At 38.3% G+C, this 130,734-nt stretch overlaps 8 protein-coding genes across 17 annotated transcripts; 6 read left to right on the forward strand and 2 right to left on the reverse strand.

Annotated features, from left to right (window-relative positions):
• The first annotated feature begins 19,224 nt into the window (after positions 1–19,224).
• Positions 19,225–23,829, forward strand: LOC122659101 (putative axial regulator YABBY 2). Of its 4 annotated transcripts, none has more exons than XM_043854255.1 (6): positions 19,225–19,444; positions 21,003–21,125; positions 21,450–21,570; positions 22,246–22,294; positions 22,546–22,621; positions 23,551–23,829. In XM_043854255.1, the coding sequence occupies exons 1-6, from the start codon at positions 19,376–19,378 to the stop codon at positions 23,665–23,667; spliced, it is 555 nt and encodes a 184-aa protein (XP_043710190.1). In that variant the 5' UTR covers positions 19,225–19,375; the 3' UTR covers positions 23,668–23,829. The 4 variants fall into 4 exon arrangements, with proteins under 4 accessions (XP_043710190.1, XP_043710188.1, XP_043710193.1 ...); XM_043854253.1 differs by having other exon boundaries at positions 19,228–19,444; positions 21,444–21,570; XM_043854258.1 differs by lacking the exon at positions 19,225–19,444 and adding an exon at positions 20,699–20,748 and having other exon boundaries at positions 21,444–21,570.
• A 6,349-nt stretch (positions 23,830–30,178) lies between these two features.
• LOC122665418 (nuclear pore complex protein NUP1-like) lies at positions 30,179–41,258 on the reverse strand. Of its 2 annotated transcripts, none has more exons than XM_043861569.1 (9): positions 40,894–41,258; positions 39,774–39,820; positions 37,045–37,172; positions 35,404–35,611; positions 34,955–35,263; positions 34,793–34,879; positions 33,931–34,689; positions 33,060–33,535; positions 30,179–32,303 (listed from the first exon to the last, which is right to left on the reverse strand). In XM_043861569.1, exons 1-9 carry the CDS (start codon positions 41,141–41,143, stop codon positions 30,686–30,688), a joined length of 3,882 nt encoding a protein of 1,293 aa, XP_043717504.1. In that variant the 5' UTR covers positions 41,144–41,258; the 3' UTR covers positions 30,179–30,685. The 2 variants fall into 2 exon arrangements, with proteins under 2 accessions (XP_043717504.1, XP_043717502.1); XM_043861567.1 differs by having other exon boundaries at positions 39,774–39,823.
• A 5,404-nt stretch (positions 41,259–46,662) lies between these two features.
• On the forward strand, positions 46,663–53,977 carry LOC122662962 (protein STRICTOSIDINE SYNTHASE-LIKE 3-like). Its single transcript, XM_043858673.1, has 4 exons — positions 46,663–47,106; positions 50,231–50,506; positions 53,089–53,256; positions 53,518–53,977. Exons 1-4 carry the CDS (start codon positions 46,778–46,780, stop codon positions 53,918–53,920), a joined length of 1,176 nt encoding a protein of 391 aa, XP_043714608.1. The 5' UTR covers positions 46,663–46,777; the 3' UTR covers positions 53,921–53,977.
• Positions 53,978–56,310: 2,333 nt separating this feature from the next.
• Positions 56,311–80,839, forward strand: LOC122662946. 5 transcript variants are annotated; one of them, XM_043858652.1, is made up of 11 exons: positions 56,311–56,380; positions 57,823–58,001; positions 58,155–58,282; positions 58,742–58,850; positions 58,961–59,000; positions 68,543–68,632; positions 68,748–68,847; positions 68,961–69,100; positions 70,641–70,743; positions 74,133–74,809; positions 80,545–80,839. In XM_043858652.1, exons 2-11 carry the CDS (start codon positions 57,860–57,862, stop codon positions 80,837–80,839), a joined length of 1,824 nt encoding a protein of 607 aa, XP_043714587.1. In that variant the 5' UTR covers positions 56,311–56,380; positions 57,823–57,859. The 5 variants fall into 5 exon arrangements, with proteins under 5 accessions (XP_043714587.1, XP_043714594.1, XP_043714600.1 ...); XM_043858659.1 differs by lacking the exon at positions 56,311–56,380 and adding an exon at positions 56,506–56,524 and having other exon boundaries at positions 57,825–58,001; XM_043858665.1 differs by lacking the exon at positions 56,311–56,380 and adding an exon at positions 56,913–56,994 and having other exon boundaries at positions 57,825–58,001.
• Positions 80,840–84,841: 4,002 nt separating this feature from the next.
• LOC122649143 (putative pentatricopeptide repeat-containing protein At5g06400, mitochondrial) lies at positions 84,842–88,411 on the reverse strand. The gene is made up of 2 exons (XM_043842516.1): positions 85,127–88,411; positions 84,842–84,937 (listed from the first exon to the last, which is right to left on the reverse strand). Exon 1 carries the CDS (start codon positions 88,286–88,288, stop codon positions 85,127–85,129), a length of 3,162 nt encoding a protein of 1,053 aa, XP_043698451.1. The 5' UTR covers positions 88,289–88,411; the 3' UTR covers positions 84,842–84,937.
• Positions 88,412–89,485: 1,074 nt separating this feature from the next.
• On the forward strand, positions 89,486–100,370 carry LOC122663620 (fra a 1-associated protein-like; the record flags this gene model as incomplete). The annotated part of the gene is made up of 3 exons (XM_043859223.1): positions 89,486–89,574; positions 94,906–94,908; positions 100,235–100,370. Coding segments are annotated over 3 exons (216 nt in total), but the record flags the coding sequence as incomplete, so codon positions are not given.
• Positions 100,371–105,421: 5,051 nt separating this feature from the next.
• On the forward strand, positions 105,422–116,557 carry LOC122663597 (calcium-dependent protein kinase 1-like). Of its 2 annotated transcripts, none has more exons than XM_043859203.1 (8): positions 105,422–106,095; positions 106,439–107,060; positions 109,064–109,207; positions 109,314–109,466; positions 110,153–110,268; positions 110,434–110,601; positions 115,315–115,539; positions 116,373–116,557. In XM_043859203.1, the coding sequence occupies exons 1-8, from the start codon at positions 105,910–105,912 to the stop codon at positions 116,487–116,489; spliced, it is 1,731 nt and encodes a 576-aa protein (XP_043715138.1). In that variant the 5' UTR covers positions 105,422–105,909; the 3' UTR covers positions 116,490–116,557. The 2 variants fall into 2 exon arrangements, with proteins under 2 accessions (XP_043715138.1, XP_043715131.1); XM_043859196.1 differs by having other exon boundaries at positions 105,422–106,093; positions 106,230–107,060.
• Positions 116,558–121,196: 4,639 nt separating this feature from the next.
• Positions 121,197–127,019, forward strand: LOC122663611 (protein WVD2-like 4). The gene is made up of 9 exons (XM_043859214.1): positions 121,197–121,399; positions 121,837–122,109; positions 122,206–122,487; positions 122,589–122,647; positions 123,148–123,225; positions 123,326–123,404; positions 123,511–123,582; positions 123,698–123,805; positions 126,297–127,019. The coding sequence occupies exons 2-9, from the start codon at positions 121,867–121,869 to the stop codon at positions 126,741–126,743; spliced, it is 1,368 nt and encodes a 455-aa protein (XP_043715149.1). The 5' UTR covers positions 121,197–121,399; positions 121,837–121,866; the 3' UTR covers positions 126,744–127,019.
• Positions 127,020–130,734: the final 3,715 nt, after the last annotated feature.

The following is a 130,734-nucleotide window of genomic DNA, read 5'->3' on the forward strand; positions in this document are numbered from 1 at the left end:
TCTATCCCCAGCCATAATATACATATGAAAAGACCTTTTTTTTTTTTGGTTGAAGACAGGAGGGGTATTCAACTTTAGGCCGACTAAATCCCCCCTGGGCTCGTACATGACCCCCTCGTCACGCACAAACCGGGAGCTTCTGGACCCTAGTGAGCCTCAGGCGGGTGGCCCCAAGAAATTGTACAACGGCAAAGGTTTGATCACGAGGCCTCGCTTCCTGAGACAGAGTCTCATGTCCCTTCCAAGCCAGCTGCGCTAACCCCTTGAGGTTCATATGAAAAGACTTTTGCAGCCAAAACAATCCTTACCATCTAATAACCGTTGAATTGTCGCCAAGATTATCTAAAGAGTGATTGGGGTAAGTCTGATCTTCAAGAAACAAGGTACTAGTTGAATAACATGGATGTGAAAGATTCTAAATTTCCAAACAGTACTAATGAGTTCTACTACTTCCTCATTTCTTTCCGTCTCTCTCTCTCTCTCTCTCTCTCTATCTCTAAACCCTCCTGTCTTTCCAATCTATCTCTTCATTTCTCCCTCTTCTCACTCTCTCCTTAAGATCCTTCTTCTCATCCAATGTCTCACTTCACTCTTCAATTTTCACCCATTCTCTCTCTTCTCATTATCGCTTTCTGATATCTCTCTTCCCCCCCCCCCCCCAACTCTTTTGAATAATTATCCCCTCCAATTCGCTGCCCCCTCCAATTCCTCACATGGGGGCAGGAATGACCACCCTACCCCCTGCCCGAAAACACTGCCAAAGGTGGGGTCCACTCCCCCCTATTAGAGGAATTGAAGGTGATAATTATTCTAACTCTTTCTCTCTCACAGGTTTTTGGGCCAGGCCTGGGCCTGGGCCAAGCCCAGATGGGTCAGGTTGGGCTCTGGAATCGTAGCCTAAGGATTGGACCATAGTGAGCTTGAACGGAGGATGAATAATCTTTATGTTGGATTGGAGTGGGTTTTCAAAACTTGTAACCAATATTCAGTTTTGGGGAAGTGGTTAATGCATGGTCGCACATGGCCATTGGAACCTTTCGTCAAATAGGAAGGGGGGGGGGTGGGGGGGTTTGTTTCATTTTGACATCTATTGTTCCCATCCGATGTTCTGGACGCAACCGTGCATAAAACCTTTGGCCTTCAGTTTTTAGTAGTTACCAAACAAATTTTGTTTTGGATAAGAACCCAAACAAAGGGGAGAGGTTTTGTGTATGCACACAGCTATCGGATGGGATTGAGAGGGTACACCATAGACCCTCATCTCCCATCCAACGGTTGTGTGCATGATTGTGCACCATGAACAGATGTGCACAAAACCAAAAAAAAAAAAAAAAGTTTTTTTTTCTTTTATTTTTTCAAAGAACAAAAACATTATCAAACGGAACCACAGATTTTATTTAGATTACATATTAGCATCAAGAAAGCAATTTACTGCAAGTTTCCAAAACCCTACAGACCCTCCTTCCCCCCCCCCCCCCCCCCCCAAAAAAAAAAACTCTTGATTTGCATCAATGCATTCAATGAATTTTTATTTATTTTTGGGTAGAAAAACATTTTATTCATAGTCAACATGTAAAACTAATGAAAGGAGAATGAAGAACACATCTTTAGAATCCGTGAAATGGGCCTTCCTAGCCAGGGAGTCTAGCCAGCATCTCGCCCAATGAATTCCCAATGAGACATTCAACGGCTGAACTGTACCGCACACATCCTGCCCAAATGGGGTTTTCTATATATCCATCTGAATGAATTTAATTCGTGTTAGGCATTAATTCAGCCATCATCATATATAGCTTCATATATATTCTGAAACTTTAACTAAACCTTTATTATCCTTACTAAGATTTATACCATAATTAGATACAGGAGGAGGACATAAAGTTGAGTCATCCTTGTTACTAAACAGTGCCGTATGGGCTTCTACAGTCCCATTTCTCAAAACAAGAAGAAAGAAAGGTCCTCAAAAAAAATAAAATAAAATAAAATAATGGATCTCTCTCTAAGCTATTGCATGTTAGCTAGAACCAACCTCATCATCATAAGTCATAACCCTCTTCCCCCCTTTGATTGTACCTTTTTCCCTTATGATTAAAGCAACATGTGGGGTGTCATCACTGGTTTGTTATTAATGATCTCATACTATTTTGTCTTCTCAATTAAATGTTCAAACAGTAATGAGAGAGAGAGAGAGAGAGAGAGGGAGAGAGATGTTTTCTCATGGAAGGAATTCAAGTTGGGCATGTGCAGATTTTTGAAATACCACATGCAAAGACTGTAGAATGAAGTTGGGTTTTTAAATATCTTGCACGCTTCTAGTTTGGTAAGTACTTGAAATCTGAAAGCTGAAACCTGTCCTTATGGGTATGGTTTGGTGCATGGGATTGAGTTCCATTTAAGTAAGCAAAGCTATTGATAACGATTCACTGCCTTAAAGAACATTAGTTCATTCATTCTGTGGAAGTATGAAAATCTCATAATAAATATCAACAGTTGGGTTATGCATGGGAGGAGGGTTTTAAATTAAAAGTACACTAATTCGTTGAAAGGGTTTTGATCTTGACTCTTGAACATGCCCGACCTGCTTCTTGGTTAGACTTTCAATGGTGATTCCAGCCTTAATTGAAACCTATTTAGTTGGGATTGTGACCTTAGCTGTCCTTGGGTGTGACCTTCTATGGTTTGATGGTTCAATAACTTTCTTGAGGTGACTTTTTTTTTTTTTTCAGTCCTTGCTCGATCATGGTTCAATATCAGGGATTTAGATCAGCAACTCAAAAGGGAATGCCTGTTACTATATATTATATTATTCCTTTTCAGTTTTCAGTGCAAGGTCAAGCAAGGATTCTGTTTGAAAATTTTCAAGTATTTGGTAAAATGAAATCTTATACTCTTTGAAGATTCAAATTTTTTTCACTCTAATGGGAAATTTTTGTGTAATTCTGTTATTGGGAGTCGTTTATATTAGGGTAATTTTGTATTTTCAGATATTATTTTTTTTTAATATTGTAACACGTCAGACGCTATATATAGGGTTGATCTCATAAAGAGATGTGAGAGTTAGGGTTTTGTAATGTCTTCATCAGAATAGTGCTGGGGAGCTCTGATTTATTGCAGGACGTAGCCCATCTTGGGTGAACCACATAATCTATGTTTTGTGTGTGTATGTGTGATTGTCTTTCTATTTCTTTAATAAATCACTGTTCTACTGCATTGTTAATTCTTAACAAATTGAATACATAATTCCTTTATGGGTCGGCGTTCTCTGTGGGGGAACGTAAGAAACTCGAAACCTAATACAATGTAGAAAAGGATGGAAATCGTAAACAATAATTATACAATGAAGCTTAAGACAAGGATTTACATGGTTCGGCAAGATTGCCTAAGTCCACGGTGAGATGAGTTCTATTTCACTATCAATGGAGAATAGGATTACAACCGCTTGTCCTCACATTTCTCTCAGATTGCGTTACAGAGAAAGAACCCTCGCTACATATTTATAGCGAAACCCTATAAAAGAATTTTACCAAAATACCCATATAGTCCTTAAAAAGATTTTCTTAGGGACTACCTCCCCTTAACCCCTGCATGGATCCGTTGATTCCCTCAAAGTCTTCGACTTCTTCACGGCCCTTCGGAATCAACCCACAAACCAAGTGACGAAATACAAGACATTGTACCCCCAACAAAACGTAGCATCTATGTGCACAAACCCAATGAAAACACACTGGCATCATGGGGAGGGATATCCACCTTTGATGGGGGACGAGGCGATCATTTTGCCCCCTCTGTATCTAGACCGGACATGGGCAATACACCACCCAAGAGATAACTTTTCTCCTTCCTTTATATATTTAGCAAATATCTTTAGGGTTTGGTTTCAACTTTCAATTCATGGCCTTTCACTTTTTATCAATTTGAGTATAACTCCATGAAAAAATCTTTTGAATTCCACCTCTTCTTCCCATTATGACATATAATGTTCTCCTGAACTTTCAAAAAAGCAGGACTTATCAAATCACCAAGCAGCGTTGACCTATTGTCGGTTAAACTGTACAGATGAGACATTTGGCTTTGACCCATGATAATTCTGTATTATTATTGTTTTTGTTTCCCTAAGAATGTAAAGCTTGTGATTCCAAAATGGAATGGACATGTGTGTTGAGAATCTGTTTTGGGTTAATCAACTATTTTCTCCTGTTAATCAATTTATGATCATGTTGCATGCACCAAACAAGACCTTACCAAACCCTAATGTATAAAAAGATAACTGAGATTTTCCAAACCATCAATTAATTAGTTTGTAATCCAAAATTTACGATAACTCAAACCTTACTATAGGTTTGATATCACATCTTACTAATTTTTTATGGTTTTAATCATTGCTCAATTTATATAATATAGGGCTTTCTAGAAACTTAAGCTTTCAAGTTTTTATTGCTTTTTCTCTTTAGTCTATTTTTCATTAATTACAACAGAGTCAAGTATAATTAATCCATTATGATTTCATTTCAACATCTCTCCAAATCGAAGATATTTAGTGATATAAACCTATCTTAAAGTGTACATAACCCTCACATATTTAAAGGAAAAGAAACCTTAATCTCAGGCTTCTACCCGGACTCAGCTCCTGTCAATCCGGGCAGCTAGGCTGCAGATGCAGCGTCAAAGGTGAAGCGGCATGCATTTACTGCCTTACCCCTGCCCGAGCGCCTTGCCCGAGCAGGGGTAAGGCGGTCAATGCGCACCACCTCACCTCTGGCGCCGCACATACAGCCCAGCTGTCCGGATTGACAAGATCTTTTTCACTTCTACCCTTAATAATCTTATGGTTGATATCCATTATTACAAAAGAAGGAAATAGCTAAATAAGAAATAATAGAAAAGAAATTAAAATAACTTAAATTAGGTTACAATACCAATGGAAAGTAAAAAAAATAATATGTAAGTGATCTCCAAGGATCTCAATATGTCTAGGAACGAAGAACCTAACAGCCCCAAAAGGGAAGCAAATCCATGTTACATCTCAAAGGTCTCCTCGATCCGATCTGCAATTGCATCATTTAGACACAAGCTTTATCATCGGTAGGGGTGTAAGTTTGGTCCTATGAAACCGAGACCACCCAAACCTGGATAAGGCTTGGGCTGAGATTTTCAGACTGAGCCCAACTGACCCTGATTTTATATAACTATATATTAATTATTAGTTTTAGGATTATTTTTAAGAATGTATGATGTTGATGATGTCTCGGTTTCTTTGTTTGTTTTTTTTTTTTGTTTTTTAGTGCATATAACGACACAAATGCAAAAAAAAAAAAAAAATCAGCCAAGTCAATCAGGGTTAGCCCAGCCTTGGCAAAAATATAGGCCAATAAGGGCCAACCTTGCCCTGATCAACCCTAATTAGGTCGGGCCGGACTAGGCTAAACTCGACAAGGTAGGACCTTGGCTGACATATCTTAGGTTGACCTCGGGACCTGCTTGGGCTTGAATGGAGCTAAGAGAACTTAAGGTTGGATTGAGGTTTTAAAAAACTCGGCCTGTCTCAAAGAGAAAGGGCACAAAATGAATAAATACAAAATTATGAGAAAAAAAAACATGTTTTAATACGGTTTTTGGGTTGGTGTCGGCTTGTTATCGATTGTATAATGGTTTCACTCAGATTTTTATATTTGATGTGGTTTTTGGAATACTATAATACCTCCAAACCGAAACCGATCCAATAAAGATTCGGTTCGGTTTGATTTTTTTGGGTCAGTTTTAATCGATTTTACCGATTTGGTTTGAGGTTCGACACCCCTACAGGCCTACACACAACTAGGTTGCCTAGGTGCCGAAAGAAACAAAGCAATAGGAGACCCCAATGTCCCGACTGCTCTTTTTTACTGTCCTTTTTCTTTTGTCAGATGAAAATGGAATGACACGTGGCCAATGAATGAAACAAGACATGGTCAGAATTCCAGATTTCAGATTTCAGAATCAGATTCACGGATGGGAAAGATCTGAGGAACGTAATGACCATGTTACCCCTACTCTCGTCACATTACTCTGTTCCCTATCCTAAACGAAAACGACAAGGGCTTTTGCCGTAATCAATCTCGTCTTCTGTGAAAGTTTGTCGGGGCCCGTGTGGTTCTGGCCAGAAAGAGACCTTTCCTTCTTCTCGTCTTCAGAAAATGGACAAAACTGTCCATTCACACAGTTTAGCACAAAAATGGAAGTTTTTCAATCTCACCACATGAACCACTCATGCCTCATGCAAATAGTCGTATCGTATCGTATCGTACACACTGCAACGTGGTTTGCACTTCTGCCTAACACCAATGCTCTGCTCTGCTTGGTCTTTTGTTCTCTTGGCTCCTAACTTAACTTAATTTGATTTGATCTCTGATTTAATGGTTCTGTTTTTTTTTTTTTTGTTGTAACGTTGGCTGTTGTTAGTGGGCGGGTCTTGGGTCACGGGTTTGGGTTTGGGTTTGGAAACAATTTCTTTGTGAAATCAGGGGTAAAGCTGCGTACATTATGATTCTCTCCAGACCCCGCTGCAGTGGTAGGAGCCATGTGCACTAGGTATACCCTTTTTAAGGTTGTTTGTTGTTCTCAATTCTCTCTCTGTAATACCCGTTGGATCCAATTTACCTTTCCATTTTCCTACGATGTTAGTAAACCTAATAAGTGTATTTTTTTTATTATCATTATTAGCCTAATTCTCTATTTATAATTCATGTTATCTCTAGGTAGGTTTATGAATCTAAAATCTTAATGGATAGTAAAAGATCAGGTTTTATCTTTGAACGATTATCAAATGTTATCTTCTGTAGATCAACCCATTATTATATATGATGGCAGCTATTATTCCTTTACAAGAAAGAGAAGATAGACCTTAGTTTTATTGTTTAACTCTCAATTTCTTGTGGTCTAAATGAATTAGGTATTTTAGGATGCATTCAGGATTCAAAGACGGTTGGTTCGAGAAAGATTACATCGAATGAAAGTGAAGAACTCTTTTTTCTAGGGGACTTCAGTAGGGGTTACAAGAGGCATAGGAACAAGGATGAGAAGAAGTAAATGTTTGGATTGATTGTCAAGATCTGCTGGTTTGGTTGTCTCAAGGGAACTATTTTCACTTTATTATGATGTATCTAACTTAATTGATTATGTTAGGTTTAGTTAGGTTTAAGAAGGATGTACAACTATATCGATAACAAATCGACTAGGCAAACCACGAGAATGCTAGAGTTGAAAAACTAAGGGACATAGTTTCAGTAGATGTACATAAAACTTTATTTATTTTAATGCTATCTTTTTCTTTTTCTTTGCCCTAAATATTAATCTTTCACCAGACTTCACAATACTCAATGTTTGGGTTCAAAAATCTTCATCATCACCCCATCTTTGGCTCAATTCCTTAGTCCTCATCATCTCCATTTTGCCTTTTGATGCCTATGTTGTATGTTTTTTAACCTATTCAAAATGAGCCCTTAACCTTGAACTAATAATGGATTATAAGCTATCAATTCAGTAGACATCTTTTTTTCTTAATTAATTTACGGTTTGGGATAGACATGTTGTCAGTGTGGGATAAAATCTTTCACATCAAATCAATGGGAGCATGGAAAGAGGCATCACACGATTTATATATAGGAAAACATATACATGTCAAGAAGGAGAGAGAATGTAAGAGAACGCATGATACTAGCAGCATGACCATCATTTTCCTTTGATTTATTGTGTGGGATGGAGACTGATAGAAGGCATGGATTAGTGCATCCTTAAGAGCAAAGATTTCTTACCCTTTTTTTGGGAGGGGGGATGGGGAGGGTGTTATAAGGTTTCAAAAACAAAGCTTGGTGAGGTTGAATTATGGAGGAAATAGTGATAGAAGAATCCTTATACCTTGATACCTTTGAAAATGGGAAACACATGCATGTGGCATTAAAATCATGGAATTCATGGAGGTAGCTAGGCAGGTAGTTGGGTAGGGTAGGGTAAATAATGTGATAATCACGTACGGATTGAGGTAGCAACTAGCTAGCAAGATCAGAATAGTTGAATTCAAAGACCAAAAAAATTAAATCACCAAACAAAACCAAACATTTCAAGGACTGATGTCTGAGGTACATTTAAGGGAGGAGCAACACAAAGAGATTTTATCATTCAATTTGATGAGCTGCAGTACAAAGATGGATATGATATATAACTATCATTCTTTAATTTGCATTGTACAATGTCATCCGTGACGTAAATATTAATTCTAACATTAATTAATCTTTGGGATGAAACCCCAATAAAAAATCATACAGAGAATCTAGAACACGATGTAATGAACTTCTCAAAGTTTCTTGCTTATGTCAATTGGGGATTCCTTAATTTGGTGGCCCAAAGAACCATGGGAACTTATATATTGGCCATAAAAAAAATGTTGTATAAACCTATTTTTCGTACAAGAAATATTACACAAATTTTGCCTATTTTTTTTTAATTGTGTGGAAACAAAAGAGACAAGAAAATATTTCATGAAATAGAATCAATATATTATTAATATTAGAAGATTTAAGTATCCCGTAAGAAACCCATTCTTTCTATAATTTATCATTAAAGAAATAGAAATATTAACAAATTAACCAAAATCATTTTCTTCGCATTGCCTTTATCGATCTATCATTTCTCGTCTTCTTGGGAATTCAACCGCAAATGTGTATTTCTATGTCACATTAAGTTTGCCTTAATTTTTCTTTAACAATAGTGTTGGGGTTAGGTGTGTCTTATATTCTGTGAGTCCATATAATTATTATTGGATTTGTATTTATAATTGAGTCAGGTTTTTGATCCATTATGTGTACGGGGATAGAATTTTAATTGTGTGAGGATTAGGGGTTTTTAAGTTCCTTATATATTATTTCTATGGGAAAAACCTAAACACAAGTAAAGAGAGATCACATTGTGAGGTAAAGAGTGGGGTAGAGAAATTTTCAGGTATTGTGAAAAATATTTGATTCTCTAGAACTATTTGTAACCACGCCCATTACAACAAATTTTTGTAACCTCTTTTTTCTAGCTTTGGCCACGTCATTTAACCTCCTTGAAATGAGGTTATTTTTGTAATTTGAATTTCCTCTCTCTCTCTCTCTCCCCTCCCTTGCCGGCCTTGTAGAACACTCCCTCACATTCTCCCACCCTCCACCCGTAGCCCCCACCTCCTCCAGCCCTTCCTCAGTAGCCCTCATCCTCTGCACACCCTTGTAGCAATCCTAGCCCTGCCTCCAACAACCCTTACTCATATCTCATATCTGAAATTCTGAAATCATAGAGATGGAGAATCAAGATCGATGTTAGTGTTGGAACCTGGAAAAGTGAAAATTCCGGCCCTGTTGATGCTTCTATGTATGCTTGCATTGGCTCTTGCGCAGGTGCAGGAGTCGTATTGCCAGATAGAGTATACTCTTCCTCTACATCATTTTTCAACTTGAGAGCAACCCATGTTGATGCAGTAGAACATACTATATAATTAAGGATAAATACGAAAATTACGCATTTGATGACCTTGTTTGAAATTTATGCAAATTTTAGTACATATATCAATCTAAAAGAATTTGATCTTAAATTTTAAACTTCATCTTGATTCTCAATAATTAGAAAAGTTCTTGAGGACCTTTGCAGTTTGCACCACATATTTACTAATGTATGAAAAGTCACAAATTGGCTTTCAGGGTTATCTAGACTTTGTTTAAATATGTTGGTTTTCTCATACGAAGAAGCTTACGAAAATGTCCATAGGGCTAAAATAAGAAAAATCCTGATAGAATTTTTAAAAAAAATCATAAAAAGTAAGAAAATACCATGAGAAAGCATATCAGTGACGAATTTATGACAAACCGATGAAAGCAACATAATAAATCGATAAAAACACATATCCATCGACAAAACCCTAATCTAATGGCAATACCCTATTTTAGGGATAAATGGGAAAAGAAAATGAGAAAAAAATAATAAAAATAAATCATGATGCACGGAAAATTATGGAAAAATATCTCTATTTGGTGGTGTTTCCTATGCTCTCTCACAAGGTACTATGAGATGACGCCTCTACTCCTAGGTAGCCACTACCTAGAGAGGTAGGGTCACATACACCACCTTCACACACATGTCAAAGGAGAACCTAAGCAAAACAATGAAATAATAAATAAAACCAAGAAAGGAAGAAAGGATGATTACCTAATGAAGGATTCACGAAAGTAGAAGGGTTAGAAGGTATCCTTGATTCAAGAGAGGGGCCAAATTCGTTGCTCAAGGCTCCCCAAACTCATAAGAGAATTAGGGTTTCACTAACACTTTCTCAAAGGCTCACAACTTGTTAAAGACCTCCTAAAAGCTTGAGATGAGGCTCTATTTATAGACTTGTGAGATTTCTTCAGTCTCTCAACAACGTCAATGACCAAAATCCTATCTCAAACATAACCATCCATTTTGGATGAGAATAAAGTGGTTTAAGATCAATGACCTAAAAAAAGAAAATCATTTGGCCAATCAAATCCAAATTGAAAACGTGATAACCACATTAATGGGTAGTATTAGGGGCCAATGAATGAACCTAGACAAGTTTTAGCTCCCAAGGATCACCCATTGCATAATATTGCAGCATAATCTCTGTAAAAAAAGAGTCCACAATTCTAGAAAAACATAGAATTCGAAATCGATCTTTGTTCGACGTTGCAAGCATGAACTTCGACATCGAATGTGCATGTCGAGGAAAGAGTGTTCGGTGTTGACTTGAAGGTCCTAAACATCGAACACAGTGTACGACAACCAATCCTGAGAAACTCAATAGGGAATCGGTTTGATTTGACATGTGATAAAGCCCATTCGACGTCGAGTGCATGTCAACCAATATGCGCTTAGTGTCAATTCGAGCTTATGAAATGTCAACTTGCCCATTCAAGTGTCGAATCTCAAAAGTAGCCACGAGTCATTTTATCTGGCCAGTTCTATTTTGGACCAGGTTGGGCTTGACCGATCCAAGTTTTACCCAAAACTTTGAATGCCTATATCTTGGATTCCAAATGTTCAAAAAAGATTATTGAAATTTTATTTTGTTATATATTTTAATTACTTTTGTTTGGTATAAAAATTAGGGGCTATACTGGTCAACAAAAACTATCTCAAGTGTTGGTTCTACTAGGCTGAAATAATATTTTCTCCCGATTAAAGGGCAAATGAGCTTATTTTCATACCTAACTTTTGTATGATGAATTATTAAATTAATTAGATATTTAGGTGGATTCTGAGGTCAAATAGAAATGTTCCACCATATATAATTTTCCCTCCTGGGGTATTTTAGTTATTTTACCTAAATGATCATTGATGTTGTCGAGATTGCAGGGAAAACCCTAGTCTAAAGTTCAAACCTTCTTGTGGTCCTGAAGAGATACTCATCATCATCATGATACACTCTAGGGTAACAAAATGAGGTGTCTACAGATTCTCAGTTTGCATGTAGGAAACTAGGAAGTGTGAGTCCCTAGGTGTCCTTTCACAATTCAATCTCACAAGGAAACCTAGCTAAGGATCACATTTCCTTGTTTCCTAATTCCTATCTGCAATTGGAAACTAAAGCAAACAAAAGGTGGAGAAAAACTATTAATGGAAGAGGAGAGAGGCCAGCGGTCAGCCTCAACTCATGGGATGTAAAACTTAACACGATGCATAGAAGAATGGAAATCGCAAACATAATCACACAATGCGCACAAGGATTTACGTGGTTCGGCAAGGTTGCCTACGTCCACGGTAAGATGAGATCTGTTTCACTATCAATGGAGAATAGGTTATAGTTGCTCGTTCCTCACACCTCTGTCAGATTTGCAATACAGAGAAAGAACTCTCCCTACAGATATATAGCGAAACCCTATACATGAAATTTATCGAAATACCCATATAGTCCTTAAAAAAAAATTTCATCATCAAAAGTCAAGACACCAAAACTTCAACATGGGGTTCCCTAGGCTGACCTACCCCACTACCTTTAATTCCTTGGTGATCTCTCTCTCTCTCTCTCTCTCTCTCTCTCTCTCTCTGTCTCTCATTAGTGCTTGCAACTAGAAACTGTAGTTTTCTAGTAATCTTGTCTCTCTCTTGGTGTTCTATCTACATTCAAGACTAAGAGTCTGCAGAGGGGCTTAGAAAATCATGAAAAAAATTAGAGAGTATTGCGCTTGTGATATCTTAATAGGTAACCTTAATTCCTCTCTCTCATAGTTTATGATCCAAACAATATGAATAAGTGATTTTGGGGATTTTAAATTTTTTTAAAAATAATGATAATTTTCCTCCCCTAATTTCTAACACCTTCCATATAATTTGAAGCTTGTGATGTCATTGTTAATGGCTATCATGGTGATGTTGACATGTTGTCACAATGTTTATGATGATGAGGTCTCTGAGATTTGGTTTATTTATGCCATGATGTGATGATGGTGTTAATTGATGATGATAATATCAATTAAGAAGAGAGAAAGAGAGAGAAGAAGAAGAAGAAGAAGAAAAAGACATTTTACAGTGAATGCTGGTATGACTATATATCATATATTGGGGGTGGAGAGGCAAAGAAAGTACAGAAGCCTTGTTTTTCCCCAAAGGGAGTGTTTGGTATCAATTAATATAATCACAAACCAGTTTGGCATCTTCTGTTTGACAGCATATGTATATATAAAACAGATGGTTAAAGTTTGTAACACGTGACTAATATCTTGTTTCCTCTTACATAAAAGAGACCCACATCAAAAAGTTTGATTTCAGAATCTATTGTTCTACTTCATAGAAGAAACTTCTGCCTTTGACATAGCTAGCTAGCCAACTAGCTACTCCATCTCCAGCAGATATCAGCTTAATTGAGTCCCAAGCACAAAAATTCCCGGCCAGACTCTAGATTTCAGAACCTATCATGTACACATTAGCTAGGCCCCATCACTACCCAGTCACCCTCCATCCCAAGGACCTACTTTTGTATGTATTTGACCCATTCAACCCTATAGCTGTCTTTTTTGGGTGTACCCCTAATACATTAAGAAATATAAAGACTCCCCTTGATTAATTCTTAATTGGGTATATAGGAATGGACTCCAACCTGACCAGATTATGTATTAATTGGTGTCTAAGATGTTGAACTTTAACCCCACTAACTTAGGGTTGTGATCTGTCAAGATAATCAGTACCCATTGTCATCCCAGTTCTCTTGCCTTTATTATTTCCTGTAGGCTGTGAATTAAAGAAGCAATGTAACAGATGTAGTTACTGTTAAGAATTAACAATGCAGTTGAACGCAACTAATTGGTTCAAAGTGGGGTGGTCTCTTGTGACTTTTATACTTGATAGTCGGAGCACCCACAGCCGATGTGGGATTACCTCAATACTGGGTGGAGCAAGGCTCATCATCGATAGAGACCCAACGTACCCACTCTGATACCATATTAAGTTTCCATCTTAAAACCATAAAAACCATAGCTAACAACAGATGACTTCACAAGTATTCTCCAAAATTTTATTTAGTCAAATGACAACATGTTTCAGCTGAAACTTAGTGGATCGGTAGATAGTGTAGAAATGAAACCTATAATGATGTAGAAAATAATGAAATATTTTACTATCGATGGAGAACAGGGTTACAGTTTCTCGTCCTCACACCTCTCTCAAATCGATTACAAAGAAAAAATTCTCACTATAAATTTATAGCGAAACCCTATACAGATAGTTTGCTGAAATACCTTCAAGCCCTACGACCTCTTAACGGCCTTAGAATCAATCAACTAATGTAAGCGATGGAATACAAGACAACGTACCCAAGAGTTGGTAACAAGTAAAACATGTCCAACAATTTGACTGCTGGATGGCAAATATATGACCATGCATGCGCAAAAGCCATATCTAAGTGGTCATTAAGGAAGCATTCAACCTTATTAAATTAATGATCTAGAAATATAATATCTTGAATGTTAAATCCAATAGTTAGCATTTGTTTAAATCATTTAGGTATAGAATTGAAAAAGGTTAAAGAGTTGGATGAAGAGGAGGATAGGTACTATAACTATTTGAAGAGAGAGAGAGAGTGAGTGGCTCTTGTGTTCATACATAAGAGCGTGCAAAATTATCGTCCAGCTTCTCTTGTAATCAAAAATCCCATTCGTGTTGATGCCTGTGCGCGTGCTTGCATTGGCTTCTACGTTGGTCCATGGGCTACACAACCAAGCAGTGACTCCAACTTGAGATAATACACGCCCTCATCATGTATCTCTTAATGGTTCCAAAACCGATAGACCAACTAGGAACTATTAGAACTGGAACAAGTGAGGCTTTCAGTTGTTACATACGCATATTGTTCATATTAGGGGTGTCAACTGGTCGGTCTCGGTCGGGCTTAACCAAGCTTGAAGCCTGCATCATGACCGCCCGTTTAGATAATCAGGTCGGGCCTGAACGGGTTCGATCGGACTCGGGCCATAATCGGGTACTAGAATCGGGCCTTAATTGGTTCTTAACCAATCTAAACAGGCTTCAGGATTATAAAAGGAAATTAATAAAAGTTGATAACAAAAATGAACACATAGAGATAGATAGTAATTTGGATCTTCCTAATATTATAGTTTGAAGACATTAAATTGAAATAAATTCCATTTTGATACGATGGATCGATTGTTTATCTCTGATATTATAGTTTATACTAAGGTCTTTAAAAGAGATGATGTCCATGAAAGGTGCCACGAACACGATACAGTTTATACTACGATCTTTAAAATAGCGGTGGGGCTCCCATACATCCACCATAAATAATTTTTCTATGGGTGTTTAGTGGGTAGGGAGTCAAAGTCTATATCTACAAGAAATTCCAAATGCAATGATCTGAATGGGAAAGGAAAGAGGAGGAAAAGTTTACAAGTTAAAGGGTCGGCTATAATCGGGGGGGTTAGGTCGAGCTGTAATCGGGTGGGCTAGGTCGGGCTTGGAATTGGTCGATCCGATCGGACACCCGATGGTCTAGAACAAAACATCGGGCAAGCTTGGTCAGGCCTGGAATTGACACCGTACCCCTAGTTCATATGCAGATTCTTTCTCATTCTCTCTCACAAAATATGGGGTTCTCACACATGTTTTTGTTTTATTTATTTTATCTATTTTGAAAATATGGGGTTCACATGAATTGATACCTTTTTTAGACCACTAAATGGTGGTAGCGTGTAGATTCTTTCAACATGGGAAACCCTCTCCAAAAAAAAAAAACAAATGAACTTCCAAAGTGGTTTTAAAAGTTAGGGGATTTTTTAGGGAAAAGGCTCTCTAAGCCAAAGGCTGCATCTCCTCACATTTATTTTTATATCAATTTTTTTAAAAATAGAAAAACAATGATTTAAAAAAAGTTTATGAGCAGGTGCAGTGTACCCTACTTGCTCAGAGAATTGTCTCCCTTTTTTATTTTGGATTCCTAAGAATTTGAAACCAGCCCAATTAATGGTCATAGATATGAATACGAGTTGTTTGGCACAAAGTAACTTATTGGATTGATTATGATCCTAGTCTTGATCCCTGATGCCTGAAACAGTTGAAAACCCAATCAAACCATTAGCCCAAAACCTAATCAATTGACGCCATAGTGGGGAAGGGGATGGGGCTCCTCTGCGGCACAGCTGGGCATCCAGCACACATCGGACGACCAGGAGCGACACAGAGGATCTGTATCCGGAAGAAGTGGGGTAGGCAGAGCGAGAAGCTTTGACAACCACACGCAGTAATTAATGAAGATTGCCCCAAGTCATCTTTCATGTCAAATTTGGTTATCCAGTTAAAAAAAGGATGAAAAAACCAAGAAACGTCAAATCACTGCCTGCGAAGGCACATCCAGAAAGAGTAATAAAGTGAGACACTGGGAAGTGGGGACTGACTTGCGGAGTTGTTGTACCTCAGACCACCGATCGATCAGAAAAGACTGCAAATAAAACCTACGGACAAAGGAGATCATGGAGATGCTTGAATGACCCAAGGGGGCCTGTTTCTGTTTTAGCCCATTAATGGCCTCATTCATAAAGAAAGCCATATATTTTAGGTTCCATTGAATCAACAAATCTATCTGGGCATTCATAGTTTTGTATAGCTAATTAAGACTTTGGTATCACCGCATCGATTATGGTTGGCTTTAACTCGGTTAGGCATGAACCTACCAACTGATAAGCACTAGAGTCTTTATCCACCAAAAAGAGCCTTGAACAAATTAATAGAACTTGACATCAAAGCATCTAATTCTTCAGCAATGTTGATTATAACAAGCACTTTAACTAGGGGTGAAACAACGTCGGGTTGGGTCAGGTTTTTTAAAACCCTAGTCCAACGTTGAGTCCTCTTAGATCAACCCAAGCCCAACATGATCCTAGGTCGGGTTGAGATATCTCAGTCCTCAGCCTAGATTCAACCCTGTCGGGCTAAGCCCAGCCTAGTCGCCCGACCCTGATTGACCCTGATCAAGCCTGGCTGGTCCGGGTTGACCTTGAATGAGATTATTTTTGCCAAGGCTGGGTTAACCCTGATTTTTGCTAGGGCATGGTTGGCCCTGACTTGTCCTGCTTTTTTGCCATTTACGTCATTCTACGTATTAAAAAAAGAGACACGTGTGATTGGGTATTGGTTTGTTTCATCCTCAGTTGATTATTAGTCTTTTCTTAGGGTTAAAAAACTTAGTCCAATCTTAAAATTTTAAATATTTTCATTCAATAGATAATTTACCTTTTTTTGGTGTAAACCAATAGATAATTAGATATTAAACAAAAATTATAAGATGTAAACAATAAATTGTAAAGCATAACCTAGCACAGGGCGGGTCAGACTGGGCTTAACCCGAAGCCTCAACCCTGGCCCAACCCGACCCTGACCCAGGGCCTGAAAATTTCAACCCTAACCCCGCCCTCAGGGTAGAAAAATCCAGCCCAAGCCTTGTTCGGGCTCGAAAAGTTACACCTGGCCCTAACATCAACTAAATCAAATAGAAGTAGGCATTTTAGCTTTAGGGATGTAAATGGAGCAAATTCGAAGCAGATACACTAATATTCGAATTTGTATCAATGGGAGCGTTCACGCAAGCATCACATTGGGCAATATTTCCACCTTTCTCCTGGAGCAGTACAGTACTTCCGCATGCTTCTCTGTCTAAGCGCAAGAGCCACATAGACCACATGACCAAATAGCATTCTTTTCTCTCATAATATAATATAATGGATTTTAATCGAATATGACAGAATTTTTGACTATCCATTTACATCACTAGTTAACAAGGAAGAATGCAACTTAATTGTGTTTAGTTCCTTGTTGTTGAAATCAATAGGGTTATTTTTTTTTTTTTTTTGGTCTTTTGGTAAAACCCTAATTAAATCGATTAGTTGGGTATTTTGTTGTAATATAATTACGCGTGCTATCAGAAATTAAGAACCAAACAGTATTTAGTTTAGGGTGTAAAATTTAGAAAACGTGGGAGGGAGTGAGATGTACAGTTAGAGACATTTAATGGTAAAATCAAATCACAACCAACAAAACCCTCTGATCACAAATCTTCGGAGATCATGAGATTCATGACAATCCATGAAGGCGGTGAGAACCCAAAAAGTTCTCAATAAATGATTAGGGCCGTGTGGGGCCTACATGGGAAGAATTTGCTAATATTTTCACAAATTAATGGTAGTGCCATTTGGCAAATTTTCCATTGGAAGAAGAAAAAAAAATTACTATTGGCAAAGTTTTTAGTGAGTTAAAGATTCCAATTCTCATGTCTTTATAGATCGAGCATTTTCTAAGTAACCATGAAAATGGTATCTTTCCTTTACAGATATCATATTGAGTTCCAGAGATTTTTTTATTTTTTATTTTTTGGGTTTTAGAAGATGGAATGTTTAAGCAAAGGATCACAGTCACCTCATCTTTTGGATACTCTTTGCCTTTCATTCAGGGAAAGAATATATTGAATATTATCATTCTCTTTTTTCATTTCTTGATGAAAAACAAAAATTAGCTTTGGCTGATGTGATACTGACATGGTAATTCCTTTAAGGTTTCAGTGATTCTCCTCCTCCATGGGTAGAAGAAGGAGGTCTTGCATGAAGAATATCACAGCAATGGTAATTAAGATGATCAATATTTGAAATGGGTTTTACATATTTGGGCTCATAGATCTTCTTAGTGGTAACCATAAATGGTGGGTCCCCACTCCCCACTCCCCACCTGCTTGGATATGGATGGTCATGATATACATGCATGAACAATTTATGGAACCAACAAAAGGAAATTATTTTTTTTTTCTATTCTTCTTCTTCTTTTTTTTTTTTTTGTGTGTTACTTTTGAAAATTAATGGTGAATGATGAATTTAGCTTGTTTACACGGACAAGTGCGCCCAAGGTGCTGCCAGGGACATCCAACGGTTGAGCTGTGTCACACACATTTTGATGCATGCCTAAGGATGTGTGCGACACAGCCCAACGACTGGCAGCGCTCTAAACGTTCCCTTCTCCTTGAAGACGATCCTGATCCGGTGAATGATAGAGTGATACAAGTAAATCTTGGGTTACTACCATACAAAATATTTTACTAACTAGAAAGTTTAGAAAGTAAAAGTAAAGAAGGATATCTAAGGTTGAAACTCCCTATAATAATCTCTACTTCATTGAAAAAATAAAAAAATAAAAAAACATAATTTTTGGGTTTACTAGACCTTTATTTAGATCTACTGACAGTAAATATGGGACAGAATCTCTGACAATTCTCTTTCTATCTCTCAATTAAAACCAACCACTGCTTTTCTCTCATCTCTAAACATTCCAAGCAATTAATATCTCGTCCTTCCCCCCCTCGTCCGCTACAGAAAGCCATGAAGGATGGGTTGTGACTTGACACTCCCAAGTCCCCACCCACTCATTCACTCAATCATAATGCTCCCTCTCTCTCTCTCCCTCCTTCTCTCTCTCTCCAATAAAACCCACTATTCCAATCCACAAAAAAAAACCGCTATTGGCTTTTGGCCACAACATAATTCTTCATAAAACCACTAACCATCTGATCTTCCTTCCCCATACCGGGTTTCAGCCGACCCGATTAATCCCATCTTCCATCATTTGTTTTCTGTATAACATATCTTATACTCCCCCCCCTCCTTAATCCCTATAAATCCATCTCTCTTTCTCTCTCTCTTTCTTGCAGAAAAAGCTTGTTTCTACTTCCCTCTTCAGTCTTTCTTGTCACTTTTTTTTTTCTCTCTCTCAATTTTGGATCTTTTTTATATATAATTTTGTTTGTTTAATTTTTATTTTCTGGACAATCCAAAAGGCTCTGGCGATCTGCAATTCTCCAAAACAAAAAATGTCACTCGACGTCTCATCTGAACATGTTTGTTACGTTCACTGCAACTTCTGCAACACCATTTTAGCGGTATACCACTACTACTTACTTCCCCTTCTATTCCTTTCTATTTTCTCACTTCACTTTAAAACCATCCAAGCCCTATCTCAATATTCACAATCTTTAATTCAAATTCGAGATTAGAACCCTCTTTCATTATGAATGAAGGTCTAATTTCGATTATATGGATCAATATTTTACAAGTTTTAGAATTGAAAAGTTTTGGGGGAAACAAATGAATAAGAGCTTACAGGAAAATATAAAGGCTTTTAATTTTTCAGGCTCTAGACTACCCTATTTTTTTTTCAAAACCTAAAGAGCTAGCTTGATCAATGATCTAGATCATGATACTTCTCTTCTCTTCATGTGGATCACTAAAAATTTAGAATGTAAAAGGTGGGTTCTATATGGTTTAGGGTTAGGGCTAGGGCAGGGGTAGGGCTAGTTGTTAGGGTTTCACAGAAGTCAGTAAAGAAATGGAGCTTTTCAACTCCAAGACTTTTTTCCATCCAAAGTTGATTTTTCTTGCTGTGATTCCAAATTGATAATCTCTTGCTTATTAATAAGAAATACTGCAACACTGCTTTCCATTCATGAATTTAGTCTCATAAGATATAGATAATATAGTAGTATATGGATGGGTTGCCTCCACCCATTCACAACTACACCATTGAAGCTTGCTTAACCATGATTTCAGCTTTCTAGCTTTTTTGTTTTTTTTTTTTTGGTATCTGGGTTTGGTTTCCTTTTTGGTATTGGGTTCTCATATTCCAACATTGTTTGAAGCATATTTTTAAAAGGAAATTTGGGAAATAGGTGTGAGAAACATATATGATGTGGATCGAGAGGAACACACACATATACACACAAACCCTTTATTTGGCCTTCTTTTTTTCGAATAGTTTCATCATAACAACAAGCCTCTTTTAACAAACCCTTTGAAAGCTTTCCTCATTTTATCTCTTTTTGAAAGTCCAAGACTGTGATTTTCAGACTCCTGCAACTAGAGCAGGAAGAGATCTCCTTTATTTCATCTCTCTCTTTCTCTCTCTCTCTCTCTCTCTCTCTCTCTCTCTCTCTCTCTCTCACAGACACACACACACACACACACACACATATGGTGATGTCCACACAAGGGAGCTGTGATTATGGCTTCAGTGGTTTCCGTTCCAGTCACGTCTTTATCGACTCTCTCTCTCTCTCTCTTTCTCTTTTCCCACTAGGGTTCATTTTTTCTCTTTCTCTTGCCCTTTTTTTTTTTAATAAAAAAAACCCCTCCTCTACCTCTTCCTTATGCTTTTGGTACCAGTCAGAAGAAAATGAGAAAAAGTCAGGTGGGCACCAAAAGGAAAGAGAAATGGAGATGTGAGAGACTGTCTGTAACACTATTTTTTTGAGAATCTATCAGAAGAGGAGACTCTCTTCCCCTCCTTATAGTTATTACTCATGTGAGACCTGAGATAGCAGAATCCTTCTTCTTCTTCTTCTTCTTCTTCCAAGGATCAACTTTACTATAATAATGCAGTTTTCTTTTATTCTTCTAAACTGCATTTGGTTTTAAATAAATAAATTTATTTTTAATTTGCAGGTTAGTGTTCCAAACACGAGTTTACAGAATCTGGTGACTGTGAGATGTGGGTATTGCTCTAATTTGTTGTCTGTGAACATGGGAGCTTTGCTCCAGACACTACCTCCTCATCAAGATCTTCAGGTATGTCTACTAATTGTCATTTTAATTTTTTTTAATTAAAAAAAGGGTGGTCCTGGTTTTTTATTTCTGAATTCTTTCCAAACCCCTTTTGGTTTTCAAAAATTAAAAAATAAAAAAAGATTTTCATTTAATAGAACTCAGAGAGACACTGCTAACTTCTCTGGATTTTTTTCTTTTTTTTTTCACTATTTAGAAAGTTTGTTTTGAATCTTTACGTAGGAAAGCCAAATACGAACATAACTTTTAAAAAATATATATATTTTTAAGGGTATTAATGAATGAGATGATGAATAATAACTACTCCTCGGTTGAGAAAAGTTTCAGAATCAGAGTGTGAACTCTGAAGATTCAAGTAAGGATGGTGGATCTTCTTCCATTGGCAACAAGGTTTCCACGCCTGACTCTGTAGAGAGTGAACAATCTCAACTACTTATGCCTACACGCCGTAAGCTCTCTCTCTCTCTCTCTCTCTCTCTCTCTCTCTCTCTCTCTCTCTCTCTCTCTCTCTCTCTCTCTCTCCACACTAATAACCAGAGATCAAATGAACATTTTAGAGATTCGGGAACAGCATTAGCTTTGAGGTTGGGGGTATTCTTGGATCTAAAATCCCCATTGTCCCAGATTCCAAGGGAAACAGCCGTCTCTAGCTGGTATATTCTAGCTGTGTTTGGAATGCATTCTAGGTCGATTTCACATTCTTGGGCAATAAAAACAACAATTTTTATCATCTAAGAATGCGAAATCAACTTAGAATGTGTTCCAAGAATGCATACCAACTGCTGCCCTAGTTTTCTTCCTATATGTTATTCCCCCCCCCCCCCCCTCTCTCTCTCTCTCTCTTTGGGATCCCATTCACCGAAGGGCGTGAGAGAGGGAGGGAATGGGTATCAGGAGGGTATTTTGGAACATATTAAAACCCTAGGAGGGTTTGTGAACCCTAGGATGGTAGATGAACCGTCCTCTATGGGTGGATGAAAACTTTGTCCTAGATTAATTAAACATATATAGTCTCTACACTTAACCTTCAAATTATAAAATGAAAATTTGTGTTACTTTTCACTTTTTTTAATTACCACGAGTGTTAATCGATCAATATTTCTTGCTATAATGAAATAAGCAGCTCCAGAGAAGAGGCAACGAGTTCCATCGGCATACAACAGATTTATTAAGTGAGTTTAAGTGAATTTTAACCTTTCTTTAATTATTCACTGAATGATCTCATTAATTGGTTGAGTTAGCAATGAATTTGGTATATTTTTTGTGAACAAAAGAATTTATTAAAAGTTACCACAAATCTTTATTAGGCAAGGCAAAGGAGAAGAGAATAAAAGAACCAAATGGACAACCACAAATTGTTCATTATTTTTTAAGTTGGACAGCTAGTGTAACTAATTATTTTTGCTTTTTTCCCCTTTCTCAGGGAAGAGATCCAAAGGATTAAGGCTAGTAATCCTGACATTAGCCACAGAGAAGCTTTTAGCACTGCAGCAAAAAATGTAAGTTTCTTCTTCTGCTTGTGATATATGGTATTACAACTTTATTGAGGAAGGGGAAGAGTTATAAGTCTCCTCCTCCTCCTCCTCTCTCTCTCTCTCTCTCTCTCTCTCTTCTCAAAAACTCAAACATCAAAGAACTACTAGACCTTAGACTCCAATGCATAAGCTCTTGAATGAAGTACATATGAGACTGAAGAAAATGAGAAAATGCAATCACAGTAGAAGATGAGAAGGGAATTCACCACTTAGAGGGGCTGAAAATGGAATAGGGTTTGAAGAACAAGTTTCAATGAAACCCTAGAGTTCTAATACAATGACATTTCCCAAAGATGGAATAGCTAACATGTCCTTATTCAATTTCTCTCATCCATCCATATTTATATCCATATCATTCCCTTACCCTGCTTTTAAAATATTGTTTTCATAGTTTCCTTTCATATGGATTTTAAGACAATAACCTTCTTAAAGCTCAAGTTCTATTTAGTTTCTTAAATTTCTTTGTCATGGTAGAGTTAAAGACTTATTTAGAACCCTACTAGAAAACTGTGGAGAGTGAAATTATATTGGACTTAAAATTGGTACTGATGATAAGAGATCAAGCTACCTAGAGAATCTCAAAATAGTCTAATGTTAATTATACGAAATCGTAAAAAATTCCTAACAAGTAAATGTCTCACATGAACTAGTTTGATGATGCATTAATTTAAATGAACTTTTTTTGTTTGGTTATGAATTTAAATGAACTATACTCTCTCTCTCTCTCTCTCTCTCTCTCAATACTATCATCAGAACTACCCTTAAGATTGATTTTAATTCTAGTGTGGTGCTCTATTTTTTTCTTAAAATACTAGTTTGTAAATTGGTATATTTTGAGTGTTTTATGAACTATTAAACAAAGATGCTTAATTAAAGTTTTATTGTTTTGGCAGTGGGCTCATTTTCCTCATATTCACTTTGGGCTAACACTTGATGGAAACAAGCACATAAATATTGATGAAGGATTTGGTGGTAGCGAAGGAACCAAAAAGGCTCAAGGTTTCTATTGAGAAATTTTATCTTGCAAGTACTAGTGTTTTGGTATAATTAATATCTCTACTAAACTTTGATAACTTGGACTATAAAGTGTCCTAATCTCATGGGTAGGAAATGCTGAACCTCCCAAGCTTTTTATTAATTAATTACTTGCATCATCATAATTCTTGTTTAATTAATACAATTAAGGGGTTTAATGCCTTCTTATCCTCCTCCCTCCCCTCCTCTTCTTCCTTTGTGATGGCATTGTGGTGAGCTTTATATTATTGAGCTATAATGGTATTCGATCTCTTTGGTCTTTTCCACATTAACATTTTTTCGCTAAAATAGCTGTGTTAAAATAGCTAAACCGCGCGCGCGTAAAGGATTAAATTAACAAGGCCCATATTATCATTAAAATATATCATATAAAAATTTAAAGAAAAATAAAAAATAAGGCTGAAAATGATACTGATCAGTGTAAGGTGAACTAATTGATAGATCCCATAAAGAATTTAATGAAGAAGGATAATTAATTTGATTTCATGGAAATCATGGAATTATTCTTCTATGTTTTTTTTGTTCTTTTGGTACCATGGGACGGTGGCCCTTCTGCAAGTAGAGATTGTTTTAAGGGAGTGGGGCACTGCACAATGACTTCTCTTATAGCATTGTCCTTCTCAGTTCTTCCCTCTTTTAATGTGTTAAGGTACATGTTCTCCTCTCAGAGTAAAGAGTTGCAGCTTTTGAGATTCATCCGTCAACTTCACACACACACACACACATAGAGAGAGAGAGAGAGAGAGAGAGAGAGAGGCCTAGAGAGCTGATGGAGATAGTGTCTCCCTGCACTCACTAGCTAATTGTACGAAGGTAAAGAGGAGGAAGAGTAAGGACAATAGAATCCATACTCCCAAGGCATGCACATGTTATAGATGCAGGTATTAAATAACTCAGATATAAGACTAGCAAACCCTAAAGCAGCATTGGCATAGCAAAGTATTAAGCTTCCATCTTAAAACCAATTGGTTCAAAGTGGGATGGTCTCTTGTGGCTTTAGTTTATACTACAGTGAAGCAGGGTCCATCATTGACGAAGGCCCAACGTACCTTCTCTGATGCCATATTAAGCTTTCATCTTAAAACCAATTGGTTCAAAATTTGGTGGACCTCTTGTGATTCTTATACTTGATAAATACACCTACAACCGATGTGAGATTATTACCAAAGGAGAGAGAGGGGGAATGTTAGGCACTCAGACCCGGTTGGAGGGTAGCTGTCTGTTGTCTGTCCCAAGTGTGAAAAGTGTCAATTAATGTTGTTCGTTGGTAGTGGAGGGGGGAATGAGGATTGGTTAGGGATTTGAAAAGAGGTGGTCAGCATATAGAATCCGAAATGTCAAATCTGTTCTTGTACTCTCTCTCTCTCTCTCTCTCTCTCTCTAGTCTTTGTGTTTCTTTTGGGATTAAGTGTGTTATTTGGTCATCCTTCAAAAAGTTCTTCTTCTGTCATTTCATTGTTCCTTCAACCCATTCAACCCCCCCCCCCTCTCCCATCATCGAATTAGACTTGAGAGAGAGAGAGAGAGAGAGAGAGAGAGAGAGAGAGAGAGAGCAGAAACAGGCGAACCTTTTCGCATGGAGGAGGCAACATCACCAAGCATGTCTGCCGCAAAGTTATATACCCTTTTTTCTCTCTTTTTCTCCAAGTCTAATCTAATCCTTGTCTGCCTCTCTCTGTCGTATTCAGATTCTCATACAACACTTTAACCCTGTGTACTCAGAGGTCTTTATAAAATAACACTTGGCAAACTTTAGTTGAAACCCGACCCAAATCTTATCCATAGTAGTTCCCAAATCTGTCTAAGTTTAAAACAAGATCCATCCCAGATCTTCATCACCGATTCAAACCCAGTAAGGAAAAGTTAATAATCTCAAAAAATCACTAAAATTATTTGGTGAAGAAAAAAATAATAATAATAATAACCTAAGAATTATATTATGGTGGAGGTTCACTGAGTAGCACGGTATACTACATGACTATCTCTTCTTACATTATTTTTTTAAAGGGAAGTAGTTTTTTGTCTGGGAGTGCTGGCCTAAGAAGAGATGTCTTTTCATATGGGGGAGGAGAGATAGACTCATAGGAGTGCTGGCGTAGGCCACACTCTCGGAGCCTTTTTTTTAATTAATGTTTCATTCTCTTTAAAATAATTAATATAATAATGAATATGAGGAGGCACAGTGTATACCTTCGGCGTCGGCTCAAGGAGCCTTTTCTCTTATACCATATATAATTTACCTGCAAACTCCCTCAAATACCTTGTTTGATCTTGTATAGATCTCTACTAAAATTTGAGTTTTTTTCACCATTTGGAGGCAAGATTTTAGTAGATCAGACCAAAATGACCTCATTTGAACAATTAAGGAGCAAATTAAATGGAGTGGAAACAACCTAGAGAGAATAATTCAAAAAGGGAGAGGGATTCTTACAAAGGCAGTAGTGTAAGAAGGAATTTCCACATTACAGCCAATGAAGGGTTGGAAAGGATATCATCCATATGAAACCCACATGATCAGAATAGAAGAGAGAAATGTCAATGTGGGTCTCACTGTTCATTATGTGAGTAGGGTATAAGGAATTTGTACAAGTGTAATGTAGCAATTATTTTCCCATCCAAAAAATACATCGCGGGTTTGTTACATCATTTCTGTTGCAGGTCGATACATGTATCGCCCATACCTCACATCGTTCATTGGCTATCTAAGTTCAAATCGGCCGATTCGACTGATCAGAATCCCGAGTCTTAAAACCATGGTTTCAGTTGAAATGAAAATTTTATGCCTTATGGTAATATTTTGAATTTTATTGAAAATAAGATCAATTTTATACCATCAAAAATACAAATAAACTAAGAATGAAAATGAGCCATATGACAAATTTTAAGTCCCAAATTTTGATGAATATATTAAAAGGGTCAAATTTTAGCCCAAAATAAACAGTACAACTTAACAAGTGAGTCGAAATTTTCATGAAGTTATAATAAAAGTATCATTTTATAATAATGAAATCTAGAAATATTGGTTTAATTTTATTTTTTTTTTAAATCTAATAGCATATTAATTTACAATTTTCTTATTACTTTGCACTTATTTAGGGCACTACCCTTGCTAATTTGCTGCTAAGACTTGACGAGTGAGGCCTCCATGGGGTCTTCTGGATCTGCCCAAATGCAACCATGGTAGGTGTCTAGATGATGAGAAATACTAATTGTCACTATTGAAGTGAGTATCACCATGTTTAGGTTTTTACAACTGCCGACATGATAGATTTGGATGGAGGAGCTGAAAACCCAACAACCTTATTTCTCAAGTTTCAGCAAATACAAAACCTAACCAAGACTTGATTGTCTGAAACCAGATATCCAAGTCAAAGCCATCTCACAATGCACGAGGCTCCCATCACGCCGGGTCTAGGGATGGTCATAATGTACATAGCCTTACCTCTGCTAATTGGTCAAGTTTTTAACTTGAAATAAGCATTGAAAATAGTTAAAGGGTGAATTTAAAATTACAAAAGTACTATTTCTTTACAAAAATTCTCATGCCCCGACAATGTATGGGGATTTTCTACATTGCACCAATCACATTGTGATAAACAGTTTCGATCAATAAGACATTATGGTAAGAAAGGAGAGAGAGTATCAATGTCAGATGTGAAATAACATGAAAAAATATCCCCACATTGTCAGCATGGAAAAAAAAAATTCCCTTTTTTCTTCTCTTAGGTGCCCATCTGAGGCACCCTCTCCCCTCTTCTTGATCCCCTAGGGTCCCATTGGGCACTCAATCCCCATCCGGGCCACCTTCTCCATGCTCATAGGAAATCTCTCACACCACATCAATTAATGGTGGTGCAAGGGATCCTAATATCATCTATATGAAACCCACATGATCAAGATAAGAGAAATAAAAGACTAAAAGTATCTATTGTGATAGGATGTACCACACATTGAACTGTGTGGCAAAACCTTTTCCCTACAAAACCCAAATGGCCAAATGTGTTAAGAGTTTTTATTTTTTTTATGAGGTTGGGGAGAGATTGATAATCCACTTCTGTTGTGCTTGGGAGTTGTCAGGTGTTGACATCTCCACCTACCACTATTGTATTATTAGGGACTTGGAAAGGATTATTTAACGATAGGATTGGTATTTGTAAGAAAATATGAAAATTGATTAACACACTAAATATACATAATTGAAGAGCTAACCGCTTTACAGACCTAATTAAGAGTTTAGGATCCAATGGGAAAAAATAAAATCTGTGCCACAGTGCCAGAAACTTCAAAACCTCATTCCTTGGCCACTTCATGAGCTGCATGGGTTCATACTCATTTTGGTCCCTTTAAATGACGGCTGAATCTACTTTGCAGCGGGAGGTTTTTTTTTTTTGATTCAATGGAGCGGGAGGTGGAGAATAGGAGAAGTGCAGAAACACTTCTATGTTACCAAACATGCTTCTACTCTCCAAGCAGTGCTTCCTGATCAGAACAGAAATGTTGTCAAACGGGACTTGTAGAATGACGCGTGTTAATGTAACTTTATTGTGGCCACTGTACAAGGTACTCTTCTTCATATATTTCACATGGAGAGGAGAGAGATAGACTCATGAGAGTGCTGGCATAGGCCACACTCCCGGACAGAGAACTTTTTCTCAAAATAATAATAATAATAAAGTTGGGGGTAAAGGATTCAGACATAGGATAATAGTCATCAATAAGGTACTCTTCTTCATATCTTTCACATGGAGAGGAGAGAGATAGACTCATGAGAGTGCTGGCATAGGCCACACTCCCGGACAGAGAACTTTTTCTCAAAATAAAAATAATAATAAAGTTGGGGGTAAAGGATTCAGGCATAGGATAATAGTCCCATCGATGATTCATCAAGCCCCCCCCCCCCCCCATTCATTGGTTTTATAACATCATGCCCAAAACCTTTTACCTTAAAAGAGGGGGTACACCTCTCCTATGGCTTTTTCTATTATTTCTCTCTTCTTTTGACCATGTGAGTCACATGTGAATGATACCATTCCTAGTATAATCAGTGGTGCGACTTGAGAGATTCTCCCACATTGACGGCGGGGATTTGTCATGTGCTACGATAGAGATGCAAGTTTGATACTATCAACCTTAACCCACCCTAAAACCAAACAAGACCTGAGCTGAAATACCCTGACCGGGCCAACCCGATCTTGTTGCAGCAGTAGGTACGATTTCCATCATCTCTTAATTAGTTCTTGGACTGATGAGCCCATCGGCTTCAATGACTCTCCATCATCCAGAGATTTAAATATCCTTCAGTGGTGGCAATGTTGTTGGATTCGTTTGTCATAGATTATCTCCACTGATGTAGGGAAAATTATCACCTCAATTTGTCTGTTCGTCAATTTCCTCAATTCCATCTAATAGAGGGAGGTGGATCCCACTTGGGCAGTGTGTTCGGGCAGGGGGTAGGGTGGTCATTTTCACCCCTTCTATTACATGGAATTGAGGAAATTGAGGTGCAGGCAAATTGAGGGGATAAAGATCCCTGATGTAGGCTTGAGTGTATTTGCTAACTTGACAATTCTTGTGAAACTCTCTCTTTCTTATGAAATGACCTTGCTGTCCTCTCATGTTTTATCGGTAAACTCCATTATATTTATACTGCATGCTTAGAGAGCCCACTTCACATTTAATTTATGAACAAAGAGATCGCTGCCTGGTCGCATGGCTCCTCCATCAGTATGGGCCAATGACAGTGCAGGGCATCAATATATGTCTGGTGTAGGAGTCATGCAATCAAGCAGCGTTCTTGTTTTTTCCTTTTATTTATTTGTTTTCCCCTAACCACGAAACACGAATTTCGTGTAAGTACGCATAATCATCAATCCGTTTGACCAAGTTTCGGCTTAGCTGCAATTTCCCACATGGCAAGACAACATTGAAATTGATTTCCCAAATGGCAAGACAGCATTGAAATTGGATGGAAGGACAAGTCTGGTCCCTCATCATACAAAAATAAAAGCTCAATACATGCCATATTTGAATGGAAATAGAACCTAAAGCTTGCATTTGACCAAACAGAGTGGTTTGTTACTCATCCGATGTTCAATGAGACCATGGCGAACCCTTTACATGGCTCAAAACAAATGACCGTGAAGGTTAATGTAAGCAAAGGTTATAGGCATTGGTGGCTGTATCGGTCACCACCGATACCAATACCGATCAGGCTGTATCAACACGCATTGGCTATAAATTCAAATAATGATTCACTTTCGGCTAATACTGTCCCTATCTGTATCAGTATCAGATATCAGCAATACCAATGGCTTGGACCATACAATACCTATGCCTTGACCCATGAATGTGAAGACGTAAAACTATCCCGAATACTTTCTGCAATTTGCTGAAAAGAACACCAAAACTCACACAACCATTGCCATTTTAATGTTAGGTATCATATGTAGTAGGATCCAAACATCCATCGAAATATTCAGGTGCTCATCAAGCTTATAACCTCATTATATTCCATTGGTAAATCACCTCAGCCGATACTAGAGAAGGATTATTAAAGATTTCCAACACAACAGATTACAAACATCAATAAAATTGGAAGGAGTGAATATATGGAGGGCAACTGACAGACAACTGCCTTCTTCACAGATCCATACGCATTTCTCCTCCCTATGTTACACAACAACGTACACAAAGCATGACCATCGGTGCTCAACCTGAAACCTAGAAAGTAACTAAGATCGACTGCAACCATTCATTGGTATCACTACAAGGGCTTAACCCAAAATTAAAACATTATAGGCCCGCATTGGAAAATGACCAAGTACAGACCACCAGATTTCCAGGTTTGGGAGTGGCAGATTTACCATCAGTACCAAGAAATCCGAGGGGCATCAGGCACAGCCTCTGCTAGTTGCTCATCTTGCACGTGAGATGATCAGGCTGTTGCTCCCAAATCACTAATAAATCCAGATTAGTGAATGGAGAACCCAAGGTCTACTTTTTCCGCATCTTATCTCTTTTTGGTCTGATGAATTTCCGAGTAGACTTGTCTCCAGTTGTTCCCAATGAGAAGCTTCCACCAGCAGCAAAATCGAAATTACTAGGAGCCTGAAATGGAGATGAGTTCTGCGGAGCAACAGGATTCTGTTGGGCACCAAACTGGAATGGAGTTCCTGATGGAGCAGAATTAAACATGAAACCAGGTGACGGGGTAGCAGCTGGCTGGCCGAATGTAGGAACAGCAGGCGTAGATGCCTGTATTGTGTCCTCCGCCATGCTATCTTCCATGCTCATCTGGTCGTTAGTGGGAGATGATGAAAATGGGATGCTTGGATTTGGTGCACCAAATACAGGTTGTGATGAGGCAAGAGTGGCAGAAGAGGAGGCTGCAGAAGAAGATGTGAATGAGAAAAATGGCCCTGATGAGACACCATTACCTGAGCCAAATACCATTGGTGCACTACCAGTAGCAGCACCAGCAGTTGAGGGTCCTCCAAATGAAAACCCTGTCGCCAAAGTTGATGCACTAGCAGCACCAGCAGTCGAGGATACACCAAAAGAAAGCCCTGTTGCTGGGGATGATGCACTACCATTAGCAACACCAGAGGTTGACGCCCCTCCAAACGAAAACCCTGTCGTTGGAGCAGAGCTAATAGCTGGACTGAACATCGATGATGCCGGCTGTGAACCAGAACTAAATAAATTGGCAGCACCACTAGCAGAGCTAAAAGGATTAGACCCAGTAGAGAAGGTAGTCGAAGATTTCTGTGCAAAACCAGAACCGGAACTAAACTGTTTAGAAGCAGGGGCTGAAGAACCAAACATAGAACTACCAGTGGTGAAAGTAGAAGATGAACTCAGGCCAAATGTGGGAGAAGGGGTGGATGAGCCGAACTGGCTTGAAATGCTCTGAGTAAAGGGTGAACTACCAGTTCCGGAAGCTGTCTGAGAACCATACACAGCTCCAGTGCCAGCACCAAAAGCATTAGAAAGATTATTTGCAGATGAAGAGGAATTTGTAGTACTTGCAGGGGCTACACTGGTGAACCCAAAGATGCCACTGCCTGTGCTTGTAAGTGGAGAAGAGGTGGCACCAAAAGGAGAGTGGCTTAGATTGCCAAAGGGGGGAGCTGTCTTGGACTTTTGTTCCAAATCTGTTGACTCTGCACCAGAAGCTGTTGATGGCTGTGACATTGAACTTGATGGAGCTACTGCCACAGTAGTACTGGATCCAAACTGGAATATGGCTGCTGAAGAAAATGCTGGGGCCGCAGCTGAGGAAGACAGGCTGCTGGTGGTGGTGACAGCAGCGGTGGTAGGACCACTGGTGAAAATCACATTTGCAGAACCAGTGGAACTTGGCAGTGAAGGAGAGGCAGGGACTGAGAATAACGAAGGTGATGGTGCAACTGAACCATTGCTCAGATTAGAATTGTTCGAAGAACTGTTAAAAGAGAATATGCCTGAAGTGGTTGATGTTGCACCTGCAAAAGTGGCATTTTCATGTTTTCCGGACAAATCTCCGGTCCTCAGAGCATTTTCTTCACCATCTTTATCTGACTCTGCAGCTTTGGTCATAGTTTCTGTTGCTGATTCAGCAATTGTGGCAGGGCTGTGAATGGGCAGGGAAGAGAAAGTTAAGGTATGCTAAAGTATTACAACAACCCATGGACAAGATTCAGCCTCAGAACTTCAAAAGAACAGTTCTTTTTCATTTAATAGAAAATAGTTAGGACATTTAAACAAGCAGATTTCAACTTAAAAAAAATTCTACAAATAAGTTAGGGGCGCTGTTCTCTGTGCCGCAGCGCAGCCTGCACCCAGGCACATGGGGGTGGGCGCAATGACCACCCTGCCCCCCTGCACAGGCTGCCCATGTGCCTGGGTGCAGGCTGCGCTGCGGCACAGAGAACATTCTTATGCCTGACCAACCAGGGTATCATACAAGTCCGATTACTCACAAAGTACTAAAGATAAAACTATGGAATATTGATCATATTCAAGAATTTTGTGATTTTGGCAGTCTGACAAAAACCAAGCCTAACAGCAAGGATGGATCACCATAAGTTTGAACCAAACAGAACTGCCTATTGAATTTTTAAGGGAACTCCAAAAGCATAATCAAGAATGATTTCCTTAACCCCTAAAATATCAAAATACACGGGAATAAGCAGACATTTGGAATGAAATTTCAATTTCACAACTAAATGCAATTGCAAAGAACAGAGAAAAGGGGGAAAAACCACAACCAAGATTTCGAGCATCAAAAACTGCTGAAAAACATCATTCGAGTTGTCAGAGGAAAACAGATATCAGCACAGCAGGTTTCTTGTGAAGGGGTAAATAGTTTCTGGGAGTGAAGACTGACCTGCTCAATGCCTCTAGCTTCAAGATTGTCTGAGCACCAGATTTCAGGCCCGATGCTTCACTGAAACTGGATGTTGAGGAAAATGTAAAAGGTGGAGCGTTGTCAACACCTTTAGATCCAAAGTTGAATACCGGAACAGTTGTCTCTTTCATTGAAACTACATTACTAAACAACGGTGGCAACTGACTCAGAGTAGCTGGTTGAGCAACTATGCTTGAGGGGGATGTCACAGGAACGGCAATACCAGGGTTCTTTTCATTGACCTTGGGACCATCAGAAGCTCCTGTATCACTGGATCTGTTCAATATCAAACTTGCAGGAGTTTTGACTTCAGAAACTGGAGGCTTCTCCACAGTAACTGTTTCAGCAGCAACAGCTTTGCTCTCCTCCACAGCTGCATTCTCCAGGATTTCATTTACGCCAGCAGTATGTGCACCTTTGGTACTGTAACAATCATCATCCAGCTCCAGAAAATCCTTCAAAATAAGAGAAAGAAAAATCAAGAACAAAATGCTGCAAGCACATGTAATGTTAACAAAAATGGACCAAATCTAGGTTCACTAGAGAAGATAGAAATCCAGTTCTCTGTTCCATCCACCAAATGATGGACATACAAAAGATTAAGCATATAGAGATCCATAGAAGGGTTTCCAAGATGGTCAGGACCATCATATGGATGGTAACTCCACGGACTGGAAGCCTGGACCTCAGAAATATGTCCTCGTCAAATATTTAGCATTAGGAGGCAAATCAAAGCTGGTCTAATCAAAGAATGGATAAAGCAACAACAGAAGACAGCATCTGGAAAACTTAATAAACCAGGTATTATTCTTGACCGTCTGATTGGAATAGAATTAGAAAAAATACAAACCTCGTATACGCTCATCTGGAAGGCCCGTTTCCTCTGTGGAGGGGTCACGACAGAGTTGGAAATTGCCGAATCTGCAGTCCTAAAACTTGGGACAGAATCTTTTTTCAATGTAGTTCTTTCTGCGCCATTAGACTCTAGAGAAAATTTGTTTCCAGAACCAGCAATCTTCAACGGGACATTTTCTTCCACCTTGTCTAGCTTTTGAGAGGCAGAATCTTGAGTAACACGTAAAGATGTTCCACCAACACCATCCAAAGTACCAGTATTCTGTACATTATTCAGCAACTTTGATGAATCCACTTCCTCCACACTCCGAAGAGCTTTTCCATGTAACATACTGACTGACAGTTTTGCAGGTGATTTCTCCCTAGCAATATCTAGCTTGAGCTCAGCTGATTTCTCTTTTGGAGAAGGCACCAGCTTATCAAGCTGCTGCAAAATTTTCCGGGCCATCTCACTCGACTGAGAAGGAACAGAAGCAAAACTTGTACTGGGGACACTATTATCCCCATCTTCTGCAAGTCTCATCTTTGGGATGTTATACTTGGATTCTTCCAGCAGAAGTGGCTTCTGGGTCGATGAAACAGAACCTTTAGCAACATCAGGACTGAAAGCAGTTCCACGAGTAGGAATTAGAGACTCAGGAACCAATAAGCCACTACTTTTAAGAGACATTAGATTCGTCTTCTGACGAATCCTGCGTATGGGACCAACAGATCCAATATCATTGTCTAAAACTGAACTCCTCCTCTTCGAGACCTGGAAATTATATTGGAATGATACCAATAATCAGTTTATAAAGGTGAATTTCAATTAGAATATGGTACTATGGTTTTTTAGTGGCTTCAAACAATATATCCACCTGTTTTCCAATAGAAAGTGTGTCGTTCTCCAATATCCATGGAGAGGTTGATTGGCCAACATACCCATCCTCCATAGTCTCAATACCCTGGAAAATGAGCAACATTAGATTCCGCATCCTATCAGCTGAGCACAGATAGAGAGAGGGGGTAATCATATATACCTTGCCAGCGGAATGAATTCTGGAATATGGTGTACGAACCATACTGTATATGGCAGATCTTCCCCGGGATCTTGGTGTCTGATAACCATTTTCAGAAACCCCAGGGACGCCAGCAAAACGAACTGATGATCTTGGTACAAGTGACAGACCAGATGATTTCCTTGGAAATGGTACATTACTCACCGAAGGTAACTCTTCCCTGAGCACCTGACTACGCAACCCCAATGTTGATGGTGACACTTTCGAAGGTCTATTACCCATGTAGGCTTTTGCAAGTTCTGCAGGTGAAGCAATCGCTTTTTCAAGGACCTAAAGGACCATAAAAGCAGATGGGAGATTAGTACCCTTACATGTGAACTTTCTGACAAGGACAATGTACAAACCACCATAAAGCATTTGCAACTACATTAAACGGATAAAGGAGGAAAAGAACTGAATCTGTTTCCTACACTTGAATTAGCAGCAGGGACTGAAGCCTCTCCCAGCAATCTTCGGGTATCCACTCTATTTTCTTGCACTGGAACATTTGCAAGTTCCAATTTGTGATTATCAACTAGCGGCTGTGACGTACTAGGTTCAGATCTTCTGTACTCATCCTCAGCAGGAATATCAACAGTTCTTGAACGGAGTACTTGTGTCAAATGGTCAATCTCAGCTCTGCACACAATGGAAATACATCACACATTATAGCAGTGGGAATGGAATATTAGTTTGATTTAGTTGACATTAAGGATGTTGCCTCCCTCTATCCTTTCTCTCTCCTCTCTCTCCTCTATCTCCTCTCTCTCTTCTCCATGTCTTCTCCCTTTCATCCTCGTGATTCCTTTTCTTCCTTATCCTTGCGGTTCCATTGCTAACAGTCTCTTTCTTTCTATCTTAAAAGAAACCCACCACTAGGAGATCCTTTGATCGATCTGGCATTACACCCCTTCCCACCACCATCAGAACCCTAATGAATGAACTCTTTTCCAATACTTCTATTTTCTACCCATCCAGCAATTAAAGCTCTAATCCAATTTCCATCAACTCTAACCTATTCCATTATTCACCATCCTTTTCCCTACACCCTAACCATGTTTTAGCAATCCTAGAACGACTAGGAGTCTAGGACTAAAGTTCAAAATTTAAATTTCGATGGCCCTTTCGACCTAACCTGAAATGAACCAATTTCCATTTCGATGGAAATTTTGATATAGCCATTTTGGACTTTAAATTTTGCCCTGAAACTAGAGAGATTGCCTATTTAAGCATGTTTGAATCATTAGACTGGAGGAGAAAACATCCAAAGTGGTAGTTTGGCTTCGGCCCCGATGACATATGACAGCCATGTCATCTTCTGCCTGAAGAATCTCTCAAATCCATCACAGCAGCACTATAGGTGGGAAATTTGGCCAAATAATGCTTCAAATCCACCCAAATGTTGAAGCGGATGCTCCTCAGTTGACCACTAAGCCTTGATTCAACAGCAAAATAAAGGATTGCCAAAAATTAAGGTTTTCTAGCAGTTCTGGAGCCCTCAGGCGAAGGGGAGAAAGCTCAAAATCTCAACTCAATTTCACCAAATGAGTCAAAATAACCAAAATTTCACCGGAATCTGGGCTTCCCTGTGTTTCGCATAGGGTTTCGTTTCAACTCATGTAGGAACTGAGTTATTTCACTAAAATTTCGTCATTTCAGTCAAAATCTCAAACCATGCTTTTCTACAAGCATCAGTTGTTTCCCTTATTTTCTCTTTTCACCTACTACTTAATTTGGCTGACAACTTTGATTTCACTTTTCATAGGCAAGCCTATTCTACATTCCTCCCTTCATCAATTATCTTGCCTTCACATCATACTTAATGGAATACATCAAACATGTAGCAATTAAAAAGAAAAAATGTTTTGATAAACCAAAGAAATTATGCCACAAATAAAGGGCTTGAGATATGAAGCTTTGATAGCATTATATAGATATGTATTGTGTGTGACTGTGTGTGATTCATTTAAAAAAACAACTTGAATGTCAATAGTCAATCAACTACATATGACTGATGACTCGCATTATTTATCACACTATCATGATAAAATCTCATTTCAGTAAATACTTGCCTGGTAAATGTCTTCTGTTTCAGAATCTGCTCAAGCTCATCTAACCCATTATTTTCAGAATGATTATTCAGACTATCATTTCCATTGACAACTGGTTCCCGTTCATCTACCCCAAAAGGATTCTGTGACTGAAAGTTTAACATAGAACACAACAAAATCAGGTACAGAAACCACTGGTAAATAATTTGTACAAAACTTCTATCAATATTATAGAGATGAAAAGGAGATAGATGATTACAAAAAGCTGAAAACTAACAACTGAGAAGGAATGTAACTTCAAGTTTCTGGTAAATTTAATGAAACAAATGTAAGCTCTTGAGGGGATAAAGAACCCATTAATTCACAGACCCAACAAGTCAGGGTTTCAGAATTTTGGAGGGAATAAAATCTATACAGCAAAAATGTGAGAATTGATGAACAGCAATCACCTGATACATTAAGTGCTCGTGCAGGCATGTAGATCATGTATTTGATCAGAAATCAGGCTACAAGGCATCAAGAACCCCGTTGTGGTCATAATTTTCCAGGTCAACAAGTTTGTGAAGCTGTGACTTTGGTACATCTGTAAAGTTTATTTATTCAGCTTCACAATGAACCAAAGATCATGAAAGTAGAGGCATGATTTCCCAAGTCATAGCCAAATTGGATAAGATGTGCAAGTAGATTATTGGTTTTCTATGTTTAGAAGATTTATTTGATATCACACTGTGTTTGATGATCAACATTCCCTAGTCTCATCAATCAAAATTATACATCCAAAACATCTATGCAAATAGGGTCATGGGAACCATAAATCTACTACAGCATCACATTGGTATCAGCACTCAAGGACTTCATCTGGCTGTCTAACATGATTAAGGGAGAAGAATTTTTTGACATATCTCCTTGCAACATAAATGTGTGAAGGAGGAACTACACTACTGCTCAGAGATTAGACGAACATGTAAGGGGGACCTACAAACAATTTCGCTCATTCTCTTGAATCTATTTTCAAGAAATCTCCATTGCAGTTTTTCAAAGATCTAATTTTGCAAAATACTACCTGTTTCAGTTTTCGTTATTAAATTTTCAAACCAAAGAATTGTGTTAACTGAATCTAATGTTTTTTTTTTTAAATATATTGGACTCTGTTGCAGCTGACCATCTTGAGGAGAACTGCATCCTTCCTTAACAGCATGAGGTAGGCCCTTCTGTTGTAGTTGTCACGTCGTCTAGGTGAAACAAGGCGGTCAAGGGGAGTCAAAAACGAAGGTAACTCATGCTGTAGTCCACCAACCTTAAATTTAGCCTCACTTAGATGCATACCACTTTCTTAGCATCCCACTTTGCATTAATATAACTTTCTAAATTATTCATCCCTAGCCTTTTACAATCCTTAGAACAAGGCTTGTCAATCTGATATATGCCTGAACTCCACACTATATTTGCCCCCCCCTATTAATTTGCCTTCCATATATTCTCGAATGAAATCTTTTCTTATTCTTTTAATTCAATCAGCCATTTCATTCTACATAAAATCAGTGTCTCCTTTGAAAATTCGTTTAAAAAAAAAAATTTCTTTCTAAGTCCCCAATTTATGTCTTCAGAAGCCAATGTTTACTTTCTTTATGTTTTATCTCTTAACACAAATTTCTGAAACTATTAAGTTACATCATGTGGTCACTTTTCTTGGATATACTTCCACCTCTCCCCGTCTAAAGAATGCATTCGCTACTGAAAAATCTGTGCCTATGTTCCATACTTTGAGTAGCCTCTGCCATGTTTACCTACATGTAAGTCCTACTATGAAATCCCTGCTCTGTATAAAATTCACATAATTGGCTACAGAATAAAAGACATTCATGTAAAGTAGTAGTACGTTATATGTTACCCATCTCTTCACTCTTGCTTGTTTGGTATTAGTATATTGATATTGAATGTCTGGATCATGTTTGATTTGGTATGATTAGCTTCCTAGGGATCCATAATTAAAATCAACAACGTCAGCAAGTCAAATTTATAACTCATGGTTTTGCTATTTGTATGTTACACAAAGTTACGTGGCAAATTTTATTAACTTTGAAAGGAATTTGGATGATCAGCAAGCTCTTGATCTGATCCAAGAGGTGACCCCTGAAGAGGGGAGACAAGCTATGTTCTCTTTGAAGGACAAGAAGGCTCCTGGCCTGGATGGGTATACAGCTCACTTCTACAAGCAAAGCTTGGAGTGTTATTGGTGATGATGTTCCAAAGGCGATTCAACATTTTTTCAGGTCTGGCAAGCTGCTCTCTGAAGTGAACTCTACTAAAATCTCTTTGGTCCCGAAGGTGACTAACCCAACCTCCTTGAATGACTTCCGACCTATATCTTTCTGCAACATTAAATGTTAAAACAAATAAAGGTAGCATGACTTTGGAATTGACAGTAACGAATCCTAAGGTGACCCCAACCTTGGGACCATTCAGTGTCTAGGGTAACTCCCAAGTAAATAAGCTACAAATTTGATTCAGTAGAAGGTGCACCGAAAAGACATCAATAACACGATTTGGGGTGCGCCAGGTGAGGTGGATATTTCATCCATCTTGAACAAGAAGGTAGGAGTGAAAAATTACTGCAGATAGATTTAAACCTAAAACCAAATAAAGTTATTTCATCAATGAACACTAAGGGTGTTTTGATCTTAACTACAATCAAGCATCATGAATGAGCCACACTAACTACACAATGCTAACGAAACATTCTGACTTACAGCATAAACTGTTTCTGAAGGTACATTTCTCGGTTCACGTTCTGCCTCTGCTAAAAAAAACAATTTTCCAAGGAACAACATTAAAATAATGAAGATTCAATACTTCCAATTTAAATCAATGGAAAAATGAGAAGATAAAGAGTAAAAAAGCTACCCAAGACCTAACAAATAAATTAAATAGAACATATATATATATATATATATATATATATATATATATATATATATATATGATTGGGAAATAAATAAAGGAACTTATTACTAGGAAGTACCGGATTAGATTAAAAAATTGTGTTACAAGCACATTCTCAAAGTAGTAACCCTTTTTCAAAACTTTTGAAAGGTACCAAAAGTGACAACTGTTTGCATTCAGAAATGCAGTGTTTCCATTATGTGGAAAAAAATCAATGGCATATATGCTCATTTCAAATGTTAATAGTGGCATACTACATTTTTACTCCTTTTTTTTCCACTCCCTTTTTCTTATTGGATGAACCAAGAGCAGATTCAATTTTCAACCCCAGTTTTGTGGCATTAACGTTCACACAACATTTAAGAAACCTCCTTTCACTGGCATAATTTAATTGAGAGAGTAATAACTTAAAGGAATAAACTCTATGGGAAATGTTTCTCTTTCCTCCCCCCTCCGGGAGTAGACTCCGTCAGCAAAAAATATATAGTAGTAAAAAAGACAGTGAAATCCAAAAACAAACGAGTTTTTCTCCTAAAAGCATCCTCCCGGTAAGCTCAAGAAGTGCATTTCTTCTGCCTATAAGGATTTTCTCCAACTTCTAGACTCCAGTTACGGAAAATTCATGGAATTCAAAAGTAAACACTTGTTCTCATCGTGGCAATGTACTCTGTCAATCTCCAACAATATCCGAATTAAAAAAATGAAAAAATTTTAATTGTCACGGTCGATATTAATTAATGACATATCAACTGAATGACCTAGGAAGCATCGTCTAAGACAGTTCCTAATCAATGTCCCCAATACCCAACCACGAGAAACCCTAGAGTGAAAAAAGTGGAGAAAACTTAATGTTCCCCAATAAAAAGATAGAAACCCCAACAAAAGTAACCGACGAGATTAGTGAAATGCATAAGAAAGACAACAAACCTGGAACCGTCTCTGGAGCAGGGAGCCTCTTGCGGAACACAGAAGAGAAGAATTTATGTGCACTTCTAGTGATGACTCTAGAAGCTGGATCGACAATCTTGGAAAGCCATCCATTGCTGCTCCCTCCTTCCACAGGATTCCTGAGTGCAATCACTGGTCGATCATATGGTGTCGTCGCTTTTCGAAACGGCTTTTTTCGAAATTTTCCACCTGCACCTCCTTCGTAACCCCTTGGCGCCGCGGTCGACATGAAAGAAAGCTCAATCTTTCAAGCTCGAACACAGACACAGACGAAGAAACAGAGAGACAGAAGTACCGAGGGAGCACCGTTCTATGATAGGGTTTCTTTTCGGCCGCGGAGAGAAATGAAAGATTCGTATTTCTGTGCTAAAAGCCTAAAATGGACGTGGGTTAAAACACAGAGCGAGATAATGTGGAATGTGGTTATCTAATCGATTCCAATCGAACGATGGAAAAGGACACCTCGCGTCCTCGAGTGATGAACACCTATTGGCAAGCCAATGAACCCGACGCACGTGCTTTAATCGGACAGCTGGGTAGCAAAACTAGGCGGGCTTGTGATGGAGACGAATTAGCTCCACTGTATCAAAATTTGAAATTGGATCGGTGCGCTTCATGCCCATGCTCACCAAGAGGTCTCGAGTTCGAGTCTCTTGGCGGGTATCTTATCCCCTCCCCGATTTGATCCCCCTTTCTATCAACTATATATGTAAAAGCTCCCAATTAACCAAAAAAAAAAAAAATTGACCGATTTTGGCTGATTCCGACTAAAATCGATCGTGATTAATCTAGTCGATTTTGGCCGATTCTAACCGATTCGAATTGGAATTAGCATGGACAAATTCCGTCATAACTTTCATTAGAGTGGAATCGGATCCTATCCAAGGAGGAGCGCATCCAATGAGTGCCCAATGAATATCCAACCGTTGGGCTGGCTGGATTGGAGACGATCCCAATCCTATTAAAGCAGGGAGAACGTTAGGGTACACATCATATGCAATGTAATGTTGTGTGTGGGCCAGTGGACCTCATGAAGAGATTGTTGCACATACTCCTCGCTAGGGTTGCAACAAGGTTGGGTTGGCCAGGCTTTTTAAAACCCTAGCCCAACCTTGAGTCTCCTTAATTGGGCCCAGGCCCGGCCCTGACTCAGGTCTTGAAAAATTCAACTCTAACCTGCCCTTAGGGTTGGGCAAAACTGACCCTATTTGGCCCTAGTTATGGAGATGGGAAGGGATAGATGCATGGGTTGGATTGGACTGGGGGAGAAAATTATCAAATTTACATAAAATAACATTATAATAAAATATATTATATCACTTATTATCTTCATATATTATATAACAAAATGTGTGTGATGTTTAAAGTTTATAATATATATCTATATGTGTGTGTGTGTGTGTGTGTATATTTATATATCAATATATATTTTATAGTATAACTTAAATCAAGGTCGTGTTGGTGTAGACACCTCATTTTGTCTTTCTCCTCTCGGAAGCTTTCCATGACAATGATGAGCATCCTCCACGGCGTAGACTCAATGTATCTGTAAATATAACGCAAGTGTGCATGGCTCGAATTAATCCACAGCTCATTCAGTTCCCTACTGGACCCAAAACCAGAGTCTCAAAGCACTCCCAATATTCCCTGAAAAGGCAGGCCCTATCCCAAACCTCTTTGGAACCAACCTAGCCCAACACAGAACCAACTCAAATAGCCTAAAAACTCTTTGTCGACATAGAAACCAGAGCCCAAACTAAAAGGCCCCGAGTCGAAATTGACTCACTCTCCTTGATTGTCGATCAAATTCCACCGTCTATCTCACATCGACATTCAAACTATTCATGCCGATACCCGAAGCACTCCCATCAATGTCGACAGTTGTTCATCGACAGTGGCTCTATATCGACCTACTCCCTCTTCGATGCAACTCGACCCAGTTCAATGTTGATCCTGTGCAAATCCGAAAAAACCAAACTTGCCTTGTTTAGCTTCGATTCCACTTCCTTTCACGTCCAAACTTATATTTGGCAACTTGGATGCGAATTTTGGCTCTCTTAGGCCTCAAGTAACTCCTCATTTGGCAATAAACCACTTGTCCACATCCCATTGGCCATAACTTTGACTAAACATCCACCGTCGATGCAAAGACATCCATTTTGATTCCTCACCGACGATTCGGATCAAACTCAAGGTCCTAGCATGAATTTGGGAGTGCACACATCCCTCTACAACTATAAATACTCTTATGTTGAAGAGGATCTCCAAATCCTTGGACAACTCTCTAAGTCCTATGTCAATTAGTTAACTCATATCGAGTGATTTTCGAGTACTGACGACGAAGTGTTGTCCAAAAGGGGAGGCAAAGATGCCTGAACTATTGGTGAGATTGTTTCATACTTCACCCCCTGAGTCACAAAAGGGAAGCCTTCACTCTACTTCAAATGTTAATACTTCTAACTAGGTAACACCCTCCCCCTTTTCGTCTATTTTTTGTTAATTTTACTGTCTTCCTTTTTGCTCTTATTTTGCATCTTAGCGGGAGTGGGTGTGACCCCATCTCTTTAGATGGTGGTCATACACACATCCCTCGTCATTATTTCCTTATGCCTTTTACCTTCAATTCATATTAATTTATGATCCTCATCCCCCGTAGTCTAAGACTCCCCTTCCTTGCGTATATGTCATGATATCTTTGATTTTTCTAAATCATGTTTCCTATACTTCATTGATTCATATACGATTAGCATGTCCATGCCTAGCTTTTCTCGTTTTTATGATGATTTGTATGTTTTATGTTCCCCCTTTTGTCATGATGTAATAGTCATCTATGGGTAGTTATACTCATCTTCAGACTTGATGTTACTATAGTCTCTTGCATGCATGCATCCATGTTTACTTTTGTTTAGATCTAGATATTTTTTACATCTCTGCAATATATCATTAGCATGTTCTTATGTTTCCATGAATCATATATGTCTTTCAATGGTTCTTCCATTATTTATGGTTTTCACCCATTATAGTAGGTATTTTATCGGTATATTTTCAAAATTCAATTTTGCTTTATGCTTCAAATCCATATTAACATGTTTTAGCCATGCTTTCATCAACATCTTTGTATTCTCAAGGTATCCCCTTCATTTACCATTCATTCATGCACCCTAGGCTTAGAGCTTGGATATTTAGGATTAGTTTCTTCATGTGTTGTTCATTCCTATATTGTATATTATTTGTTTTCATTATGTATACTAACCATGCAATCAAACACTTCATATATGTTTTTCTTAACTCCCCCTTTATTTTAATTTCATGTATACTAATCCTTGTATTGTAGCCAAACCTCCATGTATGGTCATAAAATTCCCACTTGTACTTTTTTTCCTTCATTTTTGCCCTTTCGTGTATTTTACATTCCTTTGTCAAAGCATGTTATACCATTGCCTAGTCAAGTAATAGGAAGACCAATAAGTTTGAACGTATTAGGATGCTTAATACCTTCTCTAGATCGTAACTTGACCTGTACCCAGACCAATGGACTGATTAGGCCCCAAAAGGACATTGTATGAGAGTCATTACATTTACAATACGGGTCCTAGACCCTCCTCTAGGTGGTGACTCCAACATTCAATTCACCTCTCTCTTCTATCACCAAAGAGGGATGAGGTAGAGGACATGTGACGATCCCCCGCCATGTCATTGGGGTGATGGAGGGAAATGAGGGGGCAGAGGGCAAGGGGTGGGTCAAGGTTGGGGTGGTCGTGCAAAGAGGGCGAGGGATAGGGGGAGCTGGAGACAGCGAGGGAGGGGAGAATGGAGGAAGGGAAGCTGAAGACGGAGAGGGAGAGGGATAAACAAAGGGGAGAAGGACGAGGAGGGGAAAACATCGTGCATCGACAATGGATCACAAGTGATGCATCAATAGTTGAAATGAACGATTGAGATATAGTCTGCTCAATCCATTAATCAATATAATGCTACTGTATAAGATTCCATTCCATTGGTTCATACTTCATTTTCCCATTTTATTATTAGGGAAAAAGAAGGTTGTCAACGTTGTGTGACATCTGTGCCCATACACAAAAAAGGGTTAAATGACCACCTTGTCATGGCCTTAGACATTTTCGAGCTACCTTACTGACACTTAGCACTCACACTAGCACTAAGTCAGCCTTTCAATTCTAGCAAGGGATCTGGGAAGAGAACTTAGATAACACTTGAGAGTTTGAGTTAATGGAACTTGTATTGCACTAGAAAGCTTTGGATACAATGTTTGAATGCTCACTTGTTTGGTGCTTTGGCCAAATGAGACCACATATATTTATAGGCACCCCAACCTATAATGAATGGTTAGGATTTTTACATGTATCCTCCATCCAATGGTGGAAAACATTCTAGCAATGGGATCTAGAACTTTCCCACCTCCTTTGTGAAGGATTCTAGCAATTAAGAGAAAGTTAGAAGTCTCCTCCTTCCTTAGCTATTTACAATCTTCTAGATAAGGGTGTCAACCGGTATGGTTTTGGTATTACGGGAGGGTTTCGGTATGGTATCAAAAACAGGTACCCAATGCTGATACCGTACCATACCATTTAAGAGTCACATTTCCAATACCGATACTGTACCACTTCGATACGATTTTGGTACGATATAAAAACAGTATAGAAGAGTCACATTTCCTATATGGGTTCATGCATGATGTATGAGGCTCCCACCATGATCCCATCTCCATGCATGACATGCCATTTGGCGGCAACTTTGCTATTACAGCCTGTTAGTAGGAAAGTTTGTTAGTTGTCACGGTTTCCGATATGGAAAAGTCAAAAGTCCCAGTGGTTGTCGGTTGTCTTGTTTTACTCGATTCTTTACAGCGTCACACCTCGTAATTTTCTCTTATTTCTTCTACTTATTATCAGAAATGCCACTAAAGTGAAGAAGCTGTTTATTACTTGGTCTCACGCTCCCCAAACATTGTATAGTTTCGGTATAACGGTACGGTTTTGGTACATACTGTAGGTATTGTACCCAATACCGATATCGTACCGTACCATGATCAATACCATTTTTTAATATCGTATTGTACCATTTTTTCAACGATACGATTTGATACGGTTTTATATGATCGATTTCGATTTCAATATACAGTTTCAGTTCCAAATTGACACCCTTACTTCTAGAAGCTTCTCCTGAACCTTCTTTGCTTCTAGAGGTTCTAGAGGCTTCTCTAACAATGTCACTCCCTACAAGTATATGAAGAGTTCTAGGCTATGGGTTTTCCTTAATCCAATGTATAAGTCCATGGGCTTGTAAGTTTAGGCCACGGGCCTTTAATGGGTGCTGCCATGAATTGAAAATTCGATCCCTATTTTTTTATCATCGGATTTAAACATGTCATTTGTCAACCATTTAAAGGGTAAAATGAGCAAAATGGAGCAGATAAAAATCCCTATTGGATGCCCCGCGCTAATGCAATTATCACTCAGTATCACTCACAGGCTTCACAGCGACCCCACCACTTCCTTCCTATTTCAACCGAATAATCCAGCAGTCTTTCGCGTGACTGATTAGTGGGTGTGTTTTTATTTCAACCAGACTTCCAACGGTCTTCCTACCTAACCCCACTACCCTCACTCTTTTTTACCAAAAAAAAAATCTCTTGCATCCTCTTGGCGATGGTAACGAGGTAGGTAGGAAGGGGAGCATTTCTTACCAAGAATGGTAGCTGAAACTTCATGTGATGTATAACAATCGAATCAACCCAAGCTTAGTTCGGGTGTAAATAACAAACCCTTTTGCTCTTTCTCAATTCCTTACTCTTCTCCCTTCCTTCCTTTCTGCTCTGTTATAGCCGAGCTCAATTCAGGCAATGACGCCGGCTAGGATCTTTGGGGGGTTGGTCCTCCTTTTGGCTCTCTACTGTGGAATAGACCCTTTCAAGCACAGCGCCATCTCTGACTTCCCTGATTTCGAAGCTTACATTGTCGATTTGCCTCCCTGGTCTCAGCGCCCGAACGACAAAGATACTGAAAATCAGTTGCAGAAGTCGGAGATAAAGTTCCTGAACCAGGTTCAAGGCCCTGAAAGCATGGCTTTTGACCCGCTCGGTCGTGGGCCTTATTCTGGAGTCGCCGATGGCCGGATTATTTTCTGGAACGGCGAGTCATGGACCGATTTTGCTTATACTTCTGCCAATAGGTGAGCTGGGTTTACTTTTAGAGTTGAATTCTTTGTATCCCTGCAGTAAACTGTAATTTTTTTCTTAAAAAAAAATTGGGTTTTGTTTCTGTTACATGAATGCTCCAGCCTCCATGCCTTAGCTGTTAGTCTCTTCCTGCTGAAACCTGCCTGGAGGTGTTGAAATTGCAGCCAAGTAGAACTGGAGTGGGGGGTCGTTATATTTATTTCTGACTTATTGCAATTCGTCATGATATTGTTTGATAATTTATATAGACCCACAAACAGCCAATCCTATCAAACTACATTTTACGCCATATATCTCATAACTGCGGTCATCCAGACATTTTCAAGTATACGTATGGATTGGTAAGGATGGTTAGTCTTTTGATTTCCAAAATACCGTAAGGTTCATAGTTTACCTGCTAAAATTGGTTTCTTTTATTTTTGAATTTCATATTGAATTGCTTTGGTGGCATGTAGACATAGTTATGCTATATAAGATGGTGATGTGAGGCATGTTTATGTATTTTTTGCTATTAAGGACAGTGATGTGAAGTCCCAGAATTATACTGATCAGAATGTGAGGGGATCCAAGCTATTGCAGACCATGTTGTTATTTGCCTTTCCTTCAAATTTTAGTTTCCCATTTCCCAATCCAATGGCTTGGGTATTTGTTATGTGTTAATTGTCATACATGGGATATTAATTATATAGGGAGAGGCATAGGCACACCTCTCACGTGTGGTAAGCTAGCGGGTGGCACCAATGGGGGCACTGGATAGGGCATCATATAAGAGGAGCAGGGGGTCATTTCAAGGGGGTGGGGTTGAGAGAGACACAAAGTACCTAGCTCGTGGTATGCTGGCAGTGTCCCCAGCCTTTTCCCATATATATATATATGAAAAAGAACGGTAATTGGTCACGTGGTTGCTACACCCAGACATAGGACAGCTTGAAATTACCGCTCAGCCCTCAGTGAAATAAAAAAATCCCATTCAGGCAGATCCCCCATGTGTACACTCTCATTTGCACCCTGCTGGTGCATACACTACACAACCAGACAATGATCTCTTCGCCTATATATATATAGGGAAAAAGAACATTGCTTGGTCGCATGGCTCCTATGCCTAGACACAGGAGCACATGAAATTACCGCCCAGCCCATCCTGAAATCAAAATTCCCATTTGTGTTGATGCCCCTGCATGTGCTCCCATTGGCCCCCCCGCATTGGTGTAGGGGCTACACGACCATGCAACAATCTCTTGCCCACATATACATATATATATTATGTATGTATAGTGATTGAGTTCTCTGGCCGGGAGCATAGCGTATGCTAGCGCTTCCTGAGTTTATCTCTCTCCCCTCCCACAACAGAGGGCAGATATTTCATTTCATGGGGAGGAGAGAGATAGACACAGGGAGGTGCTAGCGTACACTACGCTCCTGGACAGAGAAGCAGGGAGGAGAGATAGTGCTGGCCTAGCCTACGCCGCCAGCTAAAAGACCTTGTGCCAATATATATATATGAGAGAGAAAAAAGATCTTGTCCAGGAGTGTGGCCCCTACTTTTGCACCCCGGCCAATGGGAGGGTTCACGGGGGCATCAATCAAGGTGGATCAAGGGCCATGGTGGTCATTTTGCGCAACCCTGTGTCTGGGTGCAAGGGCCACGCTTCCCCACAGAGAACGCTCACCATATATATATTACCCTCTCACATTTTATTTTATTATTTTTTTTCTCTATCCTGCCCTTTCCATGTAGACCTGATGTGGATGATATCATTCTTTGCATCGCCGTTGGTGTTGCATAGGAGATTTCCCCACACTAGTGTCATGAGGAACCCTCTTCCTATATATATACATGGGCAAAAGTTTTTGTGGTCTGCTGACAAGAGATGGAACGTGGTGGTCTGAACTTATCCACTGACCAAAAAGCATTAACACTTCCCCCTATTGGACAAAGTTCCCGAAATACCCCTCCTCTCTCATCCTACCATCATCATTATATCCCCCCTTTTTTGCTCCACTGACCAGAAACCTCTCCCCTCACTTTGGAACACTGATGCTGTAGAAGTCTGCATACCTACCCTTGTTTTTCTCCAAAATGTACCCGAACATTGAGCAAGGCCAATCAGGCAATGGTTATGGGTCAGACTTTGACATGATCCTAACATGCAACCGAATCAAGAGCCTGCATTTTCATGCTTTAAGAAGTCAAGTGATTGAATGTTGAGTATATTTCTGGGATCATTAAGGCCAGGGTTCATCCAAGATATGGGATTAGATAAATCCAGGTTGATGCATTGTCACGCATAATCCAAGGAACTGGTGTACGGGTAGTCGGGTATGCAGTTTTTGTTTCGTGATGGAAAATGGAAATTCATCTCCACATATTTTCTTACTTCTTATGTTGTTGCCATTGTCTTAGTGATATTTTTTGGGAGGGTTAATAATGCATATCAGTGATCCTTAGCAGAAGCAATTATTCTCTAAATTTCAAAGCATTAAGTGCTCTCATACATATTGTACGGGATGAGATTTCTGCACCCATTTCCGTCATTGCATGGGAATTTGACCTGGTTGGAATTGGATCGAACTTAATCAGGCCATTTCAAACTTACATGGTGACTTGCAAATTATGATTCCGGAAAAAGAACAAACTGATAACTGGAATAAGTCAAATTCGTACTTCAATCAATGTGGTGAACTTCTGTCTCTATTGGTATTCTTCACTCCAATCCCTTCCTTCCCTGCCCACCCAACCCCCCCCCCCCCCCTCCCCAAAAGAAACCAAATAAAATAAAAAGGTCTAGAATTTAGTCCTGACATTGGATTGTTTCTAGGTATTAAAGTCTCCATATCCTGATGATTGAATGGACAAAATATCAATTTTCCATATGGCTTGTTTAGCCCCAAACTTAACAACAGTAGAGTGTCATTCTTACTATGAAATCCATGGTGCTAGTTCAACATCTTGGATCGCCCAGCTGCATTGTTTTTAATTAACTAGAACTCACAAGAAAGGGCTGAAACATGTTTTGTTTATCTAAAGAATTCTTGATGGTTAATGTTTTCCGGGCCTTTGTTCCTTAATTGTTGTCACTTTTTAAATTCTGTGCTTTTATCTGCTGTTTTGTGTAGGTCAGAACTATGTAACACAAAGCCATCACCTTTGAGTTACTTGAAAAATGAGCACATCTGTGGCCGACCTTTGGGGCTTCGATTTGACAAGAAAACAGGGGAACTGTATATTGCTGATGCATATTTTGGGTTGATGAAAGTGGGGCCAGAAGGTGGGTTGGCCACATCACTTGCATCAGAGGCAGAAGGTGTGCCATTAAGATTCACAAATGATTTGGACATTGATGATGAAGGAAATGTCTATTTTACAGATAGTAGCAACAAATTCCAGAGGAGGTATGCTGTTTCCAGAATTAATCCACTTGTCAATTCACTTAGTTCAACTGTTGAGTTCTTTCTACGTGCTCAGTGCATGGAACCTTGAATATGATTGTTTTTTTGGTCTATTTTTTTTAAATCTTTGCTGGAATTCAACAAGAAGCACGATTTCCGTTTTTTATTTATATGAAACAATCAAGGCTAGATTTGAGAAAAGTGGGATTTCAGTCCTCACGATGTGCAATACTTATGTTAAAAGTGGAGTAACAATGTCCATAAATGGGATGGATAGGATCATCTGATCAGGATCTTTTTGGCCTCATAGGTCATTATGCAACCTATCGAATTACGATCCTGATAGAGCTCAGAGATTAGGAATGAATACTGGAGATTGATGAGATAGTGGAATTCTCAAACTATCTGCTGTCTGCAGAACTAGCTTAGCATTCTAGACAATAATAGGAAGTCCTAGTTCAGAAACTTGCTGACTGAATTAAGTAAATTTGGAGTTATCAGACTGAACATGAATCACCAACTCCGAACTCTTGCTTTTAAAATACATGAGTGGGAGCTATTATATTGAAACCCGCTAATATTGTGAGAAACATCCTCTTGGTCAGAATCCATTGCTTTTATTGGGCCTTTGTGGCCATTCGCCATAATGATCTCCATTTGGTATTGTTATAGAACTTCTTTGGTCCCTGTTTGAAACATGTGTACAATTGGAACATGATTCGAGCAACCACTGCCAAAATTCAAAATGTTTTTAAATCAAGTTTAGGTTTCGCTGTTGTTCTGTTTCCAAATTTGAAGCATATTTAACTCCTAATGGGAACTATATAGCTTTTCTGATAGTTACTAAATTAAGAACCTTTTTAAAGTAGGGAATGGTCTACATTGGCCAAGTGTCAAATTTCAGCCCCAAATTCAGTCATTTGCCCTCCCACTTAATGGCATAACCATATTTCCATGCATCCCCTCGATGATCCATACACCCTCTTGGTAGTTCAGAATTTTTCAGAGCTTCATTTTGCGATGTGGCAGACTTTGTTCAAGCTGAAACTTGACATGTGAGCAGGGGACCTTGGGGCTGTCTACAAAATTTCAGCCCCTTACAACTTGCCACGTGGAAGAAATAGGTCTGCCAACGAGGAACCCATCCTGGTTCCTCTATAAATTCTTCATGTGTTTCTTCTGGTTCTCATGGCGAATAATGTATTTGATCTCTAAATTGACTCGGGGTGTAGTATTTCTTGCCTACATGATGCTATTTAATCCTACGGAAAGCAATGAGTTCATCCAACTGATTTTTGGGCATTGGCTGCTTGGATGGTGCTATTTCCAACCTTGCTGAAGCACTTTGGTAGGCAATGATTCCTGAACATACATACTCTTTTGCCCTCCAATTTCATTTGTCTTTGCTTGGACACTGAAGCAATTTGTATGCTTGGCTGGAGGTTTTATTCTTATGTATAGGGTATATATTAGTTGTATTTTCATGTTCTGTTTAATCAACCTTAATGCATGTGTAATGGGTTATCTTAGATTTTCTCTCTTCCAATTAACTACTACCAATTGATTAGCCTTTTGGCAGTTCGTGTGATAAAACTCCATGTTACAGAGAGTTGAATAGGTGATTTGTGTTGATGTACTTTTTGTTTCCTTTGCTCTTCATCTTCTTACTATCTACAGTTGTAGAGTTGCCTTTTGACGAAGTTGTTGTGAGCGTTGTAATCATCTTCCTTTTTAAATGAATATCTGTTGCTTCTCTCTCTCTCTATATATATATCTATCTATCTATATAGATAAGGAGGTGTGTGGATTTATCCGATGGAGGGTTAGGATATGTATATATATGCACTCTTTGAATGACACCTCTATATGTGTATTTAGAGCATGTAACTTTCTTTTTATTGTCCCTTGTCTTATGCCCAAAAGTTCTTTAAAGTCAAGGGTAAAAATGGTCTTAAAAAATAATTTGAAAGTGACTTATCATTATGTCATTTTCAAAAGTTGTCACTGTCTTGCATGTTTTTTGAGAACACATGTGAAATGACAGGATTTTATCCTCATTGAAAGAAGAATTATGTTATATTAAAAGGGCAAAAAATAAGGTTACAAATTATTTAACACCTTGAGGGTTGTCAATAAGAAAATCCCGTGTATATGTGTATATATATAGGGAAAATCTTGTTGTAACCAAATGTGGTGAAAAAGTTGTAACCTTACTATTTTACCCTTTTAGTATAACACATTTCTCTAATGATGGTAAAATCCTGTCATTTCACATGTGTACTCGAAAAGCGAACAAGGCAATGAAAACTCTTAAGAATGACATAATGGTAAGTCACTTTCAAATTATGTTAAAAATTCTTTTTTACCCCTGACTCAAAGAACTATTGGAAATAAGATAAGGGGCAATCAAAAGAAGGTTACAACTCTCAGTTCACCACTTTGGTTACGACAAGATGTATATATATATATATGTGTGTGTGTGTGTGTGTGTGTGAGCTTGGTGTTTTTGTGCTGAAGTCTCTAATTCTCAGCTGAAGTTTCTTTTATATCCCATGCCAATATTCTTACACACTAGTGTATTGTAGGAACTTCATGCAGCTGGTTTTTTCTGCAGAGGATAGTGGGAGGGTTTTGAAGTATGACCCAGTTACAAAGGAAACCACTGTTCTTGTTCGTAACGTCCAATTTCCAAATGGTTTGACCTTGAGCAAGGATGGGTCATTCTTCATCTTTTGTGAAAGCGCCCCTGGCAGGTAACTTCTGCTTAATTAAAATGCTTTTTCTTTTAATGTCAGTAATGGTTTGACCTTGAGCAAGGATGGGGCATTCTTGTTCCAAAATGGTTAGAGGTCAATTGAAACCCCCCCCCCCCCCCAGCGCTTAGGTTGCTTGAACTAGTTGATGTTTGTGCTAGAGTGTTGCTTTACTATAGGTTACCTATGAGATGTTTTTTAGGTACACTTCAATTGAACTGACAAACTGTATCTGGGTGTCAACTCTTGTTTCTGCTTTAGGTTAATGAGATATTGGCTGAAAGGCGAGAAAACAGGGACATCAGAGGTATTTGTAACCTTGCCTGGATTCCCAGACAATGTGAGATCTAATGAGAATGGTGAATTTTGGGTTGCACTTCACTGCCGTCGATCTTTGTACAGCCATCTATGCAATTTCTACCCTAAAATCAGGAAATTCTTGCTTAAGCTCCCTATTAAGGCCAAGTATCAGTATTTGGCAATCATTGGAGGTCGGCTTCATGCAGCAGTTGTCAAGTACAGCCCTGAGGGGAAACTCATGCAGATCTTGGAGGATAGTCAAGGGAAAGTGGTGAGAGCAGTTAGTGAAGTTGAGGAAAGGGATGGAAAATTGTGGATGGGGAGTGTCTTGATGCCTTTTGTAGCAGTTTACCAGTTGGGATGAGGTAATGAATTTGATTATTTAACTGGTCTATCAAGTGGGGAATTAGATGGTGAACTATCCTGTCTGGAATTTTTCAGTTCAGCATAACCAATCTGACATCTACTCTCTCTCTTTCTCTCTCTCCAATACTTGTATGAGCTGGAATTATTAAATACTGAAATACAATTTTCATGGGAATTACGTTATTATCCCTACAGTGAAATGGCATTTCAATCTATAAAATCTCAAATGCAGTGGCCATAATATGTTGTTGGACAGAAAAGAGAAGTTAACTTTTAAGTTGTAACTTAAAAGATCTTAGACCAGAAAAATGCACTTCTTTCACCAAAAAATATAAAAAAATGCGCTTCTTGCCTGTGATATATATAAAAGCAGCACCAGCCATAAACGTAGTCCACAAGGACAAGGCATCATCGGACAGAAAATTCACACGTTAGGAATCTCCCACACCAAGCCAATGAGAGCATAGGAGGGGCTGGGACAACTTTTTCCCTTTAATTTGTTTACTATACTAATAAAAAGAGAAAATAATTCCCACAATGGCAGGGTACTATTGTCCTCTCCTAAGGTTTTTTTTAATTAATTTTTGGGATAGAGAACGTTAATTGGATGAGTGTGTGTGGTGCGCTGTCCCCGTGCCCAAACACAATGGCACGTGAAATGATCACCTTGCCACCGGGAAATTCTGCCTTTCCATGGGGGGGGGGGGGGCTTGGTGGTCATTTCGTGTGCCCCTGTGTTTGGGTGCAGGGGTAGCATACTGCACACACCCTGTTAGCGTTCTTTGTCCCTTAATTTTTATCTCTTATCTAGGGGTGTCAAAACCTAGCTCGAACCGATAAAATGATTGGAAAAAAGCCGGATTGAATTGAACCAATCCTTAGTGGACTGGGGTATGATGGAGTCGATTGAAAATCAGACCGCACCGAACCGATCAATATCCAAACTGAATGAAAACTGATAAAAAAATTTTATTGAGTATTAGGTTATGAATAGGTGAATTGATTATCCATTGATTTCAACATTAGTGATAATATTTCTAGTTGTAAGGGGAATTATTACAAATCAATGAGTCTGAGATTACGAATACGAAATTGTTTTGTAACAATGCTTCCATTGCTCTTCTTGTTTACTATACAAATTTAGTTGGACAATTAAATGAATGATTTGATAATAATGTTCATTTTGTGATTTCAATATTAGTTATCGATTGATTTGAATATTAAAAATTTTCTTAGAATGATTTGATTTGTAACAATGATTTCATTACAAATTCTATTTATCCATTGATTCCAATATTGCTTACTTATCCCCTTACAATTTATTCCTCTTGGTTTCGATCACAACATGAACACATCAAATTAATTTCCTTATTCCTTGTTGTTTACCTATTTGAGGGAATTGAAAGATGACTTAAAGTGTTTTTTTACTAAATCTTTCTCACTACAAGCTATGAATGTAACGTTTTGTTGTGGTTCAAGTCTAAAAATAAATTGATTTAAACCGATATCAACATGATATTGAAGAATCGAAATAACCTGAAACTATACTAAACTAAAATTGAAATAAACCGAATACTGAAACCCTTTTATTTTTTAAGGGAAAAAATATTTTAAACCCATATGAGAGGAGTGGAAAATACCTTTAGGCTGAGAGATACTTTTTCCAAGATTTTAAAGTCATACATATTATGCAGAGATTGTGATCCTATGGGGGATTGACACATGGCATATTAAACCCCATACTTAAAATGAGAATAAAGAAATCGGTTGATAAAATATAAAAAAGGAGAAAAGTTCTCTGTTTGGAGTATGGCCTACGCTAGTATTTCCATTAATCTATCTCTCTTCCCCACATGAAAAGACATTTATATCCTTTTATTAAGGAGAAGAGAGAGACACATGAGAGTACTGGCATAGGCCTCTCTCGACAAAAAACTAACTCCCATAAAAAAAACTTATCTAATATTTTTTTTTGACAAAAAACCAAAAAAATAAAAAACTATTCCAACATCTAGATACACAGGACGCATGAAATGACTACCGCACCCCCATGAAAAAGATCCCATGAAAAGGTGGAATTTCTCGAGATTAATAGTCAAGACTTACGAGACATCTATGGTTCTTTACGCTTTCCTGATCGTGCTTAATAGTCACGCGACATCCGTCGGTGCATGAGAGTTACTGTACGGTTCGCGAATCGTATGAATGTATAATTGGAATTCGTACTTCGTAGTTCACGGGCGGCCCGACCGTCGATGGACCGCTCACTTTCAGTTGACTCACTGGAGTCAAAATCCCTCTCTTTTCGACCTCCCTTCCCGATTTTAATGCGAAGCTAATTCGCAACAAGCTGCCCTTTTAGAGTCGGTTGTCCGAGTTCAACCACCGTTGAGTTCCCCTAGCTAGCACTGTCAGACAGTCAGAGTCTTCTTCACCTTCTCCTTCACCATCACCATGGAAATGTTCGGTTCTTGGGTTTTCGACTCTTACGTTTTTGGGGCCAAAGCTCCCCTTCATCGGTTTCGTGTCTGAGCTGCGTTCCGTGGCCTATCCATGTTCTATCCCCTTCTGGGCGCTCTTCTTTTTTATCATGCTCATTAACGTGAGTAATCTTTTCTTTGGATAAAATTTAATTTCTGTTGAGATCTGCGTTTGGGTTTTGGCGAACTCAAGCTGCTACTTTGTTTCATTACGCCAAGGTATGAAATTAGTATTATATCGAGAGTGCATCCGTTTCAGTTGTTTGTTTTTATCTGTACGGATAAATATGGTCTTGGTTTGAATTGCTAAGGTACGAAATTGGTAATCGAGAGAGAGGTAAGGAGCTCTCTCTCTCTCTCTCGATTACAACCGTACTTGCTTTCCTACCGTATTTGCTTTCTGGAAACAAGATAGTAAGGGATAAATACAAAAAGGTAGTGTGAGCAAATGGCCATTCAATGGGTGGTTGTACTCATCACAACATCAGCAGGTCACTTTACTGTTTCTCCCTGACAAAAGTTATTCTCTACCTTTATTCCCTCAGCTTTACCTCAAAAATTCTAAACTTTTCCGTAAATCAACATCAGGGTGGTAACGTTTCATCCCCTCTTCCACCCCCCGCAATTTCTTCTTCTCCTTTTTATAGTTTCATCTGCTTCAAGAAGAAATTTTACAATTTAGGGAACTCCCTTATGATGTATCTCAGTTGTTTTATGTGAACTCTGCATCTGGGTGTTGGTGAATTTTAGGGCCTTATTGGTTTATCTTACTAGAGAGGTAAAGGGAAATCCATAAGTTACAAATGGAACTTCCTTTCATGGTCCTATTTATAGGCCGAAAGAGAAAAGGGAAGTTTTTTAGATTTATTTACCAATAGTTCCTGTGAACTCTGCTTATGAAATTGGAGGAGGTTCTCTTTGGCTTTATTTTTTGACAAGGAAAGAAGTATTCTGTAGATAGTTTTTCGATCATTGTGAGGTTTTCATGTTTAGGAACAATTGTCTATTTGTCTGAGCTGTGCAACTTTTGTGCTAAGCAGGCTCGTCTTCCGGGAGCCTTTTAAGGTTGGCGAAGTTTCAGTCAAATCTTATTGTATTTGTACTTCAGTGTAGTGAATTGCTTTTGCTGACACATTGTTGCAGACTCGACTGAATGAGTAGATTGCTTTCTGGGAATTTTGCATGCCAAACATTGGAGTTTCTAAGGAGCCTTTTGCTGGTTACTTATAGTTTAGTTGTTTAATCAGCTAGTTTTGTTTCTATGTATTTATGTCATTTCTGGAACTACAGCAACGGATATCTGCTAATTATTACTGTATTGCTGATATGCATATACAGAATAATTTTGATATATTTGGTTGAAGGAATGGGTTTCAGGTGATATTTGAATCTATTCTCAGAATTTAGCATTGTATTCTATAGGACTTCTCTGTTTTGGGTGTACTTGGAGATGCAAAATGGAGACAAAACAAAAGATGTCAGAGTTCCGAGAGAGGCTGGATAAAACACTGGCATCTCAGAATCTTACGAATGAGGAATATATTAAGAAACTCGTCAAGAAACAACTTCTATGCTCATCACCCCAGGGCGATATTCAAAGTTGGTTAATCTTTATATTATCTTTCAAGTCTGTTTCCCTTCACCTATTCCCCATTCTCAATCAAGATAAATAAATAAATAAAGTAAAAGGTGATTTATGCTTTATCATAATGTTATTTATGTGTGGAATGTTGCTAATGAGGTGTTGTGCAGATCTCACTGAGAATCTCCTAGAGAAAAGAACCAAGGAAGTGTCAAACTTACTCAACATGTTGAGAAGTGCTTCCCAAAAGGACAGTGCTGTGTCAACAACTCATGAAAAACCACATGCTGATTGGAAGGTATGCTATCTAGTTGGAAAAAAGGTTTCCATTTTACTCTTATGTCTATCCTCCCATTGTTTTGCACAATGCACATTCAGGCAAAATATGGCTAATGAAGGCTACATGAAATGGTTGTCCAACACCTCCTTGTCCCAACTCCTGACCTTCTTTTAATTTGATCACATGATGGATCATGTCCATAGGCGTACAGTCGACCAGGAGGATTTGTCCGGGTTATTATTATTTTTGCTTCTTTTTTTGACTCTATATTCCTTAGTTTCTGTTTTATCTGTTTTTTAATTCCTGGATTCTCATGTTCTTGATGGACAATCAAGAAAATTGTTGTTGTATGATGTAAACTGTGTTGTATCTTTCAGTTATGTGAAATATTATGTACGTAATTAGATGATTAATTTTGAAAATATACTGTCAAGTAACTAATGTTATTGAATAATGCTTTTCTTTTTATGTTGACAGTTAAAAGAGGACAATGAAGAATTCCGCGTTATGTATCGAGAAGGACCGCAAGGCACTCCCTTTCATATGCTACTTGTAGAAGGCGTTGTTGATGCACCTGTTGATGTTTGTAAGTTATCATTAAAATTACCAGAAACTGTAAGTTGCATCATGCAATCTTAACTAGAAGAATTACCTTACCAATAGCTGTCTAAGATTATTATGCTGTAAATTTTGCAGGTATATGTGTTTCATGGGAGTCATCCCTATTTAAGAAATGGTGAGGATTAAACTGTGTATGGTTTTAAATAATTTATATGCTCCCAGATACTGCTTGTCGTATGTGGCAATTTGGCATTATTGTATTCTTTCTTTCTCCTTTAGCCATCTTTTATTTCTCTCCACACTCACTAGTTGATGTCGTCTCTGTTTCTGCCATGAATAAAAGGACATGAGAGCATCCCAGTGCACGAGGCTCCTGCTATTGCAGGGTCTGGGAGGGGCAAATGTACGCAGCCTTACCCCCTGGTTCACAGGAGAAGTTGTTTCCAAGTTTTGAACCCGCAATCAACAGGTTGCAATGGCACCACTTAACTGTTGCGCCTAGGCTCGCCCACTATGAATAAAAGTGTATATATATATGTATATATATATATATATATATATATATTTGGATAGGAAATGCAAAGAATTATATCATTGACCGGTCTATAAGACTTGCAAGAGATTTCTGTACAACTTCACAATTTCAATGCACAATTAAATGACATAATCAAGAGAATATTTTGTACATATAGAAGCGATCAAAGTGTGATATGACTGAATCAAGGTCCACCAGTTAGTGTCTAAATAAGATCTATGGATGCCCTCCAATCCCTTTTAAGTTAAAATCCTACTAATCAAAAGTGAAGAACTGATGTGACAATCTCAGGATTCTTTCCATGAAAATTGCACCTGAAACCTCTATTATGCAGCTGACACTGTTAAGGCTTTCTTCACTGTCAGATTCCATGGAAAAATGTCTACCTGCTTCTTCCTTAAGGTGTAGGCTGCCTCTGTATAAATAAAAATATTAATTTTTATTATCCTGTTTGCCTTAAACTGCTTTTGTTCCCCCTAGAATAGTTTCATGCAATAATTTGTGCGAGAAATCCAGGAACTGAAACCAGTTCCTGCAAATGTAGAAGAGCAAAGTGAGAAGAGAAAAGAGAGAAGAAGAGAAGAGAAGGAGAGAAGAAGAAGAGTAACCGCAAATGAGAAAAATAGTCTCACGGTTTAACTATTTCTGCAAACCGTGAGCAACCACTTTATTTATAATGTAGAGCATAATAACAATTACAGTAAAGTTAACTTATGTATAAATTACACAAGTCCTAATAAGAAAAATGTAGGAGAAAAACACTCCCCACGGTACATATAGAGAACTTTAACGCTCCCTCTCAAGCTAGAGCATAGATATCACTTATGCCCAGCTTGGAACATCCATCAAGAAAGGCTGGACGAAACAAAACTTTAGTGCACATATCACCTAGCTGACTCCTAGAGCTAACAAACGGAATCAGTTTTCTCATAACTGCATCTTGCACAAAGTGACCATCGAGCTCAATGTATTTAATCCTCTCATGAAAAGTTGGGTTACTGGCAATGTAAATTGCAACTTGATTATCACAAATCATGTTAATAAATTTACTAACCTGAAACCCAAGCTCTTGAAGAAGTGATCTCAAACACATCAACTCAGCTACAGAATAATCCATAGCTCTATACTCAACATCAACACTAGACCTTGCGGTTGTAGTCTGCTTCTTGCTCCTCCATGTGATAAGTTACAACCAAACAAGCGTACAATAACCGGTGGTAGACCTCCTATCACCTTCAGCACCAGCCCAATCTGCGTTAGAATAGCTAACCAACTCGACATGTTTATCAGGTCGATAAATGAAACCCTTCCCTAGAGCACCTTTAAGATCCCTCAAAATCCGGCAGGCTGCCTCCCAGTGAACTCTCTTAGGTGTTTCCATAAATTGACTTATGACTCCAACTCCAAATGATATGACTGGACTGGTAATTGTAAGGTAAATGAGTCTATCAACTAATCTCCTTTACTGATGCTTGTCTGCAAGCTGCTCATCATCATTTGCCCCAAATTTCTGATGTGGATTCATTGGCGTATCAACAGGATTGGATGCTAACATGCCAATCTCAGACATAAGTTTACTACATCCTTCTTCTTAGAGAGACTAATTCCCTTCTTACTCCAAATTACTTTGATCCCAAGAAAATACTGGAGGACACCCACATCTTTCATTTGAAAGTGTTGTAGATAGGATTTCGTCTTTGCAAACCAGATGAATCATTACTAGACATAATAATATCACCGACATACACAATCAATACAATCACCTTGGAGTCTCAGCGACGAACAAAAATTGAATGGTCAAAATAACACTGTGTCAATCCACATTGAGTAACAATTGAACTGAATTTGTCAAATCAGGTTCTAGGCTACTGTTTCAAACCATAAATCATATTACGAAGTTTGTAAACTTTTCCTAGCATTCTCCCTCTGAGCAACAACCTCGGGAGGTTGCTCCATGTACATCTCCTCAAGCAAATCACCATATAAAAATGCATTCTTGATATCTAGTTGATACAACGGCCGGTTAAAATTAACGGCTAAAGAGATGAGCAATGGGCGAAAAAGTCCCAACATAGTTCACACCATAGGTCTGAATATATCCCTTTGCTACCAAACTGGCCTTCAGTTGCTCAACAAAGCCATTAGGATTATACTTAATAGTATACACCCAATGACTCTTCACTAAGTCCTTACTTGGAGGTAAATCCACCAGTGTCCATATGTTGCGAGAAAGCAAAGCATCCATTTCCACATCCATAACCGACTTCCATTCAGGATGAGACTACGCCTCATGGTAGATTTTGGGAACAATATGGGCAGATAGGGACATGGCAAAACTATATAAGGAATGGGAGGTGAGAAATGGAAAGAAACTAATTGATAAGAAAGCAACCATGGACATTTGAGTACATGAGCAGATATCTATGCGGAGAGCCACTGGTAAGTTTGTAGGAGGGGAGGAAGAAACAAGAGCTCTGGGAAATAAATCAAACTATGTGGAAGGCTGTAGAGGATTACCTGCAGCAGGCCGTACAGGCTTTGGACGGCTCTGATACACTTGCAGTGGAGCTTGCTGAGTGGTAGTTGGAGAATCAAAAAGAGGAATCAATGTAGGAATAAGAGAAGAACGGACGGTCTTAGTCTCCAGTATACAACCTTTAGCAGAAAAATACGGAGTGTTCTCAAAAAAGGTAATCAACACTAACAAATTGCCATCAAGAAACTGGATCATAACAGATGCAGATCAAAGCATGAAGAACAGGGCAAAAACAGATTTCAAAAACAAAGTTACTGTTCGCGTGAACAGTGCTGTGGGTCCCAGCTTAGATCATGTGTGTCTCTATTCTAGAAGCCTTGGACAGCAAGACACTCCAGGATCGATGGGACAGCTTCTAGAAGATTGAAGGCCAGGTTTGCTTCCTTTTGTTTTTTGACATGGATCTAGTTTCTATTTTTGAAACCTTGTCAAAGTTAGAGTTTCTATTTTAGTTGCTTAGCTTTTATTTAGAATTCTCTATTTTGTTGAGTTTCTATTTCAGTCCTTTGTTTCCGTTTAGTTAGATTTAGTTTCTATTTTCGTTTGGTTTCTATTTTTGAGACTTTCTTTTTTGTGAAGCTTAGACCAAGCTATAAATAAGCCCCATCAGTTGTACTTGAATTAAGACTTGATTAATGGAATTTCTATTGCTTGCTTGCAAGTGTTTGGTCTGAGAAGACTTGTGTTCAACAACTGAGATAGCTGTGGGTGATAGGCCCAAGGCTGAGATAACCTACTATCCCTACCCCCCCTTCTTTCATATGTAAACAGAAAAAAAAAGCAGTAAAAGTTTCAGTTATTCAATTTGTTCATCCTTATTGTGTTGATCCTGGCTGCAATCAATGGAGAAGGAAGTCCAAGCAAATAATTGAGATTTTGTGGACCCCACAGAAGATAGCAAGACAAAACAGATTTTATTGCTGCCTAATAGTTTCTAATATATTTAGTTTCTATTTTAGTGTCCTTCCTTTTGTTTTAGAAGGCTGATAAATAAAGCCTTAGTAGTTTCTAATTCTAGTTAGTTTCTATTTTCAATAAGCTGCCGTTGTCACTAGTTGCTAGGTTTAGTAGTTTCTATTTCCTGCTTTCTATTTTCTACCTTCTATTTTGTAAGCTTGCCTAAGCTATTAATAGGCCTCCTATTGTAAGGAAGGATCAGAATTGGAGAATAGAGTCTGTGGCCAAGCTTGCCATCGGTTATGGGAGAAAGTCCATGTTTCAACAGCTGGGATAATTGTGGGTGAGAGACCCAGGCTGAGATAGCCACTGGTAAGTTTGTAGGAGGGGAGGAAGAAACTAGAGCTCTAGGAAATAAATCAAACTATGTGGAAGGCTGTAGAGGAGGAGCTGTGGCAGGCCGTACAGGCTTTGGATGTCTCTGAAACACTTGCAGTGGTGCTTGCTGAGTTGTAGCTGGAGAATCAAAAAGAGGAATCAACGTAGGAATAGGAGGAGAACTGACTGTCTTAGTCTCCAATATACAACCTTTAGCAGAAAACTACGGAGTATTCTCAAAAAAAGTAACTTCAACACTAACAAATTGCTGTCGAGAAACTGGATCATAACACCAATATCTTTTCTGGTCCAAGAGTAACCAAGAAAAACACACCTCATAGCCCAGGGAGATAGTTTATCAATATGTGGTTGCAATTTTTGACAAAACAAGTAATGTAGAAGTAGTTCACAAGGAACAACTCTACAGTAGGATCGATGACAGGTTGCAGCAGAACATCATAATAACAATAAAAACAGAATTAGTAACTTAGGAGGCCAGCCATGAGGAAGTAACCAAACTTGGATCGAATGATGCTTGTGTAGGGTAGAAACACTGCTGAAAATCTCACTCAATTCTGGTGGTGAGATTAAGAGATATGGAAGCAATACCAAATTAGAAGGTTAAGCCTTGCTGGCCAAACCAGCCATCAGTTTGGGCTCAAATATGGATCGCGTGGAGGTCTTGTTGAGAGGAAGCTCTTGAGCAAATTGGATGCGATTCTTATGGACAGAAGTGGAGTTATGAGATGAGAATGAAAATACAAGGTTTAGACTTAGGGTTTAATCCAGCCAGCAGAATTAGCCAGAATTGGGATCGTAGGTGGGTCTGTGCCAGGGCAGGTTGTGCACCGAATAGCTCTCCAATCAAGCAGATGGTTGCAGAGATCTGAGCCTCCAAAGGTGTAGCAGAATCTGAGTATAAAACAGAGCCGTAGGTGTGTAGCAGCCTTCCTCTTGGTTGTGTGCAGCAGCTGCAATTCTCGAATGGGATTCTTCCAGTACTTGAAGCAGTCCAGCAGTAGCAGCAACAGTAGAGAGGATCAAATGGAACAAGAGAGAAGAAGGTAGAAGAAGATAAAAGGGGGAGGGGATAAGGAATTTCGGCTCTCACAGCCAGGCCTCTCAGCCCTTCATCCACACAAGGGATAACAACATCTTTTGCACTCAAGGCAATTCTTACTTATCTTATAAAATCCGGGGGGGGGGGGTGTGTGTGTGGCTTCTAAGCGTTACATTGAATACATTGAATAGGACTCATAGCTGAGTCAAACAAAAAAATAGAAAGTAAAGGAATTAGAAGCTAATGAGAATGGCAGTCTCCTTCTAGGATTGGACTTGCCTTGCATGAATCAGAAACCTAATAAAATAGAAGGTAACAAAACTGGAAACCTCTTAACTAAGTTTCTAAACAAAAAAATAAAAACTTCTAAAAATCTTCAAATCTTCAAGATGCAGCCGGCTCCCTCTTTTAGTGGACCCCACATTAGATTCTCTAAGTCATTAATGTAATCAAGTGGTTTCCACCTTGAACTTAGTCAATCGGCCAGCAGTCTTAGCTCAAAGGATCTCAAAAGATTATGACAAATATGCCCTTCACTTAAAGACTTGAAGTCTCTAATAAATAAAACACTATTTTGCCCCAAGATTCTTCTAGGAATATTCTCACCGAGGCAAAATAAGGGGCTGTGACACTGTTCACGTGAACAGTAACGTGAAAAGTGTTTTGGCCTCTTCTTCTTCAGGTTTTGATCTACATCAACAAGTGCCTCCAAAATCTCGAGGCGGCAGAGACAAGGGGAGTGAGTTAGGAAAAACTATAGAGACAGGAGATTGGTTGGTAAGAACAGAGGGCAAAAGGAAGATTGGTTAATCAAATAACAAGCGGTTAAAACAACATCTCCCTAAAATTTTTGGAACATTTAAATGAACAATAACGACTGAACAATTTTTATTAAATGTCTATTTTTCCACTCAGTTATCCCATTCGGCTGAGGGGTATAAATGCAACTGAGGGGTATAAATGCAACTTGTTAGATGAATAATACCATTCTCAGAGCAAAAGGATGAAATTTCACGTTGACTATATTCAAGAGCATTATTAGGACGAATTTTTTTTAAAGAAACATCAAACTGAGTTTTTATTTCATTATTCCTTGAAAAAAGATAGTTACTTTAAACGATCTCTTAACAAATACAACCATGTCAAACGAAATTGATCGTCCACAAAGGTGACAAAATAAGAAAATTCTAACCTATTTTTGACATGACATGGATCCCAAATATCTGAATGAACTAAAAAAAAAATGAATTGACTCTTGGACACATGATAAGAAGGAAATGACGAACAAGGATGCTTCCCGAGTTTGCAAGCTTCACTCTCAAGACGAGACACTGACTTGCAAGTTGCAACTAGGAATCATTTGTTGAAGTTTGGACAATGACAAATGTCCCAACTGAAAATGCCATTGAAGGGGGGAAACTCTACTAGAAGTAGTGGAACCAGCTGTGGAAGACGTATCATCATCGAGATAGTACAACCCATCCTTCTCATGCTCTCCATCGATCTTCTTCTTTGTCTGAAAATCCTGAAAGACACAATAAGAAGGATGGAAGCCTAGAAGGTAACAAAACAATGTTGTGCTTTAGTGAGTGGACTCACAAATGAAAGTTTTAAACTTTAAAGGTAACTGGGGTATATGAAGAACAAAAGATAAGGACATGGAAGAAGTAGGTGAAACTTTACCATGACCAGTTACTTGGGTGGAAGACCCATTAGCAAGAATAACATGTGACGGATGACGAGTCTTATAAAAAGAGGAAAACATATTTGACTTACTAGTCATATGGTTAAAGGTACCAGACTCAATGACCCCTTGAGATTAAGTAGTAAGAAGCGCAATTGTACTTGTATAGGCCAGTGTGGTAGTGGATGACTCAAGCTATTGGACACACTTCAGTAACTGGGTGACCAGGTCTTCACGGGATAAGGAACTTGATGAGTTAGCTCTAGATGAAGTGGTAAGATTAATGTCGCCAGATGACACCATGTCAGCATTCCCATTAGACACACTGTATTGCTCAACCGTTGGGCCTACTGAGGATTACCATGTTTTTTCCCAACATGTGTCAACTGTATGATTAGGCTTGCCACAATGTGTGCATTGTCGTAAAGTTTGGTTTATCTGCTGTCCACCAGCACCACCACCTACATGGCTACGCCATGTCCACGTCTATGTCCTCCCCCTGAACCACGACCTCTTCCGGAAAGCTTGAGCCACAACCACCGCCACCACTACCAGCACCAAATGCGGAACTTTCCTTAGAAGAGGAGGAAGAATTAGCTCTGGTGTGCGAGGGAGGGACAACGTGCAACTAAATGCCTCATTTATAAAAGATACCTTTTCCCCAGCAAGTAACTAGGTTTTAACTGGCTGCAAATCCGAATTTAATCCAAACAAGAATTAAGCAACCTGAATCTCAGCTATCTGTGTCTTCAACAGTTCCAGGTCAGTAGTGAGAGGCAGATAGACATTAAGCTCCTCCCACATTCCCTCAAGGGTACTATAACACTCACCAACAGATTTGTCTCCCTGCTTGAAGTTGAAATTTTCTCATAAGGATCATAAATACGAATTCTTTCCATGAGAAAAGCTGTCATTTAAATAATCCCAAACTCTCTTAGTTGTGCTATGGAATATAACGTTTGCTACAATGGCTGGCTCTATATTATTCTACTACCAAACAAGAAGAGTACTGTTTTCACATATCCACTCATCAAAGTCTTTTACATCAGGTGGTGGTGCTTTTGATATGGATACTTTAACTTTAGTGCACACCTTAACAGCTTAGGCCCACAGTAAATAATTAGAAGCTCCATTGAGCTTAATAGAAGTAATGTGGACATTGACATTGTCCACATGAACCTTAGAGTCATTCATTGTACGAGAAAATAAATAAAAGTAGTAAATACCACCAAACTCCAAAAGAAATGCAGCCCTAGGGAAGAAGCACCAGCAAACTTCAACCAAGAATAATATAGGAACAATATGACATCAAGATAAAGCCTTGTGAGACAAGCCAGGGCAAAGGAAGCACAGCAGTAAAAAAAAAAAAAGCAGCCGTAGCCAAGAACCAACTAGATTCAAGAATTAAAATTAGAAAACCATAAGAGGACCAAACCGCAAAGAGATAATGATCATTGATTTTGCTGATCTCCTGGAGATTGATAGATATATGAAGCGATACAGGTCAGCACATTTGCTGATTATCCAACGGCTGGATCTCAATATATGGCATAGTCACCAAAATTGCAGGTAACCGAAAACTGTAGAAAAGACAGACCTGGTGGCTAAGAACAGACTATCAACCTTCCACATGATGATCACAATACCATTCATAGGATATAACAGAAGATAGAAGCACCAGTCTTTACCAACAGGCAACAACAACTGTGTACAGATAGGAGAGAGAAAAAAAATCAGCACAGGAACAGGGCAGAAATCCCATGCACAGTAGTAGATGATATTCTTCAGACGCAAGTATCAACCTTCATCAGGATACGAAACCCTAGTTCTTCATCTTGTCTCAACTAGGGTTTCACAAAGTATAAGGCAGCATAGGTGGCTGCACACCACAAAACAGAAAACCCAGAGGGCATCTCAAAACAGACGACAAGGAGAGAACAAGTACTGGCTACAGCTCTGATACCATGTAACAAATCTAGGTACTGAAACCAATACTTGTGAATGTAGAAGAGCAAAGAGAGAAGAGCAAAGAGAGAAGAGAAAAGAGAGAAAAGAGAGAAAAGAGAGAAAAGAAAGAAAAGAGAGAAGAGGAGAGAAGGAGAGAAGAAAAAAAAGAAGAGTAACCGCAAGTGAGAAAAACAGTCTCACAGACTATTTCTCCAAATCGTGAGCAACCACTTTATTTGTAATGTAGAGCATAATAACAATTACAATATAGGACATAACTTATTTGTAATTATATCTATGTCCTAATAAAAAAATTTAGGACAGAGTCACAGAAATACCCCCTATGGTACACATATAGGGAAATTTTAACAATTTGAATTGTTTAGATTTTCACTTACACTCCTCATAATGAAATTTATATTTGGTGAATTTTTATGTAAATTGAATTTCTTCTTTTCACTTCACTCTCTCCCCCCCCCCCCCAGAAAAAAAAAAAAAAAATATAAAAAGTCCCCCTGAATACACACACATGAAGTGGAAAAGAGAGATTAGTCACTAGGCTATCAGACTGCATGCAGTGTTAAAAGTTGCCTTTCTTGTTTTTTGTAGCTGAGTGATTTAATTTGCAATTGCAACAATTTCCAATTATAATTTTGTTTAGATTAAACATTTTTCCCCAGGTGGCCTCAGTTTAATATTCCAACTTTCAAAATTGTCAAATCCAATTGTTTGCAAAAGGTTCGAATTGGTGAACAGATATGTCTAGTCAGGTTTGTACTGCATTGTTTCAAATTTACCTAAGGGCTTCTTTTAAATTTTTTATACTTCCTTCATTTTGGGATCTTTATTTTTTCTTCCCTTCTTCCCCAACTATTCGGAAGAAAGGATGAAGTTTTCATGGCCACTGTCAGCTAGAGAAGCTGTTGTACACTTTATAGAGTTGGAGTTTTTTGAAGATGATCTTGTCATTGTGCTTGTAAACTCGGTACCTACTTGGCATCTCTGTTATAAGTTTACAAAATAAATTTAATTCATTCACTGAATTTAGTACTTCTGAGTGAAACTGAAGCAAAATCTGCATTGGAACTTTTCTTTCAGGTATCTGATTTACAGAGTATTGATAGAAGTACTCATGGGTTTACCAATGAGGGGATACCTGAAGAAAAGGATGTGGTTCGGATAGATGTTGTTGGAGGCTTTGCCTACCAAAAGGTGTCCTCAAATAGAAGTTACTTTCGGTGAGTTGTTCTTTTATTGGTTAACCTATGAACCATATCTGGAGGATCTTATCAGTAATATATCACTTTTATTAGAGTCAGTTTCCTGGCATTCCTAGGAAAATAAAAGTTCCAATTTTGTTTCTGCACATGCAATCAAAAAGTAGGGCTGCATGACTAACAGTGTCTTAGTGCATGAATAGCCTATCAGGTTTGGGACATTGAGGGTTATAATAATATTTTCACTTGGTTTATATGTGTAGGACCTTATCCTCTGAGCATGAAATATATGGTGACTTATTGAGGTTTCAGACCCATGTACGGGTCCTGTATCCCCAGAATTTTTTTTATAAATATGTAAAAATACCTAGATATCATAGTTGTCAAAGCAGCGGAGGGTGCCTAAGTGCATAAGTGATCAAGGCCGCCCAATTGGTATTTTAATTTTCCCCCTTTTCTAACATTATTTAGCATGCTACAGTATATAACTTATAATCTTATATCATAAAAAATCAACGTTAAGTAACATCAAGTCATCAAAAATCAATATTAAGCCACATCAAGTCATAAAAAATCAACATAGAACTAGAAGACAGTAGCCACTAAATTAGCAAGCTATTGGAAGTTTGAAACAATCAGAATATACATTTGGTTTATACTGTTCTTGGAATTGGTCATTGTCCTAGTATACCTAGTCTCACATTTGGTTTATAATGTTCTTAGAAAATATGATCTTGTCTATAAGTAATTAAACTGCTCTCAATTTAGAGAAATGTTCTTGTTCTCTAAGAAGTTTGACTGGTCAAATGATTTTAGTTTTACATGAGACTTTTTGTATTAGGTAGAGCACAAATCCAGCTTTCCAACAAATCCAAGATTGCTTAAACTGATTTATATTGAAGGAATTATGTTCCGGTCAAATCTTATTTGATTATCAAAATCGCTCTGAATGAAAATATTTTTTTTAGATATCAAAACAAATGAATATTTACCATTCTTTTGGTTTTTAGCAATGTTTTACCATATTAAGATTTATGAAATTTTTAGATTTGAGAAAAACTCGAACATTAGAAAGTTGAAAATTTTATGTACCGCCGAAAATCCAATTTTTGTTCTTGAACAGGGAGTTGACTTTTTATCCTTTTGGAATTTGTTTTTTTTAACTATTTGTATTGGATTCAAATGGGGGGGGGTATTTTCTTATTTATGAATAATATCTCAAGTAAATGAAATAACAAATATAAAATGATTTAACATAAAGGATATGGCAAAAAGAAATAATAAAAAAAGAGCTCCAGATAAAATCATTTCATATTTTTTATTTCATTTATTTTATTGATATTTTTCCATAAATAAGGGCCAAACCTGGTTCAATACCACTAAGGCGACAGTTGCCTAGACCCCAAAAAATGCCCGGACACCTAGGCGACATTTTGAGAACTATGCATCAAGATGGCTGAGAACACCTAATATCAGGAAGCAGTATGTTATATTACTAATACACTACTACTTTATCCAAAAAAATAAAATAATCTGCCTGAATTCCCTTCTTGTTGTGCAGGACAATAGCAACTATGGATATCAAATTGGAGTTTGTTCCTCCAGCACTAATTAACTTCGTCTCAAGGCAGCTTATTGGTGGTGGTTACAAGCTCTTTAAAAAGGTCATAATTACATATTTGAGATAAAACTTCTGCCAGTGACCAATCTGAGATATCTTTTCATTTGTTATTTGATTGGTATAGATGAGCGTACCCATGTATTCAACTCTTAAATAAGTACCCTAAAGGGACTGCTTATGTATTACATGATCATTGTTTTAAACCCACCATGCAATTGCATATTTGCATTATAAACATGTATATTTGAATATCTGCGACCAATGATTGGATTTGTCATTTGGTTGCTATTGGTAAGCGTACAAATGTATTCCACTCTTAAAGAAAGACCCTAGGGTGACTGATGAAGAATTACACAACTATCATCCTATGTCCTCCATGCCCTTGCACATTAACATCTCCAAGCGAATGTCTCTAAACTGCAAACTTAATATGGGTTTTAGATATCTTTTGGTTTGTCTATTGGTTGCTATTGATTGGCACAAAGTATTCTTCTCTTCAAGAAAGACCCTAAAGTAACTGAGGAAATATTACACCATCATCATCCTATGTACTACATGCCCTTGCACAGTGGACATCTTTAAGGTAACCTCTTTAACCACTTGAAACGTTTTAATGGGATAGTATCACCCTGGGGTCAAACAACCAGCAAAGATCTAGAGCCGCAGGTCAGAATGTTACTCAAATAAGAGAAGTTTCAGCAACCTGGTCAAGGAGGGTCAGATGTGGCCCAAGGTCTGGTCAAATGGCCTAGAATATGTAGCAGATATTCCAACAAAGTTGGGTATCCATCAAGCTGTCAGATTTGGATATATCAAGGGATTACCAAAATAGTAAGTTACGAAAACAGGATTCCAGATTTAGTAACCACAGGAAAACAGCAGCTAATTCAAAGCATAGTAAGTAAAATCAAAATAGAAACTGAGAATGAATTTAGTAATTGAGGGAGACAAATTAGTGAGTGAGTTTAGGAAGTAAAACCAACAGGAAAATAGAATTCAAACAATTATGGTGCTACTGCAGGACATCAAGGAAGGCAGTGAACTGTTAACCATTAAGGGAATTGATGGGATGTCTGGGAGTCTACTATAGCTCTAGAGTCTGGTCCAAAAACTTAAGAAGAAACTCAGTCAACAGTTAGTGGGAAGAATAGAACTCGAGAACAAACAGAAGAATAAAATAGCCTGCACAAGAATGAGGTACAGAGAGACGAGATGGGGGTCGAATCATAAAAGTACAATATCTCTCCGAGATCTCGGTTTGACATAGGAAAATGCCCATTTAGGTCCTTTATATGAGTGCCAGATCTCGAGATCTTGCTGGAAAATCTTGGCGTACAGACACCTATCTATGCTAGGAACCAAGACAGACAAGACAGACACTTATTTATGCCTAATATCATTTAAGTAAATGTTTTTGTATTTGTAAAACATTTACTTAGATATTATTCATAAATAAGCAAATACCCCCCTATTTGAATCCAATAAAAATAGTTAAAAAATAAAATTCCAAAAGAAAAAAAAGTCAACCCCCAGTTCAAGAACAAAATCTGGATTTTCGACGGTGGGTGCAATTTTCAACTTTCTAATGCTGGGGTTTTTCTCAAATCTAAAAATTCCATAAATCTTATTATGGTAAAACATTGCTAAAAACCAAAAGTGCGGTAAAATATTCATTTGTTTTGATGTCCAAAAAACTATTTTCATTCAGAGCGATTTTGACAGCATTCGCGCACACCGAATTAAGTTTGACTGGTACATAACTCCTTCAATATAAATCAGATTTAAGCAATCTTGGACTTGTTGGAAGCTTAAATCTGATTTATATTGAAGGAGTTATGTACCAGTCAAACTTAATTCGGTGTGCGCGAATGCTGTCAAAATCGCTCTGAATGAAAATAGTTTTTTGGACATCAAAACAAATGAATATTTTACCGCACTTTTGGTTTTTAGCAATGTTTTACCATAATAAGATTTATGGAACTTTTAGATTTGAGAAAAACCCCAGCATTAGAAAGTTGAAAATTGCACCTACCGCTGAAAATCCAGTTTTTGTTCTTGAACTAGGGGGTTGACTTTTTTTCCTTTTGGAATTTGATTTTTTAACTATTTTTATTGGATTCAAATAAGGGGGTATTTGCTTATTTATGAATAATATCTTAAGTAAATACTTAAATGATATTAGGCATAAATAAGTGTGTTTGTCCTGGTTTCTAGCATAAGTAAGTGCCTGTCCTGCTTTCCCACTAACTGAAACTCCTATTTGGACTTTGTTTTTGCAAAATCTGATAGTGCCATTGTGTTTAAATGGCCTAAGATAGGCTGAATACCAAATTTCAGACCCAAACTAGGTCTAAAACCCACCGAGATGAGGCTTCAAGTCGAGAAAAAAAAAAAGTGCACCAACTTGGCCAGATCTCGACTCGACTCGACTCGGTTTTTCAAGGGTCCGAGTTGGCACCGAGACCCGAGTTTTCGAACCTTGACAGAATCTGACCTTGAAGGAATAATAAGAAGAAGATAGGGAAAGGAAGATTGATATGGACTAGGCCTCCGACATAGAACTTGACCTGCATCTCACCAGTCTTCTTGGCATCCCATCAAGGTTGCTATTGCTTCTCACTAGAGCATCCTGCATCACAGAAAACAACAAGAATAGAGCTATGATTTGTCAAAACCGTGGGGTAGTATGATCCCATGCTCCTTAATTTATAACCTTGCAACAATACAAGAAAGTAGTAACTCTTCATGCGCAAGCTAGAGCGTTCTTGAGAAAATAAAACAGAAGGCTTCTAGACTAATAAAAAGTAGAAACTAAAGACTGGTAATTGTGAGACAGCTGTCCAGCTATTAGAAGTGATGAAAAAGAAAGAAAAGAATTACAACTTTCTAAACCCCCACACATGCTACTAATAAACCTGACCCAAGTGAAGCAAAACAAGACTGCACCGTGGGTTTATTTTAAGCCAAAAACCTGGTTAAAAAATTGGACCAAAACTGTAACCGAAAGGAGAAATCAAGCCTGGTTCTTTTTCCTGCGCATGTATTTGAGAAAGTACTTTGAATCTGCATCACATGTCTTTGGGTTTTCATCCAACACTGAAACTCATAGATCCAACTGATTGTGCAATGTGTCAGAGAAAACAAAACTGACATGAAGTTGGCTCTTTCTAGGGGGTGGAAGGCATTTTGAAGTTTACAATGGGCTGCAGATATCCACAACAATAAATTTATTTTATGGTCACACGAACTGGTTTAACTGATTATAAAATTTCAACCACACAAGTGGAGACCATGGATATGACTGTCCAGATGGAACCACAAATGCATTAGTTGGTGGTGAAAATCCCAAAAGATCTCTATGAGTTCATGTTCATGCTTTTTTTTTCTCCTATATTTTCTCTGACATTGTTTCCAAATCCTTCGGCATTCCAGATAGTAGCTTCTGCAGCCAATGGTGATGAGGATTTCAGCAAGGCCTTGGATGACAGACTCTATCTTCAGATACGGGAGGGTTTAAATCCCGCCTATAAACTCCAGAAGGCCCTAAAACCAGAGGCCCTTAAGAGTGAGAATTTTACTTCTGCTGTCCCTGAAGAACATGGAAACAGAACTCCACAGGCCAAAGAATCAGTTAACTGTCAAGTGTCTCTCAGTGATGACCTTGCAACTGAAGCTCCACGAGCAGATTTTCTAGTTCCTTGTGAGACTAGTCATGGAGAAATAGAGGAAGAAGTGATTGGACAAGACAAACACTTGGAGAGGAGTAGCCAAGGCATGAATCACTCTCCAACCAATAATTTTGCAGAACAGTGCCGTGTCAACAAGGGAAAGAAGGTTTATATCAGTCCTGAGGTGGAAAATGCTCTAAGCATATTAAATGAGGCCATATCTATGGTTCGAGAGGGTGGAATTTGTCAGCAAAGTTTGTCTCCTGGTTCCCCTGATCAAGAGTCCACAGATTTTGAAAGAGTTGTGGGGGCAGGCTCCACTTTTTCAGGAGCTGGAGCAGCTTCTTCAGGTGGTGGAATCTGCATTGAAGCACCAAAAGTGGACAACATGAATAGGTCACCAGAGGAAGCTGACGATGTCTCTGGCATATATAATACCAGGTAATGTCTGCACTTAGTAAGTTAGTACATCTGAAAGTATTCCCATCATTAATTGCCAAGATGCAATTGCATAAACTAAATGAGAGATCAGAAAAAGTCAATTGTCTATTTCAAGGACAACATTTGATATTTGGCCAGAAAGAGTTGTGAATATGTGTTGTGTATCTCTAATGTGCTTGGCTGTCACTTGGAATGAAATACTCTCATTTTGATTAGCCATAGCATCTCGGCGCTTATGGTCTCTCACAAGAAGGGGACTTATTTCTGTTTGGCGCCAAGCAAATAAGTTATACAAGTGATTTCATTTCATAGGTCCAAAAATTTAATTTTCCCTGCTTTTTATTAAGAAACCAGTATAATTAATCTTTTTGAAGCTTCACCCTTTGTATCAATTGCCATTGGAATACAGACTACAATCATGTCACTGGGTCACACCCAAACCCAGACTAAGTATTCACCTCTATTTTGTCTTTTGAAATGTATGCTGCATGTCACTATTACATATTTGTTGGATTATCAGATTTAAAACATAAATATGTCAAAATGCTGGGTTTCTTGATTTGTTTCTGTAGAAAACCTAGGACCTGTAACCAGTAACTTGAAAGAGAAGAGAAGATGGAAGAAGAATTGATTGTACTGCTTGAATTATTTAATTGATAGGTAAGCCCCTCTATTTATAATAGAGGAGAAATTACAATAGAAAGGGGAACTCCTAATCAGATTAGGAATTCCTAATCATGATAGGATTCCAAGTTACAATAGGAAAAGAACTAGAACTAACAACTCAAACTGAAACTAAGACTAACAACTCACAATAGAATTAGGACTTGACATAATTAGAAACTAGGACTCCAACTAGGACTAGGAAAATAGAAGAGACATATATCAACCAAATCACTGTTCACGTGAACACTGTCACATGAACAGTACTTCAACACTCTCCCTCAAGCTGGATTATACAAATAAGTAAAGAAAGAAGATCCAGCTTGAACTAAAAGGAAAAAAAAAAGAACTCGATAATAATGCAAACACTCCCCCTCAAGTTGGCGCATACAAGGTATCAATGCCCAACTTGAACAAAATGAGAAGAAACTAAGTTGCAGCAGAATCCAGCTTGACAGATGAATGTAGCTCCCAAATAAACCTTCAAGAACTTGAAAAAATAGATCTTCAAAACTTTGGACAGACATGATCAGCAAACCGGGACTGGAATGTCTTCCAAAAAAGGCAGCTTTCAACGATCTTCAATAGCTATCCAGTGATGAATCTCAGATTGTCATAGTGACATAAAATCTTGAAGCGAAATAACTAGAGCAGCAAGTAGCGAAAACAAACTGAATCAGGTAGCGGAAAAAACTGTATCAACCCAATCGAAAGTTCTCAAATAGGCAACAACCAAATATCTTCAATATTTCAATACTTCAATCTCCCCCTTACGACAAACTCAACCCAATAACAAAGGATACCCAATGGCAATAGTGGAAAAAACTGATCTTCTATGTTTTGCACCAATGTTCCTGCAAGTTCTGCGTTCTGCAATGTTTGCAGGTGTATTGTACATAATCCCCCCCTCACGTGTAGTACATGTGGACATAACAGAGATGATGTAAGAGATAGGGCAAAAACGTAATATACCAGAATTTTCCAAGAGGTGCTAGGGGTAATTAAAAAGGAAGGAATGGCAAAATTGTAATTTACCAGAAGTTTCCAAAGATGTTATGGGTAAATACCAAAGGTATGGGATATGAAGGGAATTAGAATTATTGATAGGGAACGGTGTTGGAAAAAAAAAGGATGGATGGCTGTAATTTGGTGGAAATCCACTTTTAAATACAATCCAAGCCAAAGGGCAAACTGATAATAAACCAGAATTTTCAAAGGTCAATTGGGTAGTCAAATAGGGGAATGTATTAAAAAGTAATGGCAGTTCCGTAAATAACTAGAATTGTCAAGGGGTTATTGAAAAATAATGAAGCAAGGGGACATGAAGGGAATTAACATTTATTAGTTGGGGAATGGTAGAATTGCAATTAAATTGAAATCCAATTATAAACCCAACTAGGCAAAAGGGTAAACTGGGAATGAAAAGTAAAATAAGGACAAGGGAGGATAAGTGAAGATGGCATAGTTGTAATTAACCAAACAGTAAAGGGGAAACCAAATAACTAAAGGATTAGTGGTTAACTACGTAAATCTAATACCATAAGAGGGTGAATAGGACTCTACTCATAATGAAAATTGGCATACTTGTCATTATGCTGAAGTACCCTTCTTCTCCACGACATAACACCCAAGGCAAACCCAAACACTTTGTTGGAACAGAGGCTTGAACACCACGGCAGTAAGATTGGGGGCGGTAACCAAAGTAGGAAGTGTCGAGGGAATCGAAGCCAACAAGAATCAACCCTTGAAACCAGATCATCAGTAGTAGCCTTAGAGAGAGAAGAGAAGAGACTTGATCGATCTTCAAAAAGGAAGAACCAGTAGAAACTCCAATCTACAGTCTCCCAATTGCTGGACAGAACTGATTCAAACATCTGGGCAGAATCGATGCAGCCATCGACCAATCCTTCAATCCAGTTAATACCAGAACAATAGCAACGGCAGTCAAAGGCGGAAAGGAGGTGGCTTCGAAGAATCGACAGCGGCAAAAGCATCGACTTGAGGTAGCAATCAGAAAATCGATTAGGGCAGATACAATCTATCAGTAGATTGAGTAGATAGCAGCAACCCGAAGACCAGGGAGATCATAAACCATAAACCAGCAGCATACATCAGCAACAAATACAGCAGCAGTGGGCATCAAACCAGAGAAAATCTTCCAAAAACACCAGTCGAGAGTCAAACATAGAAGTGATTTTGCACCACCAAATATCAGGGGGTCAGATGGGACCCCAAATACCAATCGAGTGACTTTCTTATAGAGGGCAATGATGCCGCAATAGTTGGAACAGATATGCTGGCCAAACATGGTGGAAACCAGAAATCAATGGGAAGAAAAATCTCCCAAAACAAATAGAGTATCGTCCTCTGGTATGAGGAATCGCAAGATAGCAGCCATCGGGTTTTTATCAACCAGTAGTAATGATAGCGGTAGCAGCAGTAGAAAAGACCCAGAAATCTTCCAGCAGATTCGACACAACAGCAAATAATCTTCCCTCGTCTAGAAATTGCAAGGCGGTAGAAGAACCCCTTGTTCTTCGGGGGCTGTCCTTTCGACTTATCAGAAACCACCTTTCGAAACAAAATCCATCTTCGATGATAGCAGCAACTAGAAATCGATAGAGTGACAGACGACAGCGAAGCATAAACAGTAGTGGTAATGATTGATTTTCATCAAATACTCATCTTCAGTATATGAAACCCATACAAAACCGGAAAACTAAAAACGACTCTCAAACCGGCAACTGGTTAGTGCTTTGATACCATGTAGAAAACCTAGGACCTGTAACCAGTAACTTTAAAGAGAAGAGAAGATGGAAGAAGAATTGATTGTAATGCTTGAATTATTTAATTGATAGGTAAGCCCCTTAATGTAGCCTAGGTGAAATAAATCTCACTTAGGACCAGGTTCTGTTTTAGGGTTGGCCGAATGGGCAGTTTAGGGTAACTAGGGCAAAATTAGGGTTAGGAATGGGAGATTGAGTTAGGGTTTTATTGGGTAATGGTCTGCAGAATTTTAGGAGTCTATTAGAATAGGTTTTAATGAGGTTTGAATAAGAAATAGAAATTCAGAAATATTAGGGTTAGGGTTTTGGGTTTTCAGATTTAGGATCTAAGCTGAAACTAGGGTTTAGGAGCAGATTTAGGGGCTGGGCTTTAGGTCGAGTTTTCCTAGCAGGTAGGGGGTGGTTCGGCTGGACTTTGGTGGGGTTTTGATGGCTGGTTAGGTCTAGGCAGATCTTAGGGTTTCTGGGTTTTTATGTTGAGGGAGGGATTTAGGGTTTGTAGTGGATAGGTGAGGCTGCAACTGAGACCGAGTGGGAGGGTTACTGTGATGGACCTGTGGTTAGGTTTTGAGTGTAATCTGATGAGGGAATATGGCTGTGATGAATGTAGATGAAGCTAGGGTTTGGGGAAGTCGATTAGGTTAGATGGAAGTAAGAAGAAGAGATGATAAAGTTGCAGGAAATTGCAACTCTTACTGGAACTGCAGAATTTCAGCAGCAGCAACATTGAAGAACTTGAAGGAAGAAGAAGACGAACCTCCCGATCTGCAAGATGGAAGGAGTCGCCGGATTACTCCAGCCCTAGCCCTTGATATTACTCACAAGGGGTCTTGATATGACACACAAGACAGAGAAGCAGCAGCAGTCATGGCGGCAGCAGCAAGAAGAAACAAAATTTCAAACATAATAGGTGGGGGAGCCTCCCACGATTCTACTATTTATAATAATAAAGGGGGGCCTAAAGGCCTTACAAATAATCAATCTAAAGCAATCCTAATCAGATTAGGAGTTGGGATTCCTAATCTGAATCCTAATTATAAAACACAGAATAGACTTATAATCTAAATAGGAGTATAAGTGTAAACAACTAAAACAAATAAAATAAAATACTAATCCCTCTAAAATCGTGGAGGGGAACTAAGAAGATAAACCATGAAAAAGACTGTTTTAACCCTAGGCTAAAAGAACAAACAAATAAAAAGGCTCCAACGAAAAATCAAAGAACAGCCAAATTAATCATGGTTTCGGCTTCTGCATCACCCCTCTATTTATAATAGAGGGGAAATTACAATAGAAAGGGGAACTCCTAATCAGATTAGGAATTCCTAATCATGATAGGATTCCAAGTTACAATAGGAAAAGAACTAGAACTAACAACTCAAACTGAAACTAAGATTAACAACTCACAGTAGAATTAGGACTTGACATAATTAGAAACTAGGACTCCAACTAGGACTAGGAAAATAGAAGATACACATATCAACCAAATCACTGTGCACGTGAACAGTGTCACATGAACAGTACTTCAACAGTTTCCAAGGGGATGTTTCATTGAGTCAGCCAGGCTTTTTCAAAATGCATTTATTCAGTTGGTCAAGGATGGAAGTTGGGAAGCTGTGTGCTGACAACCCTATGGGTTTCATCTGGGATTCTCTTTAGTTCCCACTTCCTAGGGAAATATCTTGGTGGAAGTGTTGCATTTCATTGCTATTGTGTTCTGAGATTATTAATAACGAAAGAGAACGCTACCTGGTCGTGTATGGTGCGCAGCCCCTGGGACACAGAGCTGCACGAAATGACTGCCGCATCCTCAGGGATTTCCGCCTTTCCATGGGGGCGTGGCGGTTATTTTGCATGGCCCTGTGTTTGGGCGCAGGGGCCGCTCGCCGCATGCAACCAGATAGCATTCTTTCTCCCTTATATTATATTATATATATGACTGGTTTAGCTGGTCAACAGGCTGGTTGACTGGCTTCAATACTGGATTTGTGTAAGAACTGGATCGACATGGCTAACACCGAGCCCTCTTTTTACTTGTCACATGGGAGCATTGAACTGAATGACATGGGCAGATTGTAATATACATGCGGCCAAGTTTGTCAATAACAATATTAACGTGTCATTCTGTTAACTTGGTTTCACCTGCCAGCTGAGTTGAATTTCTAACTTCCTTTGGTCTTGATATATTTTGCATTGAGACAAGTCTGAGATAAGAGTCCAATTTATCTAATTCACCGGTGCCTTATTGTTTTACATTTGTTTTGTTTGTTACTCCTCATTTTTCAGGGAAGCGAGACCAGGTTCTCCTATAAAAGAAGTGAACTGGAACCGGATAATACCAGTATCTCCGGGACAAAATTTCCCAATTTCAAGCAAATCTCAGGAGGTTCGGTGGACTTCTTCACAAAATGTGACAACACCAGAGGAGCCTGTGTTGGAGAACATGGCGAATGGTAATAAGGAGGTTGATGTCAATGCAAATGGCATCATTGAAAGCTGGAATGGTGAGAAAGAGAAGTTGAGGCAACAAAGAATAAAAAAATGGATCTGTTGCTTACCTTTTCCCCCCAACCACGGTTGATGGTTTTGTTCTACCCTTGGGAGATATTTGTTTATGTACCCCTGTAAGTGTCCCTAGTTATGGGGGCATATCCTTTAAAACATTATATCAAAATCCAACCACCATATCTGTCTGGATGGATCTTCTACAAGTCTATGCTGCTAAATGCCATCGACCATCTCCTTTGTTATCCACTTGGAAGGATGGTTTGATATGTGCAAATCTGAGTTCTAGAGTTTGTTGACTGTATATCAGACGTATTGGGCTTCATTTCTTCCTAACCCTAATTTAACACTAGTTGATATTTCAAATTTTTTATTCAAAGATTTGCCAAAATGGAGGCTTCTTTTGCCACACAGAGGGGCTATTGGCCTGAAATTTGCCATTCATGGGATGATGTGACAGTGCACATGTGAATCCTGTTGGGGTTGCCAAGTAAGATTCCCAGGCTCAGTTGTTATTTGTTATTTATTTATAGTTGAAGGCTTGTACTGTAATATATGGAGTCAGATTATTGTTCTGCTGCTAGTCCAGTGATCCAAGACCATAGTTGCTTTTTCATTGCAGCAAAATCTGTTTGTTTTGAGAAGGCAACTCCAGAGGAATGCTGGGTTTCTGGATTTGGATCAAAGGAGATGCTAAATTCGTTGTTAAACTGCTCTTGGATGATGATGTGTTTCCTCCATGGGATTAGTTGTGTAGATAACTCAAAACATACTACATGTAGCAGATGGACAGATTCATGGAAAATGGAAGGCTGGTTCTCAGCGTGGATTTCTGGCAGGGCTATGCTTTTAGACAAGTTTTGCCATGGCCATTGATCTTATGCCCTTGAAGAGGAGAAGCATCACTCTGTTCGTTCCAATATGCAGTATTCAAGTGGTAAGCTTACTGAAGCAAACCTATAAGATGTCTGTTCTTCTACAAGAATAACTTGAAGATACCACCAAAATGTTCCTCACTTCCTTGATACTTGAAAGCAATCTGGAGAGGGATTTTAGCAACCTAAATAAGCCACAGGTTCAAATCTGTGATTTCTTAATTCCTTTTTTACCGGTTTAGGTGTTAATAATGGTCATATGATAGACTGACTGCACATTCAAGAGTAGTATTGTGTTGTAATCGACCCACTGTTAGTGGGTTGCAACTCAGGTTGAGTCAGGTTAGGGACATCCAAAGCTGAGCATCAGTGCACCGCTCCCTTAAACTCAACCCCAGTCTAATCTGACTACTAGGAGTGTAACCTAATCCATGGACCAATACCAACTAAAATTCAATGAGCATATTTTAAACTTCCTTTTGCCTGGAAACTAAGAAACTTCAATTGCTTGCAGAAATATGTGACATTGATTACCTATGAGATTTGATTCTTCATGCCTGAAGTGGTCAGTTTGTTCAAGTATAGCTAAACCAAAGAAAAACAATCACTGAAATGAATAGAAAACCTTGTGAAATGGAATATATTATAAGACACAATGTAAATGGAGATCAAGTTGAGCTACACAGTCCATGTGTACTGCATTTTTGGGGAGAACATTGACAGGCACAGGGACTGAAAATGTGTAGGTTAAGATTACTACAAGAGGAATTTTGCATGAGCAGGGAATGGGGAATGAACCCACTGAAGCTGAACGGCGCACTAAAGCTGAAGTGGCCCAAGGAATATGGTTTTGACTGGCTTGAGGCAGCTGTTATCTTCCATTAGAACCAGTATTGAGAAAAATGGTTTTGAATTCAGGACGGTCCGGGCAACCATCAGGTGTCTTGGCCCCCGGGTGTCCTGGACGGCTTTTTTGGTCTTAGTCGGCATCCTGGAGAGAAAAGAGCCAAAAAGCCGGGGGACAGCCAGGACAACTGTAGGCATCCCAAGCAACCCAGACGCATCTCATACGTCTTGCTGCTGAGGCTTGTAAATCTGAAGTTTCAGTTTCTACTTCTGGAACTCTGAACGATGTGATTTCTTTGTTCTCTTAAGAGTTATTTTTCAGTTCATCAAAAAAATAAAAAGTCTGTAAAGAAGTTAATTCTTCAAAGATGTACCTATAGATGCTAATCATGTTGATCATCCAGTAGGAAAAGAGACTAATTTGATGGAGAAAAGCAGGTTAGCTTCTTGATCCCATGGATACTGATCATGCTCTGCTCAGTTCCAAATGACATTTTATATTTATGTAAAGTATACAATGCGGCTGGTAAGAGTGTGTGAGCCTTGGCACAATGGTTAAGCTGCGATAATGATTGCGGGTTCAAACGACACAGCTGGCTAGATGTAGCCAGATCATAGGATGGAATCTTGGTTTCACATGGGGTAGGTTGGGAGGGATGAAAGGAATGGGGTGTTTAATACAATAATAGGAAAAAAAAATTCTGTCCGGGAGGCCCCCTTGCTTTGAGGAGAGAAAACTACTTCCCATAAATAATATGTTTTCCCTTTTCCATATATATACATCTAACGACTTTTAGGACTTGTTTTTCCTTTTGGTTGGGGGTATTGGGCTAGCCACCATGGGGAGCTTAAGCTTGTATCTTGATGTTTTAACTTTTTAGATAGGAAGAGCATTCTCTAAACAAGCGGTATAATGGGAGCGCACCAATGAGGTGTGATAAATTGGGATCATACATAGGAGGGCAGCGAGTTCATTTCAAATGAAGAGGAGAGAGAGACACAGAGATGTTAACGAAACCTGTCCTGACCGGCAGCTCGGAGAACCTTTTCCATTTCCTCTTTTAGATATTGCATCCCAGTATTTGTACAGTTTTGCATTATAGTCTGTCAGAATTCAAACTTTTATATAACTGTCACATTTCCTAAGAACTTGAAATGAAAAGAAAAAGCACAATGGAGCTTTCTACTCAGTTATCATCATACCATGTCTCTTCTCCCTTTTGGATCGAGGTTCCATCACGGCATCACCCACGATATGGAGAGAATCTCTTCTCATTGGTTTTGATGCTCGGATGGGACATCTGAAACAACGGGAGGATAGTTCGGATATTCGTATAACAGGAACAAATCATTATGACATCCTAGTGATGGGTTTCCATTTTAACACGGATTTTATTTTTTATTTTAACGGAAGTTTTATTTTGCCAACAACCCCCCCCCCCCACCCACACACACCAAAAAAAAAAAAAAATCTTCTAACTCAAACTCAGGATTTGAAGCCAAAATAATCCAATACCATGCCTTTAACAGAGAAAAGAATTAAAAAAAAAAAAAAAAAACCCAAACACTGCAAATTAGTCCCTTCAAATCACTAGCTGAACACCCTCCCCCAACACGCAGCAAGTCCTAGAAGAAGCAAAATTAAAACCGTCTGAGAACTAGAAGAACTGTGTGCCTCGAGCTTTCTCCCATGTACATTATGGGCTGTACACAAATCTCATTTCAAAGGAACACAGATTCTGTTACTGCTCTGCCAGAAATGAGCTTTGTTATAAAGAGAATAACTCAATTACAACACACCGGGGGTGGGGGGTTGCGCTCGATAAAGAGCTTCTGAATGAGTGTTATAGACCACCATAGGTAAGAGTAGATTAATGTTCAGATTTCAGAAATGAAGGTTTTGCATTTTGCTATTAAATTTGCTTTGGTATCTGTAAGCCTAAGTAAATTGATAAATCATTACTTCAATCAAATAAGGCTATAACCCGGTGCAAGCCCCACTTGCACAGGGTTCCAGAAAGGGTGGACAGGAGGCAGTCTCCCAACCTCATTAGTTTGAAGGGAGCTAGTATTACTTTGAAAACTGTTACTATTATCCAGATCCATCCTGTCAAAAATTTTGCACCTTTAGAATTTTGTTGCCACTCCTAGTGTGAACGTAGTGACAGTAAGAGAAGTCTGGTTTTCATTCAGTGACCAACAGTTAGGTGATAGGGTATCCACATTGGTTGAGGATTTGGAGGTCAAGTCACACTTGAGAATAATCAACCAAACCTTTTCTTGTTTATGACAGTCAGAACTTAGAAAATGTTGGAGATCAAAATAAGAACATAAAAGCATAATGGAAATCAACCCAATAACCATAACATTGAAAATGTACAGGTAGAATACTTCAGAAAGAAATAACTGTAAAGGGCACAAGCAATCTATGCAATGGAAAGGGTAAATGAGTAGTCAACTCATGGTAGTGCTACTGATGTTGGTACTGGACCCGGAACAGCTGCTGGACCAAACCGAGTTAATCAACAGGATATACTGCTACCCCTCCAAATGGAATTGGTAGGAATGCTCGTTCAAATGGAATCGGAATTGTGACTCGCTCCAACTACGGCAGTAATACCTCTGAATATTTGAATGCTAACTTATGCTAGAAACTTTCTTTTACTCTTGAGAACCCACTTTGTTTTTGATACACTCTGGGCTAAATCTTGTTTACCCTCTCTATTTAATCCATGAAAAACAATCCGGAAATTAACAGTACTGGGGGAAATCCCCTTGTCCAACATTTCATGTATAAGCTGCAGCGCTTCTTCAGATCTACTGATCTTACAGAGACAATTTATGAACATTGAGTAAGTCCTAAAATCAGGAAATGGTCCTTTCAGTGTCATACGGCGGTAGACACTCCAAGCATCACTAACCATTCCCATATCCATATACCCTCGAATCAATGCAGAATAGGTAACAATGGTTGGTTCACAACCATCATCTATCATTTTCTTGAAAATTTCCAAAGCTCTTGCCATCTGCTTCTCCTTGAAAAAATGAACTATGAACGATGTATACACATGGACTGTTGGATAAATACCTAGCTGTTTCACTTCCTCCACCTTAGCAAAAGCATCATCCAACCTTCCCTCTCTTAGTAATCCATGAATAATGCTTCCAAAAATATACCGATATAGTGTAGATTGTCCCTGCCACTTTTCATCTACCAATGCTAAAGCATCTTCTAACCTCCTTGCTCGGCAAAGAGCCCTTACGAGCAATGAATAATAAATGGGAATTGTTAATCCATCTTTACACAAAGATTCGGTCAGTCTTCTAGCATCTGATAATTTACCCATTTCACACAAACAATCAAGAAAAATCTCAAACAATTCTTTATCTGGCATGAATCTAGCACATATCATCTCACTGAATGTTCTGATGGCCTCATCTACTTTCCGGCCTTTCCTCCCACAAAGACAGATGATCAAATACTTGTATGTACTCCCACTCGGTTGAAAACCATCAGCCTTCATCTCTTTGAATTTTTGCAGAGCTATTTCTGTCAGCCCCGCACGACCATATTGCATTATCATAATAGTCCATGTTTCTGACGTTACTAGACAACCACTTCTTCTCATTTCAAGATATAGGTTTCTCATATGTTTAAAATCTTTTGCAGATCCTGAGATCTTGATGCTCATGTTGTAGGTTTCTGCAGTATGGCTATAGCCAGGTCGCAGCCCCACCCATCTGAAAAACCGTAATGCTGCATAACCATGTCTTTGGCAATTACGAAGTATCTCCACAACAAGTTCCGGAGTGAATTGAACAGAGCACTTCTCCAAAGCATCTTGCATTAACCACCAATCCATGGAAGATGACAAAATCCCACATATTTTATGAAGCTCATGGCTGTTATAAACCACTGGTGGCAGCTGTACGAAGTGAACCTCAGTCTTTCCTGACTGCACTTGGTTAGAGTTTACATTCTGGCCTAGCTCTGAAGAATCAGATAAATCATAATTACTGTTGCTCCCTCCAGAATGTGACTGGTTATTGAGAGTTAGAGCAGCTAATTCACCTTCTTGGAGTCTAGAGGCTGTCTGCATCTGCTTTAGAATTTTTACTTTCTCCAGTTCTCCTTCTTTCTCCAAACAAGTCATAACCAAATGGAATATTCCATCTCCAATGCTTAATTTGGAGTCCCACATATCATTCAAGAGCCTGAAAGCTTCATCCGCTCTTGACACTCTACAGAGCTCTTTGATGAATACTGAGTAGAATTTCTGAGTAATCTTGGAGCCTTTCTCCTTCATACTCCTGAACACTTCCCATGCTTGTGAAACATGGCTGTGGCGAACGTGACCTGCAACCACCGCCATGATTGCCACAGCATCTGGCTCAATCCTATTTCCTAACATATCATCATATAACTCACAGGCTCTTTGATGATCATTTGCATGGAAAAGGTGTTGCATCAGCTCAGTATAAGTGGTGACAGCAGGTAAGTGCCCAGATTCTTTGACAGAAGAAAACAATTCCAAAGCCTTAGAAATGTCATTTTTTCTCAAGTAACCGCTGATAATTATCTCATAAACCTTCCCATGAACCACATTATTTTTCTTTATAATATCAGCAATTTCTAGAGCGTCAGCAATTCTATCTGCTCTGCACAGCCCTTTCACCAAAATTTGAAGACTTCCACAGTCGACTGTTATCTTCCTACTCTTAAGTTCCTGAATCAGTTCTAAAGCTTCCCTGATTCTCCCTGAAATGCAAAAACTCTTCAGCATGTGAGAATAAACTGTATGTTCAGGAAACTGATAAATTTTAATCATGTCATCCCCAAGTGACCGAACAGCGGAAACATTTCCAGACCCCGACAGGCAGTTCAATAACTGTTGATACAATTTCAAATCCACCACCATGTCCTTGTGAACCATCTCGAGGTAAAGCTCCATTGCGATATCTGCTTTTCCCACAGCAGATAGAGAAGAAATGATCAGTTTGTATGCCCTTTCATCTGGTTCAAAAACAGATTTCTTCATCTTCTCAAAGACCAGCAAGGCCTTGCCAATCATTTTCGCCTTCCCGTAGTGAGAAATAAGTATAGTCCATGTCTTCACATCCTTAGGGCACGAATTCTTCTCCATTTCCTCAACCAGTTTCTCCACCAGATCAAACTCCTTCACTTCTCCAGCAATGTATATCATGGTATTGTAAGTCCCGGTGGTGTGGCTAAACCCGGCTCTATGCTTCACCCAATTGAAGAACCTTAGAGCTAAACGGCGTACTTTAAAGCACCTTTTCAGCACTTTCTCGACAATCTCTGGATCAAACAGAAAACCCGAATTCTCTAGGCGTTCCTCCATTGGGACAGTTTCATTTTCAGCTCTTATAATCTCCGTAATCCTGTGCACAATCGGGCTGACATCGTTCACGCCTGCATTTTCGAGCTGCATGCTCTCAGCGGCCTTCTCACAAACATGTTCGGTACCAAGTGGATATTCGTCCCTTACCTTCGGTTTACTCAAGCGGGTATCTCGGGACACTGAACTCCCAGATGGAATCTTTTCCACGGTAAGATTCTCATTCCCTATAATCTCCTTGATTTCTTTGAAGAGGGGACTAATGTCTTTGGCTTCTTTGTCTGGTCTTCTGGTGTGGCTTTCTTGAGTTTTTGCAGATGGGCGAAGACGTGATGACTTATGATGGATTGAAAAATGAAAATGTTGGAGCTTAAAGTGATGGAAATCATAAGATTTTTGTGATAGAACCCAATCCAAAGAGTGGAGTTTGGACAAGTACCTCATTTAGACTCCGATAGAAGTAGAGATGAACATGTAGCGGGAACTCGGCGTTGTTAATGTATACAAGCTTTTGCTTTCACTTTCTCGAGTTTGGATTTAGCTGAACTTCAAAAAAGACGAAGATCAAGGCGGCTCAGGCAAGACATATTGAGTTTGGATCCTCTACATATACGTGAAGAGTAACATCCTCTTATAAACACGTGTACTACTCACTAAACGGAAGTTCTTTCCGTTTTCATTTTTTTGTTCTTCCTCTGTTTTCGAAATTAAAATCATAATAACATTGAGACGTGCAGATGAGGACGGAAGAGATTGGATCGCTTGTTGAGAGGGCCATGCTCTTCATTCAAGCCGTCTTCAATTCCAACTTCACCAGAAACTTTTTCCAACATGGCGACTTGGATTACTGAACCATCAAACTTCGAACCAAGACTGAGAATACTAAATCGAAGCGGAGAAGCAACACAGATCAAAACAAAACATTTGATACAGGTCTTTTAAGATCCAAAAGCAATGAAACCCTTTATGCGAATCTCAAAACGAATTACTCGGCTTTGCATCAGATTTTCCTGCCATTTGATTCAGAAACTGAGACTTTGAAAACTCTATCAAGTCTCTTTCTTTCGAACTCGAAAAATCAGAAATCTTTATGACAACTCATTTGTATTGGCATCGTAGAAGATCTGAATCCGAATGATGACGGCGACAAAAGCCATGGAGCTTAGTGATGAAGTGCTTCAATGGATAACCTCTCTCTCTCTCTCTCTCTCAAAGTGATTTCGATTTGGAAGGAGAAATTACTTTGGTTCGGACACGTACAAGAGAGGATACTTGAGCAGTAATTACTCTTCACGGACGTGCCTTCCTCTCCTAAGTCCTAATCGATGCTTATTTACCCAAAAAAGATCGATGCTTTGACTGGAAGATGAGTGTTCATAAAAATAAACGGCAAGGATTTAAGGAATGCTCTTCATGACACGTGTTGAATGTAGATGAAGAAGAGCTACCCATAAGGTCCCAAACGTAGGCCAAATGATTTGTGAAAAAAAGATGGGTTGGGACTTGGGAGTTGGGGAGTGGAGAGAGTCGAGAGACGGAGCCAACCAAACGAGTTCATCTCTAGGGCGTGCCGTCATCGGAGATACCGAAACCTCAAGAGTTGGATCGGGAGATCGATGTTCCACAAGAAAGAATCGTTAAATCCTAGTGCAAACCGAAGAGGTTGAGCACGGGAAGTTTGTCAGGAAGTGTGAGAAGACCGAGCAGATTCTCAAGGATTGCATCGGAAGGTACTTTTTCTCTTCTTTCGATCTGCTTATCTATTATGTTTTGGCTTTTGAGCTTAGGCTTATGTGTTCTTCTTCATTTTTCTCTTGTATGCCTTCACTTCCCGGTCCGTTGATCCATCAAAGATCCGAATATAAATTTCGATTTAATATCACATGTTTGATTCGTTTGCCTGTGGAATAGTTGGGTAAATAGAGCTGTCTTGATTATTTTGTTGTCTATTGGTCTGTGGTATTTTCTAACTATCCTGTTCTGGCCGTGAGACTGAAGGAGAAAATGCCAGACGAACTGTAAAACATTTTGAACTTATATACTGCAACTCATATCCCTTCACATGTTTTATGCTCTCTCAGAGGATGATACTCATGCCTTTAACCCCTATGCCATCGTTACTACTGCTTACTATAATGGGTTAAATGTCACTTTTATGTGCAGTTGAGACTTGAGAGAAATTTATAGTAAATTACAAAAATATCGTTGTGAAAGAGATTTTCTCACAGGTCCTTCTATGTGCAGTTGAGATGGATGGGGGATTCTATAATAGAACCACTATTCTTGAATATTGACAACTAGGCTAGCTTAAAACTTGGCTGGCAGCATGATTTGCAAATTGTTTGAAAAAAATGGGAATTGGATATGGGGAACCTGATCCCGATTCTTGCCAATCCAGACCGAGGTTAGATGGATCGGGTGTGGTTATCTACTCCGCCCGATCGGCTCAATTCTTTGTCTAAAAATCCCTGCAACCCAAGAGTGAGTGTTCTACCTCTCTAGTAAGATTCCAGCTTTGATATCTCCCTATATTTGGAATTAAATCTCATGAAATTTGATATAAATGGGATTAGAAGACATCCAACGGAGTCGATCAACCGAAAAACAGTTGGGAAAGGAAATAAATGGCCTGAAATATTTTGCAACTTCCTACTTGAGAACTACCAGGCTTGATATCTCAGCCACCGTCTGTGGGAGGGAAACACATTTAATGGAATAGAACGACCTGAAAACCCATGGAGATCTAAACCACCCGTATTTTAATTTTTAAGAAAACATAACCTGAGGTAAAATTTCTGTGATTTCTCACTTTGACTTGTGGTTTTTGGCCATGAATCTTTAGTATGCGGTTTGTATGTTGCTGATCTATACTTTTTGTGAAGAAATCCATGTAATGTCATGACTTTTTGCCTCAAAATGGAAGAAATATGCATTCGGCCATAGAAATAGGACTTTTTTTTTTTAATTCATAAAAAATTAGAAAAAATATTAGCAATTGTAAATGCATGTTTATATGTATAAAATGTTAGTGCATTAGAATAAGAGTTAGTTTTCCCATTTTATAAGTGAAAAAATGATATCTTTTGGATAAAATTTTTTGGGCAAGGGATCCACACGTTGCCCTCTTATATTGGCATCATACACGCCTAGAGGGGGAGAGGAGTTTTAGTGGGTGTCGATTTGTATATAGGGCACCTACGTCATTAAAAGAGGGGAGAGTGTGTGGGGGTATGTACATCGTAGTCACGTACCCACCTTTTCCCCATATTTTATGCTCAAAAAATACAAATTCAATCAAAATAAGGGAAAAAGGCGGGCACGCGACTGCGTGATACACACCCCTCAGGTTCTCTCTCCTCATCTAATGACGTGGGCCCCCTGTATACGAATCGACACCCATCGGCTCTCCTCCCCCTCTCTAGGCGCGTATGATGCCAAGGTAAGTGGGTTGCATGGCTGTCTCTCTCCTTAAAAATTGTTGAAGGATTTCGTGCATTAGAATCAACGAGAATTGGCTGGATTGGTGGTCATGGCTGATTCACCAATCTGATTCCCGATTCTTAAAAACTATGTTCCAGGGCTAATTCCAGGTTTTAAAACTTATAAGAAGAGAAATTTATCTAAATGAAATTGAAAAGTATATTTCTTGAAGGGTTTTCAAGAATTTGATCCCAACTGGTAAGTTGATCTTCATAGCCAGAGACTAGAGGAGGTTTAAAATTTACAGTAAATAACAATATCATAATCTGAGTGCAAATCAGAGTTAAATGCTTGATTAGGTTCCGGGAGTTCACAAGAAACTTGATAATGGAGAACCCAACGTGTAATGCAAAAATGTGATGACAACAATTGATATTTCTTCTGTGTGATCCCCAACGGTTCTAGTTGGCTAGGATAGTAATAGAACATGACTAAACAACATTAACAAAAACATCAAATAATCGTAACCATAGTTAAAACAAAGCTTGACTGCAGCCAGCCTTAATTTATCTCATGCAAAGTTTTAAAACCGATCTGAATCAGGTGTAGCTGATTCCGATCCAAATTGGATCGCAATCAGCATGGATTGGCCTGATTGATTGGATCGGCCAGTGAATCGGTAAAAAATTATTAAAAAATGGTAAAAATGGGAGAATATCCAGAAAACTTCTGTTTGAATATGAGAAAGAAAAAAAAACCTTGAAATATTTTTTGTGGTAAAATCAAAGGTTTTATAGTCAAAGTACAATAATTTTGTAAAAAATGATAAAAATGCATAAAGATTTAGAAAAATATATGTTTGATTGTGAAAATAAAAAACTTAAATAATTGTGGTAAATTAAAACTTTTCAACTAAAGTACAATAAATGTGTAAAATAAATTGTAAAAAACCATAATGTGGGTGAATTTTGACAAATTGCAAGATATCAGCTTGAGGTATTGCATCATCCATTAATCCCACATAAAATTTTTTTGCAATCACATAAATATCATACAATGAATAGCAATCAATATTTTGACCAATTTCTATGGCTCCTGATTGGGTTGATTGCCGCTGGACATTTGTTTTGCATGAGTAACAAAATGATATGTAGCAGTTAATATTGTGACCAATTTTTCTAAATTTAGATTAATGCAACTAAATCCCAAAAATTAAGCACTTCTCTAAATTAATAATTATCTAACGATAACTTCTGTTAAATAATGTCACCAAAAAAAAAATTTTAAATCAATCATAATTCTCTGAATTGCAGCAGTGTAGGAATGCCACACAATATAAGTGTATTTCTCTTAACATTATTATATGTTATTGTTTTTAAATTGTTAAAAAGTAAAGTACTTTATTTTTAATTATTATATTTTATTATTTTAACTACTGATATGAACAAGCTAATATTTGCAATTTTAGGATAATTACAGAAAAATAAAAACTAATTTCTGTGCAGCATTTTGTATTTTAGATTATAAAATATTGACCAAAAATAGTTCTTTCACGCACAAACTGAAAAAATTAGCAATCACTTCATTGCACTAAATTTACACAGTTGGAATTTACATTTTCTATTTTTTATTAATTTTGAAGGTATGAAAATTCAAAAAACGGCCTATTTTCCATGGCCAAATGGTTCTTCAATATCCTATCAAAGTATCATGAATTTGTACTATGTTTCTTCACAAAAGTTGTAGATTCTCATGGTAGTATTCTGAAAAATCATGGCCAAAATCCACAAAGAGGCAAAGACAGTGAGAAATGGCTGAAAACCTTGGATTGCGTGTTGGAATCCAAATCTTAGGTCTCGGGTGGTTCTGATCTCCCTCAACGTATTTTCCAAACGTTAAACCCTGGTAGATATGTCTACACCCAAAATGGTAAGTTACACAAATTTTGATCGGATTTGGGGCTGAAGAATGAAGTTGCAGTAAATTGTAGGACTTGGATCATCATTGCACGTTTGGTGACGATCGGGTTTGGCAGAGATATCAAGCTTGAAAGTTCTCAGGCCGGAAGAACAAGTTGCAGAAAATTTCTGGTAGCCTAATCTCCTTTTTCGACTGTTTTCTGATTGATCGACTCAAGTGGATTTATTCTACTTCCAAAAACGGTAAGGTATACCAAATTTCAAGAGAATCGGCTTAAAATCCAATGAGAAATCAAAGCTAGAAGTTATTAGGTTGATGGAACACCTCTTGGGTTTCAAGGCCAATTTATTATATTGGTTCCCATGTCCCATAAATACGGCATTGAGAAGCCCTAAACAAATGGGAAAATAAAGAAATGAAAGGACTAAAAACATGTGGACTGGTAGTCAACATAAATATATACTACTTTGACTTGACTTTGATTACTAAGAATGACTAGGTTTTTATAAATACCCTTGATTAAAATAAATCGTATTTAATGTAATAGGAATGCAAGCCATATGGATCTGTTTGTCATACAGGTCACTCTTGGCCACCAAACCTAGTGGGTGCCCCTTGTTTTGTGTCTACAAAGTGTTGTATGCCATATTAGTAAGCATTTCTCATCTAATGTAATTAAATAACTTAAAACTGATCCAACAAATAGAATTTTTAATTGATAATTATTAAGAATATTACATATGATCCCTTTATAACTTAAAGCTAATTCTGTTCATTCCATCCTGCAATACTAAGATGCTCTACTGGTGAAATTTTGTTTAAAATTAAATTTTTGAAGATCAAAATCTGAGAATGCAATTTGAGATGCTCTAGCATCAAAGTTCTATTGAAGCATCATTTAAGAGGGAAAAGGTTGTCGGATCTGTGATAATTAGAAATCTGCTATATGGATTGATGAGTTGGCTATTTGGATCTTTTTATAGATGAAGAATTTCCTTAATAAGCCACATGTCAAATTTAGTGACTTGTCTCAACCGTATTGCCTATCATGTGTGGGGCTTTTCTCTTTGTTTTTTCATTGGTCCATGGTCTTCAGATAAAATCGGTTTTTTCAAATAATTTTCAAGTATTATTCCATCTTATGATGATGTCTGATTGGACAAAAAATCAACACATGGTTAGATGATGGCATGAACATATATTATAAAATTTTCATACCGATAAATGCCATCATGTGGCAAATTATCCACAAGAGTCAGATTCTCTAGATTGTGGGGGCAAATTTTTTGTACCAATGCTAATTTCTACCATGTGGTGGTGCCTTTTCGCGGTTGGATTATGTATATCTATATCATCATCTAATCATGGGTTGATTTTTAGTCTAATATGACATTGTCACATGTCAGAATTATAAAGTTTCATGCCAATAAATGCCATTATGTGGCAAATTAACCCCAATAGATAGATTGTCTAGATTGTGGGGGCAAATTTTTGGAACCAATGCTAATTTCTACCATGTGGTGGTGTCTTTTGGCGGTTGGATTATGTATGTCTATATCATCATTTAATGATGGGTTGATTTTTAGTCTAATATGATATTACCACATGTCAGAATAATGCTTTGAAAATTGTTTGAAAAAGTCAATTATATTTGAAGAACAGAGTCATTGGAAAAACAATGGGGAAAACCCCATATATGGTGGGCCATACGGTTGAGATAGGCCATTAAATTTGACATGAAGCTTATCAAGAAATTCTCATCTATTCAATAGTTAAAATGACCAATAGAAATTGCGACCAAGCAGAAAAAACCATCTATGCCTGAAACTAATCTGCTTTGTTTTGTCAGAAATATTTTTCTGTATGTTTCAGTGAAAGAGGATTGGAATCATCTCCATTATGAGTGGAGTTTGAACCATGATTTATGGAAACTGTAACTCTATCTATCTATATTGATTGATTGATTGATTGATTGATTGATTGATATTGCTATATTATATAAATAAATATATATTAAATAAAGATTGAGTTACAAATAGGTTAAGAATCTGTTCATCTTAAGGTTTCAAGTATTCTTGCTATATTTCTTTCTTGATATTGCTGTGTTTCTTGGCTCAAAGACAAGTCTTTGTTTGAGGGATTTTTATGCAGCAGTATCTCCATCAAGCATTCTCTGCTGTTGATCTTTTAAAAATTCAACTTCTCAACACTTTTTACACGTGGGATTATTTTTATACATTTTTGAATGGGAGTGTAGTATAGTGTAAATGAGTAGGGGTTTATTTTCAACTTGTTTAATTATTGACATGGGCCAATTGTTGGGGAGGTTTTCAATTATTTAATTAGTTTAGATACAGACTTAGCTAAAGTAGTCAAGTTGTCTTAGAACCTGGCCTTTATTATTTTTCAATTCAAGGTTAAGAGGTCTAAGTGTTTAACTCTAGTGGGTTATGAGGAGTCTTATCACTTTATTTTCCTGTAGGATTAAGATCAATGAGTTATATCTGCAGGTCTTGGGGATCAGTTGTATTGAATTGGAACTCAAAATTGAATGAGTATTAATATTCCTACTTGGTTTTGCTGGTTGGTATCAAGCAACTCCTTCACTGTGGTTAAGCTTATATGCTATTATTGTAGTTATTTAGCTGTTCTGTTTTTTTTTCCTTGCTTATTATTGCTATTCTTTCAATTTATAGAAGAAGTCTTTGTTGTTTTTACATTTTTTTTCACATTCCCGGTTGAGCTCTAAATTTTAGTTGATTATCCTCCAAATTTATCAGTTGCTTGCTTCTGACTTTCCCTCTGATTTGTTCCTTTTGTCAGTTCTTGCTTTCATCCGCAGTGTTAGACTAGTATTGGCTTGAATCTGATGCTATGGTCTATGGTACTATGGAGGTTTTTTGTTCAGCTTCTTTAGTCTTTAGTTTTCAAGAAATGGCTGGTTCTGGTTCTAATTTCAACCGTTAGATCTGTTAAATTATTTCTTCAACTGGTAGAAACATAGTGGCCTTCATTAGTTTCTTATTTGCATTTACTAATGAGATGAGTTTCCTCAAGGATCCAACCATATGCCAAAGCCAAGTGAAATTCATTCCTCCTTAATGTTATGGATTAATGGATTGAAGATTTCTTTAGATTCAATATATCCCTTCTCTAGCTTACTTGCCATATGCTTAGAATTTCTACTGTCCATTTCATTCCCCACTTTTTTGCTACCCTATACCTCATAACATCTCAACTTTTTTCTGATTACGGAAATTTATGTTTCTTTCTCTGTCCCATCATCAATCTCTCAAATTTTAATTCTGCTACTTTGAACCTTTGGGATTTTGATATCTTATCTTTTCCCAATCCCAAGTTATCTAGGGCTTCATATCTTAGGCCATAACCTAGCCGGGTTTCATAGGCTGTCAAACCTATCTTGCATCCCTCTCCCCCCCCCCCCCCACGCCTTGTTCCCTCCCACCCTCCCTCCTGATAGTATAACATGATGCATCCGAAGTCATTTGTTGGATGCAGAATAGTTCAGACACCCTTGCAGGTTTCTGCATCTTATTAGACATGACTGTGCAGTGTCTTCATAAATGACCTCCTCATTCCAGTTAAAGCCTTGATTGCAGTAAATCATAATTATTACTAATTCTATGATATCGAAAATAGAAAGGGCGTAGCAGGCTATTACAGCACTAGTCCGTGGAAGGGGACTATGGCTGCAACCATTGTCAGACAGTATAACAGAGTGTGAGCAGAACACTTTTCTGGGAGGATCAATTGTGCCCTGATGTCCATAGGGGGGTTGCCTTGCATCAAATTTTTGAGATAACCGGAAAACTGATGCTCTGGTTGCTGATTATGGTCAGAGAAATCGTTAAACAGAGTGGAGCGCCTCTTTGACAACCTCTGAATGATGAAAGCTTAATCTTTCAGCTTCTGATGGTACAGGATGGCAAAGTCAGCAATAAAGAGAAGCAAGACTAAAAAAGGTTTGCATCATCTCTGTATATTCTCTGTAAAGCCAGTGTTTAATGTGCTGGTAGGTTCTTGTCCTCCGCATTCTCTTCCTAAACCATCTGGATGGAGTGGACCTGCAAAGATTTAATTCATTCTAAATATAACCGCCACTGAAAGCATCCTCACAATTGACAATATAATGTGAAGGAGTTTCCACCTTATCTAGGAACTGATAACTCTCTGTTACACTTATTCTTACATTGTCCATAACCATTTGGGGTTCGAGCTGCAGTTCTGGAAAATATAAGCTTGAGTTGGGTGATATCTAGGTCCTTGCAACTGATGTTATGGAGGATCAAGATCGTCTCCAGGGAGCAGGGAACGCCCAAGGTGCTGCCAGCCGTTGGGCTGTGTCGCACACATCCCTAGGCATGCGCCGAGATTTGTGCGGCACAGCTCAACCGCTGGTTGCCCCTGGCAGCACCCTGGGCGCACGCCTCCCTCGAGACGAGCTAAATTCTGTTAATGGAGCTGGAAAGGCCATTAATTGGGATTAGGGGCAAAAAACTTCCCAGCGACTAGTGGCTTGGAAGAAGCCGCAGGGCTTTTCAGAATTGTGTCTTACCTATTGGGTAACTCTAAAACGAAGGGGGCAGCATGACTTTGGTCTTCCCTTGTTTTTTTTTTTAAAAAAAAACAAAAAGCTTTACTTGGCCTTATAAGGCATAGTTAAATTCTTAAAACCTATTTTCTTGCCTTGCGAAAATAGTTTTAAGAGTCTTTTATTTAAATCTCGTCAAGGCAAGAACCGGGAAGAGAAAATTTTCTGGATGCTCTTTCCATTCCGATCTATTTCTCTTGGGACCCTGCAAAAGTGGGAGTTGCACGGAGTTATTGCCCTTTTGAAGAGCCACTGGAGATGCCTGATAATGATAGTTTTTCTTGTGTTCAGTATAACTTGTTCTTTTATTTGGACTGCCCGAAATAAGGCAGTGTTTGGTTCAGAAAGTCCTAATCCGACCCGGATTATAAAGCTAATTTTGCATTACTTATCTGACATGAAACTATCCCCCTCCCATATTGCGTCCCCAAATGTAAAAAATGATCCGAATATTTGTCTGTCTTTTTCACAATTCCATGGCTTACCAAAACTGGACTTTCATGTTTTAATTTGTGCAGGATACTACATACCAGGATTGAATACAGCGGGATGGTCTTACGTTTTTTTGACAGGAGGAAGACTTACCTTTTTTGTTGTTGGTTTTCAGTCTGCTTCGTCGGAACTGGAGCCGATTTTGTACAGTATCCGGACTGGGTTGGATCAAGCTTCAATTTTGGGGTTGAAGATTCAAGAAGTATGGTATTCCTACTCTACGATCACCGATGTTCTTCCATCTCCAACCAAATCAATTTGGCCCTGGCAGCATATTAAGAATTGCTTTATATTTCAAACTTGTATAGTAACGTTAAGTTTATAGCTCTAGGGGAACCTTTTTGTATGATTGGAGCTACGAATCTGGCTCTTCATGCACTAATCAACAAAACTGTATATACCTCCTTATATTAGTACATAATTTCTTGTTTTATAACCAAAAAAAAAAATGATCATTAGATATCTTAGTAGAAATATCACAAGGGGAGCCTGTTTTTATGCACGGCTGTGTACAAACATGATTGTGCCTGTTTCAACCATTGGATGGGGATGGGTGGTAGAAATGTAATAACACATCCCCCTCTCCATTTAGTGGTTAAAGGTACAATCGTATACCTACATAGAAACAAATCTTCTCTAATGAGTTGGAGAGTTCAGTGAGGCACCTAATGGTTGGGATGTGCTGCACACATCTTGACGTGTGTCCAATCAGCTATCAGGATATGTGCGGCACAACTAGCCGTCAGATGTTCACTGGGTGGTGGTTGGGCACACGCCTCATTGGAGAGGATTCAAATCCGAGTGTGTATAGAGGCATCAACATGGATGGGTTTTTATTTCATAGGGGGTGGGGTGATAAATTCATGTGCTATGTCTACGTGTAGGATTATCGGGACCAGGCAACATTCTTTTTTCCTAATAAGTAAAAGGGAGAAAGGATGTCATTAGGCAGTGTATGCTATGCTAAATGTCTCCCTATGTCTATCTTTCTCCTACCTCTTATAAAATGACATACCTACCCTACCCCTTATTGTGAGAGGAGAAAAACACAGGGAAGAGTTGGTGTAATGTATGTAGCCTGGCAGCATTCTTTAATGCAAATAGAAAAATTGGAGGGTCTAGAATTCCCCACAACTCTCAAGATGTTTGATCTCCTAAAATCCATCTATACTCTCAAGTCTCAAGCGAGTAGGTGGCTTCTATTACTCTCTTTTTCTCTTTTTTATTTTCCCCCCATAGTAAGTAGTTTTTTTTTTTAATTTTTTAATGATCTGAATTGTTCAATCCATAATTTGAAAACCAAGTTTTTCGACTAGATTCACTCTTCTCAAAACCTAGTGATTTGGGTGACTCATTTTTTTTCTTCTTTTGACATCCCCATCCCCATCCCCCCCTCCCCCCAAAAGAAAAAAAAACGATGAATTCACATGGCTTGAGCAAAAACACCGACTCAATGCAAACTCAGATGACCTGCTATGATCATTTCTTAAACTTGGGTGAGGTTTTATGACTCATGACCAACCAGATTTCATGTTTTTTCTTACTCGGGTGTAGTCAAAACCTAGTTTACCCATTATAACTCAGTCTTAGCAAAAGAACTGATTTATTAATACTGACTCGTGAAGAAATCAGATTTGCCTGAAATTTAACACACCACTATTAGTGATGCTGTGGCAAGCATGTCGACTAAATTTAGGCACTTGGTTAGTAAACTAAGCGACAGTTATTATCAGTTAAGGAGGACATGTTGGAATGGGTTCAGGCAATGGACATGTAGGAACCCTACCTTCAGTACGCATTGTTTGTAGGGTTTGGTAGGAGTTGGAATTTGTGAGTAAATCTATATTGATCATTATTCAAGTATAGCATTTGGAGGCACAGCATTGGATACTGTTTCCAGTTTTTGCTCAAGTCTAGAATCTCTGTTTGGTTTTTTCTATCATCACTGTTGAAGTAGTTAAATCCGACACAGAATTCACCGAAGAGTATGTCACAAATGAGATGGTTAAAAGATCATTTTACTTCGAGTCTCAGGCATTGAACTCTTTTACTTTCTGGCCAACACAATGATCTTGAAGCTCTTGAGCAAAGTGTGTCCGATGGTGTCAACCGTTTCTTTGAGGAATCTGAAGAGTTGAAGAGTGGTTTCTTTCAATACCGAAATCTTGTTTTAGGTCAAAATTGTGTGATAACCTGCGGTTATCTTTTCATATTTTGTAATTAAATTTTCATGGGAAAAGGGTGGGCACACCGCCGCCCTGTGTCTGTCTCTCTCTCTCCCACCCCCTATGGAAAGGATGACCCTACCCCTCCTATCCCACCCAGCTCATTGGTCAAGGCCACCCAATCTCTGCCCATTTTTCAGATGTTATCTTTATTTTATTTTCTGAACGAAAGAATTTGATTGCAAAATAAAGTAAAATCCAAGGGAAATGAAATCTTCCCGGCTATGCCTTGGCCGGATACTTCTAGCCAGAGAGAACAAGGGAGTTGGTACTCATTAAAGATCGTGTGTAAGTATTATCCAGATACAATAACACTTAAATCTTTCAAAACCACAACCTGACATTGAAGCAAACAAATTCAATTTAACCCCATACCGAAGCAGCAATCTTGTTCAGAGTCTGAATATAAGGATCAGGTTTTCCTTCACCCACAGTGAACAAAGAATCTCTTCGCCCATCCAAGGCAGTTTCAGAACTTCATACCATAGGAAGAGAGATTATTGTTGGGAGTTTGGTCGAATGGAGTCCAGCCTCATGTAGTAATGTGGTATCAAGTGTCCCATGTGATGGCTAGCCCACTTTCCTTTAGTTGGTTATAGAATACGAGTAGACACTTTGGAAGAGTTTGTAGTAGAGTTCTCAAGAAGAGAAAAGAGTTTTTGGGGAGAGCATGAGGCAAATTTGTTTGAGAAGACAAAGTTAGAGTTTTGAAGCTCTCTTGGAGAAGTGCAAAATTTTAATTTGGATCCTCTACTGCCGAGTTGTCCGGCAAAATCGTGTTGCGCAGACACAGTAAGGCAGAAAATGACCTCCTTACCCAATCAGGATCCGCAAAACTTCTACAGGAGGTTTTATCTCATATTTGTATTGTTTTTAAAGCCTATCTCACATGCTCTTGATCAAGCCGGGTAACCAAATACTGGTGTTTTTGCTTGGTTTTCTAAATTATTAGGGAGAAATATTTGGGACTGTTAGAAGTAGAGTAGTATCATCTTGTTGATGCTTGTGGGGTAACCTTATATTTCTTCAAATGTTATTGTTCTTCTCTCATTTTTGTGGTAATTTGCTTTTAATGTTATTGTTTTTCCTTTATTTTTGTTGTAAATCTGTTTTGGGTATAAACTATAAACCTGATAAGAAAAACATTGTAATCCTCATTTGATTTTAATGAATTCCTCTCGGAGCTATCCTGCAGTTTTTCCTTTCACATTGAAAAGTTTTCCATGTTAAAGCTAAAGTTGCCCTATAATTGTTGTATCATCGACTCACTTTGAGTGAAGATGAACTTTTTTCCTTTTAAGTTTTTTTATTTTTATTTTTATTTTTGGATGGGGGAGGGGGAATGTATTCCCTTTCCAGATATTAAACTCCTGAACATAAGAAAAAGTTATGCCCCAAAAAAAAAAAAATTTGAAGGAAAAAGTTTAGATCTTTCCTAGCTCAGCTAGGGGAAGCTAGTGCCATCCGGTTGGGATTGAATGTAGCTTGTGACAATGGCATTCGAAGGGTTACCCTCCAATCTGATTCTCAGGTTCTTATCCACAGTTTATTGGACCCTTTACTTCCCCCCCCCCCCCCCTTCTTCCAGTTGAGGTCTCAATCATTTACTGATATTAGTCGTCTCTTGATTTTATCTCTTTTTCTGTAGGCAAGCATGCATCATGCATGCATTCATGATCTAAACTCTCAAGGCATTTTCTTAATCTTAAATCAACTTTTCCCCAGTTGGGTCTTGTACAAATTCGATTATCATTATCTTTTTCTTCATTCTCATATAGTTTTTTTTTTTTTTTTTGGATGAATTCATTCTCATATAGTTAGTTTTGAGTTATATTTGTTTTCAATTTCTGATCAAACCACCAATTCTAAATTGATATCCTGGAATTGAAGAGAGAATAGTTGGGATATTCAACTGGGATGGAGAGGTAGGGGTGACATCAGAAGTAGAATCCTCAAACGTATAGAAGCAACGCATTAAGAATTGACTCGTCAGATTAACCATCTTCACACACGAAATTCAAATCCCTTCCAAACAATGTGGTGAAACGTGCTTAGTTGCCTCCAAGTGGTGTCTCCTTACATCTGTTGAATGATGCAGCATGAGGGATAGATTACGTGACTGAACTACCAACCTACCCAATTGCCATTAAACGCGACTCTTCAGGTTTGGTTCAGATGGAGAGGGGGAATGATATATTGGGTTAGCTCATGCAAATCTTCTTTGTTTTTTTTTGTGTGCAAGTGTGTGAGATCATGCCTTGTTGGAAGTGTCCGATCACAACTCATTGAGAATAAATGACCCAAGATAAAACATAAAGGAAAAGATTTTCGGGATGTACGTGTACATAGGAATTTCTTGATTTGCATATGAGCACAAATTATTTTTTTTTTGCCAGATGGAAATTTGATTCATTATTTTATCAGAAAAAGATCTATGTCTGGGAGTTTGGCCTACACCAACACTCCCATGAGTCGATCTCTCTCTTCCCGTTTAAAAAGACACCTCTGCCCCCCTTTTTTTTTTGAGGACGTGAGAAATAGACATATGAGAGTGCTGGTGTAGATCACACTTCCGGACAGAACTGCTTCATTTTTTTTTATATTGTTAGATATTTAGGGAATGGTCTAGATTGATCATGTGACAATTTTCAAACTCTCTTTCAATTACATAGTATTCTATGCATTGTACTGGGAATTGGGATTGGAATACCCTCCCACAGTGCATATTAGCACTTGCTCAGAAAGAAGAAAAAGCATTTACAACCAAGGGCAATTGAGACGGGCTCGAGCTCAGCTAACTCTAGCTCTTTCAATTACTTAATAAATACAATTACATACTTCTACGTATTGAAATTGGAATTGAAAATATCCTCCCACATATTTCCATGCACCTTCTCGTTAGTCTTGAATTATTAAATAAGCTAATTCCATGTATTGAAATTGAATTTGGAATTGGAATACCTACCCATGTATGCCCATGCACTACTTCGTAGCCTTGAATTATCGAAAAAATTCATACAAAAAAAAAAAAAAAAAGAATTTCCAAATAATTTTAATTACATATTCTTATGTATTAAAATTAGAATATCCTCACCTTGTAGTCCTAAATTACTAAAAGATGGATTTTACCAATTAACAAACTCCATTCAAACTAAAACTTAACATGTGAGCAAAGAATCTTTGGTCGACCTAAATCAATACAAATAGAAGAACCCTTTTAGAGACGCTACCTAGAAAACTTCTCCCTATACATAGTTACACAAAACCTTAATCTCAATTAGCCAAGCTTTCCTTTGACTAGCGGTTTGGCATTTCTTGGTTGAAAGTATGTCTGAGGTTTGGTCACTTGATCAAATCCTTACAAGCTTTAGCTACCCCTACCCAAGGCAAAAGGTTTTTCCACACCAGCAGATATAAATGGAATCTCTAGACTAGCACAATAATTTTTTACACGTGGAAAAATGTTGTGAATTTTTCCAATAATTTGAACATTTTTTATTTATGAAAGAAAATTTAAATTAGAACATAAGAGCAATATTATCTATCATACAATTCGTTGATAATTGTTTTGTCCTAGCATAGAATGCCAGATTATTTCTACAAAAAAAAAAAAAAAAAACAAAGAACGCCAGATTATGGGCTGGCTAGATAAGATGTCTCGATTGTTTAATAATAGTTACAGACTGAAATAAATCATAAAGAATTTTAATATAAAAAAGAAGATGAAAAAGATCCCATGGCCATGGTCCATGGATATGCATCTGGGCAAGATACCCAATTCTTCAGCTCTTCAGAATCTGTCCAGATTATCAATTTCCTGCATTCCAATAAAAGTTCTTTTTGGATTTCTTCTTTTGAGTTCTTTGAGTCCTCTCAACTCCATTTCCTATGTTGTCCCTACATTTAATTTAATAATTGATGTCTCGTATGTTTCCTAGTACTTTGCCCCGAACATACCCGTACCAGGAACGTTTCATTGATCCAGTCAAACTTTATTATTACTCAGTTTCGACACATTCCTATCCTCTCTTGATCAAATCATCAAACAGTTTGTGTGCCAATAAACTACTATAGAGTCAACTATTCATGGGAGGACCACAACCCACAGAGACATGCTTGGGCCTGCAGGCGGCGGCTTACATTGCGGTGTCCAATCATTCCCATGTTCTTTTTCAATCTATCATTTCTGCAATACACAGGTAAAGTGGTAAACTACACGCCCCAATTCCCTGAAAATTAAAAAAAAGAAAACAAATCAAAACCCCCCCACTTCTCCCCACCTAAGTCCCCATTCCCCCGAATAAACAAATTCGAAAGCGAAGTGTGAGAAAAATATTAACAAACAAAGCTGAAAATTTGGCTTTTCAATTTCAACTTTGATAAGCTGGTATGATATATTGAGTACTTTGTAGTTTCTACTTCTACCATGATTCCAATCTCAATCGTTCATCACCGTTTTTTGTATTTGTTTCGAATCAAAAATGGCATCCACCCATGTTCAGATTTCAGAATTCATACTTATCAAACTTATGACTTGAAAGAATTTTAAAAGAAGCAAAGATGAAACACCCAGAGAGAGAGAGAGAATCAGAGACGAAAAGAGAGGGAAAGAGGTATGAAAACCAAACCAGATATACCTTCCTCAACTCAGAGGCGACTGGGTAAAACCAAGGTAGACGATCGCTTGCTTACAAGGACTCTTTCTCCAAATTATAACATCTGCTTTCCGGGTTTTTTCTTTTCATTCTCTTCTTTCCCGGGCTTCTTCCATCATCTTAAAATTCTCTTAATTTTATGCCTTGGAATCGTTCAATTTGATTTCTTGTTGTTCAGTTCCTATAGCTTATTAATTATATCTGCCGTGGAGTTTTTCTTTGTTGGTGTTTATTTCCACTTGGTGGGTGATTACATATCCTTTCTTTTTTCTTTTTAAGACTTCAGAGAGGTTTTTCAGTTTCTCTGTCTCTATGTTTCCTTTGGTTATTTTAGAATTCTGGGTTGTTTTGTTTTGTGTTGTTTTCGGTGCAATTGCTCAACAACTCTCAATTGAAGATCCTTTTTCACGCCTGTTTCCGAATTTTCTGCCTTTCCGTTGACTTCACTTGTATAGACACAACTGGATAGAGTTTCCAGATTGAAAGAGCTAAAGCAAAGATAAATCTTCCTTTTAAATATCTTAGCTACTGGTGTTGGCATCCGTTGGAGTTCACATGATCACTCTGACAATTTCTGACCATGTACATGATGGGAATAAGCTTCTTGACCTTGTATGGCCTTCATCTTATCGTCTTAGAGAATTTAGATTTCTCTGCTGTTAATGCTTCTGGTAATATACTATCTCAATGTTGAAAGTAAAAGAAATTTTTGGAAGGAATTGAGTTCGAGACTGGTCTCAGATGGGGAACACTTGTGTAGGACCAAGTATTACCAAACATGACTTTTTCCAATCGGTTTCAGCCTTCATGTGGCGTTCCCCAATGTCCCCCGATGGCGAGATTTCTCCTAAAAGCGAAGAAGTTGTCAATGAGACACCATCTGACACGAAAGAGCCTGAAGCTCCTCCCCCTGTCCCAAACCAACCCCTGGTGAAGAAACCAATCTCCCCCTGTCCAACCACCCTGAACTGTAACTCCCCTGTCCCAAACCAACCCCTGTCTGGTGAAGATCTCCAAAGAGGAAACTAAGCCAGCATCTCCTCCCCCTGTCCCAAACCAACCCCCTGAACTGGTGAAAATCCCCAAAGAGGAAACTAAGCCAGCATCTCCTCCCCCTGTCCCAAACCAGCCCCCTGTACTGGTGAAGATCTCCAAAGAGGAAACTAAGCCAGCATCTCCTCCCCCTGTCCCAAACCAACCCCCTGAACTGGTGAAAATCCCCAAAGAGGAAACTAAGCCAGCATCTCCTCCCCCTGTCCCAAACCAGCCTCCTGAACTGGTGAAGATCCCCAAAGAGGAAACTAAGTCAGCATCTCCTCCAGCACAGCCTGTCAAACCCAAGAAGCCCCATCATAGAAGAACGGAGAGTGCCGGACTCCAGGTAGGCTCGGTGTTACAGAGAAAAACTGGAAATTTAAAGGATTTCTATACCTTGGGGCGTAAGCTTGGACAAGGGCAGTTTGGGACAACTTATCTGTGTGTGGAGAAAGCAACCGGAAGAGAGTATGCCTGCAAATCAATCTCAAAAAGAAAACTGATTACAGAAGGGGATGTAGAGGATGTGAGAAGGGAAATTCAAATAATGCACCACTTGGCCGGACATCCCAACATTATCTCGATCAAAGGGGCTTATGAGGATGCTGTTGGTGTTCATGTTATCATGGAATTGTGTGCAGGGGGTGAGCTGTTTGATCGGATCGTTCAGAAGGGTCATTATACAGAGAGAAAGGCAGCTGAACTTGCTAGGATTATAATTGGTGTCGTGCAAGCCTGCCATTCTATGGGGGTCATGCATCGAGACCTTAAGCCCGAGAATTTTCTCTTGGCGAGTAAGGAAGAGGATTCTCCTCTTAAGGCAATTGACTTTGGATTGTCTATATTCTTCAAGCCGGGTAAATTCCTGAAGCTTTCTTTCCTATCAGGAGTATCATATCTCAATAGCTCTTGTGCTCCCTGTCTCACGGTTAATCTCTTTGATTCATGTCATAACATGTTTCATATTTAAGAACCTCCCAAAAAGGGTGTCATGACAACTTAACAGTTCAGTTTGACTTTAGCTTTTTGTCTTGAATGATTTTGAACATAATAGCAAGGTACACCTGAAATAATTTCCCATTGAAAAACATTTATTGTCTAAGTTATACTTCCATCTTTTATTTGTACCTATGCACAAGGTTCCACTCTGATGGTTAATAAAAGGACGTACCCAGTACACGAGGCTCCGCCACTGTGGGGTCTGGGGAGGGTCATAATGTACACAGCCTTACCCCTGCTTTCGCAGAGAGGCTGTTTCCAGACTCGAATCCAACTCTGATCTTAATGTGTAACGCATATTAAATATATATTCGACACATTTAAATTTAACCATAATTATGAACATATTTAACTATGATAAAGAGAATGCAAGATTTTTCTTTCAAAATTCGTAAGAATAACTCGTACAACAGATTAGCAATCCACTGCTTTCGTCCACGCAACCATCTCTCCTAACTAAAAAAGAAAACTTGAGAAGAATATGGCTGTGGTTCTTTATGAAAAAGAATATCATTGTAAGCATCCCCCATGTTTCTTCCTTTGTGCTTTCATGGGTATATTTACTTGTTGGGTAGTGTCTGACAAGTGACAAGATTGTTTTTCACATCCTGCCCATTGGATTGGAGCAAGTTTGTCACCTTAACTATCAGAGGGTCACATATAAGTTCCTTATCAGCTTGACACCTTGATTGGGACACCCACAGGGTCATCTTCACATTCTTCCTCACTTATAAAGTTGCTGTGAAGTTCTCAATTGAGACCTATACCAAGCTTCTATTGGAATTGACGGGGAAAACTTCATGAGAAAATATTTCTAGGCCTACAGAGAGCATGGGGAAGTAATATGAACCGTCTCTTGCAACCTGGGTAAACCTCATATTTGAAAATTTCTTCACTGGATTGGATTGTGTATTTTTTTTTTTTCTGAACCCAAGTTTACCCTCCCCCACACTAACACAGACATAAAAAAGAACAAGTCCACTCATCCCCCCAAAGTAAAAGGAATAAAAAGGAAAAGAAAACCTCGTCTTTATAAAAATCAATAAACTTCTGTGTGGTCAGCAAGATGACGAACCTCTCAGTGATATGAAACCATTACTTTATTCTTCATGGCAAAAGGATGGAGATCTAGGTTTTGAAAACTTCATTTACCTTAGTGAAGGCTGAAGCTCCTTTCATGGTTGATTTGTTTGCTGCCCAAAGCAGCAGAAAAGCATCATATCAATCTATGGCTGCTTTACCAATATTTTGTGCATAGATTTTCATAGTTGTTGTTTTATCTACAACTTGATGGTTATGCAATGAAATCTTTTGTACTGGTATTGATATAATGGTTTGATTATGTTTCATGTGTTTCAGAATATTGTACAACTTACAAATGTAAACATTTCCTGTCAACAATGTTCACTCCGATATCCAAAACTATGAATTTATCAACTTGTTATTTAAATGATCAAATGCCCCTTAAATATTGGTATTAGGATTGGCAATTCTTCATAAATTCTGTGCTACTCAAAAAACAAAGAATATTTATAGACAAAATGCACGTACATGTAAGCATGTATGTATGGTAAGTCAACTTGCTAGGTGTATTCATCTGCAGACAATCAAGCTGGATAAAATGTTAATGTATGACATATCTCATATTAGTGTATTTTAGATGTTGTGGACATGTATGATATAATGTGCTTATTTAATGGCATGTTCTAGTTCTCTTGCTAAAGGTGTGTGGTATGGATGCTTCCACTGCTTTTCCCTGTTCTTGTTTGATACCATAGAGCATCTACAAGTCAACATTTTAGTATTGCCGATATTCTGTTTTTCCAAATTTAATTGGTAAATGACCTATCTTTACTTTCAGGGGAAATTTTTTATGATGTGGTTGGCAGCCCTTACTATGTTGCCCCAGAAGTTCTGCGAAAGCATTATGGCCCAGAAGCTGATGTTTGGAGTGCTGGGGTAATGATTTACATTCTGTTAAGTGGGGTCCCTCCATTTTGGGCTGGTGAGATTTTTCAAATATTGAGTTCAATATGTCATATGTTTGTATATACATATAAATGCAAAAACAACTTACTGGTCTTCTTTCTCTTTGTTTTGTGATCATGTAGAAACCGAGCAAGGGATATTTGATCAGATCCTGCATGGTCATATTGACTTTTCATCAGATCCCTGGCCTAGAATCTCAGGAAGCGCAAAAGATTTAATCAAGAAAATGCTTGTTAGAGACCCCAAAAAGCGGCTAACTGTTCATCAAGTTATTTGTGAGTCTCTTTTGCTGTGATTTGTTGACGTATATACATGGGGAATACCGGAGCTGCAACTGGCATTGGTGATCCATACTCTTTGCTTCCTGTTTTACACATAATGAGGATGACCTGCACTATTTAGTGTACAAATGAGGATGGATGGGTTCACAGATATATGCTGCTGGTTTCCTGTATTCCAAGTGAAGCAAGAAACCATCAATGGATTACCAAATCCAAAAGTATTTCTTCTCTTTTTTCCTTCTTGAAAATAATGGGCATATTCCAATCTACAACTAGTGGTTTAAAATTTCTCTTCATGCTATATTTCACATGAAGGAGCATTTCAGTATGCCATAATCTTTTTGCCCCCCCCCCCCCCCCTTGCTTCTCCTTTCCCTTTGAGGGTAATGCCATGACCTTGATAATGATCAAGAAACATGAACCAGTCCAGTCTGGTCCAAACCCAGCACTCCATTGTTCATGGATGCCCCAACACTTGGGTTTTTGTCATTGCCACAATGCAACACTAGAGAAACTGTCTTTACTACATGTTGTGGGAAAGCTCTGGTGAATTCATTCTGTTTAACTCATAATTTAAAACCCAATTGACTAGCCTTGTCATAGGCATTGACTTGCTGTTTTTAGCTTGAAAAAATTGTGAAGTCTTTTTGTTATTTATAAGTGATACTTTTTCCTTTCAGCTCACCCTTGGGTCCTTGTTGATGGTGAGGCCCCGGATAAGCCTCTTGATTCTGCAGTTCTCACTCAATTAAAACACTTTTCAGCCATGAACAAGCTAAAGAAAATGGCACTGAGAGTAAGTTGTTAAGAATTGAGAGTTTGAGATATATTATCCACCTGCATGAGTGGATACTAGATTGGAGTGATGTCATACCAAAGCATATATCTAATGTTGAACACTGGCTCCAAATGATACTGGGTTACTAGAGTAAATAGATGACATGTTCTATTATTTTTACAGGTCATTGCAGACAGTCTCTCGGAAGAAGAGATCGCTGGCCTAAAAGAGATGTTCAGGATGATCGATGCTGATAATAGTGGCCAAATCACTTTCGAAGAACTCAAGGTTGGATTAAGAAGGGTTGGTGCGAATCTGAAGGAGTCCGAAATATATGATCTAATGCAAGCAGTAAGTTGGTTCCACTCAACTAAGCAAAGCTTTTACCAAATTACTTTGGGTTAGCTACACAAATCCTTTTCCCTGTCTCATTTTTTGGTAAGGCCATATCTTTGATTAAGTCATATATACCAGAGCCAGGGTTAAATTAGTGGAATCAGCAACGGGATCTGCCTCCCCCGATTCTGATTCCAATTCAGCCAGAACCGTCTTGAACCCTAGAAATCCAGTACGAATCGGCTAGAATGGAATTGGATCCAGTTGATTCCGATCCGATTCGACCAGAATCAGCAATTCGATCCCGATTTCTAGGACCATGATATCTGCACAGAAAGAATGTATTTTTCACATAGTTGGATGGTCTGTCTTAAAGATCGAGATAGACCAAAACATTGATGCTACCCTACCTTGCACATCCAGTTAAATTTGGTTCTTTATGAAATGGCCAATTTCCTTCTCCCTAATCAAACAGTAATGGTGCCTTCTTTTTTTTTTTCAATTCAGTGGCCCAAATAAAAATTCTTCCACTCCAGGAACTAACCTGACCCACATGATCTAAAGCCTGATACTTGCAAATTTTACAATCATTCAACCTTACAGATTCCATACTCTTGATGCATCAAATATAAAGAATTCCTTTCTAGAGTCCATACTTGTTTCTTAAAGCATAAATCAAAAGCCCAATTAGGCTTGCTTGCTAAGTTGGTAAATCTGTGTTGAGAGCATAGGCCTGGATTTTGAATTAGTAATACAACACTTCCTAAAGGAACTGCATCTATAGTATCATGTATAGTTGTTACTTCTAGGGGTGCCAATTTAATGAGCAATGCCAAGCTTAGGATAGCACACTCAAAACCTTAAGCTGGGCCAGATGCAGCCTATTACAAATTCAAGCTGGAAATTCATTTCTGGACCGCCCTGAATTTCTCTTCAGCCGGCCTATTGCAGCAACGAAAAGACACAATGGAACAAATAGTCATGTTAATGACTATTGAAGCTCAGGTCAGTAACCAGGCGGGTTACCTAAATCCACTCTAGACAGAATTGGTTCTTCGCCGGACACCACTGGTCAAATGTGAGCTGTCCCACCAACAGTTGAGGTACTCGTGACCAGGGAGGGATGACCACCTAATGATGAATTCATGTTTTCCTGGGCAGGTTGAGATAGGGGGTGGATAACAGAATTTGGTCCAAGCCTAAACCTAACCCAGTGATAATCGGCTAGGTTTGAGCTGAACCAAAAAAAAATCCTAATATTTTCCCCATACATAAGAATGTATTTGTGAAAAAGCAAAAGCGAAAATTTTTTATTAAAAAAAAAAGAGGAGTGATGGGGGAAGACATAGAAAGCATGAGAAGAAGGAAAGGAAGCCAGAAGAGGATGAGGGAGAGCTGAGATGGGGTGCAAACCCTATATTATATCTTTTAAACGGGTGGGTTTCAGATTGAGTTGGGCAGTTGAGGTAGGGTGCAATGGCCCTTCAGATTTGGAAATTTGCTCAAACCCAGTCCAATTAATAATCAGTTTGGTGGGCTGAACCCAATAACAGCCCATTTATTAATTGGGCGAATAAGGCGGACCACGCTGAAAACTTCTGCCCGTAACTGAAACATACCAGTGGTCACAAAATTATATGGGGGCACTTCATGACATGTTACAGCCCATTTAAATACTTAAGACAGCTTCTTGCATGTGCACTGTTGAAGGAGAAATTGATTGGACAAGAAATCAAGAATGTCTAGTATGTATGGCGTTCTACATTAATATACTTCTAATAAAGACATACAAAATTTTAATAAACTTTTTTGGTTGAAGATAGAAATATTGGTTGATTTTATGCTTGTGTTTTCTGTAAATTTCAAGCTTTATCATGACTTCAACATGCCATTGATTATCCACCATATTGATTCACTAAGCACTTCATAATAAATATGGTGTTATTGTGTATACACAATATATAATAATACTATGTATAGGCAAGGCCCCAGGCCCAATCGCCCAGAAAAGGTCCCAATAGAAGTGTGGAAAAGCTTAGGAATTTGTGGCTTATCTTGGCTAACTAAGCTGTTTAACAAGATTACGAGCACAGAGAAAATGCCAAATGAACGGAGGAGAAGCATTGTGGTGCCAATCTACAAAAATAAGGGTGAAATTCAAAGCTGCAACAACTATAGAGGCATAAAACTAATGAGTCATTCGATGAAGTTATGGGAGAGGGTTATTGAAACCCATATGAGAAAAGAAACTACTATTTCAGAGAAACAATTTGGTTTTATGCCAGGAAGATCCACGATGGAAGCTATTTCATACTTAGGAGACTCATGGAAAGATATAGAGAGGGCAAGGAGGATCTCCATAAGGTCTTTATTGACATAGAAAAAACCTACGATAGAGTCCCTAGAGAGTTAATCTAGCATATCCTAGAGAAGAGAAGGGTGTCATGTAAATATGTGGGCATAATTAAAGATATGTATGATGGTTTGGTGACTAGCGTAAGTACTATGGAGGGTCAAGGTAGCGAATTCCCAATTACAACGGGGTTACATCAAGGATCCCTTAAACCCTTGGCTGTTTGCGCTAATCATTGATGATTTAACTAGAGGCATACAAGATGAGGTTCCTTGGTGTATGCTTTTTGTGAATGATATTGTTTTGGGGGATGAGATAAAAGCTAAAAGCAGGGATTAACGCCAATTTGGAGTTATGGAGATCAACATTAGAATTAAAAGGTCTTCAATTAAATAGAACAAAGACGGAATATGTATGTGTAACTTTAGCTAAACTAGGACAGTAAATGAAGTGGTGAATATTGATGAGATGGAGATTCCACAAAGTGACTATTTTAGATACCTAGGCTCAATCGTAAGTAAAGAAGGGGATATATAGAGGATGATGTTGCCCAGAGGATTAAAATAGGCTGAATGACATGGAGAGGGCGTCCAGAGTGCTGTGTGATCAGCGTATCCCTTTAAAGCTTAAAGGAAATTTTATAGGACTGTCATTTGACCGGCTATGATGTATGGTGCAGAATGTTGGGCAGTTAAGAAGCGGAATATAGATAAACTAAGTGTAGCGGAAATGAGGATGTTGAGATGGATATGTGGCAAGATTAGGAAGGACAAAGTAAGGAATGACCATATAATAGCTGAGTTGGGAGTAGCCCTGATTCATGATAAGCTACATAAGAGTTGTTCGAGGTGGCACAACCATGTTCAACGAAGGCCTTGTAATACTCCTGAACGAAGGAGTGATTTGATTCAGATTGAAGGTACTAAAAGAAGCAGGGAAAGGCCTAAATTAACCATTGGAGACGTGGTGAGGAAAGACATGCATAGCTTAGATCTCGTACCAGGTATGACGTTGAATAGAATTGATTGGAGAGTGAAGATCCATGTGGCCGACCCCATATAGTTGGGATAAGGCATTGTTGTTGTAATATATAAAAATACTATGTGGTATTCATGTACTATATGGCATAAGTTGTATAGCATATATACAGAAAAGCTGAATACTGCCAGGACAGGCTGAAGATGACTCCCTAGCATGTTCTAGCCCTATAAAATCAACACATATCTATATATCTGGCCCTCAAATCTTTCAAGCCGAGCTGGGATTGGGCTGGACAAGAAATTGCTATCGTAGTTACTTTAACCAGAAAAAACGGCTTACTTGGTGGAAACACCAAAAATCTTATATCTTATTATGTATGAAAAGGAAAGAAAGAGGTTGTAGTATAGTTTGATTCATGCCTCAGTCACAAGTAGTAAAAGACCTGAAATTGAGTAATCCAAATAACATACCGTATTTGAGAAGTTAATCTATTATCTAAATTAATTTATGAAAAAAGAGGTGTACCCAGTGCAGATGGCTCCCACCACTGCGGTGTCGGGGAGGGTCATAATGTACTCAGCTTTACCCCCACTTCGCAGAGTGGCTGTTTGCCAACTCGAACCCATGACCACTAGGTCACAATGGAGCAACATTACCGTTGCACCAAGGTCCACTCCTCTATTATCTAAATTATTTTATCTGGACTGAAAATTTTAGTCCTGGTGTCATTTTTGGGGATCACATGCAAAAATTATCACTTTTCATCTTCCACCCGACTAATGAAGCATCTTTAACCTATAGAAGTCAAGTGAAGTAAAACAAAATTTTCAGTAATGAAAAGTAAAATGAAACGAAAAGAAGCTATAGAAGAAAGGTTTCAATTGGGTGTTAATTGAAAGTAGAGTTATATAAAGTGATATGGAAACATGTGGTTCCCACAACCACAGGAGATCAGAGGTAAAAAAAAAAAAATCAATGATTTTGGTTTAAAAAATGAAGTAAAATTCAGTTACCATAATATGTTTCCGTGTCAGTTTCACAATTGCTGTTGTGAATGATCAGAAAATTTTCCATATTTATGTTTAATTTTACTTGACTTCACTTCTAACTAAACAGGGCATTAGTGTTGCATGCATGCCAAATGATCAACATGATCTGTGGGGTATAATTATTTTACAAATTTTAAGGAATGGCCAACTGCGTCTTATTCTGAAAATTTTGAGATTGGACCTTTTTAATTTTCAAGAGATCTTTTTTTACTTCCACGATCTTCGCAAGAAACAACCCAGGAAAAATGAAATGTTACAATCTTTCAAGAATGTATATTGCTGAAAGTGCACAAGAACAGTATGCTTTTGATTCTTCTTGATTCTTTGCTTGTTCTGACATTGCAGGCAGATGTGGACAATAGTGGGACCATTGATTATGGGGAGTTCATAGCTGCAACATTACATATAAACAAAATTGAGAGGGAAGATCATCTATTTACTGCTTTCTCTTACTTTGACAAAGATGGTAGTGGTTATATCACCCAAGATGAACTTCAACAAGCTTGTGAGGAGTTTGGCATAGAGGATGCTCACCTGGAAGAAATGATCCAAGAAGCAGATCTGGACAATGTAAGTACTTTTCTTTCATTCTCCCCCACAATTTTGGGAACAAGTCGGGATATGAAGACAGGAAGAAGCAATTCTTGCTGACTTCAGCAGATTCAACATGTGGCATTGCGACCCTGTTGATGGATTGAACTATTCTCTTCGGTTGAAAATTGATTCAATTTGTCCAGTCAATTAGTAATGGTTGTAGGATGGGTAAAATGCCCAGCCAGTGATGAGGTTGGCAGGTGTTAAGTTTTAGAGTTGTGCTAGCATCTGGAAGATGAGATTCTCATCATTCCTTTGCCTAGAACTAACAAATGTTCTGACAAGAAACAATGCACAGATTTGCAGTTCAAATTTTTGTCCAAATCAATGGTTTGACCAGGCTGGTCAACCAAGTTAACCACTTTCTGATGTACACTTGTCATCGCTTTTTAGGATGGGGGACAGGAACTTCATCCTCCAATTGGCCATAGTGTATTTAGAGGCTAGGTTTGGGTTGATTTGGGATTGATCAAGTTTGGATTTCCCTAAACCAGGCAAAGCCTGACCCTCACCGTTAGTTGTGTCATCTTACTGGATTATTAGTATATGATTATTATATCAGTACTTCCAAAATGATTTCCATGGCAGTTTGCCTCATACAGAAAGAATGGGAAGGAATTCTCTTTTCCATTCTCCCATGCTGAGTATCTCTGTCTTAAGTTCTTCATTTTACCTACAAAGTTGGTTCTTGTTAATCTCCTTAATAATTCTCTTTTATTTTTTTTAGGATAATGATGGAAAATTAAATTCTGGGTGTTTTCTAATTAGGTTCATAAACATTTTCTGAGTTTTCCTCATTAATCTTCCAGGATGGACGTATAGATTACAATGAGTTTGTGGCGATGATGCAAAAGGGAAATACAGTAGGAAATGCTGGCTTCAATAAGAAAGCCTTAGACAATACTTTCAGTATTCAATTTAGGTAGACTCTGAAACTTGGATGACAGATAGTGGTGAGGATTTTTTTCTTCTTCTCCCCTCTCCCCTCTCCCCTCTCCCCTTCCCCATTTGTAATTTAGGTAGACTCTGAAACTTGGATGACAGATAGTGGTGAGGATTTTTTTCTTCTTCCCCCCCCCCCCCTCCCCTCTTCCCTCTCCCCTCTCCCCTTCCCCATTTGTATTGTAGATTTGATATCATCTTTAAAAGTTGTAAAGATCAGTTATTGCGAATAGAGAGAGAAAGCAATGTTCCTTCTAGAGCCCACATGTCAAACTTATTCATAGTTGTTTCTCTTAGTAAGTTCCTCTTCAAAAATCAGGAAGTACATGCGCTGTCTTAAATAGAATTTGGATATTTTCTATCCACTCCATTTAAGTATTGCAAAGCGGTCTTAAATGCCCAACCATATTTCAATACTTTGTGTATATTGCATATCTGGAAAAAGAATTAGCATGCAAACGTTCTATCGTATTAAGTTGAACATTTATGAAGGTACACTTAATCATTGGCACAAAGAGGTTGATTTGTCTAAGATCTGTTATAAACATCAAACATACGATAAATGTATATAGCATCTGTAACACCCATATGATACAATTAAGCTAGGGCTCTCTCTCTCTCTCTCCACAATAAAGGCCTATCTCTATTAGAGGATTTGTCATCCATCCCTCCTATTAGTGCAAACCTGTATTCTGGCATCATATGAAACCCTCTCCCAATTGAAAATATGAAAACAGAAGATACCGTTACTGTAACATTTTTACGAAGATAATATTTTAAACGTGAGGTTCAATTTCTCTCAACTTTTTTGACATTGAAACCTCACGAACGGATAATATTATTAGGCCTCATCTTGCAAAAAGAGTGCCTACAATCTTAAGAAGATCCTCGGGGAAGACGACTTCCATAGGAGTCCAGATCAGGTCTACGTACGAGGTCGGTCTTTGGGATCCAATCTCCACCCACATGAGAATATGAGATCAATTGCCCCATGTGGGCCCATAGTTGATCCCATGTGGGTGAAGATCAAGTCCCAAGGACCGACCTCGTACGAGCACCTGATCTGCCCCCCTTCTAAAGACCTAAATAAGGGTAAGACGGGACTCACTTAGCAATAGAGTGAATCGTTATTGTCTACGGTTCCCTGACCGGTGCGGTTGCCTAGTGTCTCCCACAAGAGGGGGGTGGTATCCACCCAGGGCACCTGACCGAACACTCTGCCCAGATGGGGTCCACCCTCCTCTTATGAGAGGCACTAAAGAACCGCACCGGTCAGAAAATCACATACAATAAAAAGTCAGAGAAAACAAACACATTTATAGACCGATTCACAAAAGTAAAAGAGGACTCAAACTGACTTGAGAGTTGAGACCTCACATCAAGACTGATAGTGGAAACCTAAAAAGGAGGGGGAGGGAGGGGGGGGGGAGATGGGGTCAACCTCAACCGCTTGACCTCAAATCCGATTACCTTCGGCTATTGGTTTAGACTTTGGAAGCATATTCTATTCTAAAATGATAAAAGTTTGAACCTTGGCTGGCTTAGGTATCATGAATTCATACTATGTAAGCTGCCATGCATAGAATTCTTATTTGGCAAAGTTGTGTCGTTAGGGATGCGAGTTTGGCATGAAAACCGTAGCTTGCTCATGGTTTGCTCAATTTTCTAGACTTAAAGCTAAAAATTCGGTACGGCAATGGTTCATTAACGTAGATATTGGGTATGGAAACGATTTTGGTATTAGGTACTCAGCACATATTGATAGTTGACACCCTCATTTATAACCGGTAGTAGATTAATCAATCTCTTTGGATCAATGATTACGGATAAGCTATAGCTATCCGAAAAACTATATTTACATGTAAACGGAAAAAATATTCGATCCGTATCCATGTCCGTATCCGTTTAATAGTATCCGAATCCGTCCGATAGCTAATCGGATGCGGATGCGGATATAGCACTATCCGAGCCGAATCCAATCCATTTACAACCCTAGATAAAAGTTCAACTTAATAAGATAGACCGTTTACATATTAAATTTTTTTCAAACATGTAATATACACATAAAAGTATTCAAAAATGGTTGGGCATTTTAGACACCTTACAATACTCAAATGGAGTGGTAAAGTCAACAGTATATTGGATTTTGTCTTCGTGGTCCCTCTAACATGATTCAACACTAGAAGAAATGACCTAAACACCCCTATTTTTGCTGGGTTGTATCCTCTAACTCCCACCACGGCTGGAGGAGAACCGAATACCCTCAACAGAAGGCAATAGAGAAAACTATCTCACAAGGCAAACTCTCCAAAAAAAAATCTAATCATATGCTAACCAACAAAACCACCAAAATGGAGATTTTTTTTTTTTGGAAAACAAAAAACTATAAATACAAACTACAACCCTCCCAACTCAACACCAAAATCAACTACCTCCCTCTGGCAGTAAAAAACCCACAATTTCTATTGTATATCCTGCAGGTTCATTGACATTTGATACTACTTGGGAACCTGCCAACCACCACCTTAAAACCATCCAATCCCTCTGGCAGGAAGAATCCCCAATTTCTTTTCTTTTCTTGGCTTCTAAACATAGCATTAGACAAAGTCAGTTAGGATATAAAGGATATTAGGTAATTTGGTTATTATTATTTCAAGCTTATTAAGCTTATATTTGTTTCCACGAAAAAAAATACTTATGAAAAATAATTTTTTTATGTAAAGAAAACATTTGCATTTATAAAACATGTTTTGTATTACTTTATCATCTCTATCTCCATCAAGAAAGAATTTTCGAAGCATAGTTGATTTCTTTTTCGAGGGACGGGGCGAAGAATAAGCATATGATGGGAATGAGTTGTTTTTGAAAGATAATAATTGTATTGACTAATTAACATACCATTATGTATTTTAAAAATAATATTGAGAAAATTAAGTTGTTTTCAATATTAGTAAAATAATTTATATTTTTCATTCACATACAATCTTTTTATGCTTTTAAGATAGTTGCTAATAATATTTTTCATTACACTATAATAATATTTTGCATAGTTGCATACACTATGACCCTCCCCAGACCCCAAAGTGGCAGGAGCCTCGTGCACTAGGTACACCTTTTTTTTTTTTAATAATATACATATATGAATTATGAAACAGTGTTCTTGGAAGGCATTAAACCTATTTTTTTTTTTTATAATTAAAATTAGATTGTACTCATCATCTTCAAATCATGTGTTAAATTCCAGATCAAAACTAATAACATGCCAACAAGTCATTTAATTAACTAACTCTTATCAGTTGAGAAGGGGTGGGAAGGAAAACCATCATGCATGAACGCAAGGATGGTAACTAATTGGTTACTAGAGAACCAGCAGAAGAAGAAGAAGAAGTCGGGTTGTTTGGAAACAATCCAATTCCCGTCCAGAAAATGAAGGCAAACAGAAGGATCTTTTGTTATAAAAGGAAATAAGGAAGGGTAATTTCGTCATCCAATAGTTTACCTGAAAAGGCCCAACTGCCTTTTAACCGTCTAGACGCTATCCCGTTTAACTTTGAGGCGGGAAACAAAATCAAAAACCCGGAACGGTTTCCACACTTTGCAGTAATACAATTAAAAAGAGTGAAAAAACATTCTTTCGGTTCCACGGGACGGGAAGGAAAAGACAGACAACCAATACTGAACGAGAGCCATGCAAATCATGTGGGTCCCACATACACGTGGGATCATTTTTATCCGCATGATATGGACCCATCACTCTCTCGCTATTACTTCTTTGTCGTCCCTTCCCTACTACTACTACTACTCCTAGGCTTCAAAAGTCTTGTTGCGGACCACCGATAATCACGGGTGCGTTCATTTTTTACACATCTGCACCGTCGAATACGTGTCATCTTGTAACACGTGTAAATAGAATAAAATGCTGTCCGTTTAAGGTACCTGACGTTATTAGTGTGTGGGTCCAACGGAGGCGGTGGAGGAATAAACCCTTCCCCACATATGCGTACGTTAGTGTCAACCGCTCTTCGCTGGCTCTGAATGGGTGTGGTGTGGAATCATGTTGAGAAGGACGCCAGGCTTGAATACAACGTGCCAACAGCTGAGGCTGAAAACCGGCGATTTTATTTGCTAAGAAAATAGAGAAATAGACGGTCCTGATTTGCTTCAGCAGTTCAACGTTTAGGTCAGCCGTAGGATCTCAAAGAAAGGCTAATTATCGTGCGCACGTTCTGACAGCTCATGGCAGTTCTGTTCGGCGGACATGTCATGGTGGCCTATTACCAAACCAATCACGTTGCGTGTTCGTGCCACGTCAGTGAGAACGACGGAGTTATTGCAGTGTGGGGCCGTTCTGCGCTTTGAAACATTTCCTTGTCTTTTTCTTCCCTCAATTAATTTCAAAGATAACGTCAAAAGATATTATGGCTGCCGCTTCAATTTATGAAAATAACCTCACATCGTTACGAAATGAACCATATGATTAGAGCATATCCTTATTGGGGTTCCAATTCAATGTTCGAAATATCGCTTACGAAAGAATCATATTTTGGTAGTTTCGTAATTGCACATTTTTTTTGTGACTTGTTTGAAAATCTCTCTCTTTTTAGAAACTCTCTCTGCGGAACGGGCTCGTCTTCTTCTGTCGTGATTACCAAACCAGTTCGATTCCCACAGTGGCACAGAATCCTCTGAGGCCAAAAAACTATAAGCTCCATCTTCTCTTGATTTAGGGTTCGATTTCGAAAGCGCGGATGCTAAAAGACGTCTGATTTGCTAGTCCTAAGTTTTACAGTTCTTTATCCATGGAAATCACCGGATTTTTCAGTCGTTTTGCCGATCATCTGAAGCATTTCATACTACTATCCTAACCCTCAAGATTTCAGTTCGGACTTCGGAGGTAAGATCTAGTAACCATTTTTCACTCTCGATCTGTGACAAGTCTGTAGTTTCAAGAGTTCTGATCTTTTCGTTGTTGAAATCTTGAAGTACTGGTTGTGTTGTTTAGTGTTTTTCATGCTAACTTGGGTATTTAAAGCAGAATCGGGTTAGATCTTCAAGTTTTGATCGATATTTCTTTGCCCTTTTAATCTGAGTTTAGGCTTAAGTTTTTGCGACTGTATCAGTTACTTCATACTTTAGATCGTTTTGCTTCTTCTTACCGTCTAAAGAAGTGGGAAACGAAGAGGAAGCCAGAAAGGGTAATTAGGGTTATGTTCTGTTTTTCCTCTCTAATCGCGGTCGAACTGTTTTACTTCAAATTTGTAGTTTAGTTATTAGTTATTTAGACCCTTTCTTAAAACTGAAGGAGATTATCTTGGAACTGGACTTATGCAGAACACTGTCCTTACAAGTTCACCTCCCGCAATGGAGTCTGAAAACGGGGTTGTCTTGGAGCATGCAAATGATGTCATGGATATAACTCCCGTAGTGGAAAGTTCCGCTTTGAATGTAAACAAAGAGAACGAGAATGCAGACAACGTTGCAGATGTTTCGCAAATGAATGGCATCTCTGAAAATTTATCAGAAGTTGATGCCGTTGATTCTTCTGGTGCTGAGGCTCAAGCTGCCATGGCTGTGGCCGGAAGTAAAGGGTCGAATCCTTCTAAGGTAAAGTAACCTAACTGCCCCAATTTTGAATTGTTTTCGTTGGCTGGATGATTGTGTATTCATAATTGATAAGAAATAGCGTTATTTAATGAGTAGAAAGCTGGATCTGGTCGCAATGATGGTTTGAAAAAGAATAAAATCTCCAAGGATCAAGCAAGCCTTAAGGCTCCAATAACAGTTTCTCGGACCCAGAGGCCAAGACTTTCTCAGAGTCTTTCATTCCCAGCGAGGGGAATTCTCGCAAACGGTTCGAAGAAGATCACCGATGGCAAGCCGGTGAAAACCAATGCAAAACACACCGAAGCAAATGGTACTGTTAGTGGGCCTTCTTCGAGGCGGACTACTTTAGCGTCTGTGCCTAGCATTCGACAATCCCTGGTAAGGTTTTCCCTCGATTATCTTCCTTACCTCTCCCCCCAACCACCCACAGAGAGAGAGAAGTCCCATCATGATCTTACCTTGGATTTTGTTAAAAACAGGTTGGAAAGTCCAGTTTGGTGAACAAATCTCTCAATGATCCACCATCCAAAGACTCTCAGTAAGCCTTCATTCCTCATAAGCTGTGTAGAGCGTAGCTGCATTGGTACCTTCATTGGTAGATTGCTTTGATCTCTGAAATGTAATTTGAGATACTTGAATTATTCTTTGATACATACATATTAATTTTTAGATGTTGATATATTTAAATAGAAAGCTATGTAATGTATTTAAGTAGAAGACTATGTGTCAAAGAAGTTCCCATCTCTGATATTTAGTCAGATATAGAACTAGAAAGTCCTGTCAAGATTTTAATAAAGGGGGAAGAGAAATGTATACATTTTTCTTTTGTTGCATCTCATAGAATCATCATTAAGGTGCATTATGGAATATTGAGACATTATCTTTTTTATCCATGTTGTCAAAATGTTTCACAGGTTTTATCTATTTATATCAGTTCTCCCTGCTTTGCAAAATAACATTTGCTTTTTGCCCAGTTTAACATTACTTTTTTTTTTCCTTGCTGCCTGCTTAATGGGTTGTTTTGTTTTTTTATCGCAGATCACATGATCAAAACAAAAAAGTGGCAGCAAAAGCACTGTCTGTTAAAGATGATGAGGATACACGATCAAGTAGCTCGTATGGGTTCTTCTTGCACATTCATTCTTTCTTTCCTTCAGAAGCACCTTTATTTTCTAGTCCTCTTTTTCATTGACTTGTGATTTGTGTCATTATACAGCACTCCTCGTTCTCAACGGAGGATCAGTGGTTCTGGATTTAACTTCAGGTTGGATGAGCGTGCTGAGAAAAGGAAAGAGGTGAGATCATTTTAATATTGAATGCCTATTGGTAGTATTACCTCTTGTTTTATAGCTATAATTTAATTGCGGTACATGGGAACTAATTTTAGTTTCTATACATCAGTTCTTTTCGAAGCTAGAAGAGAAGACTCACGTGAAGGAAGTAGAAAGAACTAACTTGCAGGCAAAAACAAAGGTGTTAAAAAGAAAAATCTTTTCTACACGTTTTAACAGAATTTTCGCCTCATTGGTATTTGTCAAATATTGTCTGTTTGAGACTATTCACTCCATCTCATTTTGATGCGCTGCAGGAGAGCCAAGAGGCAGAGATCAAGCAACTTAGGAAGAGCTTGACATTTAAAGCTGCACCAATGCCAAATTTCTACAAAGAACCTCCTCCAAAGATTGAACTGAAGAAGGTGTTTCATTTTTCTCATTTGCTATCTAATAGAACTGTGAGAATAAATTAAAAATCTAAATATCAATATTCTAATTGAATGAAGAATTATGATTAAGATCAGAAATCAGATATCTGATTGTAAATTCATTAACCAATGTAATTCAGATTTGAAAAATCAAACTGAATGAATAAAACCATAGTTTGAAAACAGATTGTAACCCTAATAAATTAGATAGTAGAGAATTTCATCCAAAATGGTAGAAGTCAGGGTACAAACTCATCCTTGACAAAGTATTGCAGAGATTGGAGAATAAACAGAAGAAAACGGTAATAGCCTATTCCTTTCATGCATCCTTTGGTTTCAACTTTCAACCATTAACCATCAGACATAAACAAGAGTGCGTCTCTTAACCATAGCCAAAACCTTTTCCATTAACTGAAAATTTTAAACAGGGACTTTTTGGGTAGTTCCAAATTGAATTAGGTAACTAGTAAAGAGTCATTATCCATAGAATAAAATTAAAACCAAATTCTCACCAGTTTATTATCTCAATTACAACTTAAAATGTGACATTGAAACTCATAAAGCCAAATATCCTGTGTACTAAACAAGCCCAATTACTGATAGAAAAGCCAAGAAACTTAACTAATACCACTAATAAAAACCCATAAGTAAGACATCAGCAGAATAAAAGATGCAATGTGTAGATCTATTAAGGCCCAAGCTTGATGTTCCTGCTTTGCCGCAACAACCAACCAAGAATTGTAACTCGGAACCAGATATTCTTGAACCATCGATAAATTCATTGCTTGTTTTGAGATATTATTCCATTTGTGAAGCACAACACATTTTCTATATACCAACATTAGGTCTACTGGGAAAACAAATTGTTTAAACTTTGGCACTTTATTCTTATTTTCATGAATTCAATTGAAAACATATTCAACTCAACTGAGCTCAAGAAACCCTTATCCCAACTAAATGTGGGTTCCATGCTAAAGGTTTGGCTATGAAATTGTATTAATTGAATAACCCATGTAGAGGAATTGCATTCAAAATCTTTTCACTATTTTAGACTTGAACTTGACTTTTAGCCATAAATCAATCCAACAATTTCCCTAAGACCTGCTTAACAAACTAATAATTTGTTGGAATTGGCATGTGTGAGAGGAGATGAGGATGTTGAGATGGATGTGTAGCAAAACTAGGAAGGATAAAATAAGGAATGATCATATTAGAGCTGATTTGGGAGTTTTCCTGATTCAAGATAAGCTTCAAGAAAATCGTCTTAGATGGCGTGGTCAAGTTCAATGGAGGCTACAGTTTGGAGGAGTGATTTGATTCAGATTGAAGGTACTAAAAGAACTAGGGGCAAGTCTAAAATGACCCTGGGAGAAGTGTTGATGAATGACATGCATAGCTTAGGTTTTGTTTCAAGTATGACCTCGAATAGAGCTGATTGGAGGCAAAGATCCATGTTGCCGATCCCATTTAGTTGGAATAATGCTGAGTTATTATTGTTATTGTTGTTATGTTCTTTTCTTTTTACATTCATTATTAATCTTTTGTCTTTGCAAGGATCCATGTAGCTGATCCCATTTAGTTGGGATAAGGCTGAGTTGTTGTTGGCATGTGTGAGAGGGTTGCTTTTGCATGCAAGCCTTAGGTTATCATTTTTAGGTAGGAGGGTATCCTGACATGTATTATGTGATTTATTGGCAAAACCTTCTCCCTTTGCTTTTAGGACATTTGCAGGAAGCACTTTATCTTGGTTTAATTCTCCAAAACAGAAAGCTCTCTCAGCTAGGATATCCCTGGATTGGCAACTGTATTCCCCCCCCCCCCCCTATTTCCATGCATTTAAATATTAAAACTCAAATATATTTTCTACAATCTCAGGGCCCCTTGAATTTTTTTTCCCTTTGTGCCATATGATTCTTTATATGACAGATTATTCTTTCCAGTTTTTTCCTTTCCATATTGTTCATCTTATAATACCCCCATCTCTTACATAAAGACGGGTTATTAGTTTTAACATTGTCTAATGCCTGATTCAGCATATTCACTGGTACTAAAATCAGATGTTAAGTCAATTTAAGTTGACCTGTTATCAGAATAGTGGTATCTCTTCCTTCTTGAGTTGTCTTTGCTATTTGATTTCTAAAATAGTAAATAGGGGGGGTTTTTTATATATAACTTTTTTTTGGAAAATTTTTCCTGATTAAATTACAGTTTGCCTGGAGTCTTTCTCATCAACCTAAGTTTTCCTTTCTATTCCCGCAATGAATTCTTCTTATTTGGTACTTGTGATCACAACAACTTGAATTTATTTCTGGTTGCTTTAGTACTATTCAATTTTCCTAGATTTGTTCTTTAATCATGTAGAGTTTAAGTAAACCTCTTATGCTTCTGCATCTCTGCGTGAGTTAATTCTTGTACGCACGCTTATGTAAATGTTGGGTTTTTTTTTTATTTATTTTAAAGTTTGGTTCTGTTGTTGATCATGTAGATACCAACCACACGTCCAATTTCACCAAAGCTTGGAAGACACAAAAGCTCCAGTACTGCTGCAGAAAATTCCTTGGAAGTTGGTGGAACTTGTCGGAGCCCGCGTCCAAGCTTGGACCACAATAAGTTAGCCAAAGGAGAGCAGGAAAACCACAGTGGAGATTCTGTTGCTTCAAAGAAGCCTCTTAGAAAATCCCTCTCCAAGCTCTCATCTCAGAAATCCATGAAGTCTACAGAAAAGCCTCTGAAGTTGAAAGCAAAGACCACAGATGTTGGAAATGTAAACCATAATGAAGAAACCCAAGAAAACCAAGACAAATCTCTTGACTGTGTTGACTCTGAAGCAAGGACTGAAGTCGAGTGTGATAAGAACCCCACAGAGAAAGACGAGACAATCAACTTACCTGAACCTGAAATTACTTCTGAAGAAGTTGGTGTCAAAGGTTAAAGGTGTGATCTCTGTTCCGATTCTGTTTTGTCCTAGGTGTTTGTGAATAGTAAAGGTATGTCATTCTATATTGTTGTTTTTTGACAGGTTGAAGTAAATAGTCAGGTGTTTTCTTTTACGTTCTACCTTTTAGCAGACATTGGTTAGAAATGTGTAAAGGGTTTCCTTTTTTTTCTTTTCCCTTTATTTCTCCTCTTAATTCAAGGCTTTCCAATGAAAACAACATTTATATATTTTATTCTTTCAATTAAATGTGCAAGTTGTCATTCATGTGAACATGCCTATGACTTAGTAGTAGAAATTGAGAGATCTGATGCTGTAGTTCAATTATAATTTTCTTGCACGCTGAGCATTGTTGAAATATAACTGAATTACATAATTATCATGAAATTTTGTTTTTGTTAATAGGTGCTTAGTAACTTTTGGATGAAATAATTGCCTGTTTCATCTTTCCTACCTTTTCTGGTGGAACTTTTTAACCTTCAGAAAAATGAAAGTGGCATTTACTTTGGGGAAGAATTTCTCTAGATGCCCTACACCAAAGGTGTTTCTAGGCAGCCCAATATTTGAAAACAACCTGGCAACACATGAACAGCTAAAAAGAGCACAAGACAATGCTAATACATGGGAGGGTATATGATAGAACTTAAAGAGTTTGAAATCTACGTGTGGTCTATCCAAGCCATTCTTAGTATCTAGACAATTAAAATTGCCACATCACTGTGAATGCAGTGATTTTCTGTCGCGCGTGAATATCTTTCCTCTTGGGAGAGAAGGAATAGGGAGTCATCACTTAAGATTATTCTAGAACCTAAAAACAAAATATGACTCCATTCGATTCGATCCAACCCTGAGATCGGATTTGAGTTAGGTTGTGGACCTGAAAAAGTTGTTGGGCACTCTGGTCCACCTAGTTAATCCGTTCTTTCTATTTATTTGACATATATGATATATATATATATATATCATGCCGTAATTTAAGAAATAAAATATATTGTTAAAAACCTGAACAATCTAAGCATCCTAACCAAACATATTAAACAATAGAAATGATATTGCCCAAAAAAAAACAATTGAAATAAAGATCATGATAGAGTCTCTGTGCTAGCGCGTTACAACTTCCAATTAACGGAGCAGCTTGCGGAAAAAGGCTAGCGTGTTACTCTGGTTCGTTTCTGAAAGCAGAGCTCGCTGTTTTTTGCTGTAGCTTGCTGCTCGCTTGTCGTCTAGCTAAGGAATGAGCAAAAGATTTGCAAGTACAGATTGGAGTGTAGGCTTCCAATCGTACTCCACCCTTTGAGCCGTATATGTAAGCATCGTAAATAGTCATGCAAATGCTTTTATAATTTCCTAAGATAAGAAAAATCAAAATAACTTAGAGAACATCAAACAATACTTATTGATATTGAAATCATAAAAAAAAAAAACATAAAAAAGAAAACATGGACGAATTAATATGCTAGAAATGATGAAAAAATCCTTATATACTAAATATTACCTTAAAATGCAAATGTATTCGGAAAAATTTTAAAAACTAGAATATATTCTCATGAATGCAAACCCATTGAAAATATGAAAAAATAAGTGAAATTATATGCATAAAAACTCATACTTAAGCGTCAAATGATGCTTGAAGAAAGGATTTGACTAATGATGAGTACGTTGAATGCAATGAACATCTAAAAGAAAATAACAAAGACATTAAAAAGAAAGAATATGTTTAAAGAATACTTAAATCACCATGAAACTAAGATAAATGGATGAAAGAATATGAACTATGGAAGCCTACATGAAACAAACATGATGTATAATGCTAGTTCCTATCAAGGTAGCAGTAGCACATCTTTGTATCATAATAATAACTAAATTACTCAGTGAAATATCTTGAAAGAAAAAACAAAAAAAAAAAACAAACCGAACACAATTTACCTAAAATGAATAAAAATTAGAGTATTGGAGTGGAAAACACTCACAACTCAATTGGAGAGAAAAGTTAATCACCAAAAACCCTAATTCTCGAGTTTTGATTTTGATGCTCACATTTACGTACTCTCCAAAGATGCTTGAGGATGTAGGGGAATGCTCCATTAATAGGCTTTCGAGACCTCCTTGGCCTCTCAATGACGTGAGGGATCAAATCTCACCAAAAACTGTTCGATTTCGGATGAGATAAGGGTGATTTCTCATCTATTATTAAATTTAGGATAATCATTTTAATCTAATTAAAATTGAGTTTGATCCGTGATAATCACCTTTTTTTTAGACTTAAAACCAAACCTAGAACTGGGTTAAGTCGGAACGGAAGAATCCGACTTGGGCAAAAACCCATAATTCAACGTTTAATTGGCTCTGGTTGATGTCTAATGCATAACATTAACATCGAGAATGCACTGATGGAGGCGCAATCGCCGTCAACTCGAGCTCTCTTGGCATCGACTAAGGCCCATCCAGCGTCGACTTTGCTTGATCCACGATTTTTGGTCCGTTTGAAAATGAAAATACCTCTAGAAGACAGAGTATGCAAGATGCTAGCACAATAATGATTCTCAACTTTGGGGCAGGCACAATGAAGAGTATTAAATTGTAGGCACAATTGTTGTTGAAGTGGCTCCCACTTGATGTATTTATAATGGTTCAATATGGCCCAAATTTCGAGTTGAAAGCCCCCTGTGCCCTCGCACATGGGGCAGTGAAATGATCACCCTACCCCTTCCCTTCAAAGCCTGTGAGCATACTTTCATTAGTCCCCACATTGACGTTGGGGCCAACACAGCCTGGCAGCAAACATTTTCCCATAAAAAATAAGCATTTCCTAGAGTATCCAAACTTGACAAATTAAAATGTTGTCATTGTGTCAACATTTTTATATTGTATGTATATATGATTTCAATTGGGTTGGACCAATGCGTTATGGAATTTAATTGGACTACTCTTTGTTACGTATCAACATAAATTGGCTTAAGAGGAAAAAAAAACGAAAGAAAACAAAGCCATTACACAAGGATGTGTCAATTATATTGTTAAAAGAATATGTTTTTTAAAAAAGTATACATATCTTCCCTTATTTTAGCAAATAATTTTTACGAGACACTAAAATACTAGAGATTTAACTCCATACTTTTGAGTAAAGGTTTTTTACAAGGTCCGCTTGGGAAGCCTTACCTATATATGGCCTCAAAAATATGGCGTCAAATTTTTTTTTACCAATTAGGCTTGTAAGGCTTTACTTGCATGGCAAGTTTCAATTCGATTGGAGTTTGTCAAATGAAGAAGTAAAGCTTTGAAAATCCAGGACTATGGAAGAATGCACAATAGTGTTGAAGTATCACGAGCATGTATTGATATACAAGAGAATAAGAGAAGCATATCAGAGACACGATAAGGCATTTGATTTAAGTTCTAAAATTTGACATGAGACTGTTCCAAAACATGTCTTCTCTTTTCAAAGGTTGGAATGACCATATCATCTGTTTATGTAGTGTAAAATGGTGGACCGATTTAAGAAGCCCTTCCAAAAACGGATCTGTATAAATGCAATTTTCCATGGGCTTTGTTTTCCATTCTATAAAGAATGACCCAATGGTCATATTGGGTGATCAATGGGTGTAATAGAAATATGGGAAAAATGATGTACATACAATTGGTAGTACCAACAAAAAAATTGTAGATAATTAGATACTAAACAAAAATTATAAAATGTAAACAATAAATTGAAGCATAACTTAACACATAGTCGGATTGGTGAGCTTAGCTCAAGGCCTCAAACCTGGTCTAGCCCGACCCTGACTTAAGGTCTGAAAAATTCAACCCTAACCCGTCATCAGGGTTGAAAAATCCAGCCCAGACCCTATTTGGGCTCAGGGAGGGCTCAAGCCGACAGGGCCAAATTTACACCCCTACATGTGAACAAAAGGTCCTAACCTACAACATAGTAAAGCCAAAGCCTACCGTGAGAACCTCCTTAGACCTAGATATACAACCCTTGAATTGA

The sequence above is a fragment of the Telopea speciosissima genome, chromosome 1, assembly GCF_018873765.1.
Source record: "Telopea speciosissima isolate NSW1024214 ecotype Mountain lineage chromosome 1, Tspe_v1, whole genome shotgun sequence".
In the NCBI taxonomy this organism is placed as follows: domain Eukaryota; kingdom Viridiplantae; phylum Streptophyta; class Magnoliopsida; order Proteales; family Proteaceae; genus Telopea; species Telopea speciosissima.

Bases quoted from the DNA above. Each gene is read 5' to 3' on its own strand.
- LOC122659101 (XM_043854253.1), top strand. From the start codon at position 19,376: ATGTCACTCGACGTCTCATCTGAACATGTTTGTTACGTTCACTGCAAC. The intron at 19,445-21,002 runs GTATACCACTAC...TTTAATTTGCAG, and splicing joins TCTGCAACACCATTTTAGCG to GTTAGTGTTCCAAACACGAG. The intron at 22,622-23,550 runs GTAAGTTTCTTC...TTGTTTTGGCAG, and splicing joins TTAGCACTGCAGCAAAAAAT to TGGGCTCATTTTCCTCATAT.
- LOC122665418 (XM_043861567.1), bottom strand. From the start codon at position 41,143: ATGTCGACCGCGGCGCCAAGGGGTTACGAAGGAGGTGCAGGTGGAAAA. The intron at 34,880-34,954 runs GTATATATGATT...CTCATTTTCCAG, and splicing joins GAATTCATTCCGCTGGCAAG to GGTATTGAGACTATGGAGGA. The intron at 33,536-33,930 runs GTTTGTATTTTT...CTTATTTTGAAG, and splicing joins TCCAGATGAGCGTATACGAG to GATTTTCTGGAGCTGGATGA.
- LOC122662962 (XM_043858673.1), top strand. From the start codon at position 46,778: ATGACGCCGGCTAGGATCTTTGGGGGGTTGGTCCTCCTTTTGGCTCTC. The intron at 47,107-50,230 runs GTGAGCTGGGTT...TGTTTTGTGTAG, and splicing joins GCTTATACTTCTGCCAATAG to GTCAGAACTATGTAACACAA. The intron at 53,257-53,517 runs GTAACTTCTGCT...TTTCTGCTTTAG, and splicing joins TGTGAAAGCGCCCCTGGCAG to GTTAATGAGATATTGGCTGA.
- LOC122662946 (XM_043858652.1), top strand. From the start codon at position 57,860: ATGGAGACAAAACAAAAGATGTCAGAGTTCCGAGAGAGGCTGGATAAA. The intron at 58,283-58,741 runs GTATGCTATCTA...TTATGTTGACAG, and splicing joins AACCACATGCTGATTGGAAG to TTAAAAGAGGACAATGAAGA. The intron at 59,001-68,542 runs GTGAGGATTAAA...ATTTTTCCCCAG, and splicing joins TCATCCCTATTTAAGAAATG to GTGGCCTCAGTTTAATATTC.
- LOC122649143 (XM_043842516.1), bottom strand. From the start codon at position 88,288: ATGAGGTACTTGTCCAAACTCCACTCTTTGGATTGGGTTCTATCACAA.
- LOC122663597 (XM_043859196.1), top strand. From the start codon at position 105,910: ATGGGGAACACTTGTGTAGGACCAAGTATTACCAAACATGACTTTTTC. The intron at 107,061-109,063 runs GTAAATTCCTGA...CTTTACTTTCAG, and splicing joins GTCTATATTCTTCAAGCCGG to GGGAAATTTTTTATGATGTG. The intron at 110,269-110,433 runs GTAAGTTGTTAA...TTATTTTTACAG, and splicing joins TAAAGAAAATGGCACTGAGA to GTCATTGCAGACAGTCTCTC.
- LOC122663611 (XM_043859214.1), top strand. From the start codon at position 121,867: ATGGAGTCTGAAAACGGGGTTGTCTTGGAGCATGCAAATGATGTCATG. The intron at 122,648-123,147 runs GTAAGCCTTCAT...TTTTTATCGCAG, and splicing joins CCACCATCCAAAGACTCTCA to ATCACATGATCAAAACAAAA. The intron at 123,583-123,697 runs GTGTTAAAAAGA...GATGCGCTGCAG, and splicing joins ACTTGCAGGCAAAAACAAAG to GAGAGCCAAGAGGCAGAGAT.